Source organism: Lepidochelys olivacea (assembly GCF_965140295.1).
Source record: "Lepidochelys olivacea isolate rLepOli2 genome assembly, chromosome: 11".
Classification (NCBI taxonomy): Eukaryota; Metazoa; Chordata; order Testudines; family Cheloniidae; genus Lepidochelys; species Lepidochelys olivacea.
The window spans coordinates 46,610,610-46,754,788 of NC_140421.1; positions in this window are offsets into that span (position 1 = coordinate 46,610,610).

The following is a 144,179-nucleotide window of genomic DNA, read 5'->3' on the forward strand; positions in this document are numbered from 1 at the left end:
CATTACTTTCATTAGAAATACGGATTTGTGGTTACTTTGTATATAGATGGATTCATTTGGTCAGTGAATATCAGCCAAGGCATCACTGTAAATATCCTTGGGTAAGAGCTGGATGAATAATATTTGACAAACAATTTGTCAAATTTGTGATATTTTTAAGAAAAGCATTATTTTTTTTTCATTTTCACCCAGTTGATAGAACTGTTGAATAATTCAAGAGTACCCTTGCTGAATAATTTATATGACAAATTTAGTAAAATGTATATAATACAATATTTGTCAAATATTTCTTCCAGTCAACCAGTACTAATCAGAGTAAAAATATGTGGGTGTTCAGCTATTATTATTTGTATTGCAGTGTTTTTTAGGAGACATAGTCATGGATCATGACTCCACTGTGATAGGTGCTGTACAAACACACAACAAAAAGTCCCCGCCCCAAACAGTTTACAGTATAAATGTTTGAGGTATTCCCGATTAGCTACATGTACGCAAATCTTCTGACTGGCCTACCAATAGATTGGGAACTGCTCACTGTGTGTGAGTTGACACCATCCTTTCTATATAAGTTTGCAAGGGGACAGTAGAATGAGGCCATAATTCTGACTAAGGCCAAAGAGTACTGTCATAAGACAAATAAAAACAGCTTCCCTGTAGGTGAAGCCTCTATCCTTTGAAATTCAGGAATGACAGAGATTTCTTGCAGTCTATCCTCTTCAGTCATTAATCTTCATTGGATCATAACTCTGTAAACCAGTCTGCAAAGGATTCATATACATATAAAGGAAATTGGGAAGGGGCAGGAGGGAAGAAAGAGGAGCCTCCTTCTAACTTCAGAGTTAATGCCTTTACTAATAATTCTTAGCATATAAATTGCCTTACACATACAAGATGTGTAAGTGGAATCACCCAGCAAGCAAGTAGTAGGAGCAGAAATATGCTAGGTCAAACCTAGCTATGGGCTCTTCTTAAGGCATACCAATGATGAAGATGGGACTTTCAGAATCCCACAGAACCACATGAATGTAGTGTTCTAGATTGGGGTTACTCTGTGGAAGACATGAGTTTATAAAGACAGAATCATAACGGTGAACGCTTCATATTCTATTATATGATTTTCATGAGGCTCCTGCCTCACATGCTGCCTAGAGCTGGGAACCTTTAGTCACACTGATTACTATTCCAGTATAAAGAAACTGAGAAGAGATGTTCAGTTTATTTTGATGCTACGTGAATGCTTTTCATAATTAATAATGCACATTTTATTTCCAAATGCAAAAGAAAACAAACATGGTCTCAGCTGCCGCTGAAGGTTATAGTCAAAACATTGTTCCTTTATCGTTGGCTAGAAATAAAGTTTGCAAAATATTGATATGAAAGTTGCTGATTTCTTCCTTTGTCATTATTTAGAGCGCCCCCTCCACGAGTGCTAAAATTCCCCAACCTGAGCAACCGCCATCTGTTACTACCCTCGGTGATTTTTTTTTTAAAATGTCTTAGTCTGAAAGAATAAGCTCAGCCTCTGCAGTTACACTAGCTGGGATAAAAACTAAGTGTGATCAGACTTCATGCTTCAAGGCAAAAACTCATGGCCAGCAGGGGTTCAGAAGAAATATCCTCCCATACCATAGTATTGCACAATTGGCCAAATGCATTGTGGTTGGTTTTATTCACCCTCCTCTGAAGCATAAGCAACTATCCGAGACCTGGAACTCAAATCTGTTGCCTGGGACAGCAATGGGATTTTGGGGAGACAACAGTGGATTTCAGGCATCTGGGCACCTCCCATCTTCTGCAGTTGTTCTGCATCTCAAATTATAAAACTCTATCATGCTGGTCACTTAACTGGTACTCATGGGTAGCTATCATATAGAATCATAGAACTGGAATGGACCTTGAGAGATCATCTAGTCCAGTCCCCTGCACTCATGGCAGGACTAAGTATTATCTAGACCATTCCTGACAGGTGTTTGTCTAACCTGCTCTTAAAAATCTCCAATGATGGAGATTCCACAACCTCCCCAGGCAATTTATTCCAGTGCTTAACCACCCTGACAGTTAGGAAGTTTTTCCTAATGTCCAACCTAAACCTCCCTTGCTGCAATTTAAGCCCATTGCTTCTTGTCCTATCCTCAGAAGTTAAGAACAATTCTTCTCCCTCCTCCTTGTAATCACCTTTTAGGTATTTGAAAACTGTTACATCCCCTCTCAGTGTTCTCTTTTCTAGACTAAACAAACCAAATTTTTTCAATCTTCTCTCATAGGTCATGTTTTCTAGACCTTTAACCATTTTTGCTGGTCTTCTCTGGACTTTCTCCAATTTGTCCACATCTGTCCTGAAATGTGGTGCTCAGAACTGGACACAATATTCCTTTGAGGCCTAATCAGCACAGAGTATAGTGGAAGAATTACTTCTTGTATCTTGCTTACAACACTCCTGCTAATATATCCCATAATTGTTAGCTTTTTTTGTAACAGTGTTACACTGTTGACTCAGATTTAGCTTGTGGTCCACCATGACCCCAGATCGCTTTCCGCAGTACTCTTTCCTAGGCAGTCATTTCCCATTTTGTATGTGTGCAACTGATTGTTCCTTCCTAAATGAAGTACTTTGCATTTGTCCTTATTGAATTTCATCCTATTTACTTTAGGCCATTTCTCCAGTTTGTCCAGATCATTTAGAATTTTAATTCTATCCTCCACAGCACTTGCAATCCCTTCCAGCTTGGTATCATCCGTAAACTTTGTAAGTGTACTCTCTATGCCATATACAAAAATTCCATTCATTAGCAAGACTATTGTGACATTATACTCCATATTCTTTATGAAAATATGCTTGCTATAGGAATATGACATAACTAAGATATATTTTAAGCAAGATGGGCCTTGTAAGGTTTCATTGGAAAGGTTATGATTTATTAAATATGATTATCCTTTCTATGCATGTATCATTTCTGTATCTGAAATTAGGAATATTGACTATGTATCTATATTTCAATTATGTTACTTTGGGTGACGCTCCCTGCTAACACTTCCGGTACAACAATGAAAAAGCCCCACAGTGCTGATGGCCCATCAGCAGGAGACAATGGACTGTAAAAGAGCTTAGTCTTCCTGTGAACCTATGGGTCAGCCTGTGAAGAACGGTTACAGGGACCCTACAGAGGCATGTGACCATGTCACCTGATACTGGAACCCATCTTGAATTCTGTACTTTTCCATGAGAAGCTGGGGGTGTGTGTCTCACACTAGGAAACAAAGGACTCCCGCCTTATGCAAATCCTATTTAAGGGTGGGGAGTGAGGTAATCCAGGTCTTCAGTTCTCCCCTGCTACCCCACCCAAGATGACTGCTGGAAAAAACTAAGACTGAACTGGAGGAAAGAACTGGACCCAGGCTGGAAGGGCATTTGGCCTGTGAAGAAGATTATCAGAAACACATTTAGGGTGAGAACTTACATGTAACTAGTTTCTTTAGTGTATTAAGCTTAGTTTGCGCGTTTGATTTCATTTGCTACTAATCTGCCTTGTTCTGTCTACTTCCTCCTTAACTACTTAAAACACACCTGTTATAGTTAATACATTTGTTTCTGGTTTACAATGTAACCCAGTTTATGTGATTTCTAACTGGAGGGACGAGAGCCCTCCTCCACATTGAGGGAAGAGGTGAATTTCATGTAATGTTGGGTTTGTACTCCAAGTGGGGGTGAACATCTGGGTGCTGTGGAAAGCCCCTTAAGCTGAGGCTTCTCAGAACGGATCTCTGTCTCTCTGTGCAGCTAGGTATGGCCCTGCCTGTGTGCTTGGCTGGAAAAGGCTGGGGACCCTAGCCAAGCAAGACCAGGTAAAAGGAGGGCCAGGCTGGCAGAACAGTCTGCCTCAGTGGCGTCTCAGTACACCAGGTGACATTGCAGGAAGTCCAACCCTCACAACTATTTAAAAAAAAAAAGCTTTGTTATTCACCTCTGCAATGACTTCATTCTGGCGAATGCGATTGTTTATTCTAAGGCTAAAGTTTGAATTAATCAGTGGTGGAATAAACCAGCAAAAACAAAATCAGCACGGGTTAGTTTCAATATTTGTCATCCAGGGTCATATTTCAATTGGCCTCACTTGAGTTATTAGTTCTTTACATTATAGCTCTCATTAGAACAACAGACATCAAGCCTCATGGTTAGTACTCCAGGGTAGGGGTAAGTACACAGTTCTCAGGGAGGAGGGGGATTAAGCTAATTCAAACCGATACAGTAAGAGTCTACCAAATGGAAGCTTGGGTTTAGCAGACTTGGAGTTGTGAGAGGATATTTGTATCATGATGGCACAACGTTTCATCTCCACCCCAGCTCTACTGGGCTGATGTTGGGATGTCATCACTTTGTGAAGCAAACTGTGGTTAAAGGTTTTTTGGTTTTTTTTTTTTAAACCTTGCAGATATAACCTACACTTGAACATTTTCAGATTCATCCGCCCTCCTCTGCCCTATTGGTTCAAGATGTAGTTGGACTCCTTGGAATTGTAGGGAAAGGCAGCATTGGAGAATTTTACCCTGTGTTATTATCTAATGTAATTCCTGCATCAGTCAACCCCTTCTACACTTCACGGCTCAAATGTAAGATGTTGTGTGCGCAAGGTCTCTTGATTAGAGCAAGTAAATCAGAAAACAATGGGAAGCATCTCAGGAGCATGAGAAACTATTCTCTGGGTACAAAAGAACATCATATTTTTTCATCTTTACATTTGCAGCCAGCGGAGACCCCAAATCTTTCAGATTAAAACATAACCACCTGGATCAAGATGAAGAATTTGCATGCTGGGACCTATACACTACAGAGTGCTAACCTCCATAGCAATGAAGGAGGGAGTTGCAAATATTCTAATTTATACCACTTACGTCCTGTGTCAGGCTCCCTGCAAACTGACAACATGCAATGCCCTAGGCTGGGCAAAGTTTGCACTCCCCTTTACACTCTCAGAGCTAGAGTCTAGTTTTCTTCAAGTGCCATCATGAGAACAGCAGTCCCAGACAGCCACAGAGGGAATTTGAACAACTTTGTACTCTAGCAACACTTATGCAAAAAGTGACAGGTTTTGGGAAACAGCCATTAACTTTTTAGCAAGAAGCAGCTTTTATTTTGACAAAAGGGAGAACAACAAAATGAAGAGTTCTCCCTATTAGTGCAAGAATTTGAACACACATGTATATAAATGGCTAGGGATATTACACTCTGTGCTGTTAGAAAAATGTGTTTGTGAGCACTTAACACTTTTTTTCTATTGTTTAAAATTGCTCTGCAGCTTTATCTTAACAGGTGGGGCGTTAAAAGAAGATTAACCACAACAGTGGAATTTGTCCTACGCAACATCCAAAGTATTTCAGTATTTCCATGTACCTCTGAAATGGTGGCTCCTCCCACATGGGACCCACATAGTCTCCAGATTCTGACCGCATCCCAGATAACTCAACTGGGCTGTAGAGAAATTAATGGGGGCAAAAAGAGGAGGATCCTCTTCAGCCTTTTTCACATCCCATCCTGCATTGGGGGTAGGAGGAGGTTAACTGGAGGAGCCATTTAATTGTGCCCTATCCCTTGATCACCCTAAAAAAAAACCCACACCGTAGGAGGCTGTTCCAGGAGCTTGTACAGAACTATGCTTCATTTCATTCAGGGAGTGTTTACCACCTGGCATCATGGCCCACTTTGGCAGTCTAGTTAGCTGCACTGTTCTTTGGGTGCAGAGAGCCCCACAAAGTGGTGGAGGGTTTAGGAGGACCAATGAATAATGACATCTCAGCAATCTAATATTTCCTAATTTAGAGCTTGACCTGCAAATGAGCTGAACACCTTTGACTCCCTTTCACTACGAGTGGGTGAAGGATGTTGGAATGAAGGGCTGCCTTCTCTCACGCATCCCTTCGCCCCCCAAATGTTGTAAATAGGAGGTCTCCAGCTGAGTGGTCCCCATTCTCTTCCTGCCTGATACTCCATTTTGGAGGTAACATTTTGGAACTTGCTTTGGGAGCAGCACTGTGTCTTTAGCCTGCCCAGCATGATAAGAGTCATGAAAGGAAACAGGAACATGGCTCAGAAAAGGACAGAATGTGTTCGGTTTCTCTGAAGTGCTGCAGTTGGCAACATATCCTTACAGCACACATTGCAGTTGCTGCACAGATGCCAGTGGCTATAAATATCTGTTGAAGAATCTGCTCTTGCTGCAGAAACTGGCAACGAAGCTCCACAAAATTACAAGGGCTCTGTACGTACTGTACTTAGCCCACCATTTGGAAGTTAGCTCCACTGTAGAAGCAAGTGGCTGGACCCTGTGGCAGGAGCAGGAGGCCCAGTAAGTAAGCAGTTTTCTTATGGGTATAATTATCCCCTCCTCCTCTTTTTCCCCTTAGCTATCTTCAGTAGGAAGCCAGAATCTATCAGTGTTTACATAAGAAGCGGAGATGGTCACTCATATACAGCAACCCACCCCTTTGTTTCTTTTATGAACACAATTTATTATCTTATAATTTTCTTAGAAATATTGTAAAAGGGCATGAAACTTTATTTAAGAGTGATTCATAAAACTTAATGAGGCCAAAGCTTAATGATCACACTTATTTCGATTAACAAAAGGCAGACACTGACATGTCAGGAGTCTAGTCCTCTATTACCAGTGCAGGTTAGCAACAGCCATTTCAATCTCTCTCTCCTTACACAAATATTGACAAAAGTGATTTACTTTTATCTGGTATTCTGACTGACCAATTAAGTACAACAATTGCATGAGGTGAGACAATGGCACAGTAACTAATCTGTATTGGTCTACATGCTCTGAATTTATGACAACCTGCAGAGGGATCAAGTATGTCAACAAGAAGAAAACAATCATCTTTCAGAGACTAATCCTGCAAGTAGTTTCCATATATATATATTATTTGCATTACTTCCTCAAACTATGTTGCCTCGTTTAAATGTATGAAGAAATTCTATGAGAACTTCATGCAGTTCAGTCAAAACACAGAGCAGGCTTTTATGTAGGTAAACAATATAATTACCCCAAGCATGATTTGGCCAAATAGATTGTTTTGTTTTGTTTTTTAAATAGAAATGGGCCTGAACTAGTACTCATGGACCCGAATATTCCAAAACTTTGGGAACGTTTGGATTTTCACTTTGTGGGTTGAGGCCGTATCTAGGTTTGTAGCAATTAACGAAACCACAGTGATAGTTTTGTGCAAACCAAAACAGAAATCCTAAAAAAAAAAAAAAAAAAAAGAAAGGTGGGGGGAGGCAGTTTTGGAACACCATTTTGTGGAAATGCTGGTGTTCCGTAAAAATTTTTGATTTCTGAAAACTGAACAAAACCTGTGTTCTTTTTAACCCAAACTTGATGTTTGTTCAGCAAGGGGCATTCTCTTTCAGTTTTTTATTGAAAAAAAATTTTTTTTGACAAAAATGAAAAAATTTCCTCGCAATTTTATGTTTTCATCAAAAGCCATGGAGGGGGGGGGGGAAATCAACTAGCCCTACTTAAAAATATTTAACTCAATCAGCATTGAAAAACTCTGCTAGTCTACTCACTCAAGGCAAGTAACTTTTTAAACAATTGAGTAAAATGTTCATTTTGCCCATGACCTCCAGCACAGTAAAGCATGGGCAAGCAGTTTTTGAGCCTAGCCAGGCAAAGTTTGTAAGGATGATTTAACTAAATGAAGGATGGAGGACCACAGGGCAGTCTCTGCTTGCTCTACATTCCAATAATCTGCTCTGCTTATATTTATACTGTGCTACTTAATCGTTCAACAGAAAAGAAGAAGTCACTCTATCAGAGGCAATTTACCTCAGAGATAGAAAGTATCTTTATAAATAAATGCACTTACTGTATGTACAGAGCTTTTGTACATTTTTAAAGGAAATATGTTTGAAAAGATACTTGGACACTGTAAGAGATGGACACCAATATAGAGATGACTGGTCAAGGTTATTGGTCTTGGAACACTACTCGGGCCCTGTGATCATTGTTATTTAGGTTACAGTAGTGCCTAGAGGGCCTCTGATTGGGACCCCATTGTGCTAGGCAAAGTACAAACAGTGAGAGCGCTGAAGACCTTACAACCTAATCAGACCCAGACAGACAGGGTGGGAGAGGAGAAAAACATGGAGAGGTGAAGTTACCTGTCACACACATGGACAGTTGCCTCCTGAGTCTCATTCCAGCGCCCATGCTGCCTCTCTATCGCAGATTGCTCTATTAAGGATGGTAGAAACTCTCAAACAACGTATGGGCTGATGTGCGTGAAAAATTTGTTTGGTTTCAGAAACTCCCCCCCCCCCAGTTTAAACGCATGTTTTCCCACCAAAGAGTATTCATTTTTTAAATGTAAATATTTTCTAGCTAAGAGAAACATGTACTATACAAGAAAAGGAGTACTAGTGGCACCTTAGAGACTAACCAATCTCTAAGGTGCCACAAGTACTCCTTTTCTTTTTGCAAATACAGACTAACACGGCTGTTACTCTGAAACATGTACTATACAGCAGGGACAGAAGAAAATCAAAATGCCAAAATCTAGGCTGGCAGAAAGAATGCCCTATGTATATATGTCTAAACATACTTGATTTATCTTTTTTGGTAGAATTTCTCTTTGGTCCTTTTTCTTCCTCACAGTCTCTATATTTTGCCCTCTGCCCACTTTCTATTCCATTTTCCACATGATTTTTCCCCATTAGATATTTTGCAGAATCTTTCTATGCAGAACTCGACTCCAAGAATGTTCTAGGCTGCATCTAACATTCAAATACCTAGTGTTCCCTTTCAAATTAATAGGGTGAAATCCTGACCCCACTGAAGTCAAAGGCAACACTTCCATTGAGACCAGGATTTCACACACAATGTTCAAGTGGGTTTGAAACTAGGCAAAATGAGCTTGCTCATCCTGAAGAACAACAACAAACTGTAAAAAAGAACAGAGGAAAAGGGACAGCCACACACATTTGGTTATTTAAGCTTTCCAGATTGTTTTACTTGGAAAGAATCCTTTATACAATAGATATCAAATTGATGATCCTTTTGTGGGTGCCAGTGGAGTTTCCAAAAAGAGAACTATTACAACTTGCTAATAATTAAATAAAAGATGTTAAGAGCAAAGAGTATAAAAATGACTTATCAAAAGGTATTCTGAGCTAAAATTCTACACTAATTTCATTTCAGTGGGCTCACACAACTTTAACAGAAAAAAAAATATGGCCCACTATATTTCATCTATTCAAGAAGTTTATATTAATTGCTACTTGACACACAGGATCAATGCTTCCTCCTTCCATGAAAAGGTAATTAGATTCTCTTTTTGTATCATAACCACAAGTCAGCTATTGATCGCTCTCTCTCTCTCTCACACACACACACACCCTTTCACCCATCTCCCCACCCCCAAAAACCACCCATTCACCCACTCACACACTCCCTCTTTCTCTCCTGCCTCTTGCTACAGCTTTTGTGCTGTTACAGGTCCCATTTAAAAGCACACAGATACAGTTCAGTCTGGTACCCATTTGCTTTCATGGAAGCAGGATCAGACCATTAACCCTTCTGTTACACACTGCTGTTTTCCCAGCTGTCAGAAATCTCTGTTTCCCAGATACCAAGTATAAGAGTTAAGTTTTGCTCTCTGATCCTCACACAAGATCTATGTGCAATCTCTGCCTGTATTAGACTCCAGTTGTCGTCAGTAGGGGTGCTGTACAAGTAGGGAGAGCACAATAACTTTGAAGAGATGTGCCATGTGTTCAAAGAGGAGAATTTAACCTTTACCCTTTTGGTTCTGCCAAACAGCTTTTCATGCCTCTTTCTTTTGTCTGAAAACAAAACAAAAACTTGTGTGTCTGACAATGTCTGAGGAATGCAAAATGATTACTCTCGACAGAGAGAGAGAATTAGAGAAACAAGTGATGGCTTGTGTGAGATCTGGCCTTTCCCTTCTGGTGTTATTGTAGCAGAAGTACACACTGCTCTAGTTCATTCAACAGATAAGATCTGGTTCAACCTCAAGTTGTTGGGCTAGATGCAGGAATCACTGCATGAAATCTGTGGAGTGTGTTATGAAGGAGGTCAGACTAAATGATCATAATGGTCTTTCCTGGCCTTAAAATCTGGGAGTCGAACAGTAATTTAAACCTGTAGCAACCTTCATGGAAATTGGAGGAAGGAGTACAGAATCCAGGGAGGAAGAGTTTGATGGCAGCACCAGGATATTAGTCTGCGTGCACTTGGCTGGCAATACTAAGCTGCAGCTGGATCTTAGGTTTCAGAGTAACAGCCGTGTTAGTCTGTATTTGTAAAAAGAAAAGGAGTACTTATGGCACCTTAGAGACTAACCTATTTATTTGAGCATAAGCTTTCGTGAGCTACAGCTCACTTCATCGGATGCATACTGTGGAAAGTGTAGAAGATCTTAGGTGCACTAGTTAGCTCTACACATGGTAGTGACACTGTAATAAAATGATACCTGCATAAACTGCACCTTGGATTATATTCTAATCAGATTGGCAGTGACTTCGGGAGTTTTTCTCTTTCCTCTACAACATGCGGGTCACTTGCCAGGATTCTCTGGGTATCTCTCTGTGACGCATGGCTAGAAAGGGTTAAACATCCTGCGAAATAAATAACCCTCGAAAGACATGTGGGGAGATAATGTTTGTGTTTTTACACATGTATGAGTAGGGTCTACAATGTAATCAAGAGTCCCTGTCTATGCTGTATTCTGATAATTCAGAGGTCCAAAGAACATCCTAGCATTTAAATGAATTGTAAACATGGGATATCCCAGTATTCATCTATCTTTGGAATGTACTATGAATGGTGGAGGAACAAGCAAATTGCCTCATGTTAATTCTATATCTAAGTACCGGTGATGGACCTCCTTCAAAGTCATGCTAATTACCTGTTGAACTCCAACATCTCAAAAGACATGAAATTGTATAAAAAAAATCTTTGGGTCCTGATACTGTCTTCTCAGATCTGCTTAGGCTTCATCAAGGGAAGTTTGAGTCACAAGACTGAGGTCCCAGTTATGCTGGTATGCCCTGAATAGGATATTTGGACACTGGACTATAACCTATGAACTATTTCTGAAAGAACTTTTTGCAACTGCAAAGCTCACAATCTCTGCTATGAATCTGCACCTAGGTGAATTGAACTCATGTCTGTATGTATATTGATCTTTTAACCATACTCTCTCTCTCTCGTTATTTTTTACTAAATTTTAATATAGTGTATTTGGCTAAGATCTGGAATATTCAATAACCTGGGAGATAATGTGTCCGATCTTTCTCTTTTATATGATGAAATAAGATTTACGGACATTTTAATCATAGTTGATGTGGGTACCTGGATCGAGGCCTGAGGCTGGATCACTTTAAGGCAGTGGTATCCAACCTTTTTACGCCCAAGATCACTTTTTGAATCTAAGGGCAACCCAGGATCTACCCCCACCCCTTCCCTGAGGCCCTGCTCCTTCCCCAAAGCCCTGCCCTGCTCACTCCTTCCCCCCACCCTCCATCGCTCACTCCCCCCCCACACTCAGTCACTTTCACTGGGCTGGGGCAGGGGGTTGGGGTTCAGGAGGGAGTGCAGGCTCTGGGCTGGGGCTGAGGGGTTTGCAGCGTGGGAGAGGGCTCTTGGCTAAGCCTGGGCCAGGGGGTTGGGGTGCAGGAGAGGGTGCAGGGTGTGGGCTCTGGGAGGCAGTTTGGGTGCAGGAGGGGGCTCCAGGCTGGGGCAGAGTTTTGGGGTGCAGGAGGGGGTACAGGGTGCTCGCTCTGGGAGGGGGCTCTGGGCTGGGGCAGAGTGTTCTGGTGCAGGTGGGAGGTCAGGGCTGGTTCTTGGGATGCAGGAGGGGGTTCAGAAGGGGGCATGGGGTGCTGGCTCTGGGAGGGGGCTCAGGGATGAGGGTTGGGGTGCAGCCTCCCAGTAGGCAGCACTTACCTTCAGTGGCTCCTGATTTGCGGCGGGCACAGCGAGGCTAAGGCAGGCTCCCTGCTTACCCCGGCCCCACACCACTCCCAGAAGGAGCCAATGCGCCCCTGCAGCCTCAGGAGGGAGGGGACAGGGGGCGCGTGGCTCTGCACGCTGCCCATCTCTGCAAGCACTGCCCCTGCAGCTCTCTCGGCCAATAGCAGCTGCAGGGGCACTGCTTGCAGGCAGGAGCAGCGCATGGAGGGAGACCCCTGCCCTCGGGATCACAGGACTGCACTGGCCACTTCTGGGAGCAGCGTGGGGCCAGGGTAGGCAGGGAGTCTGCCTTAACTGTAGCCACACTACGCCGCCGGAGATCGTGATTGACTAGGAGATACTCTAGGATCGACCAGTCATTCGCGATCGACTGGTTGGTGACCACTGCTTTAAGGGAACTGTGTTTGGACTTCTGAGTAACCAGCAAGGTTAAAAAAGAAGCTTTTTTATGCTGACTTGATAAATTTAAGTATTGGAATATTTACCAGCTTTATGGGGATTGTCTGCCCCGTTCTTTGCAGTTCACCCTAATTGAGTCACCATAGCTGGCCCCCACTAGGACCCTGGTCACAATCTCACTTATTCATTTCTCTGCTATTGTGGGGGCCTTGGGCACCTGTGCACTTTGGTCCCTCCCTCCTATTCCCTGCCGGTGACACATACTAGTCTAGTCTCCTGTGGTCTGTAATACTTTGGTCTAATTTCAGTTGCAGGTTCATCTTGGTGGCCTGTGATGTACAGGAAGTCAGATGGTCCCTTCTGGTCTTAAACTCTATGACTTTATGATGATGATCATTTATCCTGTGGGGTTGAGGGAAACAAGGTGGAAACACTTTAAAAAGTGTTGACAAAATCCCAATGAGACAATTAGACAAAGCGGTTAGATAGCAATAAAACAGCAGTAATACATTGTACTAAACACCTGTACAATTATAATCAGAAAATTAAAGACAGGCAGCTATGCTCAGCTGGAGTGGGAGGAGAGAGCAGGGATGAAAACCAAATTAAAGTCACTAATCAATCTATCTAGAATTTAAATTAATTATATCCTAATCCTACTGTGAAGTGAAAAAATAAAGGAAAGAAAGATATAAAAATCCATCAGTGTAACTGATAATAAAAAAGGCTAAAAAAATCAATCCCTTTCACACAAAAGCTAACTATTCCAATTCATTTCAAGCACAAATTCATTACAAATCTAATTTAAGTGCCATCATTAAGTGCTTCATCTTCCACAAGAATTTCCTGTCTCACTCCTTCTCCCCTTATTCCATTTTGAACACTCTTTATGTAGATTATAAACACCCCAAGAAGGGGACCAAGGGGAGTAAAAGAACATACACACACACCTATAGGGATTTAGTTGATAAACAATCTTGTCTTGAGCAGCTAGTAAAAGATTTGGAGTAAAATCCTGGCTCCACTGAAGTCAATAGCAAAACTCCCATTGACTGCAAAGAGGCCAGAATTTCACCCTTGAAGCCCAGAAGTGCATTATTTCCTTGTTGGGAGAAGAATGGGGGGACACAGGCACCAGGTGCTGTATTTCTATTTTAACTTATTGACAAATATAGCAGAGTACCAGGGATGCTAGATGGAGAAATCAAAGTGCATCTTATAATTTACAGAGACACCAGGACATTTATAGAACTCTACCAAAACAGTTCTATTCAGACAGTTTCCCTGTGTCTGCTGCTGCCTCTTCAAGACAGTGCTCTCAGCAGCCATGTGTCTCTCCCTCTTAACTCCTCTCCAAGCATTAAATCCTATTCTAAGAACATGCACTCAAGCTGTCATTCTAAGTCATTACCCTTAAAGCCAGGAGGTATGTGTGATTCAAATTCCCTAGGCAAGGAATTAATGGATGAGATACCTTCCTGGCATAACTCCAGTATAATCAATGACATTACTCCAGGGATGACTTTAACTCATTGTTTGTGTTGGGACTATACAAGTGGATTGTCTCCAACTGATTTGCAACACAAAGGAAATCCCTTTGAATTCAATGAACCTACCTCTTAAATACAATGGGACCCAATTTATATCATCAGACAAACCTCCACTCACTTCTCTCTCTCACAAGCTATTGTAATTGGCCAAGAACACCAGGACCAGCTCCCTCCCCTCAGAAAAGTTCCAAGGAATCTTTAATGTTCATGCAAAGCTTCAGTGAGGGGAAGATGCATCAACAAACCACTCCACCTTTTGATCTTCCCTTTGTCTGAAGAAGGCCTGCTAGAAGCCAGCCAGCGGACATCACCGCTTCTTGGTCTGCAGTTCCAGATCCTACTTTTTGAGTCTACAAGACAAGGAGAGCTGAAGAGCTTCTATTATCTTTGTCAAAGATTCTGTGTAACTGTACCAGTATTCCCACTCCATCGTCCCTCAAGGGTACCCCCTTAAGTTTTCTGGCTCCCCACTGTCACCTCTCTTGGGCAGAGACCAGCATCTCTCTCTTCTGACCAGGATTTTCATGAAGCTTATGTGTGCGTCAGTTACACTGTTCTTGGAGCAGAGCAGAGGACATGAGGTGTGTGTGTCACCTAGTTGTCAGGGATGGAATGAATAGGTCATTAACAAAACTGGTTGAAGCTGCTCCATATCAACAGAGGATCTGGAAAAAGAACATGAGACCCCCCCAATGACTGGACAATGGACACCTAACAGTAGGAAACCCTGGCAGGTGGAACCTGTGAACTCAGCTGCAGAACAAAGGAGAAAGGTGTCAAGTGGCTGGAATAAGGGCTGTCCTCTGGAAAGAGACAGTGCTCTTGCCTGTGACTGAAAAAGCCAGAGCCAGAAATGGAGTCCATAACAGCTTAGTTGGCTTTTTGCACTGGATTGACCAGGATAAATGGCTTAACCATTGCCTCTCTTTGCTAATCTAAGGACTTTCTGTATGCCAGGTGACTAATAAATCCTACTGGTTTGAAAAGGCTTCCTGCTGCTCTGAAGGAGTACAGTACTAGTCTTTCACAAGGGTCTGCTCGGCTGGATTTGCTGCAGGGAGCCACAGAGAAAGCCAAGTTAATGTCCACATGAATGTGAGAGAGTCTTTCATGCTGAGAGCTGCAAACCACATTCCCTCCACCAGGAAGGGGTTTATTTATGCCAGCTTAACCATTTGGCATTTTGATTTGCCAATAAAAACATTTAATTGCTGAAGGTTGAGAACAGGTCTCCATCCTCCCTTTTTCTTGGGAACGATGGAATATGGGGAGTAGAAACCTTTCCCTTGGTGCTGAGGTGGCACTTGTTTTATGGCCCCTTGTTGGATGGAGAATCTCCTCACGAGTGGTCCCCAAAGAGGAACCAGGAAGGGGAGAGGAATTCTACAGAATAGCTGCAGTGGGTGATTTCTAATATCTACTGGTCTGTTGTGATAACCACCCAATTGTGAGCAAAGAGGATGGGGTGGCCACCCAAGGTCCAGAGGGCAGAAGTGGATGGCATCAGTAGGGGTAGGAGGTTCTTGATCATCCCGTCAAAAAGTAATCCCTGAATGATGGATGTTGCTGGAGTATTTGCAGTTGTGACACAGGGAGATAAATACCTACGTCTTTGTATCCTCAGGTGTTTGCATGGTGGCTTGAAAGGGCGCTGGTGGTGGAATGGTGGAGGAGGCAGTTTCGGCTCATACATTTGTGCTTTCTCTTTGGGGTAGGGGTGTAAATGCCTGGGGAGCAGAGGATTGTCCTAGAGACTCAGGCTTCACACTAGATAGATTAGACTCGATGGGCAAGTTCTCTAGGACATTCTGAACCTCCCAGAGAAACTTGGGAGGAGTGTAACCAAGACTCCTGCCTCATGAGTATTCCTGTCTCCAACCCATTAGATGCCATGTTAGCAGCATCCATGGCAACTTGTTTGGTGTTTTCACCACCAATTTGCCATCCTCAATGAAGTCTTGAAATTCTTGAGGAAAATTTTGGGACTACAGGGACAAACTCAAGTTGCAGTGGGGGAGGTTTAGATTGGATATTAGGAAAAACTTTTTCACTATGAGGGTGGTGAAACACTGGAATGCGTTACCTAGGGAGGTGGTAGAATCTCCTTCCTTAGAGGTTGTTAAGGTCAGGCTTGACAAAGCCCTGGCTGGGATGATTTAACTGAGAATTGGTCCTGCTTTGAGCAGGGGGTTGGACTAGATGACCTTCTGGGGTCCCTTCCAACCCTGATATTCTATGATTCTAACTCCCAGTAACTGTTGAAATTATTTTGCCATCAAAGCCTGGTAGTTAGCAATATGAAACTGAAGGCTGTTAGAAGATAATACCTTCCTTCCTAGAAGATCAAGCCATTTCGAGCCCTTGTCCACAGGTGCTGCCTTGGGACATTGCAGGCTAGATCTCGAAGGCGTCTTATATTGCCAGGGAGCTGAGTGCTGTGTGTGTGAAAAACTCCACTCCTTGGCTGGTACAAAAATATCACCTCTTGCCCCTTTTTGGGTGGTGCACAGGAGACTGGAGAATGCCACACTACCTTGTCTGGTTCCAGGATGCCCTCATTTACTGGGAGGCTACTTGGTTGGGAGCAGAAGGCTACAAGATGTAAAAGACTGTGTGCTGAGTATCTTGGACATCCTCAAGTGAAACCTGAAGTTCATTCACCACTCTCTGCAGGAGCTCCTGATATTGCCTGTGGCCATTACGCAGGGATAGGGAAGAAGGTGGCTAGCCACCTTATAGGAACTGAAATCTAAAAGGGAAACTTTATAATTGACTCTGAGGTTGTGCTCCAGACATTAGACGATAATTTTCGTTCACCACTACATAGGAATTGAAATCTAGAAGGAAGCTTTACTGTTGGCTCTGAAGTTGTGCTCTAGACATTAGATAATAAGTTGGGTTCAGTATTAAGATACTTAACCATTCAAATTAAATATGTGATTGACTTTGGTCAAATTCTTTAGCTGGGATTGATAACCAAATGGACAGCCTGCATTTTAGGATTTATAAAGAATGACTTTTTTGTGCTAATTTGATTACATAGTTACAGTTCAATATTGAGACAAATTTGTTGATTTGATCTTGATTTGATATTTGATTATTTTATTCTAATATTATCAATAATAGTTTAGCTTTAGTTACATGTTTTCTTGATTTTGTTTTAATAAAATTGATAAGAGGGCACTGAGTCACATTTCTTTCAATAAGCAATTTGGATCCAGAATCTTTGAGGATCTGGCCTACCTAAAAGCCTGACCAGTTTCCCCTAATTAGTCTATTTCTCACACCTAAGTTTTCTGCTTTCCCTTGCATTGCCCCTGTTATGCCCTCAACTACTTCTTCAGACAAACTCTCTTCTACCTTCCTTGAGGCCCGTTTGCCCATGAATGTCTTTCTGCCTTATCATATCTCCACTTCATCCTACACTTAAAACACAGATTTATGTTTTGTGTTGTCTGAATTACATTTTAAGCTCTCCAGGGAAAGGACTAAGGCGTATTTCATGTTTTGTAAAGCACTGTGGACCTTGACAGTTCTCTGTGAATAAATGAATGGAAAAAGAATGGAGTTGGTCAAAAATTTTCCATTAAAACTTCTTTTGGTTGAAAAATGGCCCTTATTTCAAAATAAAACTTTAATGGAATTGTTTTGTTTAATTCCAAATAGTCCAGTTTTACAATAAAAATCTAGAACCCCGGCCCAAATTTCTGCAAAAACAATAATTCCTTTTATTTCTTTCAACATTTTTCATGGGAAATATTTAACATTTTCCCAACCAAATCCAGAATAAACAATAATTATAATTAAGAAAATATTAGGAAAAAGATTATCTTATTTGGAAGCAAATGGAAGAGCCTGATCTTTAAACAACTGCCTAAAAAGGTGTCCTATAGCTCTCCCTGCCCTCAAAAAGCCTCAGATAGAGTGGCACCTATTTATGTGGCACCTATTACAATTGCAGAGAAAATACCAGTCCTTTTGGTGGACACTTTTCACAGCTTTTGCCGCATTTCACCGACTTCCATGAACCCCATCAATAGCACTTATTACCCACATGCTTCATTTTAGGTGTTTGTTAGCTTCATAAAATAAATGTGCCATAAACTTACAATCCTGCTGAACTAGCTGAACTTTTCATTTTTAAAATGGGAAACGTGAAATGTACATTTTGCCAAGATCACTCTCCTGTTTTTTGGCATTTTGTGGAGGTATCACATAGCTGAATGATCACAAGAGCTCAGGATAGGTAACTTTAATTCTCCTAGTTATATCAAATGTATTATATTTTTAGGAGAAAAATAGATTGAACTTCACTGATTTCATGCCAAAATTGTTTTACTTCTAGGTTTTTTGTGGGGTTTTTTTTTGTTAATTTGATTAACCATTTACCTAGAGTAGGCTAAAAAATAGAAAAGTGCCCGTTTTTTTCATCAAAAAATTTCAAAGTTCAAAATTTGTTGACCAGCTCTATTTTTAAGCCCCAGTCAAAGGGATATGTTCAGCCACCCTCAGAGACCAAAGTTCTTACACTGTCAAATACTCCATGTGCCAGATTTTCAAAAGAGAGTGTTGGATGCTGAGCATTTGAAAATCTGGCCCTGAGAACTTTTGAAAAGCAGACCCCATGTAACAGTAATATTCAGCACGGCAGAAGAGTGTTAACTATAGCAACCACCAGAGCCTATCATCATCACTCCATGCATTCAGCTACCAGCATGCAGGCAAAAGACAAAATGAGGCTGTCTTTCCTTCTCAGGAGCTTGGACCCCAGTCAGAGGTGCCGACTTCCCCAATTCCTGGGGGATGCTTGACCCCCACTCCGACCCAGGCCATGCCCCCACTCCACCCCTTCCTGTCCTTACTCCACCCTCTCCCCCCCCCGCACCTCCTGCACGCCACTGAACAGCTGATTCTGGCAGGTGGAAGGTGCTCAGGAGAGGAAGGGGGAGGAGCTGATTCACGGGGCTGCCGGTGGTTGCTAAGCAGCCACTTGTTTTCCCCCCTGGGTGCTCCAGTTGCCCATATAGGTGGCAGGATTGTGTTGCTACTAGACTGCCTCATCAACTGTCACATTTTTCTTAGCTCCTGTGAAAGGGATGACCTCAGAGACTGAAGTCTTTTACTTTATCCACTAATCAAGTATAGCATGGGCAGCAGCGCTAGCTTCTTCACGGTGCCTTGTTATTGTGCTTCAGCTACGACCTGGAGGGACCAGTTCTATCTCCATGTTGAGCCTCTTTGCTAAACAAACGATCAATGGTGTCAACTAGTACTAAGTGTGGTTTCTGTGACTGGATATGTGTCTGCTAGTACCAACTCATATCACTTAGGCTACTAAGCTGCTGTCACATAATTACAACCTTCGGTCAATATCTGTTTGGGCCATATTCAGACTGGTGACCCAGAGAGGAAAAGCCCTTTCTCATTACTGATTTCCTGATTCATCCACTCCTTCTGTAATATTTTTAGTTCTCTTTTCCAGAGAGATAAGATGTTGGTATTAATCCTATGTGAGATACTACATATTTGTTACAGATTGTTGCTCAAGAAGGCAACTTACCTTAAGGATCTAGCTGGACAAATCTGGTATATATCTAACTGGTCGCATTATGTGGAATACAAGCTTCACTAGAATTATATGAGAACAAAGGAGCACTTGCCATTCTTATTTCAATATATATAGTGTGACTATTTCTTTGATAGCTTGCCATCCCCTGCTGCAGTTTGCAATCATTTTTCTCAATTTCTTAATTATATGTGACAAAGCACTGCTTGTTGTCCTGTTCCTGGTGATATTAATATATTACTGGGGACATTCTAATGACCTCTGAAAATAATCAAGAGATGGCAAAATGCATCAGTGAAAACTAAGTCTTTTTAAATGCAACTGTTAGTATTCACATGCAGATTTCAAATTTGAACATGAAAGCAATTCCCTAACCTCTGAACTTTCATGTGAACATATTAGATAATTACTTTGTCTCACACAAAATGGTAAGTCCATTCCGATTGCTTCTGATATTGTGGCTTTCATGCACTCACCTGTAATTTAATAGAATTTATGGGGAGATATATCTACTCTTAGTGAATTTTAAGTATAGAAGAACAAAAGTGATAGAAATTGAACTTAAAGTTGCAACAACTTTTACTTTACAAATACATGTTTTCTTTAAAAAACGGTATGTCTATGGCACTTTTCATCTGGGGTTCTCAGAGTGCTTGACAAACATTAAGGGGCCAGATGTTCATATAGATCAAGGCCACTTTACACCACTTTAGCACTTTTGAAGTGAGTGCAAATATAATCTGCTTCCAATTTAAGACCCCCTTTGCACTGGTTGGGAATTTTTTGACACAATGTTTCTTCTGATGCAAAATACTCATTTGTCACAATGGAATGGAAACTTTTTTCTATAGTAAACATGCTGGTTTTGATTAATCTGTCATTGGGAAGGTTTTTCAGGGGCCGTGTGGAATTCCTTGTCCGAGAGCAAGACCCTCCCAGTATAGTCAATGTACTCACCTCCAATGTGGGAGACTCAGGGTCAAGTTCTTGCTCTAATTCAGAGCAGGGACTTGAACCTGTGTCTCCCACATCCCAGGTGAGTGGCCTGTCACCAGCCTATGGAGTCAGTTTCATGCTCTCTCTCTGTTCCACCGGATATTTAAAGTGGAACAGCTCCAACAGGCAAAAGAGAGACACTGACTTTATAGTTTGGTAGTTAGGTGGGGGAGCACTGTTATCTCCATTTTCCAGAGCTGAAGTGCTATTTATTCATATTCTTGCTTTTTTATATATATCGTTTAGTCATTAGTTGCAATACTGAAATAAACAGCTTGCTGGAAAATAAAATGTGTCTTCGGCAGATCATTTCAATTTACTGATATTTGGTTTCTTATCAGACATAGATTTCACTTAAAACTTTTGGGAGGCTTTAGCCAATTGCTTGTAGAATTTTTTTTTTCTTGCCAAAGGCTGAGGCTTGTGTTGCTTGAGTTTACCCATGCTGAGCAACTGACTCTGAAGGTGTCAAGAGTAAAACGACTCTTACCACTCCCAGAGGCAAGTCGCTTCATACTTCAATATTGAATGGAACAGTCAGACATCCTCTCCAGATGGCAGGATGGAGAGTGGGAAGTTTACTGCTCTAGCTCACCGAGTTCATTTTCAGTGTACCTTTGAGTGGGAAGCACAGATTAGGAGAAAGGGAGAGGAAACCCTGTGTTTGGCTATTATTTTCCATAACTGAAACCCCTGAGTCTTCCTCTTTCTTCTTGGTAACAGATAACCAACTGCTGAAGAGGAAGCTGTTGGGAAAGGGGTTATGTGACCTTCTTCTGCACAGAAGAGGATTAAAAATTATTGGGACCCTGGGCACAAAGAATGTTTGGGCCCCCCTCACCTCCTGTCACCATAGGGCCCTGTCCACAAGTCCTCCTCTTCCCCCCGAGGCCCTGCTTCTGGCCAGGCTGAAAGCCTGAGCTGGGCCATAGTAAGATCTGCCCAGGGAACCCAGCTGCTCTGGGGGAACCCTGGACCCCTCCACCTCCCCAGGACGGTGTGACCCATGGGACAGGGACATGGGCCCAGGGCAGATAGAGGGTCTAGGTCTCCCCACAGCAGTCCAGGCTCCCTTACCGCTCCCTCTCTTACCATTTCCCAGCTCTGGCTTCCAGTCTGGCCAGGGGTGGGGCCTCGAGGGGGAGAGGAGAAGCAGTGGGTGGGGCCCCAACTCTGGTGCTGGTGCTTCCCCCCCCCCCGCAACTTCTACACAGGTTCCAGCACTCCTGCAGGGGCCCCAATTGGTCATGGCCCCATGGGCCCATGTGTTAATCCACCATGGCTTCTGCAAGTCCTTTGTGAAGTATCATTCCCTGTGCTGTCATTTCAGAAAGGGGCTGCCGTAGTAAGGTGCATTGCAAGCACTCGCACCTTATCTTGGTACCGTACTGTCCAAGAAGCCAGACTGTTATTGGAAAAGCACCACCCGGCTAGCAACAAAGCAGTTTAACCTTATCTACCCTAGCATAGATATTTTCTGCTGAAAGGCAAGCTGCAGTTCTCAGTGCTGAAAGATATATTATAGCATACAGTGCTTTGCTGTCAATCTATGTAACATGAATCATTCACAAATCAGGAAATCACTTTTCTTTGTAGGGAAAAGAAGCCACAAAAGCTACTACTAATTAGGTGACTACATGGCCAAAGACAAGAAAATGCTTATTTTCAACTAATTCATTTACGAACAAATTTAGGACCAAACCCTAATCAGCTCTACTTGACTTCTTAAACAATAAAATGAAGCAGAAACATCACCAGTGCAGTGGGAGTGAGTGGTCAGACAGAGGTTCTCTCATGCAGTGGATTCTGCAGCCTATTCTATGGCAACTCTCTGCATTAGCATACCAGAGGAGGGAAAGGAGGTGGACTTGATTTGGGCATGGCGGGGACACAGTCAGAAGGTCAATGCACTGCAGGGAGCCACAAGGCCAAAACACCATATGGTAGTCGGGTATTGTATCTATTCCATGCACACCCTGCAGTAGTGGCTCTAGCCCGGCTTGGAGGCAGACAAAAAATAAGACTGGCTTGTTGAAAAGTAGGACAGTTCTACCAAAAGTGGAGCACTGGTCATCCTACTTCATAAGCTTTCCCCCAAGATGTAGGGTTCAACTGTTAAAAATCAAATACAAGGTTATATCCCAAGAAATTCAGTAACACCAATATACGTATGAAATACTGTCTATGAAAGTGACAGAATTAGAAACATTATAAACAGCATTTGTCTGGGCATTGGAGACTAAAGGCCTTCCAGTTAATGCTGCTGATGTTCTCAGTTTTCATGGAGATAGGAGGGTTATTGGTTCTCACCTGGCTAATTTTACAAGGTGGCAATGACAGTGTAGTGGACGTGGAACTGCTGGGTAACACATACTGATCTAATATATTCTTTGTGGCCTGTTCAGTGAGATAGTCGCTGTGTAGTTGTATTGGGTTATTGGGCTTTCTTCTATGGATGCATTGGTCTAGATTAGTAGAAAAAAACCAAGCAGGAAAGCAACACAATGGTTCCAGATAACCAGCCTCCTGGCAAACATATGGGGTGATTACAAGACAATGGATGAGGTATTAGCAGTGACAATGCTCCTTCTCGGCTCCAGATCAAAATTACACAGCTGTGTTACCAAGGCTGGGAGCCTGGAGATCAAAGGAACACCAAAACGTTAAAAAGACTCTCTGGAGAAAGAGGGAATCGGGAGTTGTCAGAGAGCTGTCAATGGAGAGAATGGATTGACACAAGGTATGTCTACAGTGCAATTAAAAACGCAGGGCTGGCCAGTGCCAGCTGACTTGGGCTCGTGGGGCTGAGGCTAAGAGGCTGTTTAATTGTGGTGTAGACATTTGGGCTCGGGCTGGAGCCTGGGCTCTGGGACCCTGCAAGGAGTGGGAGGATTCCAGAGCCTGGGCTCCAGCCCAACCCTGAACATCTACACCACAGTTAAACAGCCCCTTAGGCTGAACACCATGAGCCTGAGTCAGCTGGCATGGGCCAGCTGTGGGTGTCTAATTACAGTTTAGATTTACCCATAGGAACATACCCTATGAGAGTGTCAGAAGCAGTTGAGGCCTTTCCCAGCTTTCAGAGAATGGTAAACCTTAGGGAACACAGGCATGTGTATAGACTGCATATTGTTTTAAGGATCATTTTCTCTGAAATGGTCCAGTTCTAAATAAGCAATACTTTGCTATAAGAAGGCTGTCTGGTTATTGGATACCACTGGTCATAGTTGCCAGATGTAAAAGAACCACAGGTATATTGCACCTAAGTCAGACCTGTTGGGGCAATCATGATTGATTACAGGGGATTGCATCCCAGGTCCCTGTCTGAGTGTGGAAGACTCGTGTGATTCCACCCCAAGAGAGGTGCCAGCTCAAGGCTTGAGACCTGAGTGGGGATGCACTCAACAAGACCAGAAGGGGTCAGAAGTACAGCTAGCCCAATAAACTGCAATAGACATTGGAGAAAGCCATTTGTTTCTTGTGCTTCAGGAGGACATGCACTGATCTCTTATGGGATCAGGAATGAGTTTTTCCCTCATAGTATGAAACTGCATAATTGACCAGTGCAGTATAGAGGAGCCTGTCCTTCCTCTACTCTGTAGCATCAATATACACAACTCTTAGACGCATGATATTGGATAGATGGGGGTAACAGTTAGCCTTCATGAGGTAATTCTGACATTTCCCAAAGCCCTGACCAAAGTAGGATGCTAAATAGAAGGATAGCTACTGTCCTGGGAGAAAATTTAATATATATATGGTGGCCCAGGATGATGTTGGTAGTTATCTTAAAAATAAACAACCATCAGAAACATTTGGGAGGTGAGCAGAAGACAGTCTATACTCTAAACACTCTATCATCAAACAAACATTTAGGAAATTCTATTTAATCCAGTGCAATTCAATTTTGTAGCTGTACTTTCTGTAAACTGCAGCAATTACTGAGATGGAAAAATACATATGTTAGTGTGAATCAGTAACTAGCATAAAATATATAATTTTCACAAATTCTGATCAGCAATACCAAATTATTCCAGTGAAAGAAGGGGAAACAAGTGTTAAATTACATTATAAGATTTAAAATGCTTGTTTCTGGCTGCAAAAGGACTTTTTCCTCTTTGTCACTAACACTAGTGATACCCCAAGACAGATCCTTTTGAACAGTTTCACCCTGTGGCAGATATTGGCGATAATCTGCTGGGAAGTGACTAAAGCCATTTCAAACAACAGTTTATAGGTAATCCAAGGAATTTATATTTTAGCTGGAATGAAATATGACGACTCCTTCAGTCATAACACGAGCTGGTGTCACTGTATCATGATCTATAGTATTATTCATCTGAGGGGAGAATGAAAAAGTCATTTGGAACGTTTGATTGAGCTTGAAGTTGTATGACCTGCAGTGTCATTTATTCTTGCTGAACAGTCAATTAATTAAAAATAATCCTGAGAGCAGGGTTTTTGATGGCCTAGAATAGGATTAGACATTACTTTGGGGAGACAGGAGGAGCAACCTGAAAGGAAACCTAAGTCACCTTCTGACAGGAAGTCAATTATTTTCTAGTTATAAATATATATAGTATGCCCTAAAGCGGGGTTGTCCAGCCAGCAGGCCCCATTTGGCCAGGAGATGCTTTCATCCAGCCTGTGCCCACCTTTAGAAATAAAAAATAATATTTACTAAGGCTGTAGTGTGCTAGAGTCTTGCCGCGATGGGGTGCATGAGGTAGGGGAGGGGGGAAATGGGGAAAGCACATGGTAAAACATTTTGGGCTCCTAGCAGCCCCTTCATCAATTACATGTTAAGAAAGATTTGCCACTGGAAGATCATTTATATACATTTGAAGATATTTTTGTGTAGCCATTTTAAATTACATTATATTGCTTACCTCATTTTTCTAATAGAAAATAGGTAATTTCCTCCCAATCCCAGTAACTCTCAAAGAGCTGAAGAGGTTTCCTTTTTAATTGCCCACAGGATGAAACAAATTGTGGAAAAATTCAGCTAGAAAAAAAAAGAGAAGTTATGAGTACATGAAAATAGAGCAGTATATAGAAACTGTATTTCATTTGTATTGAATTGTAAACATGCTATCTGCCTCTCCTAACACTGTAGGCCAGATTCTACCACCCTTCCTTATTTGAGTAGTACCTAACTCTGCAAATAGACTCATGGCAGCTCTTCAGATCTGAGCTCCTAGACTTCAATAGAGGTATGACAATTTACACCAACTAAGGATCTGTCCTACCTCAGTTGGAGTGCTCACAAGTACTATTAAATGGGAAGAAAGATGGAAGAATATAGTCCTGCATTGTTACAGGGCTAGTCAAAGTCTTATGAAAACTGATATGCTATGATACCTCACGGTTTAGTAACTCAATAAATGAGGAGCTACTGGAAGACTTCTATCTATGACACTTTTGTGTATTCAGGTCTCTCAATGATACACATGCTGCTTTGTCGTCTGTTCTTATGAAGAGACCACCTTCATTCTAAGTCACATTTATTTCTGTTACCTAGAGAGCTATATTGTTATTTGCACACTTAATACACGTAATAGAATAGGATTTACATAACATAAAAGGTACTAATGCTTTGGTTACATTAAAAAACCTATGCATGCTTTGACACATTCTTTTTATTTTTGGATATTTTTATCTGAAACATTTCTATTTCACATGTTAAAGCTCCTCATCAACAGCCAACTTTATCTACTAAGTTAAAGCCCCCATATGTACCATTCCTTTTGGCATTCTGGGATTAGAACAGCCTGCGTTCTGAAGAAATGCTGGGTTACTATTTCATTCTGCAGAGGTATGTGGAAGGCACATTTTGTTTTCTTGCATAAGGTGTTAGATGTTTGGAAATTGTGCCCTCAGTCCACAAATATCAAAAAGGTGATGCTTACATGTTCATCAAGCGAGAGTAGGAGTGGCTGATCAGTGGAAGAGAAGTGGCACTTGTTTTAACAGAGGCTGAGTACCAATTCTCTTAAGCTCAGTGCAAGCTATATATTGTTATGGGAACAGTCACATTCCTTAAAGCTCATAATCTTAAAGTCCTGAGTAAGTTTGTTAATAACACATTTTAATTCATATGACGGAGGCCCTCAAAGGCTTTGCATCATAGCAACCTTAATGGAGAAAGGGTGGACTCAATTTGGCCAGCAGCTAAATCACACACATGCAACACTAAGGACAGAACTCAGGAACGTGAGAGCTAAAAGAAATTCTCTCATAGCTATTGTATTAGGACTTGTATCCTTCCAGTCTCATATACTTGAGTAGCTATGACATTCTATCCAGTAGAGGGCAGTAGTATATGAGTGGTATAAGAGAGCAATATTACAAGCTCTGATTCAGCAAAGCATTCAAGCACATCATGAATAAGTCTCACTGACATCAAAGCATAAATTTGCTAACTAGGAACAGCCTTAAACATGTGCTGAAGTACTTTGAATTGATTCAACATATACACCTACCCATTTTGACTCAGATGCAAGGGATTAAGTCTGGGACATGATGTCCCATATGGTAGTACTGCCACAAGACTGAGCTGAAAACTGAGCAGTCTAAAGGAGGCTTAAATTAAGAAAAATCGTAGCAAACACTAGTTGTTTAAGACTGGGCTGATCCAGATAACAACTTAAGAGCCTCTGCCAAAAACAGATCAACATCCCTCAAATTCCCATAAATGGAGCATGGGGCCCAAATTCTTGGCTAATCTTGTTTATGTGTCAAACTAATCCATCATAGGTAGGAAAAGGAATGAAAGAACTTTTACTTAGCTTTCTGTTTTAGACAGGAATTCCCAATACAGGTTTTAGCTGAGCTCACAGGATTTGAGGGTTACGGATTTTAAAAAAGATAAAGATAAATTATAACAGCCTATGCCTTCACTAAATTTGGATCGAAACAGGGGAAAATAATCCTTTTAACCTCCAATTCCTACTGGCAGTAAAATATTTACCCACATACTCAGTGGTGCAATAAATAGCCACAATTTTATGCCTTGCTGGAAGTCCTTCCTCTGAAAAGCAGTTTTACTTCTTGGAATAGCATCTCAGAGTCAGCCAAACAGAACTGGTAACTCTACAGTGTCATTCCTAGAAGTACAGGAACATGACAGCTGAGAATGGGATTCGATCATACTGCACCCACATATGGAGAATGCTGTTGCAGAATATTTTGGAATAGTTGCAAGTTACCTTACCTACTCTAGTATAAACCTGTTTGGCTTATAAACTGTCAAACATACATAATGAAAAACATGCCCATCTTTGAACAAGGACAAAAGAATTTATTTCATAAGGCCTATTATAATTCCAAATCTATTATTCTATTTAAACCAATGCTGTTACAGTTGGCTTTCCATGAAACCATTATTAAGTTAATAATATAATTAAATTTTGTCAGTTCAATGAAATTACATATTGATGTTTTTTTCATGACATACTGTGCTGTGTTTATTTTGCTTAGCAACTGGATTTCATTTTAAAATAAGTGCATGGGAAAGAAAGAGTGAATCCTATTCATTACTTTTATATGATCTTTTTTATTTTTTTTATAAAGGATTATTTTTTCTGATATCTCCTAAAGAAAATAGTTAAAAACAACTATCATCCCAACAAAAACTTAATACTAAAAAAGAAAGAGAGATGTGCATATATTAAATCTCCTCAATTCACAACCGTAATACAACATTAATAATTATCCTAATCTAAATGGCAGGTGGCAACAACAGAAAATGATAATTTATTGCAACAGGTCTGTATGTACAGAGTAAGAGTCAGGAGCTACTGTTTCGCCAGTGAAAAAAATGTGTGAATGTGTCAATGGTACTTAAAATGAATACCTCGCATAGAACTGGAATTCTCCTGACAGCATGTATGTTAACATGTGAATGACAGAATTTACTGAAAGATTTAGTATCCTGTCTAGTTTGGTTTCCGGGGGGGGGGGACAGCTGGAAATTTCTCCCTTTCTTTTGTGACACTGTTTTGTCATAAAGGGACAACATTTTCATCCTTTTTTATTCTGTGCTTCAAACATCTCTCTCTTTCTCTCTCTCTAGTCTAGATTCTGAACACCATCTTGTATAAATCTAAATAGTCTTTTGGCTTCATGGGAGATCATCCAGATTTACATTAGTACAGCTAAGATCAGACCTTGATCCTGTGTGATGCCAGTGACTAAGGGTACACAACAGGCATTATATTCCATATTTGCATTCATGTAGCACTAGATTCTGCCATCCTCACTCAGGGTCAGTAGGTAATTTACTCTGAGTCCCACTGAAATCTATAGGCTTATTTGATTAACAAAGTTCTACTCAATGGTGAGTAGAAGTGGCAGAGCATGGCTCATAAAAGCTAGTGATATGGCAGGTGATATTTTTTAGGGACCAAAGGAAAATAAATAAATAAATAATTAATTAAATAAATAAATATATTTATATTTAAAATATATTTATATATATAAAATATATTTATATATATATTTAAAAATAAATATATTTTTAAAAAAAACCCTCTCAAAACATGAGCGGGACATTCAGAAGATAAAATGCCGCACTACACAAGCAACATCACTTAATGCTTCAAAGCAAAGCCTTAACAGATTTTGTTCATCCCATTAAAATACTATTGCACTTGATTCTTCACTGTATTAAAATCACTTTAGAAAGTAATTGTTTAGCTCCCCATGCGATCTACTGATAATATTTCTTTATCTTTTCAACAAAAGCAAAGGTAGCATTAAATTATTGTTGCACAGTATGTATCGCAAATGTTATTGAGCACAGAATGGAAAATGGACTTGGTGAAAATAAATATATATAAAAGAAAATAAATATATTCCACTCAGGAGACTCATAAGTAGTTTCACTTGATTATTTTACTTAAATTTACACAAATTCATCACCACATTGCTGTACTGTTAATTGTCTTGTTGTAAGACACAAAACTGATTTTTATTATAGCCAGTTTGCTGGCAGTATTTTACAGCAGCTCTCTGTCAGCGTAAGGGTACACTTCCTGAACTCTGCTTTTTACTACTCGCAACAACATTACTATGGTGTCTGCTTTGGTCTAACTCATTCAGAAGTTCCAAACACAAGAGATTTCATTTATTGTTTAGCTGATCATAACTTCGTAAGAATTGTAGAAAAACAAAATCTTCCATCCGTTGTAAAATTAGGCTCCAATATTAGGAGTTATACATACATAATTTTGTTCACTGTCTGAACAGCCTATATCTATTTTATGTTTTTCCAAGAGGGGAAAAGAACTGCGATACTATGTACACATTACTGTTTTCAATGGAAGTCAAATTTTCTCTTTAGAATCTGAATCATTGATTTCTGCAGTTATTTCAGATTGCACGCTCGGTACTCAGAGCAGAATTTGGCCATGAATAAGTATAGCATCTTTCTAAGAGAGGTGTTTTACTTACCTAATTTAATATTTCACCAATATATCTGAACTCTGTGGGCTAGGACTATGCCCAGACTGAACTATATGGCAAATTCCCAAACAGGTAGGCATACCATAAGCTGCAAGGTAACTATATTTGAACAGATAAAATATTCTGTTTTCCAGGATGAAACGAGACATCACTAATGGAAGCCACCTAGGCATTTTATGCAACCCTAATATAAACAAGCAAACACAAACATTGGTGAGGGTTATAGGCAGATTTAAGGGCCAATCAGTCCACAGCTCCAACTGATGCCATGGGTGTAAGAGTATGATTTAACCCATAGGATTTAATCTATTGTACCTAAAAGACAAAGACTTATTCTGGGGTCCACTTTGGCTTCTTCGAACCATTTTGGTAGCTCAAAGCAGCAGCTGGTTTAACTGGCTCCTTGAAAAATCCCCTTGTATAAGGGAAATCCTCAGAGGACTGACACTACACCACCCCTTTCCTGTGTTCCCAGGAGAAAGGGGGTATTATCAGGATGTCCCTAAGTGATCAGAATGACTCCTGAAGCTACAGACAGCAGGGTGTAACAGAGCAACCCTGAGGCTATTCTAAATTACACTGGAGACAAGAATGGCCTCAGGGTTGCTCTAAATTACACCCAGCTGTCTGTAGCCTCAGGAGTCATTCTGACCACTATGCACACTTAGGACAAATAGTGTAACTCTATTATGGTAAGGAGCTCTGCTTTAAGATGGCCAAGCAAAAAGTGCATCCTGGGACAAAGTGGATTCACAGCTCTGGTTCAGCACATGATTCTATTTCACCCAGTGCCCTAGCCTCACATAGCAAGTGAGTTATGATTTCCAGAATAGCTGCCAAGAGCCAGCCCGTCTTGATTTATAACAAAGGGGGATTTTAAAAGAAACCCATTCAGTTTCAAGCAAAAATTGTGCAAGGTGCAAAGGGCTTCACACAGTTGTCAGTTACAGCTGATCATTCAAATGGAAGCAGACAGGATTATGGAAGCCAATGGCAGCTGAAGGCAAAGAGTTCAAGTCCCAGTTAAGAGGGGGCCTAATAGAGCCTATTTATCGGTTATTAAGAAACTATCCAGACATGACAAAGTGTGGATAGTTGCTAGTGAAATGTATTCATGGTTTTAAGAATCTCTTAAATAGGATCTCAAGTTTTACAGTAATAGAAAAAACTGGGCTTGCAATTATGGAAAATTTTGGATTTAAAGCAGAAATAGAGGTGAGAACAAATAGAGATGAAATAAGGTAAATTGCCAAGTAACCTACGTTATAATATTGATATAGAAGGGATGAACTGGCTCTGGATTTTGAACACTTTGAAGTTGAGGGTATCCAAATTTAACATCTTGGTTTACATCGATCTCTAATTGTTAGCTTGCATTGTCTCCATATTCAGGTTATATATTACACTGTTTTGTACTATTTACATACACCTTCACTTCTTTAATGAAGGCATGTGTTATTTATTCACTTGTATTGTATACTTGTCATTTTATATTCACATGTGAAATCTGTTGTTGATAAATATATATTTCAAATCACTAAAATTAATCAGAAATCAGAATATTAAAGAAGGCATGAGAAAATTAGGAAAAAGCCAACATGATCTACCTGAGCGGTAGAGGGTAACAAGCAGGGACCTCAGTCAATGAGGACTTCAGGTCTCCTCTTCTCCTATATCCCATGCTTGAATAATAGGAATATACTACCGACCATCTGACCAGGATAGTGTTGGTGACTGTGTAATGCTCAGGGAGATCAGAGAGGCTACAAAAACAGAAAATCCAATAATAATGGGGGATTTCAACTATCTGCATACTGACTGGCTCCATGTCACCTCAGGACAAAATGCAGAGATCAAAATCTCTAGACAACATTAATGACTGCTTCTTGGAGCAGCTAGTCCTAGAATGCACAAGGGGAGAGGCAATTCCTGATTTAGTCCTAAGTGGACCAAGAGGTGAATACACCTGAACAGCTCAGCAATAGCTATCATAATGTAATTAAATTTAACATTCTTGTTAGGGGGAAAATATCAAAAGAAACCCACCTGTGTAGCATTTAACCTCAAAAAAGGAGAACTGCACAAAAATGAGAAAGCTAGTTAAATGAAAATTAAAAGAAACAATTAAGAGAAATGCCTGCTGTCTGCATAGAAACTATTTTAAAACACCATAAAAGAGGCTCAAACTCAATGAAAATGAACAAAGCAGTAAGAGGACCAAAAAAAAAAAAAAATGCTACCACAGCTAAACAGAATAAAAGAGGTGGTTAGAGGCAAAAAGGCATCCTTTAAAAATTCAAAGACAAATCCTAGAGAGGAAAATACAAAGGAACGTAAACTCTGGCAATTCAAGTATAAAAAACAATTATGCAGGTCAAAAAAGAATTGGAGGAGCAACTAGCAAAAGACTCAAAAACTAACAGCAATTTTTTTCTAAGTACATCAGAAGCAGAAAGTCTGCCAAACAATCAGTGGGGCCACGGGATGATAAAGGTGCTAACGGAGCACTCAAAGAAGAGAAGGCCATTGTGGAGAAGCTAAATGAATTCTTTGCATCAGTCTTCACTGCACAGAATGTGAGGAAGCTTCCCACTTCTGAGCTATTCTTTTTAAGTGACAATCTAAAGAACTGTCCCAGATTGAAGTGTCAAATAGAGGAGGTTTTGGAACAAAGTGATAAATTAAACAGTAATAAGACACTAGGGCCAGATGGTATTCATCCAAGAGTTCTGAAGGAAATATGAATTTGCAAAAACTATGGTATGTAACCTATCACTTGAATCAGCCTCTGTAGCAGATGACTGGAGGATAGGTAATGCAACACCAATTTTTAAATAAAGCTCCAGAGATGATCCTGGCAATTACAGGTCAATAAACCTAACGTCGGTACTAGGCAAATTGATTGAAACTATAGTAAAGAACAGAATTATCAGACACATAGATTAACATGATTTGTTGGGAAGAGTCCACACAGCTTTTGTAAAGGAAAATCATGCCTCACCAATCTATTAGAAATCTTTGAGGGACTCAACAAGCACGTGGACAAAGGTGATTGAGTCAATATAGTGTACGTGGACTTTCAGAAAGCCTTTGGTGAGGTCCTCACCAAAGGCTCTTAAGTAAAGTAAGCAGTCATGGGATAAGAGGGAAGACCCTCTCATGGATCAGTAAAGATAGGAAACAATGGATAGGAATAAAAGGTCAGTTTTCAACGTGGAGAGAGGTACATAGTGGGGTCTTCCAAGGATCCATATAGGGACCAGTGTTGTTCAACATTTTCATAAATGATCTGGAAAAGGGGGTGAACAATGAGGTAGAAAAATTTGCAGATGATACTGTCATACAAAAATTAACCATGCGTTGTGTTTGGATCAGAACAAACCTGAGGTTCCTTTATTCAAGCATGCACATACAGGGAGAGTCAGCCAGAGCTGCTCTGGCGTAAACAGAAAATACAGGAGCTTATATTGCTGAAAACCACAATTTGTCAAACCTACTTTCTTCAACAGCATTTTCCTTATTTGGCATATAGTGCAAGCTTTAACAGTAGCTTTGCCTTACCTGGAGTTTAGTAAAAACAAGCTTTTCCTGATATTGACAGGTTTTTTCTTTGCGGTTAATGTTTTTTTCTAACTTCTAGTGGTTATGGTTACATTTTTTAAGCTGTGCGGTTTGCAATTTCCCCTCAATGGACTTTTTCTTACTTTCTTCTTATGCTTCATATACACAGTTTGACCAAAGTTTTAGGCCTACTTGGGAAGTTTAGGTCTACTTGGGTCCACTGAATTTTTCCTCCACAATACAAAATTACTTAAGACAGTTAAGTCCAAAACTGCAAAGAGTTACAAAGGGTGACAGGGCAACAAAATGGTAGATGAAATTCAACACTGACAAGTGCAAAGTAGTACACACTGAATGAAGGGTTAAAATCCATTGCTAATGTATTAACCTGGTATATGAATTTGTGTACAGGCCCAAAGTTCAGAGTTTGGTCAAGAGGTCAGAGGCCTAGCAATAGCTAAGAGAAAGCAGAATAACCAAAGATAACCTGGCTTTTGCTAAGATATGCCTGGTCAGCAAAACAGCAGACGTTGGGGGAAATAATTGTGTCTTATTCAAAGTTGCAAATAGAACAAAGAAGCCCTGTTTCCGTTGTGTTAGTTTCTTCTGTAGAGAGATGTTCTTCCCACACATCCAACCCTGAGTTTATGAAAGGTTCAAGCATGTCAGTATAAGACATGCCTCCGACCTCCCTTTCCCAGGGACCAATGCCTGCCTTATAACGCAAATGAACAACTTGAAAGACAATCTTTATTGCCATATACCTTCACTGTTTCTTTGCTTCTACCCCTAGATATGTATTTGTTGGACAATCAAAGGAGCTACTTCATTCCTATGGAACCCAAATCAGAATTCAACATATATATTTTATACTAAATACATTTATTAAAGTACTAATTAAATGTTAAATGTTAATTTGTTAACTGGAGACCATGAGCAGAGACATTATGTAACCTTTGACCATTGGCTACTGTGCCATCATGTCTTGCTGCTAGAACTATCCAGGGTTGGGGGACTGCCTACCCTGTCACTTTCCCCTGCCAATGGAAAATCCATATATTGCATTGTAATCAATTGATTGACAGTGTCTCTGAACCTAATAAGCGAGGTGACACTCCGTCAGCACTGTACGTAATAAACTCCTGTGCTTGACCTCTACACGGTGTGGATTTATGTCCTTCACTGAAAAACAATCCCAACTGTATCTTCAAAATGATGGATTCTAATCTAGTTGTTACCATTCAAGAAAGAGATCCCAGAGTCAACACAAACAACTCTCTGAAAACATCTGCTCAATGAGCAGTGGCAGTCAAAAAAGTTAACAGAATGAAACATTAAGAAAGGGATAGATAAGAAGACAGAAAATATCATAATGCCACGATATAAATCCATGGTATGCCCACACCTTGAATAGTGCAAGCAGTTCTGGCTGTTCAATCTCAAAAAATATATATTAGAACTGGAAAAAGGACAGAGAAGACCAACAAAGATGATGATGGGCATGGAACATCTTCCAGAGGAGGACAGATTAAAAAGTCTGGGACTATTTAGTTTAGAAAAGAGATGACTAACAGGGGATATAATAAAGGTCTATAGAATCATAAATGATATAAAGAGAAAGTCTTATTTACCCTGTCACATAACAAAAGAACCAGAGCTTCTCCCACCGACATAGTTACCGCCTCTCACAGAGGCAGAGTTATTAAGCCCAGAGGAGAGCGCTCTCCCAGCAGCTCAGAGCGTCTTCATCAGAAGCACTACAGTGGCACAGATGTATCGGTGCAGCCGTGCCACTATAGCTGCTATAGTGTAGACAGACTCAGATGATGCAGTTTATAGCAGATAAAATACAGCAGGCCAGAATTCACTCTGAGATTGTAACCCTGGTTAGTCCATTATCTAATATTTAGCAGGACTGTTATCAGTGAGATGATGGGTCAAAGTATGCTCTAAGCTGTACTGGTATAATTAAGGTCGTGTCTATTAGAAGACTTGCATCTGTATAACAAAATCAGCTTAAAATCTATCAAGTCATACAGGTGCAAGCCCCTAATGTAGACATACTGATACTTGTTTAAACCTTGCTTAAATCAATGTAGTTTAATTTTACCAAATCAAATTTACTGATTTAAAATAAACCAATTTAAATGAGATTTGAGTGCTTCTACATTAGGACTTTATGCAGGTGTAAGTAGATTAATTTTAAAGAGATTTAGTTCCACCACTGCACATTTTTTAATATGGATCAGACCTATGATAAGTATTTCACCCAATGTCCTTTGAGTCCTTATCACCTCATCATGTCAGTGACAATAATCCTGCTAAATAATATTTTGTAAGCACTACCTAGCATATCAGGCAAGACTAAATTATCGCAGACAGCCTGCAAGACAGTAGGGCTGTATGCAAGCTGTAAGAACAGATAATGGACACTTCATCTGGAGGTGCTACCATTTTTCAGAGTCTTCAGCCATCATGCAGGGAAACTTAATTCTGCAAGTTTAAATTTGGTAGTGACAACATAGTAATAGTGATCTTTTGCCTAACCACTTACCAATTGGTGGCTTTAAATTGTTTGCTGGGATCCAGAATTATTTGTATTTTTCAAAAATACATTTTGCAATCTTGTGGTTGTGAGCTTCCATAAGCTGTCAGTGCTGGTTACCATTGTTTCCCAGGCAATTAAATAGCTTCCTTTTCCCATTTGCTGACACAATGGGCCAAATTAATCCCTGGTGTAACTCTGTTGAAGGCTGTGGAGTTATACCAAGGACAAATTGATACAATGTGATATGCAAAAATATATTCTGTCATGCTGGCTCAGAACAGTTAATGTATATCATCTTGATGTGTTGGGATAATTTACTGCTTAGTGGCCAATTTTAAGGAAAATTAAGTACCAATATATTGTAATACTAATGGACCATCATAATTATTTAAATTATATGTTTCCATGGATATTAATATCAAAATAGAATAAGTTTATGGAAATGACAAACAGTAATTGAAGAGACTGTTTCCATCATTAACTATTATAAACGGTGATTCATGAACATGAAATATAAGGTGGAAGATATGTTAAAATCAATCAACAGCAGATGAACAACATATTGAAATACAAACAAACCTAATAAATCTGAAGGCCATTTTGTGTACAATTCTGTATACTACTATTAAGAGATGATGATATAATTTGTGGAGAAAGTGACTAGTGGGCGAGGGAAAGAGAAATTGATTGACCCTGTAAGAATACCCCCTAAATATTTCTGGTTTTATTATTAGCCTTCAAAATATTATTGGAACACTATATTTACTTATAAATAATGACCACAAAATGCTGATTTACAGCAATTACAGTACAGACTCATCTGCTGCACTGTAATGATAATAATGGTTCAAAACACCAGAGAAATAGTGTATGAAATATATAAGCTGATTTGCATGATCTATGTCCCTGGAATAACATATAATTGGCTATTATGAAATGGTGTAGGAATGATGTCGCCCAAAAACAGGAGAACTGAACCAAATCTACCACAAGGTAATATATGTGCATATTTGTTATCTTCACCCTAAAGACATTATAGGGAGACAGCACAGATAGCAATGTGTAGAATTAAGGTTGCCCAATATTTTCCAATACAAGATCCTTTTTTTGATTAATTTTTGCCAATTCTGGGGGGACTGTGTGTCTGTTAAGATATTTTTTTTTTGAAAGTTTCAGCCAAAATGGTTCAGCTATTTCTGAGGACCAGGCTAGGGAAAAATACTTTGTTTTTTCCATGTTAAAAAAATTCTTGCAGCTGTTTTGCTGAGATGCTCTAATGTTTCCATGTTTTAGATCAGGGACTTGACATTTGGCAGTGTCTTGGGGAGATATCAGAAATATGCCTTTTACCACCCCTGTGAAAATCTAACCAAGTTTGAACAAGTTAAAGCCTTTGAAAAACTGTAGTTTGCACATGTTTCACAGAGACTTGTCAGAATTTGTCAGCAAAATTATCTGAAGATTCCATCTGTACTGAGCATGATTCCTTCTCTCACAGCTTCTGTGTGCTGACTGGACTGTGTATGGGCCATTCTCACAGAGCAACTAAGCATGCTGCAGCCCAAGTGTGACTGCTGCTCCTAGCTATTGGAGGTGGTTAGGGTGGCAGGCTCAGAAACTGTGAACATGGACGCTGTGCTCTTAACTGTCCCCCTGCTGACCCACAGGCAGCGTGGAGGAGAAGAAAACAGTCTGACTTGAATGCAAATGGGTGACAGATGGGGGTTGGGGAAAGAGGATAGAACCAAATTGGTTGGGGTGGGGAAGCAGGAGCCATGGGGTGGGGACAGGACGGGAGCTGGGGAAAACAGAAGCAGGCAAGGAGACATAAGGGTTTATAAACCCTCCAGAACCTGGAGTTGAACCCAGGAATGCTGAGTCTCAACATTCCTTTCCTGTCAGGAAATAACTGAAATGACTAGCAAGATGAGTCTCTTACCTCCCTGCCTGTTCCACATACTTACTCTCCTACTGCTTCTAGTTACTCCAAACTGTACAGGTCTGTGCTGTGGATCTAAATATCCTAACCCTGCTGATGAGCGGGGGGAAGGGAGCAGTGAGGGTGTCAAATATGGCTCCACATGATGAAAATTGTAAGTTTCATAAAAATTTAGGAAATGACATCCCAAAAACTTCATTGTTTGCACATTAAGGGAATGCCATATTAAGGTTCCTGAGCAACGTGTTCTCCATTTTCTGGGTACCCAACTTGAGACACTTGGGGTTTCAGCTGCAACTGAGGTCAATCTTCTCTGGACATATAGAGTGTTATAAAATGACATGCACACTGAAAAATCAGTCCCTAGTCTTCTCAAACTGGGCACTCAAAATTAGTTGAGACTTTGACAATTTTGGCTCTACCAGCTGTACCTCAGTTCCTCATGGGGAGAATACATACTACCTCACTTCACAATGCTGTTTGAGAAGGTTAATTAATTAGTGTTTTCAAAGAAAATGATATTATGATAGCACCACAGAAAAGCCCATAAGAAAATTCCAACCCTGATATTCTATGTTTCTATGATTCTAAGCTTCATATTCATTTAACATGCTTTGTTAAAATTCTGCATAGCATATAATTCATGCTCGATAGCCACAGCAAACATACCTTTGGTGAAATCCAAGTAGATAATGCTTACACACAGTGTGAGCGCATGCTCGCACACACAGAGGGAGAACAGAAAAAGGTATGTAACTACTGGGAGAATATTTCCTGTGAGAACTGGCACAATTTCAATATCATTTATGAGGAGCATCATACCAGAAAGATCTTCTTTTCGGTCACTAAACCCACCACACCATTGCATACGGAAAATATTAAAAACAGACTTTTTTCTCTCTATTCTGAAAAACAAACAACAATAAAGCTACAATATCTGGAAATCCACAAGACAGGGACAGGATTATAGAATTAAACATCAGCAGAAAGGCAGTAAGGTAGGGGTGCATTTGAAGGGTTTATAATTAGACATTTGTCAAATTAATGCTAAGATCCTGGGCAAAAACATCATGAGACCTGGCCTAATTATTTCCTTTAGTTCTTGACAAGCTCTTCCAAAATATTCTACTTATGGTACCATCGGATGGTACAGTTTAGAGGCTCATCATTTTGGGACGATGGGGGAACGGCAAATGCCAATGCAGTATTAACTTAATGTCTTTTGCATTGATAAAATTGTCTCGTTAGAATCCCCAAAATAATCCCAGGAATAAAGTCATTGATTACAACTTGTGCAGGGAGGGATCATCAGCCTTTATCCTAAAACACACTTGCAGCGGAATTAATGGGAAAAGGTATGCAGTGATTAATATTTAAATGCAACTAATTAAATTAAATGGAATAGCAAATTACAAGCAGTTGTAAACCTTATGCTTTGACCTCATGCTTTATACCAAAACCAACTGATGATAGCTAAGTGGAAACCATTTGGTTTTTAATTATACTGCAGCAGGGAATATGCTATTGTTCTAGGGCTTTTTTTGTCTATTCAAATTATAGTATAAAACCCTAAGCAGAATACAGGTGAGAAGGAAGGAACACTGTTTCTACTTATTCTAAGACTATGTCTACACTACCACTTATGTTGGTATAACTTAAGTTGCTCAGCGGTGTGAATAAGCCCCCCCCCTGAGCAACATCAGTTACACTGACCTAGGCGCTGGTGTAGACAAGTGCTATGTTGGCAGGAGAGATTTTGCTGCTTGTTGGGGACAGGAGAGCTCTCTGAAGTAGGCTTAGAATGGCTACACTAGAGAGCTTACAGTGGCATCCCTGTGGCTCCGTAAACACTCTAGTGTAGACAGACCCAAACTCAGTTTGTGTTGTTTGTGGCTTGTGAGCAAAAGGGTTGTTTCTTTCTCACGTGAGAAATGGCTGGACATGTATAACCCATCTGCTTTTATACTATAGCATCTTACAATAACCTTTATGTTTATATATCTTATATATTTGTGTGTGTGTATATATATGCACGCACACGCACAGCAATGGAGCACAGCTACAAGTAACAGAAAAACCCAGAGGAGGGAGTGTTGGTAATTACTGAGCAGGCTCTGTGATTACTTGATGTCAGCATAGAAGCCACCACTAACAGAACGCAATTCTACTTGTCTCAGAAATCCTCATCCAGGAGCTGGCCCAGAGCCCAGGGGGAAACACATTGGTGGAAGTTCACGTCAGAGTCAAGTGGCTGAGGGAAGGTAGAGGGGAAGGAGAATGTAACTGCTGTCATGGTTGCATCTTAAACCTGTAATAAGTTGGGGTTATTCTAGCCTTCACCCATTTGGGAAGCCCTTTACTAATATAATTTCTGGTCCACCATGGTATAATTTAGGAACCTAGAGGAGCTTTTGCCACCTGCACAGGTTACCTAGTCAGTGCAATCACACAATTCACTATTGACTAGGTACTTCAGATGGGATTTTTAATTAATGAGTAACTTAGTGAAATAAAGGTCTGTCAAAAGCATTGACCTGATTCAGCAAAGCTTACCGGGGTAGGATGGTGCTCAGGGAGTTACAACCCTATTGAAGTCCAGCAGATGTGTTACTTGTGCCTATGTCTCAAACCTATAACATTTTGGCTATAGGCAAGACATCCTACCTAACCATTCAAGAGAACAAGCCAGCCATCAACATGGGACTGACTGCAGCTAGCTGGAATGATTTACACAGACAATAACAATGTTGGGGGAAATGCAGTCTAAAATTATAGAACTTTCATTTACTGTGCATATTTGACAGTGGCTAGCAGAATGGACCCCTGAGCTGGTCGAGGCAAATAGGCGATACCACAAAATAATAAAAGATCTTTATGTGTCTATACAATTTAAAAAGTCTTCCTGTAGAATAAGTTCTTTACAGGAGGGTAAGGACTATCCCAATGAAGAATTAATCACTGCAGATAGTTCCAACTAAAAAGTAAGTTAGCTCATCTAGTGAGCACTTAAGAAAAATGGAAAATATTTAGCCGAGACCTGCCTTCAGATACACATGCATCACTCCTGTACCTTGTCTGCATTAGGAAACTGTGTTTGCATTTTTCTGTACAAGTGCATTTGATGACTTGCAACAAACTGGGTAGGCATTCGTTTATGCCTTCAGCTCTCAGGGGCCATGCTACTTGTATTATCACTTTGCTATTGAAATATGTGAATGCGTTCTTTTTCATTTATAAAAGAGAAAGAATGAAGTATGAATGCAGGTACATGAGAGCAGATTTGCTCATTAGGCACCACAGTCCAACATATGGGTTGACAATGATGCCCAATAAATAAGTTCTTGCAGACCAGCTATTATTGGAACTATAAATATCAGTTTATTTGTCAGTTTAACATTCTCCCCCAACTCGGCTGCCAGTCTGAGTCCAGTCACATGGCAATAACTTGTCAACCAGCACGCATATGGACCCAAAAATACACTGGAAACAGCAGCTTATGTGGTGTGACAGGGTTGGGCCAGATGGCTATAGGAGAGTAATAGAAGGCAGATATATTAGCCCCAGGCTAAGTAGGTCCCTTTTCCCTGGGTAAGGTAACAGGGAAGGTTCTAGAACAATCAGGAACCTTCTGGAGACAATTAAGACAGGCTGATTAGAACACAAAATGGGGCATCACAAAATGGGGAATAGATGGCCAGCCCTCTGTGGAGATAGAGGTGGTTAGGGACTATTTAGAAAAGCTGGACGTGCACAAGTCCATGGGGCCGAACGAGTTGCATCCGAGAGTGCTGAAGGAATTGGCGGCTGTGATTGCAGAGCCATTGGCCATTATCTTTGAAAACTCGTGGCAAACGGGGGAAGTCCCGGATGACTGGAAAAAGGCTAATGTAGTGCCAATCTTTAAAAAAGGGAAGGAGGAGGATCCAGGGAACTACAGGCCAGTCAGCCTCACCTCAGTCCCTGGAAAAATCATGGAGCAGGTCCTCAAAGAATCAATCCTGAAGCACTTGCATGAGAGGAAAGTGATCAGGAACAGCCAGCATGGATTCACCAAGGGAAGGTCATGCCTGACTAATCTAATCGCCTTCTATGATGAGATTACTGGTTCTGTGGATGAAGGGAAAGCAGTGGATGTATTGTTTCTTGACTTTAGCAAAGCTTTTGACACGGTCTCCCGCAGTATTCTTGTCAGCAAGTTAAGGAAGTATGGGCTGGATGAATGCACTATAAGGTGGGTAGAAAGCTGGCTAGATTGTCGGGCTCAACGGGTAGTGATCAATGGCTCCATGTCTAGTTGGCAGCCAGTATCAAGTGGAGTGCCCCAAGGGTCGGTCCTGGGGCCGGTTTTGTTCAATATCTTCATAAATGATCTGGAGGATGGTGTGGATTGCACTCTCAGCAAATTTGCGGATGATACTAAACTGGGAGGAGTGGTAGATACGCTGGAGGGGAGGGATAGGATACAGAAGGACCTAGACAAATTGGAGGATTGGGCCAAAAGAAATCTGATGAGGTTCAATAAGGATAAGTGCAGGGTCCTGCACTTAGGATGGAAGAATCCAATGCACCACTACAGACTAGGGACCGAATGGCTAGGCAGCAGTTCTGCGGAAAAGGACCTAGGGGTGACAGTGGACGAAAAGCTGGATATGAGTCAGCAGTGTGCCCTTGTTGCCAAGAAGGCCAATGGCATTTTGGGATGTATAAGTAGGGGCATAGCGAGCAGATCGAGGGACGTGATCGTTCCCCTCTATTCGACATTGGTGAGGCCTCATCTGGAGTACTGTGTCCAGTTTTGGGCCCCACACTTCAAGAAGGATGTGGATAAATTGGAGAGAGTCCAGCGAAGGGCAACAAAAATGATTAGGGGACTGGAACACATGAGTTATGAGGAGAGGCTGAGGGAGCTGGGATTGTTTAGCCTGCAGAAGAGAAGAATGAGGGGGGATTTGATAGCTGCTTTCAACTACCTGAAAGGGGGTTCCAAAGAGGATGGCTCTAGACTGTTCTCAATGGTAGCAGATGACAGAACGAGGAGTAATGGTCTCAAGTTGCAGTGGGGAAGGTTTAGATTGGATATTAGGAAAAACTTTTTCACTAAGAGGGTGGTGAAACACTGGAATGCGTTACCTAGGGAGGTGGTAGAATCTCCTTCCTTAGAGGTTTTTAAGGTCAGGCTTGACAAAGCCCTGGCTGGGATGATTTAACTGGGATTTGGTCCTGCTTCGAGCAGGGGGTTGGACTAGATGACCTTCTGGGGTCCCTTCCAACCCTGATATTCTATGATTCTAACACCTGCAGCCAATCAAGAAGCTGCTAGAATCAATTAAGGCAGACTAATCAGGGTACGTGGGTTTTAAAAAGGAGCTCACCTCAGTTTGTGGTGTGCGTGTGAGGAGCTGGGAGCAAGAGGCACTAGGAGCTGAGAGTGAGAACGTGGACTGTTGGAGGACTGAGGTGTACAAGCATTATCAGACACCAGGAGGAAGGTCCTATGGTGAGGATAAAGAAGGTGTTGAGATGAGGCCATGGGGAAGTAGCCCAGGGAGTTGTAGATGTCACACAGCTCTTTCCAGGAGGCACTCTAGACAGCTGCATTCTACAGGGCCCTGGACTGGAACCCGGAGTAGAGTGTGGGCCTGGGTTCCCCCCAAATCCTCCCAACTCCTGGTCAGACACAGGAGTCATTGACCTGGACTGTGGGTTCAGAAAAACGGCCAAGCTGAGGGCTGCTGTGAAGCTCCAAGGCAAGCAAATCCACCAATAAGCACAAGAACCACCAAGGTAGAGCAGGAACTTTGTTACAGTGGTCAAAGTGGGGAGGGAAGGATTACTGCAGGGGTTGCCAAATTTTGGACTGTAGTGATGGGGACTCGGGTAAGCTAGAGACTCATGCCTTCATGCGAACATGTTTTCTTTTAAAAATATTAATGGTGGCAATCATAAAAACTTGGAAAACTTGAGTTGAAATCAGTCCTCATTGGTACATATTACAATAAAAAGTTGTGTAGATGGTCCCTTAGCTCCCAATTCCTGCTGCGACCAAATCAGTTCAGCCTCTGTCTTCACTGCTGTGTCTGGATCCTGGGACTTTCTGAACAGATCCCGATAGCTCAGTGAGCAATCAGGCAATTCCCAGTCCAGCTCTTAGTTGATGGAACTAGTTTTTTCCTTTTCTGGGATTTAATGGACAAATGATCTGCAACATTTCATTGTTTTTAAAACAAAACATGAATTTTACATTTTGTTTCAGGAACATTCAAAGGATCTGAAAACTCAAACTGTACTACTTAAGAGAGTTACCTACCCAGTGGAAGCCTTCTATAGTAGAAACAGAACAACCCCTTTTTGAGGTGTCAGTTTGCAGACACAGTTTCAGCAGGGATTTAACCATTGTTAACAATGCTTGCTGCCCCAAAAGAGGCAAGGAGGGATCACCACCTTCCACATCAGTCAGCAGAGCTGGCCTGATGTGGACAGGAGAATATGTTGCAACCTCATGAGTAGTGTACTAACCAGCATGCCCTTCTCCACTATGCTACTGGGAGCAAAATGTCTCCTTCAGGCACAAAACTTCCTACAGCTCTTGAGGCCATGGTGCACTCACTCTGCCCCAGCGTGGGCCAATGCCTCAGATGCACACTGAGCCCTAAATATTATGTACTTAGTGAAGACATCATGTCTAGCAAAGTGCCAATGTAGAGAAAACAGCAAACAACAATATAGTGCATTGTCTTTTGGGGTGTGTGTGTGTATATAGCACTGTAAGCCAACACAGAGGAAAATAAAATTAAACAAATTACACTAGTAAACAGAATGAGCTAATCATTTTGACGCTATGTTCAGAACCAAAATATATCTTTTAACAAATAGAGTGAGTCTGTTAGAATGCTACCATTGCCTTTTATATGCCTACTCAATACACTGGTGTGATAAAAAAAATTCTTTAGAGTGACATGGGTGTATTTGATTTCTTTTACCAACAATTGCATTGCTTGTACCATTAAAAAACCTGGGGCCCAGTCATACTCCCACTAAAGTCTAGTTCTGCTGTCACTGAAACTCCTGTAAATCTAGAGTAGCATTCCTGGGTCCAATTCATCATTGTACAGGGCTGGCATAACACCTCAGCCCCAGCAAGGCCATTGGTGAATCCTCTGCCAGGTGCAGAGCTAGTTTGCACTACCTTCCATACCATCTAAGTCCACATGGATGGAATTGGAGATGACCAGGGAAGACTTGTAGCTTGCAAAACCTCACAGGGGCCAGCCCCTGAACAAGGAAAATGCAAGCCGTTTGATCTCAGCAGAGTTACACCAGAGATACATCTGCACAACTGTGAGCAGCGTAGGTTCCAAAGTTAGTGACTTCTATGAGGGCAGTATATGGCCTAGAAACTTTAACACACTGTTTTTAATTGAAATGCTTCCTAAAAATCAAAAATATTAAAGAGGGTCAACCAAGGTTTTCAGAGAGTTACATCATTGCTAGATCACAGTTAACTAGGGATCTTTGCTAAGAAACTGACTGATTGTCCATGAGATATTAATTTTATTACATGACTGTTTTAAATTTGTCAGAAAGAGAAATCTAACAGTTTTTTAATGTAATAATCTCAAATTGAACAGATTACACTTAATCCTTTTGAAAGCAAAAAGGTATAAAACCTCTCTTATCCCCACATGTCTGCGTGGCTAAATCTCCACAATTAGTTTTGAAGTAATAAAGAAATCTGATAAGAAAACATTTGGCAGACACTTGCAATTCAGGTTTCAGAGTAGCAGCTGTGTTAGTCTGTATTCACAAAAAGAAAAGGAGTACTTGTGGCACCTTAGAGACTAACCAATTTATTTGAGCATAAGCTTTCGTGAGCTACAGCTCACCTCATGCATCCGATGAAGTGAGCTGTAGCTCACGAAAGCTTATGCTCAAATAAATTGGTTAGTCTCTAAGGTGCCACAAGTACTCCTTTTCTACTTGCAATTCAGTCCAATTGGAACTGAATTGTGCCTAAAATGCAAAATACCTATTGACTTTGATGACAGCAAGACTGGAGCCTTACAGGGTATGTTTGCACAGCAGAAAAAAAACCCCATGCTAGTGAATCTCAGAGTCCAGGGCAACAGACTCAGGCTCCCGCTGTGGGGCTAAAAATAGCAGTGTAGATGTTTCCACTCTAGCTACAATGAGAAAATGAAAAACCTAGAACCAGACCTACACCTGTTGTAAATTGGCATCTCTCCATTGGATTCAGTGGAGACATTACACCAAATGAGGCTCTGGCCCTTAGAATTTTGCACGGCTACTTACAGAGAAATTCAACTAAAGAACAGAGGACCAGTAGATTTTCCCCTTTCATACTCCCACACAGAGCACAATTACTCAGGCTTTAGGAGTTCATTTCCTTCATAGTGACAATTACACTTAGCTTAATTTGCTTTTGCAGAGCCTGAACTTTACTCTTACTTTCTTGAAAAATAGCAGTTACTGTTGGAGGATGTGACGTTATTGACATATAGATCATTGTTGCAACCAAAGTCCTGTAGTGGCACCAAATCTTGTATAAAGAGGGGTCAAATGAGGTTAAGACAAGGTTATGATTTGCCGATTATGATTATGCTGCCTATGTGTGTGTATCATTTTTGTAATTGAAGTTATGAATATTGGCTCTGTACTGTCTGTAGTTCAAACTTGTGCTATGCTTCTGGGTGACACCCCAGATAAGGTGGTGTCAGCTCTGCCTAGCCTGGTTGATGGCCCATTAAGGACCATCAGCCATACAACTGACCCACTGAGAGAAGGCAGACGCCTTGGGACTCAGCAAGGTATGCAGGGACATGCCTATGGACAGAACTCGGAGGTTTTTCCAGGCCATGTGATGGACAGCTTGTCTTTGGAACAAAGAAAGAAAGACCACATGGCAAGAGAATATAAAAAGCTGCTGCAGCTCCTCCATCTGGTCTTCAATCCTGCTTCTTACCTCTGGAGGAACTTGGCTACACTGAAGCTTTGAACCAAGGACTGAAAGACCCATCCCAGCTGTGGATGTTCTCCAGAGACTTGATTTGAACCTGCAGTTTATTCTATCCCTGCTGCAAGCCTGAACCAAGAACTTTGCCATGACTGTATGTAATTGATTTCATTTAAGCAATTCTAGCTCCCATCTATATCTTTTTCCTTTTATGAATAAACCTTTAGATTTTACATTCTAAAGGATTGGCAACAGCGTGATTTGTGGGTAAGATCTGATTTGTATATTGACCTGGATCTGGGGCTTGATCCTTTGGGATCGAGAGACCTTTTTTCTTTTACTGGGGTATTGGTTTTCATAACCATTTGTCCCCATAACAAGTGGTACTGGTGGTGATATTGGGAAACTGGAGTGTCTAAGGGAATTGCTTGTGTGACTTGTGATTAGCCAGTGGGGTAAAACCAAAGTGTTCTCTGTTTGGCTGGTTTGGTTTGCCTTGGTGTGCATAAAAACCCCAGCCTTGGGCTGTAACTGCCCTGCTTGAAGCAATTTGTCCTGAATTGGCTCTCTCAGTTGGGTCCCGCCAGAACCAGCATCGTTACAGAGGATAAGTGGATTTTCACAAACTAGCTACTTGAGTCCTGCGAAAACTAGATTTTAGGATGTTATATCCTTTAACTCACCTTATTTGTTACTTTTTTACGGCCCTGGCAACACATTTGGGTTTTGGGTTCTATTGCCAGGACTGTTTTCAGTCTGCTAGTCAGGCCCCCAGCATGGCAGAGAATACAGGTGGCACAAAGTTGACAGAAAGCTCATACAATAATACCATAGTGTAGCCAACTCGGCCCATGCCCAAAGGCGGCCTTGAATGCAATGTAGCCAGTTTGGTTCCTTGGAAATCTGAAGGTCATGGGGACCATGAAAGGGTTGTTTTTCCTTACATATGAAAACTCTTTTCCCATCTTACATGAAGATAGTCCCAGCTAGAGCTGGTCAGAACCTTTCCCCCCCAGAAAATATAAACTTTTGTTTTCATCAAAAAAACAGCCCCCCCCCCACCATCTGTGGTCCATAAGAATAGCACAAGTCTCAGAAACTAAAGAAAGCATGAGTTTGTTACACTGAGGGCAGAGAACGATATAAAGAGAAGAAGCCATTGATTTCCAGCTCAAGAATTATTTATTAGCACTGTGTGTTAGCTTTTCTATACCTGATGTGCAACCATATACTTTCAGCCTGAGTAAGTTTTATTTTAGATTAAAGGAAACTAAATAATAAAACAAGGAAGAACAAAAGTAGAGGCTCCAAGCAAGAGCACAGTGCAGGTCTCTTGTATAGCAAACAGCTCCAGCTGTGCTTCACAAAATGGCAGTGGCTCTGCTGACTGTAGACTACTAGAAATTTAAATGTAGAGTACACAGAAAACTGGATCTACACGTACAACACTGTGCCTAAAACTCCTACACCTAGTAGCAATTAAAAAAGAAAAATCAACTGGACACCACTTTCAATTCATGATAATAGTTGGCATTTCTATAGTGCTTTTACCTTCAAAGCATTTTACAAACAATTACAATATTTATTTTAATAAAGTCTGTGCTTTTCACTTGCTGGAAGTAGTGCCTGGAAGCCTGATGTTTGGCCCAGTGATATCTTTTGGTGCCTGCTATAGGCTTTTCTATTACTAATTGTCATATGACTGTGGAGCCTCAATGAGAGATGAAATTCGCTGTGCTCTCAGTAAATAAAACAGATTCTGCCTTAGGATGGGGCAGGTTGGTCTCTCAGTCCATCACTGATATATTTCCTTTCACATGCTCTAATACACTCTTGCAGTCCCTCTCTCTCTCTTTCCCCCACCCCCTTCCCCTTTCTTTTTTACCTGCCCAAGTTTGGCTGATAGTATTGAAAGAAATAAACCTCTCTCAGGGACTCTGACTAGGTTTCTTCTGGTTCCCAGTATATGCCACGCATGGAGTAAAATCCTGACCCTATTTAGATTATAAACTTTTGGGGTCAGTACCATCTCTTTTTCCTATGTTTGTATAGTGCCTAGCACAATAGATCCCCAATTTTGGGTAGCCCCTATGCACTACCATAATAAGCGTAATAATAATAATAATAATATTGAAGTCAATGGGTATTCTGCCACTGACTTCAGTGAGGCCAGGATTTCACACCTACTCTTTAAAAATGGATAAACCCTCTTTCCAGCCTCTTTACACAACAATTTCAGGACATTTCTGCCCCATATTACTCTGTTCTTCTCTCTCCTCTGTTCCTCCCAGTGGGGGGAGGGGGGAGAATGTGCCTAATTTATCTATCAGAATTAGTATGTGCTAGTGGATTAGACATGGATAAAGGGCTATAGCTGTGTTTGATTCTCAGCATTTTATACAATAGCACTGGATCATTTCATTTTGGATTAATTTCTTTTACTTGCCTTATGCTTATTTTTTGGTTCTTCTAGCTTCATAACACTTCAATTCAAATGAAAAATTTACAACAACTGAAAATATTGTCTAATGCTTAAAGGTTCATTATATAGACAGTTCAGATATAGAGATTCTGTTAACGCTCCCTTTTAGCTAAATATGGTGCTTGTAGCACGTATTTCTTAACAAACAGATCTTAGATAAGCAGGGTCAACACTAGTGAACTGAACAGTTCAATGCTGTAACACAAGGGTGGCCAACCTGACCCCGAGAAGGAGCCAGAATTTACCATTGCCAAAGTAATACGCCAGCAGCCCCCCGACCCTGCCCTGTTCCCAGCGCCTCCCACCCACCAGCAGCCCCACTGATCAGTGCCTCCCCATCCCTCCACGCACCTCCCGATCATCTGCTTTGTGGTGAGCAGGAGGCTCTGTGGGGGAGGAGTGAGGGCACGGTAGGGCCTGTAGCAGAGCCAGAGGTTGAGCAGTGGGCACCCCCCAGCACATTGGAAAGTTGGTGCCCGTAGCTCCAGCCCCGGAGTCGGTGCCTAGACAAGGAGCCGCAGATTCACCTCTGAAGAGCCGCATGTAGCTCTGGAGCCGCAGGTTGGGCACCCCTGCAGTAACAAGAGATCAACTGACTGGACTGAAGGTAGTAAAGGGCTAAACTGAAACTGACCTGGATATATTGGTCGATCACAGGTTGACTATGAACTGCCAATGTGATGTGGCCTTGAAAAAGGCTAATGCAATCCTAGGATGCATCAGGGGAGGTATTTCTTGTAGAGATAGGGAAGTGTTATTACCGTTATACAAGTCACTGGTGAGACCTAATCTGGAATACTGTGTGCAATTTTGGAGATTGGCTTGTTTAGCCTCAAAAAATGAAGGATGAGGGGAGATATGATTGTCCTATATATTATATATACACACACACACACACACAAAGACACAAAGACCAAGGAGGGAGAGGCATAAGGGCCAATGCTGGCACAAGAACAAATGGATATAAACTGGCCATCAATAAGTTTAGTCTTGAAATTAGACAAAGGTTTCTAAACATCAGAGGAATGACATTCTTGAGCAACCTTCCAAGGGGAGTAGTGGGGAAAGAAACCTAACTTGTTTTAAGACTGAGCTTGGTAAATTTATGGATGGGATGATGAGATTGCTTACAATGACATATGGTTGATTTGTGACTGCTATTAGCAAATATCCCTAACAACTGAGATGGGATACTAGATGGGAAGGGTTCTGAGTTGCTACAGAGAATTCTTACTGTAGCCAAATAGTTCATTTTATCATCCATTGTATTATGTGATGTTATGGTCAATTTATATGCTATTTCATATATAATCAATTAAACCTCAGCAGGAACCATCCCTCTAGCAATGAGAGTCTATTGAGAGGCCCATCTAACCCTAGAATATCATTGAGGATGTGAGTATGACTAGTTATAATCATTGCATAGGTTTTATAGGATTTCTATATGCATGGCTAATTATAATTTATTGGCTTTAATAAAACTTTTAGTACAGACAAGATTTTGTGCTTGTGATTGTGTCTGTAGACATTAGCCTTGGACTGTGTGTGTTCCTAGAGCCTCCAAGTTTGAGAAAAGCACCAGAGACCATTTCATTCTGTTGAGCTTAAAAGTGTAGCAAACAGACAAAACCATGGTGGTATAATACAACATCACTAAATTCACTTTAAATAAAAAGCTTCATTTCCCAGTTGGCTGGCTGGTGGGTCTTGCCCACATGCTCTGGGTCTAACTGATCATATTTGGGATTGGGAAGGAATTTTTCCCCAGGTCCATCTGGCAGAGACCCTGGAGGTTTTTCCATCTTCCTCTACAGCATGGGACATGGGTCACTTGCTGGTTTGAACTAGAGTAAATGGATTCTCTGTAACCTGAAGTCTTTAAATCAAGATATGAGGACTTCAGTAACCCAGCCAGAGGTTAGGTCTACTACAGGAGTGGGTGGGTGAGATTCTCTGGCTGGTAACTTCAGGAGGTCAGATTAATTGATCATGATGATCCCTTCTGGCCTTATAGTCTATGAAACTAAAAACTCTATATTGTGCATCAATCACAGCAACTTCCCTCCTTTGCCAATGCAGAACCCTTCATTGATCAGATACACTTCCCTGGCCTACAGCCACAACACAAGCAATAGAAGAATTCCTTAACCATCAATTTAGCTGTAACTAGACCATCCAACCCCATGCTTGCATTGCAATGTAACAATATTAATTTCTCATATTTAAATTTAAAAGGGCAACAAGCCAATGGAGAGTAATGAGCTTTCAAAGAACAGCAAAGGTCTTTTTGAAGTTGGGCGTTTGATCTTGAGATATGTCAACATTTTCGTATTCTCTCTTCCCCCAAATTCTCACCCCTGAAAATATAATAATCTGTACTATTCTCCCCTTCATGGATGATGTATAATGTATTAACTGACTAGGAACAAACACTAAGAGGGCCTCCTCACTACTACCATCAGCCAAATTTCTACCATACACCAAAAAACCCACCCCAACTCATGTGTCTCATTTTCCTATCTGTGAAATGGGGACGATTTACTTACAGATGCAATGTCAGGGGTGTTTTGACACTGAGGTCCTCAGATGGAAGATGCCCTAGAAGTGCAAAGATTTATTTATTGTAAGTGAGGTTCTGAGAAGGTTAGATAGCTGGGAGGGAGTCAGGCTGGACTGGGTCTCAGGATCATAGTTAAGCAGTTTTACAAATCCTCACTTTCATCAGCAGTAAACTGACTTGCAAATATTAAAAGTGAATACATCTCTCCAGCTTTCTATATAAGATATATATAGTATGTGTATGCATATTGTATAAAATATATTAAAATTGTCTGCTTCTTTTATAAATCTCTTTTGTGTAAACTATGAAATACCAGTTAATCTGTGATATTTCTTTTCAGCCACCTTGATTACTTATCTCTAAATTGGTTTATTCAGACTGTATCCTCTTTTGTATTTATCTACATTCCATTGCACCTGACATCATGGCTTCCTAAGAGTGATTACTCAACTGTAAAATAAAAAATGGTGGTTATAGCGAGGAGACAGTTACTTGGTCATAAATTAATGGGTAATCTGTCTTTTGCAGTATGCACTTGGTTATATGTTAGGCACATTTTGTTATACTTTATAGCAAGGTCCCTAAGCCCAAAAAGAGAAAGAAAAGGAAAGTATCCTGAAGATTTGTTAAAGCCATAGATATATTCTTCCTAAACACTCTGCCTTCAGTGGGCCTATTAAGATTTTCACATTCTGCATAGTCATCATGTGGCTATTTGCTTTTTTTTTTTAAAAATGTATTTTGGTACCCCTTTGAGATATAAAGGATGTCACATTTTCAAAGGATGCTAAGCATGGTTTCCTAGGAAAGCATGAGGAAGTTACTGATCCATTCCTTTTTTACTTGGTAGCCTTCTTTATCTCTTCTCCGTACTTCTGAATTGGCAGTGCTAGGACATTCAGGTTTTCCTACGAGGCGATATTTAAAAAAAAATTCTGTCTCTCTTTTTACTACTTTACATTCAATAGACAGATAGAAGCAACTGCATGAGTTCTTTTAAAAGTAAAACTTTATGATCAAAATAAATGTCATCTCCAGAACTAACTATTAAGTGTTATACCACTTAACATGTCAGAAAACTTCCTCAAACACACTGATATTTTGTTTAACTATCTCCCATGAGAATGGAAAAGGCTCTTTAAATTTTGTAAGCCACCAAATGAAATCAATGGACAGACTGCAATTGACATCAATAGACTTTCGACGGAGCTCTCTATGAGGGTTCTAATAACCCATGTATACAAATGTCTTCAAATTCAATCTCCAAATAACTTTTCAGTGGCAACTATCATCTCCAGCCCAAAGCAATATTCTTCTCAAACTGAGTGACAATGAATAGTCAAGGAATATGGATGCCAGTTGCCAAACAACTAAGAATCAATGAACCAAATTGAATAAATCATTGGAGTCCATTTTTAAGCCTCCTTACAATTTGAATTCTGCTATTCACATGATGTAATATATGGCTAGACTGTTTTCAAGAGGTACTAACTGATTATTGAAGAACTACCAACTGTGGTATCATTTAAATCAGCCTCTGTATCATATACCTGGAGGATAGCTAACATAATTCTGATTTTTTAAAAGAAGCTCCAGATATGATCTTGGCAATTGCAGGCCAGTAAGTCTAACTTCAGTACCAGGCAAATTGGTTGCAAATACAGCAAAAAACAGAATTAGACATATAGATGAACATGATATGTCGGGGAAGAGTAAACATGGTTTTTGAAAAGAGAAATCATGCCTCACCAATCTATCAGAATTCTTTGAGGGTGTCAACAAGCATGTGGACAAGGTTGATCCAGTTGATACTTGGACTTTCAGAAAGCTTCTGACAAGGTTCCTCAGCAAAAGCTCTTAAAGTAAGCTGTCATGGGATAAGAGGGAATGTCCTCTCATGGATCAGTAACTGGTTAAAAGAGAGGAAACAAAGGGTAGGCATAAATCATCATCAGTTTTCACAGCAGAAATTGGTGAATAGTGGGGTAACCCAAGGATCTGTTCTTGAGACCTGTGCTGTCCAATGTATTCCTAAATGTGAAAAGGGGGCGAAGAGTGAGGTGGCAAAGTTTGCAGATGATACAAAATTACTCAAGATAGTTAAGTCCAAAGCAAAGAGTTACAAAGGGATTTCACAAAATTGGGTGACTGGGCAACAAAATGGCAGATGAAATTCAGTGTTTGTAAGTGCAAAGTAATGCACATCGGCAACAATAATCCCAACTATATACACAAAATGAGGGAGTCTAAATTAACTGTTATCACTCAAGAAAGTTATCTTGGAGTCACCATGGATAGTTCTCTGAAAGCATCTGCTCAGTGTGCAGTGGCAGTCAAAAAAGCTAACAGAATGTTAGAAACCATTAGGAAAGGGATAGATAGTAAGACAGACGATACAATGCCACTATATAAATCCGTGATGTAAATCCCTCACCTTGAATACTGTGTGGGGTTCCGATTGCCCCGTCTCAAAAAAGATATATTAGAATTGGAAAACAGACAGAGAAGGGCAGCAAAAATAATTAGGGGTATGGAACAGCTTCTATATGAGGAGAGATTAAAAAGTCTGGAACTGTTTAGCTTAGAAAGGATACGACTAAGGGGGGGATATGATAGAGGTCTACAAAATCATAAAAGGTGTGGGAGAAAGTGAACAGGGAAGTGCGATTCACCCTTTCACATAAAATGAACTAGGGGTCACTAGGTGTCCCAGAAGCTGGGAACAGGCGACAGGGAATGGATCACTTGATGATTACCTGTTCTACTCATTCCCCCTGGGACACCTGGCATTGGCCACTGTTGGAAGACAGGATACTGGGCTAGATGGACCTTCGGTCTGACCTAGTATGGCTATTCTTATGTAAATTAAATTCATAGACAGCAGGTTTGAAACAAACAAAAGGAAGTACTTCTTCACACAATGCACAGCTAACCTATGGAACTTGTTGCCAGAAGATGTTGTGAAGGCCAAGAGCATAACTGGATCCAAAAAAGAATTACATAAATTCATGCAGGATAGGTCCATCAATGGCTATTAGCTAAGATGGTAAGGATGCAACCCCATGCTCCAGGTGTCCCTAAACCTCTTACTGCCAGAACCTGGGACTGGACGGCAGGAAATTGATCACTCCATAGTTGCCCTGTTCTGTTCGATCCCTCTAAAGCATCTGGCACTGGCCACTGTCGGAAGACAGGATATTGGGAGAGATGGACCATTAATCTGACCCAGTATGAATATTTTTGTGTTTCCAAGATGTGCTGATAGCCTCATAAAGCCCTTCTAGGTACTACAGAGATCATTTAATCTATCATGCACAGAAGCAGATTCAGCAAAAGCACTGCAATCTGGCAGTGACCAAATGTGCAAAACCTTTCCCACCTTCTGCAAGCAGCCACCTATTGGGAACTAGCTATTAGATGAAGCTCTTGTGTGTGGAGTCTCGAAAACTGCCACTGGTTCAGTGCTCCCTCAGACCTCTAGCACGTCAGTGACTACTACGCTCAAAACGGGAAGGCTCCAATAGAGTTGGGTGTGTATTCTCCTCATTTGCGTCATCTGAATACAGTGGCAAAATGATCATTTAATTCAACTACTTCTCACCATGATCTCTTGGAAGCCATTGTGGGTTTAATGTTTTTGGCTGTCTACAATACGTTTAGCTGTTATTGTTCAATTTTTGTGGACTGATGCTGTCTGTTGCTATGACTATGTAAGATTTTTTCCTCAAAGCTTATTAAAGACTCCTTAGGTACGATTGATCGCTTGTTCCTTTCACAAAGAAAAGTGAATAAACTTTTATTCACAAAAAAAGAAAATACTCACAACATAACTAACAGAACTGAGTATAGGGGATATGTGTGTTTTGATTTATGTGCAATGCAGTACGTCTTATGTTGGATCATGTAAATGGCTCCCCATGGAGCTATTACATTCTAAAATAACATACCTGGCTTGATTTTTTGTCAGTTTTCAAAATTAGAGGCTTAATGTGACTTTTCAGGATGAATATAGATTGCAGGTTGCTAATTTAAAGCATTCAGTGCTCCTCAGTGTTAGGAACTTGGAAGGAAATTAGTCTGTGATTGAAAGTTTTAATCTGGCTTTTATCCCACACATCTTTGCAAACTAACCAGTTGTCTGAGCCATTTCGGAACATGATGTTCTTTTTATTGCTAGATATGCAGTCATAACAATGTCACCATCTGAGTGTATAGAAGCAATAATACATAAGGCATACTACTAGGCTGTCATAGTTGCATGTTTCAGGTGCATGTAAATAATGATGGGCAAACCTCATAAGACTCAGAGGCTCAATAATGATAACTATATATAGTTGGACGCTTTCCAAAGCTTATGTGGATTAGCCACACTTCTAAGGCTACATCTACGTGATCAGTGTGATTCCCAGCTTGCGCAGACTACACGCTCACACTAGTTCGATGAGAGCTAGGGTAAGTATGCATGCATGAGCTGAGAATCATGCCCCTAGCTTGTAATATTGACTTAGCCTAAGTTTTCTCCACCAGCCCTTCCTAGTTGGTATAACACTTCAGCCTCCTTCACTCCTGTTGCCTGTGCGCCTTGCTACTACTTTCTGGTTTGCAGCCACCTTTGGTACTGAACATTAAGAAGGTGCCTGCTGTCCCTCAGTCCGCTCATCATTAGAGGGTGATTGGAGCCCTGGAAAATTCCATGTGGTAGGCGAGTCGGCCATGTCCGAGTTATCTGTGCTCAAACAACATTTTAGTTTCAAACAATGGGAAAATTACTGGGTATTTTCTCACTCCCTCAACTCAAAAATAGTTGAATACATTTTGCTGAAACTTTATTAACACACACACAAATATAAATAAAAATTAAAGTATCACCTTGGAGCTGAATTCAAGCCTGGAAAATTTCACTTTTTAGAAAATACTTTTTAGAAAATTCTGAACAGAAAGCAATGGATTAGAATGAAATCCCTGACAGAACCTCAATGGGAACACCAGCTAATAAGCAAACACTATAATGCTATAACTAACTGCATAGCACAAAAAAGATATTTGTGTTTGTAGTTTGGCCAGCCAGATGAATGATCCTATGTAATTTTAGAGGATCCAAACCCCAAAGCTGTTTCTGAATTATTAAGCAACTCTGATTATGGCTCTACTGCCTATTACCATGTAAATGAATTACAAAAACACTGAACATTTAATAAAACATAAAATAGATTAGCAGTGAAATACACAATTGTTCTATTGACTTGTTTTCAGCAACTCTTCCTCAGAATTTAAAAATAAACGTATATCAATGCTGATTGCAGTATTCACCAATTTTCTAAAATAATGTAACGCTTTGTTATATAATTGTATAGAAGGAACTTGGAATTTATCATAATCTTGAGGACAACCACAACAATCTAGTATGGCAAATGTTTAATTGGAGTTAATATACATATTGGTGTGTTTATATTTGAATATTGAAAGCCAGGAAAAGTAAGGCTCATTAAACGTACTAGCCTCTGTAATATGTAGCGATCAGAGGGGGAACACATGCTGTCTGCCCCCACCAATATTCCACAAACAGACTGAACTGATGCAATATTTAATTCCTGTGCTCTGCTTTAAGTTCCCTTACCAAAGTAAATACACCATTTGAAATGATCCTGTAATATTCTCCTCTTATCTCTTCTTATAAAAACATTAAGCCATTGTGGAGAGTCAGCTTATATTTTTACTGTGCAAAGCAAATGAGCCTACACATGCCTCTGGTATCCCATAAATTGATTACATAAAACCTTTAAAGGTTGAAACCAGGTGTTTAAATATGAAAGAATTACATGCAACAATGTCAGTTAGATATATTCACTCTAAGACATAAAATGCTCTAAAAGTAATGTTTTATAATCTCTGCTTTATACTGCTAGATACTTTTCAAATGTATCTGAACATCCACTGCTTGTAAGTGTTGTGTAACTATTTTGATTTAAAAGGGAGAAATCACTGTTTTCTAGTTCACAAATCCTTTAAGCAATGTGCATGATGCATCGGTTCTCTTACTTCAGTCACAAAATTGCATTCATAAAGTGTCTGTTTAATTATTACTGTATGAACCCTACCAAAAAAGCGTAAATAGAATACCTTCCTTTTGAATAACTTATTTGATTGCCTGGCTGAACCCAATGAATATTGGTGGGAAAGTGGAAATCTGAACTCTTATACACACTTTTCCAGTGTCAGATTTTCTCATGACTATTTCATTGGCTACAGGAGCAAAAAAGGGTCATTGTGATATTCTGGAGTGCAAACTAGACCAGTGAGAGGCTGTTTCCTCCCCCGCACCCGCAACCATGGGAGCCTTACAATGTCTTGCTGCAGTTGCTCCCACCTGGATCACTCCACCATGCCAACCACACACTGAGGGTCTGTGTGTAACTGTAACCTGCCAGCCACACTTCGGTTACACTCTGGCTTTTACCAGCCTTTGTTACGCTGCGGGGGACCCCGAACACACTTCCAGTCCAGATTTCCCTGCAAAAGTATTTTCTATACTGTCCAGCCTTCTCCTGGACATTCCAACAATATTAGGTCTTTGTCCCTTTATAGGAAAAATACACAACAAGTTGCCACTTTAAATGGAGTTACCCAGGCAATTTAACTGAAGCACATTGGATCAGTTTCAATTCAGAATAAAACCATTTTATTTAACCACAAAGAGATTTTAAGTGAGTACAAGTAATGAGGCATAATAGTCAGAAATGGTTACAAGAAAAATAAAGATAAAACACTTCCTAGTGCCTAACTTAAACTATATTTGATTTAAGGTAAAGTCCTTACCACATCCTTCCATCAGCATTACTGACCAAACTATTCAGGTCAAGACCCCTCCCCCAAAATCCAACGGCTGTTTCCTTTGTCATCTTAGATGCAAAGAGGGAGATAGAGAGGAAGAAGTGTGTTTGCCCCTCACTTTTATCTTTGAACCCCCCTCATAAAGGTCCATTCAGCTGAGCAGAAAGAGACATGGAGTCTAGTAGGAAAGATGCTTTATGCTGTTTTCTTTCACCTGTGGGTGTTGAGATAAATTTTCTTTTTCTCCTTTCTTTTCCCTCTCGCTGTCTGAGGACTTTGTTTACAGCTTATATGCAAACTGAGGTAACCACATATCCCTTTGTTTTAGGCCTCCTTGACCAGTTGTGCCTAATTGGGGCTGTGTGAGTTTGAACATGTCCATTTAACTATGCGAGTTTGAATATGTGCCTTTAAAATTATGAAATCCCCCCTATATAATGTTACCCACAATGGAGCTACATACGTTTCACTATGATATTATTGACCAGCAGGTTATTAGTTTTCAAATGATACCTTAACAAGGCATATTTTGTACAGAAAATATAGCAACAGTGTGTAGCAGGTGAGTATAGGGACACATTCAGTCACAGTGAATACTGTCAGTCAAGTATCACTAAAATCTGCACACACTCTTCTATTCCCATAGTTCATTTTTCTTACTCTTAAGTGAATGTAGCTTCCTTCTCCAATTATGACATATGAGTAAACTTTTATTTGGATAAAGGGAATGACTATAAGAGTGGCAGAGAGTTTGGCCACTGGAAGGAGGAGGAAAATTTGGCCGTTTGTCACATTGGAGTCTGAAGGTTTGGCAAAGGGGACAGGAACAGGTTACATCATCATAAGACTTGCCTACTGAATCACAAAGGCATGGCCTGTTGTGGCAAGTCATTGGTTATTATGAGTGATTTTTAAGTCAACCATGTTGAGAAACCATCAGCATTCTTCTCCCAGCATTTTGGAAATGGGATTCCAGAGCATGACTCTTTACTGCCTCCTCACGCTGCAAGATTGCATAAAATCTGTGCCAGCTAATTCTGTTGTGGTTGACTTTATTTTTTTCCTCCATGTCAAATGAATGAGTTCCCAGAATGAGTTCTGGGGGTTGGCTTGTTTCCATGAAGCCAGTCTTTCATCACTTCATCCTCCAGGGCATAGACTCTTATAACTTTCTGGCTCAGGAGTTTATGTAGAATGCTAGCAGAGGGTCAGTGGAGGACACATAACAGTGTTTTCGGACATTTCTGGCTTAGTTTAACCACCGCAGAAGGAATATTCTAGTACTTGTGTTGTTACCACACAACAATGCTATAGCTGAGCTGCTAAAATTCAATTGCCTTTTTATATATGTTATAATATATAAAAGGGTTTCCTGATTAGGGGTCTATATTCTAAGCTGCTGGTTTTTTTTTTTTAATATCTCACATATAGAAATATTTTTCTAGGTTTTAGTTGCTGTTTGTTGATCAAAGCCTGTTTCAATAATGGAAATACTGTTTGGTCTTTGCAAGATTCTGTGGTACAAATATGAGGAAAAGTGCTATTATTTATGTTTGTATCTTTTATGTCAGAGGTCTGAGATGACCCTTTTATCTCCATAAGAAAACTTTGGCACTTGTTCGTCTGTCGTGGGCAAGTACCATATAATGCTGAGATCGCCTCCACCTATTTCATTCTTTCACTGTAACAGGAGTAAGAGAGATAAAGTAAACAGAGTCAGCTGCTAATGCTTGGGACCAGTGAGATGGGTTCAGCAAAGGAGGGAAGGGACAAAGACGGCTATTTTCTTTCATTTCTCAAATCCCTCCTGAGAGGCCATTAGACCAGTTGGAGATCACCACCCTTCATCGTCCTTCTCACATAGGAGACCTGCTGGGGGATGGAGAGCTGATTACGCTGGCTTTATGCTGCTCTGGGATTTCCCACACTGAGAACCCAGCTGCCCATATAGGACAGCTTTATGAAGTGGTACAAAGGGACCTTTGTTAGGGGCTGAGAATCTAGCTCACAGGATAATCTAAAGCATTGGTGTCTCATTGTCTCATTTGGTGTTCAGCATGCATTTGACAAAAAAAAAAGTGCAAGTCAGTCTTACCAAAACAAGTGTAAGTTACAATGTAGGCAATATCCCCCTAGCTGAGATAGAGTACTAGCACCTTTTATCAGTGTATTTTAAACAAGAACAATTGAGAAAAAAGACAAGCTGCTGATGACAGCACTGCTTTCAGGGGCTTTGGATGATAATAAAAATGATTATTTAACATTTATATTGTCATAGTGGCTAAAGATTGGATCCCATTGTGCTAGACCCTCAACAAACGTCAAATATTGACCATGTATAACAATTGTTGATAAAAAGCAAGAGAATACTGGGGCAATTTGAAGACATGCAAATCAGCTGGTCCAGATGATATGCATCATACGGGATTAAGGGAATTAGCTAACACACACACTAATTTTGGAAATTCATGGACAATCGGGATAGTATTAGACAAGAGGAAAGCAAATATAATACTAATTTTTAAAAAAGGGAAAGCCGAGCAAACCTGATAGTCTGCAAGTCTAACCTCCAGCCACAGTGTAGTATTGGAAATAGTGGAAAATAAATCACAAAACATCAAGAGCTCAGTTATGCCTCTGACAAGGCAGAACCACAAAGAGGCAGAAGAGGAAGGAACGTCTGAGCAGTGGTACCTGGTGATCTTAGACCTTTGTAAGGCATAATGCCCCTCGTACTAGAGGGGAGAAAACGGAACAGTGGGACTTGCTGAATATTGCAAAAAGCATGGACAGTCATGCCGAAACAGCTTTGCCAATATGCAGGAGCGGTAGGACCACGGCCCTGCCCCAGTACAGAAATGCCCCACTGCAAGCAGTATCCAGTTATTGTCCAGTCCAGCCCAGCCATCCAATTCAAGGCTGCCTCTTTTTCAGGGCATTGGAGAGGAATAAGGTCTCCAAGCACCCAATCTGTCCAAAAGCAGACGCCCTGTTGCAGTTATACATTTGTCTCAGAAAGTGACTGAATGAAGAACAAATGAAGCCTGGATTTAAAAGGAATAAATCTTGCCAGACTAAAGCCCTTTGGTCAGAGGCCAGGCAGAATGCAACAGATACAATATATCTGGATTTTAGTAAAACCTTTGATAAAAAAAATCTTAACTGAAAAATTGATTCCAACTGGCTTGTCAATTGACAGGGTGTGTGCACATCTTTTCTCTTGGGTGCTTTTTTTAAAAAACACATTTTTAAAATAAACACTCTGAAAGAGAATTGAGTGCAAGGGCTTGTCTACACTTAGAGGATCGATGCTGCGACGATCGATGCATCGGTGGTCAATTTAGCGGGTCTAATGAAGACCCGCTAAATTGACTGCTGATCACTCTCCCGTCGACTCCTGTACTCCACCAGATTGAGAAGAGTAGGGGGAGTCGACGGGAGAACGTCTCCCGTCGACGTCGCGTAGTAAGTAGAACTAAGCTACGTCGATTTGAGTTATGCTATTCACGTAATTCAAATTGTGTAGCTTAGATCGACTTTTTCCCTTTAGTGAGGACAAAGCTGCTCTCCCCTCTTCTGATTTCCCTCCTTTTCCATGGCGGTAGATGTGAGAATAGAAGCTTTCAGTATGTGGGTGTGCCTGTGTGTCTCTCTCTGATCCTATCTTTCTCCCTTTGTTACTGCATGGTTTAAAAGGAGTGTATATTTTGCTTTTTTGTTCTTCTTAAAAACTGCATAATACTATTAGGAAGTGTGTGCTTTTCTGTGAGAGTATGTAGCTATAGAACAGAAGGAATATAATAATTGTAAAATGTGAGCATGCATGTAGGGACTTCCAAAAGAGTAATTCTACTTGTCTTTGTTAATAATGTGAATCAGTTGGTATGATTTAATTTAACAAGTCATTTGTTTCTTCACAGGATAACAGTCATGAAGGTTGTTTTCCTTTGCTTGGTTTGTTAATACAGAAGAAACACTTTCTCCTTCCATGGAGCTGTTTGTTAATTATGAACAATTACCCACTAGGCTGAGAGTTTGTGCTACAGGATTTTGAAATATTATGATTAGGGGAAAAAGAAGCATAACATTTAATTGTTTTAGTATTTTTTTTTAACCTTGCCTTTTTTTTTTTTTTTTTTTTTTTTACACACCATCCTTCAGAGTAACTTGGTTTTGAATTGGATGTGATTCAAATAAACTGGAACAACAAGTATGCCAGGCTTAGGTCAGGCCCAATTTCTTTTTAAAGACGTTGGATAATAGTATTCGACTCTAAACCAAAATATGTTAAGCTGGAACAAGACCAGAATGATAGGCTGGGAGTGCCATTTTGCAGTTTAAGAACCCTATTCATCAATACCTGATGGAGCACCACTTAAGGGGGGATTTTTGGCATTCTGTGACATGCTGGTAATTAGAATGGAGTACAATGAGCATTCATTGAACAAGTTATATGATGATGACATTAATCAATGTGGGATATCTGGCATGCAATTAAAGAATAAATAGGCTACAAGGACACAGGAATAGCATGATTAGTGATAGTTGAATTTCAAAAGGTTTGAAGGTTCTAATCAGATAAGCCTCCTGAAGTTGGATGCTTATCAATAATTATTCAGACACAATGAGTTTGTACAACAGGGTTAGGAATCTTTTAGTAGTAGTCTTTTAAAAACGAGATGTGAGACATGTCCTTCTTCTGATTGCACATAATTTATAATTGAATAAAGAGCACTAATATTTCTGGCTGAGGAATAAAAACATTCAAGACATCCTTAGCAATAAGGAACTCCTTAACCACTGTTTGAGGCTGTGTGCAAAGCAGGACAGGTGCTCAGCACTTCAGCAACTTATTCCATAATTCTCAATAGGGAAGGTCAAAACATGAGACATGAAGGGCCACCTTTCCAAATACTGGCACCTAAGCTATGTACAGAAAACGTGCATGCAGATGTAAATAGGCTGTCAGATTATTTAAATTTACCAGCTGGTGCTATTACAGACACAGTTAAAAGTCAGGTTTCTTTAGTTCTTGAGACATAGTTATTGTCAGAGGTGAGGCACTTCTTTCTAGGTGCTGAGCATATCATGAGTAAAATATGTTCTTTCTGGGTCTCACTCCCTTAGACTGCATATCTGTGAGAATGATTTTCTTAGACGCAGTTGCTATCTACAGGTTACCCCTTGCAAGCAAACTTTTCCTTAAACAGTGCTACAGCATTACTTAGATGACTGCATACCTTGCCCATTCAATTAAGATTTCACTTGGTGTACACATATTTCCATTTCCCCAAATTTGGCCCAGTATGTTACATGGATCCAAAATCAGGGGTGTAGCTAAAAGCTGTAAAACAGTGAGGGAGCTTTCCTGCTATGGGACAAAGGGTTATTATAGCCATGACCTGGAATGTTTCACATCAGTAGCCTTAGTTACTAATATAAATAATGTATAGTAATAAAAGGTAGAGTAGTCAAGTGATCCACTGATCTACAAAAAAAAAAATTAGATGTCGCTGAGCGTGAGGGACAATGAAGGAAGAATGGTCTAGTGGATACGGCATTGGACTGAGACTAAGGAAACCTGAGTTCAATTCCTTGCTTATCCACAGACTTCCTGTAAAATGGGGTTAATACATCCTTACTTGCAGTGGTATTGTGAAGATAAAATCAATTAAGGAGAAGGAGGTGCTCAGATACTCTTTGATGAGATCCATATAAAATACAAAGGTGAAGGGGTGCTTCATAAGTGATAACCGTTACCATTTTCTCAGGAGTGCCATACAAGGCATATTTCACAATTAAGTTTGCCATGATATTTAAATCTAATGTACTGTTAACTGGGTGGTCACTACACCCCAAGGAAAAGTATTTAATCCTTTAATTCTTGGTCTTAATCAGCCCTGTGGGATAAAAAAAACTCAGCAGTATCAGCACATATATCGCACCAATAAAACCACAAACAGTATAGGGCTGTGTTAGAAATGGAGCAAAAAAACAACTCAGAAACTGATCACTGCGGAGGACAGGCAGGCAGAGATAACGAAGACAAAGAATTACAACATCTTTTCCACTTAATATGACAGATAGAAACCTGTAACTGTTCAATAATTACTTGGCAATTGCCATACAAAGAAAACCTTTACATTTTCCTATAGAAAATATGGTGGTAACTATGCTTGCAGTTGCCAAAGGCAGTACTGTCACTTGTAGTGATTAGATTTAAGAATAATTGCTCAGTATAAAATGACATCAATGATCAGATATAATCCTAAAATTAAATGGTACTACTTATGCAGTCATGTGATCCATGCTTAATTATGCTTATTACTATATCAATATGTTCGGTACAGTAGTGCTTTCCATCCTATCATAAAATATATTAGTAGCCACCCCGTTGGATTATCTGATAGGAGCCGGCTCACAATCAATTTCTTATTTCTTTTTAATCCGCTTTATACTCTTCTTAATCAGCCTAATCTCTGACCTCGGATGCTGAAAATCATTTAGGAATATGTTTTTTAAAGATAATGGAAGTTCAGGCCATTTCTAAAGTAGCCCAGTGCTAACTCCAATGAGAGTTAGGTGCTTAGGTGTTTTTGAAAATTCTGGTAGGTGCCTATCTACATGTTTAGGTATCTTAATACCTTTAAAAATTTGGCCCAATATAATTTAAAACTATGAGTTCAGGAACTTGCACATTACCTGCAAAATACCAATGAGAGTTGCGAGCATTCAGTACCAATCTGAATCAGGCCATTTACAAAAAAGATAGGAAGGTCTGTGAATTACATAAGATTGCCCCTGTTAAAGAAGATGCCACAAATCAGCGGAGAAGTCCACATTGCTCTGAAGACTCAAAGGACTGAATAGCTGAACTATTTTGTTTAAAAATTTGCCTGTACTCTGAAATATGAAAAGGAGGACTTGTGGCACCTTAGAGACTAACAAATTTATTTGAGCATAAGCTTTCATGAGCTGTAGCTCGTTTTGTGTTTTTATTTAAATGAATATTTTGTTCTCCCTCCATCCATGTCCAAAAAAAGCTCCCCTTCCTACAAGCCTCTTTTCAAGTTTCTTACAAAAATTACTGCAAATGGAAGGATTAATGCTCCTGGTTAGTGGTGAACAGTGGCAGTCACTATGTGAAGTCACCTGGAGTGACAGACTGTGCTGTACCTTCAAGAGGCAGCTTGCAGCCCTGGGTGCAGGGAAGGCAAAGGTGCTGTCCTGACTCTGGGATGCTCTGGGGACCAAAATGCTTCATAATAAAATGCCCCCCCCCCGCACTCCCAGAAAAAACCTAGGCAGCCTGTGGTCCTCGCTCAATTATAGAAACCCATCCTGGGACGCCTATGCACTGAACACCCCGGGGGATGCCGTTACACCAACCTAACTCCTGGCGTAGACAGCGCTATACAGGGGATGGGCTTCCCCCATCGACATAGCTATTGCCTCTCGGGAGGTGGAGTACCTACGCTGATGGGAGAAGCTCTCCTGTTGGTGTTGGTAGCATTTTCACTAAGCACCGCAGCAGTGCAGCTGCGGCACAGTAAGAGTAGACAAGCCATTAGGCTGTAATTTTGTGTTCTTAGGCCCTGCTCCTGTAAACACTTGATAGGCTAATTAGTCAGCAAAAGGTAACTATATCAGCAAGTGTTTGAAGGAGCAAAGGATAGATTGCAAACTCTCTGGGGCAGGGATCACCGTCTTCCTTTGCGTTTGTAGAGTATATAGCAGAGCAGGGCCCCGGTGCTGAAGTGGGGCCCCAGGATGACGATAATATAAATGATTATTTAACTTTTGTATCCTGGTAGCGCCTAAAGATTGGATCCCATTGTGCTAGGCACTCAAACACGTCATAAAGATTGACCATTTATAAGTTAAAACTTGGATCCCAAGTAAAATGAGACTGGAAAATACTTTTTGAAATTAAACAAATATTTTTAATCTGAAACCTAATAAAATCCTGTCAATATGATTCTATTTTACCCCTATAGTGTAAAAGATATAAAGGTAAGGAGAAAGAGTTATAGACAACAGTCAAACATAATTAGGATTACTATAACAAAGGAACACAACACCGAGGCAGAGACTGGATAGAAATACTAATGGTTTAATGCTCCTGCACTGTCTGAGTCAGACTGTTTGATGATGGGTTTATTTTTAAATGCAAGAGATTGTCTGGATTCAATTCAAGCAGTGGAAGGCACCAGTTTTTGAGAAATGAGCAAATATTAGCTGTCTGAGAATTGAGGCAAAGTAACAAGTCACAGTTCCTCTAGTATATCCCCTTTGGTCTCTCTGCACCCGCATTCCTTGACATGTCTTGGAACAATATACATTTCAGATATGGAGTCTGACGGCTCCAGGCAGTGAAATCTGAATTAAACAGCTCCTCACTTCCTTTGCTCTGTTGAACCAGGTGTTCGTCAGTTGACACTCTGTTCCCCTAAGCGTGTACTAAATCAAAACTACATTTTGATACCCAAAACGCAGAGCATTCAGGAGATCATCATTTTAAAACCACAATGATCAGAGAATACAAAATAGTTATTTTAAAAAAACCCGTGAAAATGGGAGAGAGAAATTTATTCCCCATACAGATGCAGCTGTGGAACTTCTCTCATAGGTTAAAAAGTCACTTCAGACATTAGAAAGCTCTTGGGAAGAAGTCCAACGTTTACTTATTTCATGACTGAACGTTCTGAACAGACTTCACTAACCAGGGAGATAATGTGCATATTACTTTAAGGAAGATTTTTTTTTTTTTAAACAAAACCTACATCTATTTAAAAACTAACATTAAAAAAAGTCTGGGATTTTGTTCGTTTGTTACTTACTCATATGTATTACGGAAAGTAGCGCAGAAGTAAGGGTGGAAATGGGCCACTAAGTCTGTTGTGAAAGCGGATATTGATATTTTAAAAAAGTAACTTTTCTGCTTATAACAATAGTTCAATAACAATGTGTTTTAGTCTTCATTTAAAAGCAGTGAGAAAAGATTTGTTGTAAATAGGTTTATAAACGTAGCATTTAAAATAGTGTTAAATATAAATTAAAAACATTTTTTATAAGGGGCTTGCTGTGTGAAGGGGATCACCAGTACAAAAAGTTTGAGAACCACTGACTTAAATCAAGTACCCAATCTCACAATAAGCCATAGCTTCCAGGTTGACTGCCCACATGAGGCTCTTAACAGGATCAGGGCCTAAACTATTGCACTGGCTACAATTTGTTCAGCACACAAGGCCAAAGTGTAAACCTCTTCCCCACATGACTAGTCCCACTGATTTCGGGGACTAACTCTTGTGAGTAACTCCTCACCAATGTGAAGAAGGAGTTCACGATCTGCCACACAGATTTTAGAATACTGTGCATGGGGTCTGACTAACATTCAGACTGACTCTTCATTCACACTAACTCGCCTTTACACTGCCAGAATGTGAATGAGAGTCAGGCCAATGGGGTGATACCCTAGCCTCTATGAAGTCAGCCAATGGCAAAACAACCAGGGGCGAGGATTTCATCCTCGGCCCATAAGGCTTTAAATTACCAGGGCCCATTTGTGTCACATGGGTTCAGACCATTTTTGTAATATAGGGCTATTAGTTTATTATTTTATCAAATACTTTGTAAATTAAAGTCTTTCACAGGAAGACGTGTGATTACTACTTGATGAATCTTTCAAATGTTCTACTTTACAATATTTGGACCTTTAGCTCCCTCACTATAGTTGAAGCTAAATATTAGTCTCATTTTATTGTTGTGTTTCAGCTTGGAAAAGCACTATTTTATTTTATATGCAATGATTACTATTGATATTTTAGTGAAGTACTTCAAGGTGTCTTCTACATAGATTTTTCTCTGAAGAAAATGCTTTCAGTGTACCCCCCCCCCCTTTCCCCATGGCTTTAAAAGGTTTTTGCCCTCTAGCTGTTATTCTAAGCTAACAAATAATAACAGGAAAGACAATGGGTCTATTCCAAGGAAAAGGGATGGGACAGAGGAGGTTTACAGGGCTGCATGAAATATTCTATCCCTTTCCCCTTTTTCTTCCCCCTTTTAGACAATATAAAATGCACAATCAAGTAGAGAAAATGAATTTATCTTTCAAAGCTGCTTCATACAGCTTTAAATTTTGCATTTAATAGGCGGCATTCTGCTCTCAGGGCCTCTGTGCATAGAGCGGAGCCTGTGCGCATGGAAGAGGGAGATCTGCCTCTCTGGTACCACCATTGCTTACCCTAGTCACAAAGACTACGTCTTTATTGCAGAGTTAACTCAGGTGATTCGTACCTCAGTCTGAGCACACAGGGTAGCCTAGCCTGGGTGTGAGCAGCCACAATTCAAAGCCTGACCTGAGAAACTGTGTTCTCACTGGTACTGCACTCTCTTGTGCGTCACCGGGATTTTGGTTCTTTGTGCTACAGTAAGCTGAGCTGCACTGATTCTTTCCCAGTGAATTGCCGTAGAACTCGTCTGTCTCATAGACTCATGGACTTTAAGGCCAGAAGGGACCATCATGGTCATCTACCTCATGCACATTGCAGGCCACACAACCTCACCCACCCACTGCTGTAATAGACCCATAACCTCTGGCTGAGTTACTGAAGTCCTCAAATCATAATTTAAAGACTTCAAGTTACAGAGACTCTACCATTGTCCTTCTAAGCACATACGGGGAATTTTGGGAAGGCACTGAAGGACTATCAGCACACTAGTTGTTTAGCCTGCATCCTCAGAGCAAAGTGACTGGGTTACCAGTCAAAGTAAACACGTAACTTAGACTGCAGCCAACAACTAGCCCAGGTTGAAAGCACCAACCTTCAGGTTTCGTGTTTGGAAGGGAGAAGATGAGAGGCAACACCCAAGAAAGAGCCAAATTAACTCTGTAGTGAAGACATGCCCACAGAAGCCCTTCATGGGGGCTTTGTAGGGTTGGAGATCCATGGAACTAGAAGAGGCACACTAGGGCAAAGGAAACACTTGTTTCCTCCGGAGTCTCCTCCTCCGAGACCCGACAGACAACTAGGACAGCTCAGGCTCCACAGACCTGTAGAGGCGTGGGGTGGCAGGGTAGAGCAGAGTTGCTAGATGGGTTTTTCCACACCAACAGGAGAAACACTACTAGTTAATATGGTCCAAGGCCTATATATTCTAAAGCATCTATAGCAGAGTTTCTGGGTGCCCAGTTTGAGATGCCGAGGTCCTGATTTTCTCTGATGCTAAGCATTCACAATCCCAGCTGACTTCAATGGGAACTGTTGATACTCAGCCACTCTGAAAATCAACCCTGGCTGCAGGGCTGGATTTACACCTTACGTGCCCCTAGGCACAGAATCTTCAGCACTCCCTATCCCCCACCCCCACCTTCAGCTGACCTTTCCGTAAAAAATGAAACTTTTAGCCCACTTTTAACTTTTAGGTGCCCCTAGAATGCTGGCACCTCTAGGCACATGCCTACTGTGCCTAACTGGAAATCTGGCCCTGTCTGGCTGTTTCCAAGTTGGGCACCCAAAAATCTGTATTAGCTCCTCCCATTTAGTCCAGTTAATACATCTTCTTGACAAGTAGGATAAAGCTGACAATGCTTTTTCAGCATCAACTTTTCTAGCCATCAAAGAATTTGGGGGATATACAGGGAGCTCTGTACCATAATAGAAACAGCTTGGGCAATACAGAATAAAATGTTATCCCTGCTATCATTGTACATGATGTATTCAATTATTGTTACTTTTTCCATGATATCCTCAGTCAAATTCCATCTAATAGAAGGTGTTAGTGAAGTAAAGTATAATCTTTAGTTGGGTGGATTTTGCTGAAAGCTTTTCAAATTTTCAATGAGTTATTAAAGTGAAAGCAAAAAATTCTCTAGTATCAGCAGGCTAGTATGGATTTGGAAACAAAGGTTAAAAAGATAGTGGACTATCCTTTTCTAAGATGAAAGGCACCAGTTTTCTCTCTTAGTGTTAAAGAAAATGTCAATCCTATAAGGATATATAGATCAGGAAAAGGAGACATCAAAGTTTTGTCTTCTCTGTTAATATTAAATAATATGTGGTGAGTTACTGGGAAGTGCAGTAGTGTAGCAGATCTGTTTACAGTTGATTGCAATAACCTCAGTTAGATGCTCAAAGACAATTGGGAGACATTTTTTATTTGGACTAAGAACTAGAGTGGGTCAAATTTTTCCATGCAGATATATTTGTGCAGAAAATGGTTTTATGACAAAATGGAGATTTTCCCCAATAGTACAGTTGTCATAAAATATTTGTTTTTTCAATTAAAATTTGAAAAATATTGATGAAAATATAAAAATATTCTGTTTGGTAAAAATTTTGCACACACAAAAATAATGTCCTGACTCCCTCTGCTAAGGTGACAGGGTGCTTTAAGGTATTTGCACAGTTATCATAAGAAGAGAAAGGAAAGGCACATTCATGGGACAGTAAGTGATCCTTTTGTCTGGTTTCTGAATACTCACACTCGCATTGAACATGGATTTCTTCTATTCCTTGGTTTGAAAGCTCCTTCCCACCTCCCTACTCCCCACAGCTAATTTGCCTACCCCAAGTGAGAAAGTCATTTACATATTTTATTTATAATTAAATGTTTATATTTTAAACCTAACTTTGAAATAAAACAATGATATAGGAGTTCTGCTGTTACAGGATGAAAGAGTGGATTTCAGATAAGACCATACAACTGGGAGGAAAAAGGAAATAATAATTTAAGGAAGAATAGAAACATGACAAAAGACATCTCTGTGGAGAAAAAAAAAAATCCATCATTTAATCTACGGTAGGTGTTATGGGAAACCAGAGAAATAAATCTGGTTCATTTGTTCTTTTCCTAAAAGTCTTTGTGGAGGGCCTATAAAAAGAAAGATCGAAGAAGTCATGATTATTTTAACTGAAAAATTGTTATGTTAGAGTAACCATTACTTAGCTTGAGAATACACATACTATCAACCAGTATATCTTCCCCTAGTATTCCATACTGAACAAAGAAAATCCTGAAAGCTATTTAATAAATTATATTCTCCAATATAGAGAGGTCTGGGTAAGACAGAAGGAAGGAAAGAGAGGGGAGACGGGGGGAGGGGGGGGAGAAGGGAAGAGTGCCAGAGCAATTTTATTATGCAGTAGTATCTGGAAAATATAAGAAGAAACTTATTACAACTGCAGATGCAGCCCCGTGTTGCTCCTCTCTCCAACTCCCTTCCCACCTATCATGAGAGGAACAAGACTGCAGAAAGAGCTCGAGGAAAGAGAGTTGCTTGACTACATAGAGGGGGAAAGTGAATGTGTAGAATGTCTTCATACCCTCCACACAATCTTTGCATAACCTATGGGCAACATGGGAGAGGCCAGGGATTGTCATTTTGCGTTTCTCTCTCTTTTGCAGGCTTAGCATCAGCAGTCCTTATATAGTCTAGTGTTGGACTGTGAATCACTATCAGCAGATGGGTCTAACAAATTGTTAGTAAGGCACAAAACACTCACAAAGTAATGATCAGTTACTCACAAGTCAGAAGCTGATTGGGACGATTTCACACACAGTCACCTCCAGCACCAGACAATATACAGCCTCAGCTTCCCTTTATTAGCTTTGACTATTTGCAATCTTTGGGTTCCTTTCTTATGCATGTGTTTGAGTTTTATTTTTATATTAATTCTGCTTCCCGGTCAGTAAAAGTTTTGCGCTAATTCAAATGTCGTTTCTAGCTTTCTGGTTACTTTACAGAGTACAGGCGATAGCAGCAGCCATACCCTCATTACTGGATGGTGAGCCAAAAATGAGCACTGCGGGTTAAGGATCTACGTCATGAGTTAAGGTCCACAGAGGTCTGGCTCAGGGATCCCTAACCATGATAAAAATATCAGGCCTTGTGCTAGAGTACTACTGCTCTAAAAGAACGTCAGGATTATATTTACTGTCTGGGTGATATTTACCTGCACCTTGCCCCTTTAATGTTATGCCCTGTCCCTTGCATGTCCCTTAAGCCCCTCTGCCCAGAGGATAAAATCTCTGGTTCAGTTTCAACTCGCTGTTCTTCATCCATGAGCTGATCTTGTCCAAGCACTGGAGCTGCACCATCTTGGCTATAGTGAAATAATTGTATGGTGAAGCTTAAGTAGAGCTGTGTGTTTTCTGCATACTGCAGGTACACTCAGGCTGATATCTTACTCATTCTCCTGATAGGAACATGCAGATGTTGAGTGGGACCAGAGAGAGAATTGATCCTTGTGGGACTCAGTAAGTGAAGGGTTTGGTGATGGAGGCGCAATTATCACTGCCCTTTGGGAGGGCCCCTTCAAGAAGGGCTTCTAGTGCATTCCCCCGGACCTCTGCCAACTCTCCCGTGAGACAGCAGTGTCTCATGTTGAGTGTCAAATGCTGCAGGAAAATGAGAATAGGTGTGTGCCCTCCATCCGCTGAAAGCAGGAGATCATCCAACTAATAGTGTTGATACCTCCAAATCTCTTTATCATCATCATCCAATCCCCAGTCTTGTCCAGACACCGAGAAATTGAGACAAATTAGGCCATGACATTTGTCCAACCACACTACCTTCAGATTATTTCCTCAGTGACCCTTTCACCTTTCCTACTGATGATGGTCTTATCGTCCAGTACTACTCACTAACCCACTCTGAATTACTTTCAATCTATAGCACCTGGACTAGCCTAAGCACTTAGTACATTTATGAAGAGAAATCAGTAGTGGAAGTAGACCACAAGCTGTGTCATCTCTAATGAGGTAACTCTGCTATTTAACACTTGCCATCAGGTTCCCTATTCCCACCCCACACTGCAACATATTTTAGAAAAGAAATACCTTGCCAATATGAAATAATTGATAAAATTAATCTGTTCTTCCACATTTAGAAAGGTTGAACGCTTCATGACAGTTTAGTTTGCCCTGCAATAACATTCAAATCAGTTTCTGCTTATCTCAGTTCTACATGAGGTTTGCACCCTTAATAGCATTCAAATTACCAAACATGTCAATAATACATTTTCATTTTTCACACAACAGGGGGCAATCGTCTCTAATATCTGAGCAAAATGTGCACTATTTTTACCTTTATACTATATTTCCATGTGTTGTGCTCTTTAAATATGCTTGGGTTGCACATGTAAATATTTGAACGTTCTAAAATTCCATCTGACAAAGGTCTCTAAGAAATTGGTATTTGTTTTTTCAAGCCATGTGACGTTTTCCTCTATTAGCAGTACATAAGGGGTTTGCCAAAGCAGGCTATTTTAGGCCTAAAGATACTGAAGGCTAGCTCCTCAGCTACTGTAAATCAGCCTAGCTCAAGTGACATCAATAAAGTAAGGCCAGTTTACTCCAGCTGAGGATCCAGCCCTGAGTGTTTTGGCTAGCTCTTTCATTATCTCTAAGTAAAACAGATAAAAGCAGCCCTGAACTCTGAGGCACGAACAAATACAAAAGAGATTTCAAAGGCTATCTGCTTGCAGTGGTTTCCATCAAGTTATATTCAGCTTACAGTCACCCAGCATTCTGTTTCCAGGCAAAAAAAGCACTATATTAAGTTATTTCAAATTTTGCTCTCTGGGGTAGTTTCATGGGACAGATTTCTCTCATTTTTGCAATGGTGCCAAGGGACAGCAATTATACAATCTTATTCCAGCACACTTCACTACAGTACAAATAGGACACTCGGTTCAAATGAGCAGACAACACCGAGCAGACAATTTCAGTTAATTTTAAGCTAACAAACCTTTTGTAAGAGAAGAAATAACTAATCAACTCTATGAAATAAAAATATTCAATGCAATTCCATGGGGTTATATGCATAAATTAATATACTGCTAATAATCTATTGGCGCAATTACAGAAATGCCAAGCAAGATGTTGAGAAGGACAAAAAACATGCTAATGTTCAATATGATCTTATGTGATCCAGTACATTAAGGCACTTTGAATAATGCCCCCTTCCCAGTCACACATGATTTTTTTAAAAAACTGGTGTGGCGAACATGCATCCCATTCCAAGGCAAAATGTTTTATACAATCCTTTGCCACCATTTAAGGTAATGTTTAGTTATTAGCTCAGTAAACACACCCAGACAGAGTATATGCATTTTCCTCGCTGGTGAGACCGAGCACATTCTCTTTGTATAATGCCTATCTGCTAACTGCATTCGAGGCATTTCACAGAAACTTAACACAAAACAATAGAACAGATTAAGAGGCAGGCGTCCAATTTGTAATAGGCCCTGGCACATAACCCTTTGAGTGAATGAACATAGAAACTGAACTATCCTCTCAACTCTAGAATTCATCTCTCTAGGTCAGGATGGAGGCATATAAATGAAACACTGTGGGGGAACTTACACTGCCGCTATCGGTGCTACATCTTTTATGGTGATCAGCACAAGACCTACCTTTCCGGGCGTAGCTGCACCTTTCACAAAAACTAGGTTTACTTTCAACCCAACCAAACATAAAAATGGTTATATCTTTGTAACACAAAGTAAGGTGTAAATTCTACCAACATTCACCAGAGTGGATACCTACACAGTGATCTACAAAAAGCATGTTTTCATCCATTTAAAGGTCAAATGGAATAAATAAAAACAGTGGCAAAATATACTACTCTGTACTTTCACTCTCTATCTGGCTTCGCTATACAACTATCCAAGTCAGAAATATTTACATGATATAGACAATGCCATTTAGAACTACAGATTAGTTATTAACAAAAACATCTGAATATATATGTAGATAATCCATACTCCTGTTCGCCACAAGGGATCTTCCTCTTGTCATCCATTTAACTAGTGAATTATGCCAACCAATTACACAAACAATTACACAGTTCCAGGAAGCTCTGAACAGACTTTGCTGTGGATTATTTCCCTTATATTTACAGTCTTCATAGTCTCTGGAAGACAACCACACAGTTATAATTTTATAGCTCTGAAGACTACTCAACTAGACATTTCTCAGACTTTACCTGGAAAAACGGACCAAAATAAAACGCATTTCATAAAGTAGCAACACTTAACGACTCAGAATTCAGCCAAACCATGATGGTGTAGCGTGATCGCTTTGTGAAGTGTTCACCCACACAGGTGATGTGGGGTTTTTGTCTTTTGTCATTCCCCTGTGTCAGTTTATTCAAGAGCCTGCAGTGATTGTTAACGACCCGCTTCGCCTTGAATGGTCCCTTGAAATGTGCGTTAACTACTCATGCTAAACAATCTGTTCCACCTTGTGTTTGGCTGTGGCGCTCTGAGGTTCGGTCTATGCTACTGAGTTAGGGCAACACACAGCGGCTTATGTTGATCTAACTGTGTTAGTGTCTATGCTACAACCTTGCTCCCACCAATGTAAATGCCCCACTACATCGACATAATAACTCCACCTCCACGTGAGGCGTAAGGCTTATGTCAGTGTAGTTAGGATGACGTAGTGTCCATGTAGACACCACAGATTGCTTATATCAGCTGCTGGCTAAAATTCTTGCCAATTTCATGGCTCCTTGCTGGCTCCATAACATGGACAAGGAAGGCTGGTAGTTTCCTTGCTGTGAGCCCTGTGCCTGGCTCACCGCTTGGGTTGTCACGCTGAGGCAGGTGGGGGGCTCCAGCTAAAGCTTGGCTGCTCCCGGCTATCTGCTCCCAGCGGGCTGCTTTGACCGGGCTCCCATCTCCCTGCTGGGAGCTCTGCTTCCCCCTGGCTCCCCACTCCTAGCTGGGCTGCTGCCCAGGCTCCCTGCTCAATCTCAAAGTTGTAGTCACTCAGATTCCATAGTCTCTCAGCTGCCACCAGAGTGTGTTCAGTACAAGAACCTATATAAAAGCTCTTGCAAAAAAAGTGAGTAAATTCAAATAATGAATAAATGCAAGGAACAAGTGAATCTGCTCACAGACATTCCATGAGCAGAAGAGGCTACATTAATTTACTAATTAATTTGTTGATAATTATTCACTCAACTCCAGTACTAATTTAACCTTTCCTCTCTACACATTGCTTTTGGTAAAATGTCAGCATTGAAATAGTGTCAACTTTGTTCTCTGTTATTATGATAAATTTAAGAGGACTTTTATTCCATTTGGAGCCCACATGTTGGTAGAGCATCCCCTCTTTATTTATTGTACAAATACTATGAGTTTGATCATCCCCAAAACTTTCCACTGGTGCACAAGGAATTTTCTTCCTCACTCTACACCCCTTTACTGGGCCTAGGCCCAGTTCCTTTGGGATCACAGGCACTGTTCCCTGCCAGTACACCTATGGAGGCTTAGGCCCTGATCCTGGGACTCTGTCCTTTGATTTCAGTGGGCACTGGATCATGCCATACCTACGCAAGAATCAGAAGGGGCCATGGTCGAATCCTGAAAACACTTATTCATGCAAATAGCCCTTATTCATGTAAGTGGTCTCATTGAAGCTAAAAAGACTACTTGTTTAACTAAGAATATGGAAGGTTTGGGTCTATAGTGAATTCTGATATAGTGAAACTCCATGTTTAGGGAAACACAGTGAAAGCCCCGAATGGTTTCAGTGTTTGTGATAAATCTCCTCGTGAGGTTTTCCTGTTATAATCAAACTTTTTTTTTAAAGTGGTTTCCACAAGACTGATTTCACTATCCACGTAGCGTGAATTAGAGTATTAGTGTAATACCATGGAGCTGTTGCTGCAAGCGATCTCCAATGGCACAGATGGCTTCAACCTCCATGGTGAGAGAGAGTGAGCGTCCTGGCTTATGCAGATAACCTGGTCCTGACCGCGGACGACCCAGAGAACCTCCAACGTATGCTAGTTGCCACCACTCGAGCTGCCAAATGCATGGGGCTCCGCTTCAATGCAAAGAAGTGCGCAATTCTCCACATCGACGGCAGCAAAAGGGACTCAGTGTAGACAACAGGGTTCCAGATCCAGGGTGAGCCAGTCATCCCCCTGGCAGAGGGGCAGGCGTACCAGCACCTCGGCACACCGACGGGTTTCCATGTCCGGCAGACACCCAAGAACACCATCCAGGAGATCTTGCAAGATGCCGCCAAGATTGACGCCTCCCTGCTAGCACCGTGGCAGAAGATAAATGCCCTGAACACCTTCCTGATCCCCCGCATCTCGTTTGTCCTAAGGGGATCCGCTGTGGCAAAGGTACCCCTCAACAAGGTAGACAAGATCATCCAGCAGCTGGTGAAGAAGTGGCTGTTCCTTCCCCAGAGAGCCAGCAACGAGCTGGTCTACGTCGCCCACAGGCATGGTGGTGCCAATGTCCCCCGCATGGGTGACCCGCGTGACATCGCGGTGATCACCCACGCCTTCCGCCTGCTGACGTGTCCCAACTCCATGGTAAGGAACATCGCAGCAAATGCCCTCCATGATGCAACAAAGAAGCGGATTGGCAGAGCCCCCTCCAACCAAGATACCACCACCTTCCTAAGCAGTTCCCTGGATGGTGAATTCGGAATGGCCGGGTGCGACATTGCTTCACTGTGGTCCCGCGCTAGCAATGCCACGCGTCGCCTGAGGAAGCGCATCAGCTACCGCTGGGAGTGGTGCGAGGAGCGCCAGGAGCTGGGAGTCCTGGTGCCGCAGATCAGGTCTGACGACAACACCATTGTCACCCTGAGTGCCAGGGGCATGCTGGAGAGGACCCTGAAGGCAGCCATCTACTCACTGTACATGGAAACCCTGAAGTGTAAACCGGACGAGGGTAAAGCCTTCGGACTGACCAGCAAGTGGGACGCCAGCAACCACTTCCTCGCCGGGGGCGGCTTCACCCATTTGGCCGACTGGCGGTTCATCCACCGTGCCCGGCTCAACTGTGTCCCGCTCAATGGAGCCATCCGCAACGGGAACCGAGACAAGCATTGCAGGAAGTGCGGCTACTCCAACGAGACCCTGCATCATGTCTTTTGCAGCTGCAAGCCCCACTCCAGAGCCTGGCAGCTGCACCACAACGCCATCCAGAACTGCCTGGTGAAAGCCATCGCGCCGTGCCTGGGGGAGGTCGCCGTGAACACCGCCATCCCCGGTACTGACAGCCAGTTGCGACCTGACGTGGTAGTTACCGACGAAGCCCAGAAAAAGATCATTCTCATCGACGTCATGGTCTCCTTTGAGAACAGGACCCTGGCCTTCCGCAAAGCCCAAGCTCGTAAGCTGAAAAATACACCCCCCTGGCCGACACCCTGAGAGCGAAGGGCTACGAGGTGCAGATGGATGCCCTGATTGTCGGAGCCCTGGGCGCTTGGGACCCCTGCAACGAGCACGTGCTGCGGACCTGTGGGATCGGTCGATGCTACGCACGGTTCATGCGGTGCCTCATGGTCTCGGACACCATCAGATGGTGTAGGGACATCTACATCAAGCACATCACCGGCCACTGACAGTATCAGGAGGTATGAGCCGGTACGACATCGTGCATCAACTATGGGAAAGGTACTGAGAGACTTTTTCCATTGGACCATATACTCACTGAACATTAAATCCCACCAAATGAGGGTAAATCCGTCCTCATCATTGTATCCACTCATTATACTCCACACCTGAACATAGCCATTATATGAACAACATACCCCCATACCTCAATGTCTGTACTTTGACCTGTTAAACTTTTACCCCCAATCGGGGAGATTGCAGATTATGTATTCCTTACGCCACCCGTTCCTAAACCGAATTTCACACCCCTTGATAATCTGTACCTTATTCCCCGATAACCAGAAACTTCTATGCTTAAACTCTGTACTGTTTTCTTTTTACTTCAACATCATCTTAATAAAATTATTAAATCTGATGCAGCCATTCCCTATCTGGGGAAATCTTGGCTTGGCCTGGGGATAAACTTAATGATGCAGTAGTTCTGTTCCATCTCTAATTTCTATGACATGTCAATTCGTGGATGGCAAAGTCAAGGGTAAAGACATATGTGGAAGTAGCTAAGAGAAGTATCAGGTGCCTGAATTTTAAAAGGGTTTTGGAAGCACAGTATAAATGCAATTTATTCCTTTCGGCAAATTATAACCCTGCTTATATTAGAGGTATTACCTCAATTGCATAGCTTAAGTGGAGCTCCAGGATACAATGGACTATCAGGCTAACAGATTTTGCATAAATGATTTTTGTTTAAACTACAAGGAAAGCTGAGATGTGCAAACTAAATGAAGCAACACAGGGACCTAATTGTAAAATGTCTAAATCATGGACAATACCACCGCTAACAGCTCTTTCTGTGTACATTGCAAGAGACCTAGATTATCAAACAGTTTATTTAAAACCAGAGTTGCTGACACCAAGGTTCATTGCCTGTCAATTCAGAGATGGAGAAACATACAGGACTGTTTTGGGGTTTTACAGTGAGATTTATTTGCTTATAGAACCTCAGCCAATGAACTTGTCAAATCAGTAAAATCAAATAAAAATCAATATAAAAACAAACCATAAAGAAAAAATGTCTATGCTGAATTATTATGGCATAAGATCCATAATGGATCATATAAAGTGAGATTTCCCTTTCTTTTACTGCTGTGGCATTAATTTCGGTCTTATGGGGCCTGGCTTGTACAGAGGATTGGTGATGAAATACAGATTGGCAATGTGGAAAGAGCTTTTAATATGTAGGTTGCCAATTAAATTGAGCCCTAGCAGTAGTGAATGAAAGTTGTTAGCGCCTGCCTCTGGTATTATATAGCAAACAGGTGGTGGTCCCAGTCCAGTTTTTACTGGATATGTTTCCACATTAAACAAACAAACAATCAATCAAATCAACACCACAACTGAAACTAATCTGTGGGCCCAACAGAGAGACCAAGCATTGAATGGGCATAGAAACTTCCACGTGTGAGCTCTTATTCTTAGAACTGGCCCCTCTCAATCAAACTATACCATCTGAAGCAGAGGATGGTATGAAGCAGCTCATGTTGCCATGTTCAACTGATCTGGATAAATGATGAACTTCAGTCCCCAGGGCTGGTAGATTCAGAAGCATTAATTTCATTTACAAAACTTAAGAATGGTGCTTGTTTCTTTTTGCCTTTTGTTAAGCAACTGTGTAATGTTTTTTGGCATTTCCTGTTCTGATGGATACACATGTCCATATTGTTCTGAATATTCAGCTGTTCAATAGACTTTTTAGGAGATTACAATCAAAAAGCTATTTTCCGTGGCTACAAGCTCCAGAGTGGCTGCACAAACAGCCATAGGAACCTTGAAAAGGTAAGCAGAGAATGTTTTAATTTAATACTTATTCCTTTAATGAGGGGGACATTTTGACCCAAGGTACGAAACAGGAATTACCAAAATGCACTTACACAACTGTGCAAGGGAACTCTACCACAATAATGAGCAACAATATTCACTGGAGTAGATACACGCAATGTATCATTCAAATAAGCACTCACACTGAGCCCTGGCAAATGGAGATACAGCAGTAATGCACTCAAGGAAACACTTAATCCCAGGAATGGAAAAATGTGATTGTTCAGGAGGGAAAAAGAGGGTCTTTTATCAGGAGACCATTGGGCTACCCAAGAACACCATACATTCACAGAAATAATGGTTCTGTCTGCAACCTCATTTTCTAGATATGCTAACACTAGACCAGTCTTGGCAGGTGCTATATCTTTTATATGTTTAAAGCTCCATAAAAATATTCACACATTAGCATTACAATGTCAGGTATTTTTGGTACCTTTAAGGTCGCACAACACCAGGCACAGAGTAATGTCTGATCTTTGCCTGGTTTCTTATGGTCACAGACTCACTCTTAGAATAATAGTGCAAATATTTAGAAAGGGCAAAATCCTGACCCCTTGAAGTTTACGGCAAAACTCTCATCGACTTCAATGGGACAAGGAGTTGGCGCAAAGCACGCAGCCAATTTCAACCATTCAGTAGCTTGAATGATATGAAATACTTCAATCCAATCCTAAGCTGCAGTTTCATGTTGCGCACTTCCCTGTGAACACAGATGTCAGCTTATTGTGGGACGTACTCTGAGAGTTATACTTGGTGTGGCCGGAAGCAGTGGAGACACCCGTAGGGAAGGGGAAATCTCAGCTGGGAACAGCTGAGGCACTGTTCTATGTGCTTTCCCCTTCACCTCCAGGGGGTGGGGGCTGCTGCTTTGCTCCCCCCCATTCTCCGTGCCGATGGCTTGCGGGAGTGAGGGGGTAGGGAAGTCACATGCTGCATCTGGGGGCTCAGGTTCTAGGGCTTGTCCCACCTGTTGCTGCTGCCATTGGTTGGGGGGGGGGGGGAGGAGAGGGGGGGAAATGAGATGCAGCTGTGTGATGGGTTTCCATACTCTGGGGTTTGGAGGGGAGTGATACGGTTTGCTTCCCAGGCTGGATAGCTGCTGCCAATTCTCATCTCAGCCCGACCCTTAATCTAGTATTTGGGGGGCTAGGTTGATCCCCAGTTTTGGGCTCTGGAAGGGATTTTTACCTTGGGACAAAATTAGCAAACTACTACTGTGTGGGATTTTTCACCCACCCGGGATCCAGGGGGTCTGAGGTGGGGATGCAGGGTGTTAAATTATGAATGGTCACAACTTTGACAGGTTCCAGTGCAGTTTGTGGGTTACAAACAACCAGTGTGCTGCATCGGATTGATCCTGGGCACTCACATGGTATGGTGAATGGGTATGCCTCCATACCTGGCACAGTTCATTACTCCTCTCCGACCTCTGGTGTGGAGAAAGGGAGAGGGTCAGGGGTTGGGATCTAGTCAGGGCATTTTGACAGGCCACAGGTATAGATGGGGCATGGCTCTCACACTCTCAGCTTTGTAGTACATCTGGCATTAGTGCCAGCTGAGTGCCATGCTGGAACAACCATGCTACATATTCATGCCCACAAACTATTTGAAGTATGTGCACACCAGGCATGAATAGTCTGAGAACTAGAGCTGACCAAAAAACGGATATCCCAACTCATGAAAAATGTTGCATTTTTGAACGTTTTCACCCCAAATCAAGAAGTAAAAAAAGTGAAGTTTTTCACAGAAGGGATTTCCAGAAAACGTCTGTCTTAGGAGAACTGAAAAAATGTTTTGCTTATCAGCTGCCGGATAGAGAAATGGAGCACTCAGCTTCCCTGCCTCCCCACACCCCCAGCCCTGCTGCAGCTCCCCACCAGCCTAGCTGCCGGAGAAGCCACCGGGCTGCAGGGGAGGCAAGAACCAACAACTCAGCCTCCCCTCACTGGAAGGCTCTTGTCAATTTTGCTTTCTCCCAGCAGGTAGAAAGAGAAATTGACAGGAGCCTCCCAAGGGTGCAGTGGGGGAGCTGTCATTTTCATGTTCCTGATAGAAAATGGAAATTTTTTGAGAAAAGGCACTTTCCTTTGGGAAACCATTCTGATTAAAAGGAAACATTAAAAATATAGAATTCAACAGCTAAAATTACTGTTCATTAAGACACACCCTTGGACTGAAGTTTTCTTCATGTGCAAAATTCAAACAAACAATCTTAACTCTGCTTCGGTAGCGGTTAGCAAGAGAGGTACAAAGCAAACCATAAAGTGACAGAGACAAGCATTTCATAGCAAGAAAAGTTACAATGGCTGAAGCTGAGGCAGTTAAATAGCTGCTTACACAGAGAGAATAACACAGCCTCAGAGAATTATCAAACAGCAGTAGCACTAATATGGAGATTGCACACAATTTTAAACCAATTAGCATTACAATATCTTGAGTAAACCAAATCATGAAAACACCTGTCATCTCTCTAGCTAATGCTGAAGAAAAGGAAAGAAAGAGAAAAAACTAATGTAAACCTTAAATCCATCTTGTGCCCTGGGCGCAAGAGCCAGTGGGATATAGTAGCAGTAGCCTCATGGGGAAAGAAGATGGCAAGGATTAACGCCAAGGAATTTGGATCGGTCTCTGCACTCTGTTACAAAGGCTACAGATCCTGTACAAAACGGTTTAGTGTATTGTGTATAATGTGAGCTCGACAAAGCAGCCAAAATTAGGGCTTTAAATGCCAAAATCCACAATCCTAATCCCAGGAACTGCAGAAATAATACTTGTGCATTCGAGTACTAGAAGCAATGTTCTGTACAAATCGGGGTTTTTTTTTTAAAATAAAATAACTGTGGGTTGGAGTCCACCCCTATTATGCAGAGCAGTGGCTCTCAACCTTTCCAGACAACTGTACCCCTTTCAGGAGTCTGATTTGTCTTGCATACCCCCAAGTTTCACCTCACTTAAACTACTTGTTTACAAAATCAGACATAAAAATACAAAAGTATCATAGCACACTATTACTAAAAATGGCTTACTTTCTCATTTTTAAAATATAATTATAAAATAAATCAATTGAATATAAATATTGTAAATACATGTCAGTGTATAGTATATACAGCAGAATAAACAAGTCATTGTCTGTATGAAATTATAGTTTGTACTGACTTCACTAGTGCTTTTTATGTAGCCTGTTGTAAAACTAGGCAAATATCTAAATGAGTTGACATACCCTCTGCAAGACCTCTGCGTACCCCGTACCCTGAGGGATACATATACCCCTGGTTGAGAACCATTGATGCAGAGAACTATGAAGTGAGATTAGGCAGGAACTGAAAAGTTATTTTGGTGCTTACAAAGTAGTGTACTAACAGAACCCAGAAATGTGTCTGCAATCCCCACAATAATGCATCAGAGAAGACTTTTTGTTGAAACCAAAATTTTGATTTTTCCCCCACCTTTCTCCATTTTCCTTTTCACCAGTGACAGCAATAAAGTGATTCTCCTTCTCCCCTTTCTTTTGCCACTCTAACTTCTCAAAACTACCTCAATTTTGGAAAAGCTACACAGCGGTAAAAGGAAACACTATCTTTGTCAGTCTGTAGCTTTTCCAAACAGGAGATATTTTTGAAAATTGAGAGAAAGAGAGAGAGAGAGAAAGGTGATGGCAAGGGGCTGAATGGAATGATGGACTTAAATAACCCTGGACATTATTCCTTTTATTGCATTTATTAGCAAAAATGAAACATAAAAAAGTTTTAAAAGGGGAGAGAAAGATAAAAACAAATCCAAAAAGATTTAGAAAACTTTACCGTTTGCAAAAACACCAAAATGAAACAAACAAAAAATAAATTAAAATTTCTATTTAGTTTTGAAATCTTCCATAAAAATGTTGCTGAAATTGAAATTTTCCTGAGGAAAAAAAAATAGTTTTCAATGAAACCCCACTTTTTTCAAGGAAACTTTGTCAAAATTTTTTGATCAGCTCTAATAATAGTACACCACAGAAAAATTAATCTTGGATGCAGATTCAAAAGTAAAGTAATATATACCCTTGTAAAGGACAGAACAATTATAGAACACTAACAAAAGAGAAATCTTTCCACATATAGTGTTACAGAAAGGCTAATAATTTTACAGCTTTTCAACTATTAGAAATCTTTCAAAACTTCAAATTTAAGAAAAACGTTAAATCTGCTACCAGTTTAACCAATCAACAGACTATTAATAATATGAACATGCCACAAAGGTAAGTTTAACCCCTTCCCTTCTGAAATGGAAATATAAAATTCCCTAAGTTAAGTATAGCTTAAGTTTTATTTCAGGAAATATTGGGCCAGATTCTGCTATAAATTACATAGTGAAGCAACTCCAGATTTCTACTGGAGTAACAGGGAGCCAAACTTGTCCCATTCTGTCTAAACGCAAGACAAAGTAGCTATATTTCTTTCTGGATATTGTTTTAACTGGCATCTTCAAAATAGCACAATTATCATTCTCATAAAACAATACAGATTGCTTTCATTTTTAGAAAAAAAAACAAAAGACTTGTACATTGGGAACCAAGAAAAAATGAAGAACTATTTGCCTGCTATCTGCTAATAATCTGGGAATTCATACTCCCAGTAGTTTGCTCAACAAATACAGCACTAATTATTTGTTTGCATTTTGAAACCCTTCCGTTTCCTCATATAAATTTAATTTCAGAACACCGTTTCATGCTTCATTATCCCTGAATGGGAGTGGTCTGTGACCTTTTGATTCATTTGGGAATGTTGTGTTGTGTAGATAAGAGCAAGAGCCTAAGCAGTTAGGTCATGGAGTTACTAATTTCAAAATATCATAAAAAATAGTTTCAGGAAGAACAATTGTATCAGTGGATATGAAAATAAAGCCTCACACAAAAACAGCTTTGCAATGGTGGTGGAGGAAGAGCTAAAAATGGCAATTTAAAATGCGTAGAGATACTCATAAGCAAGTTTGTTGTTCTCTAAACTATCAGGTGAAAAACTGGAATACTATCTGCATAGAGGACCATTTTGCTTTGCCAAGGGCTAGTCCCCACCATTCTGTCTAGAAGTTGTGATTATGGTACTTGTATTGTAGCGAAGTCATTCTTCCTACCAGAAACGTGTTCCACTAGATATTCTAGTTCAATGTCTTTAAATGTATTTAAAAGTGCCCAATCCTGCAAAGTCCTCCTCCCCATTGGGGTCGATGGGTCTCTGTGTGGGCTCAAGCACCCCTCTGCATGGAGCACTGTGCAGGACAGTGGCCAAAGATAGGTACTCCGCTATTTACTGACTAGAATAAACAATAATGAAATAAAGTACCCCCCCACCCCAAAAATCTACGGGATTTCTAGTCTCTTCCAGTGGGAACTATATACACATAGCAGGCCAACTTTTGGTCAGTGCTGTTCATAGGCACGTAATAGAAAACCAGGAACAGTGGCAAGGAGCAGAAATAGGACACTTCTAAGCTGGTTCCTGTGGAATATTGTGAGGAGGCCAGTCTACAGGTCCACTATGGCAGGAGCCAAAGAGGGACATCATTTAGGAATTAGGAGTATAGCCCACATATTTTTGTATCCAATCGAGTCAATGTGCTTCACACACATTATTCCCAGTAGAAAGACAGTGCCTGAGGGTGCCATGCCAAGGGCTGTTCTTGGGGAGAATATTGGTGCATATTAATGGTTTCTCTGCAGTGCATAGATATAAGAGTTTGGTGGGCCATGAGAGCTGCTCTCAAGTGCCAGCAAGAATTAGACACACAGAGTTGGAAATATAACCTCTTCATTATTGTGAATGTTCTTTAGAAGTGCCATTCTGTTTATTCAGGATCACTATAATAAAGGATATCTTAAGTATATGTAAGTGAGCACCTGTTTTACATTTAATAAAATAGCTAATGTGTGTTTAACTGAATATGGATTATTTAAAAAGCTGTAATATTCTTAAGATAGTACACATGATTGATGCATTTGTATTGTCACAGGCATAGTTCTTGGTTTTTATATAAGAAGATAGGGTAAGAATCATAGTTCTACTCTAAGCTTTTTTTTGGTTCCAAGAATGTGTCAATTGTAATGGGGAGCTCCTACTTTCTCTGAGAGTCTAGAACTCCCTGTAGCAAAGGCATGGTCCATTCATATATTAGGAAGGGTAATGTCAACTTTGACCTTGGGCCCATGTCTTTTGGGACATGCGGTAAAGTAACTTGTGGCCATTTTGTTGCAAGCATTGTTTTTAAATTGTTTTCTTGAAGAATTTTTAAAGGGTTATACTGACAAGAAACCTAGTCTGTTTGCAGCCAATTTTTCACTGCAATGGAGAGGAAGATGTTAATTTGATGTAGGAGGTATTACAGGTTGTCTCCTAGATAGAGTATTGAGGTGTCCAGCTATGGAAGATCTCTTCCGCTGACCTTATCTCCTGTTACAGGTCACATGAGCGCTGGCAAAAGCCTGGGTCTAGCAGTATGCCCTAGACTGCTGTAAAATATACTTCTACCCAAGAAGCATGTTCTTCTGTATTTTAGCTATATTTCCTTCAATTTTAATCAGTCAAGTAATTTTATTAATTATTCTCCCACCCTGGTTCTTTCATGTGACAATCTGAGTCTGACTGCTCATGGCTACATTTACTTAAGTGCTTGCATCAATATTTCTAGGAAGGTATGAATAAGAAATGGCATTTTCATTGTTTTTTTCATTTTTCCTGCTCTCCTTTGTCAGTTTCTGTCTTTCCATAGTTTTCCCCTGCTTGCACAAGTGGCCTCTTTATAAATGACATCTAAACATTGATATCCCCAAGTGGCCATTCTCTTTCCCTCTGCACTGACCTTTCTGCAGCAGCTGGTGCAAATGAATCTGCAAGATCGATGTAAAAGGCAGCCAGGCTATGTATTTGTCATTCTGCCAGATGGCACTGAGGACTGCTGGGGGTGGGGGGGAGGGGGTTGAAACACTGAAAATCCAATTCAGACTTCAAGGTGCTTTTAAATGTTGGGGAGTCAAAGTGGAGAGGTTGCTTTTGTTTTGCCTGGACTTTTCCACTTGGAGCCGCTAAAATAGATTCACACAGTCAGAAGTTATTTCAATAGTTGTTTCTTATTCTCTTGCACTAGACTCTGTCCCTCTTCTCCACAGGCTCAGGAATTGATCTTCCTATACTTTCCCTGTCCCTATTGCAATTTAGACAGTAGCAGATTGTTGAGGAGATGGGTAGACAATGTGAGGAATGTGTGTGTTGTGAAATATAAAAGGTATTGGTAGCCACCCTCAACCCTTCTCCATATTTAAACTCCTTTTATCTATACAACGACTCTTGGAGTTTCTGCTAGTATTTTTGAGAGAAGAATGAATTCTTTATGCTATTCAGTCATAATTTGCATCGCTATAGTACTGTCCATTCAAGGATCTGGAACATTTTCCAGACATTAATCCTCACAGCTTGAGCTGGGTGGGAAACCATTTGCTGCTCAAGCAAAACTTTTCACAATTTCAGAATTTTTCCTGTTCTGCATCAGGACAAAACCAAGACCTCTCAAAGTTTTTCTAATGTGGCCACAATCTCCCCATCACTATAGTTACTGAAAGGTATTATGCTAAGTCAGCATCTGTGTCTTAGTGGACTAAATACTTGAGAGATAAACTAACATATAAACAGGAAGGAAGGATGGCGCAAGTGCTAGAGGAGCCAACTAGGGGGGGTGCTTTTCTTGACCTGCTGCTCACAAACCGGGTAGAATTAGTGGGGGAAGCAAAAGTGGATGGGAATCTGGGAGGCAGTGACCATGAGTTGGTTGAGTTCAGGATCCTGACGCAGGGAACAAAGGTAAGCAGCAGGATACGGACCCTGGACTTCAGGAAAGCAGACTTCGACTCCCTCAGGGAACGGATGGCCAGGATCCCCTGGGGGACTAACTTGAAGGGGAAAGGAGTCCAGGAGAGCTGGCTGTATTTCAAGGAATCCCTGTTGAGGTTACAGGGACAAACCATCCCGATGAGTCGAAAGAATAGTAAATATGGCAGGCGACCAACTTGGCTTAATGGTGAAATCCTAGCGGATCTTAAACATAAAAAAGAAGCTTACAAGAAGTGGAAGGTTGGACATATGACCAGGGAAGAGTATAAAAATATTGCTCGGGCATGTAGGAATGTTATCAGGAGGGCCAAATCGCACCTGGAGCTGCAGCTAGCCAGAGATGTCAAGAGTAACAAGAAGGGTTTCTTCAGGTATGTTGGCAACAAGAAGAAAGCCAAGGAATGTGTGGGCCCCTTACTGAATGGGGGAGGCAACCTAGTGACGGAGGATGTGGAAAAAGCTAATGTACTCAATGCTTTTTTTGCCTCTGTTTTCACTAACAAGGTCAGCTCCCAGACTGCTGCGCTGGGCATCACAAAATGCGGAAGAGATGGCCAGCCCTCTGTGGAGATAGAGGCGGTTAGGGACTATTTAGAAAAGCTGGACGTGCACAAGTCCATGGGGCCGGACGAGTTGCATCCGAGAGTGCTGAAGGAATTGGCGGCTGTGATTGCAGAGCCACTGGCCATTATCTTTGAAAGCTCGTGGCGAACCGGGGAAGTCCCGGATGACTGGAAAAAGGCTAATGTAGTGCCAATCTTTAAAAAAGGGAAGAAGGAAGATCCTGGGAACTACAGGCCAGTCAGCCTCACCTCAGTCCCTGGAAAAATCATGGAGCAGGTCCTCAAAGAATCAATCCTGAAGCACTTGCATGAGAGGAAAGTGATCAGGAACAGCCAGCATGGATTCACCAAGGGAAGGTCATGCCTGACTAATTTAATCGCCTTTTATGTTGAGATTACTGGTTCTGTGGATGAAGGGAAAGCAGTGGATGTATTGTTTCTTGACTTTAGCAAAGCTTTTGACACGGTCTCCCATAGTATTCTTGTCAGCAAGTTAAGGAAGTATGGGCTGGATGAATGCACTATAAGGTGGGTAGAAAGCTGGCTAAATTGTCGGGCTCAACGGGTAGTGATCAATGGCTCCATGTCTAGTTGGCAGCCGGTATCAAGTGGAGTGCCCCAAGGGTCGGTCCTGGGGCCGGTTTTATTCAATATCTTCATAAATGATCTGGAGGATGGTGTGGATTGCACTCTCAGCAAATTTGCGGATGATACTAAACTGGGAGGAGTGGTAGATACGCTGGAGGGGAGGGATAGGATACAGAAGGACCTAGACCAATTAGAAGATTGGGCCAAAAGGAATCTGATGAGGTTCAATAAGGATAAGTGCAGGGTCCTGCACTTAGGACGGAAGAACCCAATGCACAGCTACAGACTAGGGACCGAATGGCTAGGCAGCAGTTCTGCAGAAAAGGACCTAGGGGTGACAGTGGACGAGAAGCTGGATATGAGTCAGCAGTGTGCCCTTGTTGCCAAGAAGGCCAATGGCATTTTGGGATGTATAAGTAGGGGCATAGCGAGCAGATCGAGGGACGTGATCGTTCCCCTCTATTCGACATTGGTGAGGCCTCATCTGGAGTACTGTGTCCAGTTTTGGGCCCCACACTTCAAGAAGGATGTGGATAAATTGGAGAGAGTCCAGCGAAGGGCAACAAAAATGATTAGGGGACTGGAACACATGAGTTATGAGGAGAGGCTGAGGGAGCTGGGATTGTTTAGCCTGCAGAAGAGAAGAATGAGGGGGGATTTGATAGCTGCTTTCAACTACCTGAAAGGGGGTTCCAAAGAGGATGGCTCTAGACTGTTCTCAATGGTAGCAGATGACAGAACGAGGAGTAATGGTCTCAAGTTGCAGTGGGGGAGGTTTAGATTGGATATTAGGAAAAACTTTTTCACTAAGAGGGTGGTGAAACACTGGAATGCGTTACCTAGGGAGGTGGTAGAATCTCCTTCCTTAGAGGTTTTTAAGGTCAGGCTTGACAAAGCCCTGGCTGGGATGATTTAACTGGGAATTGGTCCTGCTTTGAGCAGGGGGTTGGACTAGATGACCTTCTGGGGTCCCTTCCAACCCTGATATTCTATGATTCTATGATTCTATGGTTTTGTCGTAAAAGCCCTGGAGTAGAATGCAAGAGTCCTGGTTCTTCCATATACTACCTGCATGAAACTGGGCAAGTCACTTGGTCTCTGTCTCACTTGTCCATCTGTAAAATGGAATTAAAGACAGTTCTGTACTTCAGAGGGATATTGGGAGAATAAATGCATTAACTTTTGTGAGGCACTCTGATACTATGGTCAGGGTGCCATACAAGTACCTAAGATACCCTAAGACAGTGGTACTCAGACCTCAGTGATTCAGGAGCCAAATTAGCTATCATCATTACCCTAAAGAGCCACAGTAGTGTGAATTCATTGTGTCCTTTACTATAGTCTTATATATTCATATTTAAACAATAATACATATATTACTCTTACAGAAAAATTACTGACCAAGTTCAATTATTTTATCAACTACAATTTGTTAATAACCAGTCAGGATACTTTTACTATGTTAAAACATTGTGTGATTTAATTATTAATATCATTAAAACCGCAAAAAAGCTACAGGAGACGCATTAAAGAGCCACTTGTGAGCCTCAATCTAAGTATCACTGCCCTAAGATATAGCTGTCTGTGTACATCTATGCTACGAGCTATGTACACATACTAATGCTCGTGCTCATCTGAGCTAGCATGCTAAAAATAGTAGCATAGCCGGGGTAGCATGGGCAGCAGCAGCAGCATGGGCTAGCTGCCCCAAGTATGTACCCACCGGGCTCAAGTGGGTTTGCATGGGGGATGGCTAGCCCATGCTTTCCTACACTAATATTTTTAGCATACTATTTCAGAGCATTTCTACACAAGCTGGGAATCACACCTTTCGCTCATAAGGTAGATGTAGCCTTAGTGTACGTGAAGACAGACTGAGTTAAGAAACGCTTTCGGAAATAATGACATCCTGTCCTGCCTGGCACACAAACATTACTGCACTGACAGACGCTGCCAAAGAAGATACATGGGCTATTAAGACTCGGCAAAAGAGTCCATGACACTCAATTTTCAAAAGCCAGAATAATCCAAAATGAAATTTGGCTAGATAGCTAAGTAACCAAACTTATTTTGCATAAAAGTGGTAGGGCATCTTTAACAATCACTGTTAGTCAGGACCTCAAATTTTTTATTAAAAAATGAAATGCCCAGAAAGCTGCAATAAGCCATACTCCAAACTTTATATTGCAACTTCCTCAACAGGTTGGCTATAAATGGTCCATTTCAAAACATTTAATGTGGTGATTTGTTTCCCAATGACGTTCCATAACAACTTTAAACACATTAATATCTTAAAGTGTTCTCATTCTTTTCAATTTTATGTCTAAGCACAGACATTTTTGATTGTTTAATAGACAGAAATTTAAATTTTACAAGCAGAAAACAAAGGTAGGCTCCTGCACAATGACCGCATGGTGAGGTTGGACAGTCTCGTCCAGCAATAGTAAAGAGTTCAGGAATACACAACTACCAGCCTATAGTATGGGTCTCCTCTTGTAAATCTTTATGTAGCTGAATGCAATGAGACTGCTTGTGTGAATATGGACTACTCTCATTTAAGTTTGCAGGATCAGAACATCTGTGTAGAGTTCCAAATACCATCATGATCACAGAAATAGATTTATTTTTCAAGCTGATTTAGATAATTTCTAGTTAAAATATGGTTGAGATGTTAAACCAGGACGTTGCAGTGGGAGAAGGGTTGGAATCTGGGGGGAGCGTGGGAGCAGGGATAAGGGAAAGCCAAGAGAGAACATAGGGGGGAAATCAAAGCAGTATCTTAGATGTCTGTATACTATTGCAAGAAGCATGGGGAATAAGCAGGAAGAACTTGAAATCCTAGTTAATAAACACAACTATAACACAGTTGGCATCACAGCTTGGTGGGGTAATACGCATGACTGGAATATTGGTATATAAGGGTACAGCTTGCTCAGGAAGGACAGACAGGGACAAAAAGAGAGGAGGTGTTGCCTTATATATTAAAAGTGTGTACACTTGGACTGAGGTTGAGATGGCAATAGGAGACAGACTTATTGAAAGTTTCTGATAAGCATAAAGGGGTAAAAAAAAAAACAAGAGTGATGCTCTGGTAGGGGTCTACTACAGACCACATAACTAGGAAGAAGAGGTGGAAGAGTCTGTTTTAAACAACTAACAAAATCATGCAAAGCACAGGACTTGGTGGTGATGCGGGACTTCAGCTACCTAGACATCTGTTCGGAAAAATAACACAGCGGGGCACAGATTATCCAACAAGTTCTTGGAATGTATTGGAGACAATGCTTTATTTCAGAAGGTGGAGAAAGCTACTAGGGGAGAGGTTATTCTAGATATGATTTTGACAAATAGGGAGAAACTGGCTGAGAATCTGAAAAGGGAAGGCAGCTTGGGTGAAAGTGATCATGAAATGGTAGAGTTCATGATTCTAAGGAATGGTATGAGCCATTAGTGATTATCTTTGAAAACTCATGGAAGACAGGTGAGAGAAAAATATAGTGCCAATTTATAAAAAGGGAATAACCACCACCTAGGGAATTACAAATCAGTCAGCCTAACTTCAGTACCCAGAAAGATAATGGAGCAAATAATCAATTTGCAAACACCTAGAAGATAACGAGGTGATAAGTAACAGTCAGCATGGATTTGTCAAGAACAAATCATGTATAACCAACCTAATAGCTTTCTTTGACAGGGTAACAAGCCTTGTGGATAGGGGGGAAGTGGTAGATGTGGTATATCTTGACTTTAGTAAGGCTTTTGATGTCTCCTATGACCTTCTTATAAACAGAGAAGGGAAATACAACCTAGACGGAGCTACTGTAAGGTGGGTGCAAAATGGTTGGAAAACTGTTCCAACAGAATAGTTATCAGAGGTTCACGGTCAAGCCGGAAGGGCATATCGAGAGGGGTCCCACAGGGATCAGTTCTGGGTCCGGTTCCATTCAATATCTTCACCAATGATTTAGATAATGGTATATACTTATAAAATCTGTGGACAATACCACGCTGGAAAGGGTTACAAGTGCTATGGAGCATAGGATTAAAATTCAAAATGATCTGGACGCACTGGAGAAATGGTCTGAAGTAAATAGGATGAAATTCAATAAGGACAAATGCCAAGTACTCCACTTAGGAAGAAACAATCAGTTACACAAATACAAAATGGGAGACGACTGCCTGGGAAGGAGTACTGCAAAATTTTCCAAAAGCACCATACCTACCTACTCCTCCAAAAATAATTAACTTTTTAAAAAATTCACAGAAAAAGAAAGGTCCAATCCACCTAAAGCAAAACAATCTCACTTTTGGTTTCAGCATTATCATCTCACTGTTTCTATTATCTGCCTTACTGACAACCTCCTCTTTCTGCACTTAACAGGGAGTCATTTGAAAAGGCAACTTGACTGACAGTTGTTTAATAATGTAGATCAAGAAGGAAGCCAAGTAGAGGCCTTTCTGTAATCAGGGGCCCTGATTAAGTCTGACAGCCCAATGCTCTCCTGAGGCTGGACTAAGTGGAAAATTATTCCCCTGAATGCTGGCCTTGATATAAACTTCTGCACCCTTTCACAATCCCTAAATGTATACTTCTAAAATATTCAGGCAGATGAGAAATTTTCATAAAAAAACCTATTTTAAATGTTTGAATTTTAGATGTGCCAGATTGGAAACAGATTGCCATAGCAGAACCCCCTTGGTGCTCTAGAATATCCTTACAGTGGAGAGAGAGCAAAGGGCATTTTAATAAAGAGAGAATTCTGCAAGTGAAATCCATTCTGTGAGCAGAGCTGTGTGCAGCCCTTCGCCTTCCCCACGCAGAGCCCCACTGCCATCTGCAGCATTAGGCTGCTAGAGTTTATCTGGACTTCTGGTTACATATGTTTCCGAACTGGTACAAAGGTCTGCTCACAAGCAGCTCTTTACAGTCAGAGCCTTGGGATGAAATCCTGGCCCCACTGAAGTCAATGGGAATTTTGTCATCGATTTCAGTGGGGCGAGGGTTTCGCCCTTTGTTTATAATCTCCATTTAAGAATACATGGTTTTGGTGGTTTGTTTATTTTGTAGCTAAATGTTGATGATTTTCTTTCAGGGACATGCACATATTTAGAATCGCATGTGTGCTATTTCTAGTCTGTATTAATTAGGACCTTGTGAGTGGAAGCTGGTAAAAGAAGGATGAGATGAAAGTACCTTGTTTGCTAGAACATGCAATTAAAAAGGCTTTTTAAAGATTTGCTCTTGTAGATCAAGCACTTTTGCCAACCAATTTTCTTCCACAGCAAACAAATCACCGTTACTGAAGTCTCCAGCTTGCTTCCAGTCAGGCTAGGTTGCTCTGCTCCCCTCCCATTTTTCTTCATTTGCTTGTGCTGGTTATTGGTTGACGGTGGCAAATGCCTAAGAAATACCATGGTGATATTCTAGCCCCGATCACTGATGTCTTAAAGGCCACAGGAGTGTCATGAAATGGACAGATTCCACTGAGTAAGGACAGCAGCATCTGGCTTAGCCCCCCACTGTACAGACAGCTTCACAAGTACAGGTAGCTCTCTGGACTGAGAAGTTCTATGAGCATACAATGAGTGGAGGGCCAGTCATCTGGTTCTTCCAATTTCAGCTTTTTCAGGGTTATTGTCTGTTGCAACTCAGTGTCATTCTCCTTTCACAAAATAAACACTGTTTATTAGATTTACATGTCATTCCCTTTATTCTCCAAACATTCTGCTTACCATACATTAACCCACTGCAGATACTGGAGCCAGATTCACTACCGGCTGAGTTTATAACTGTAATGCAGTCAATACATACAAGTGAATCTGGCCCAGGATGCACATTCACATGGAGGGGGGAAAAAAAAATCTATATGCCCCTTTTAGACAGATGCAACGTGGCGAATGTAAATCAAGGGCTTTCCCAGCAACCTCCCCATTCCAACCCTAACACACACAATTTCGTGGATCAACATAGTTTTCAATTTGATGTTCAGATTCTCATCCACATCCATCTGATGTTCATGAAGTGAAGATATGAGTCCTGGCAGGTTTGGATGGGAAGGGGTACTATGAGAAGGGGTTTCAGAAAGACAGGACTAGGACTTTGGCCTGGAAAGAGGGAAGAGCAACTCTAGCCTAATTATTTAAGAAGGATCTGATGGGGAGAGCAGAAGGGGCAGACAGGAAAGGAAATTCACTCTAAGAGGAAGAAAGGGAAGAATACGTTGCATGAGGAGTGCTCAACTGAGATAAACAGGACAATTCAACCGTAAGAAAAAAAAGCCAAGAGAACAAGAGTAGAACACACAGAGTAAAGGAATGAGCAAGAAAATGGAAGGAAGCCAAGCCAAAGCACTATACACACACACTTCTATTTGCAGTGCTTATTCCAATCTCTAGACTCCTTACATTACATACACGTGCACAATAACTTCCAAAATGTCACAGACAACAACATACTTCAGGTATCAGCAATTAGGTCATCAATCACCAGAATGTGCAACAAAAATAATAAACCAGCCCACCAAACTGTACAGGTCTAACTAACTCAGTGTCCACAGCACCCAACCCAGAAACCCATATTTTCCCAAAAGCTTTTGAAAAATGATCAACTTCACAAACATACCCAGGAGGTCAACAGATCCAGGCACTGGTAGATGAAAGAGAAGCATCTATTTTATCATGGAGGGGAAGTATGATTATTTGGGTTGCTCTGGAGATCACTAGATGGTACTAGAGCATGTTTGTGCATTACTATTCTAACTTGGCTACATGGAGGACAAGCCAATTTAGTTGGCTCAATTAGATGTTCTTGGGACAAAGGAGATCTCAGCTATGAAGTGTTGCTGTGCCCTAAATAACACTTTGATTGATGGGGTACACCTGTCCCTACATGTCTGGTAGTATGGTGAGTGTACCATGAGCTCACAGGCAAGCTCTGTAGATGCTTTAAGTGCAAGGCTCAACAGGGTCTTTACTAGGACTGCCAGAAATAAATGGTGCAAATACCCGAGGTACAGCTTAAACAATCGTTCCTAACCCAGTCATTGAGGGAAGTCTGGGACAGGGATAAAAAGATAAGAGCCTTGTGACTCCACACATCAGCTTCTTGCCTGCAGGCTGCAGCCCTGTATACTCCTACTGCTGGCCCCCTGCCAACAACAGGGAGAGTGTGTCCCTGTCTAGCTCGGAGGCCTGCAGACTCAGCTCTCCAGGCCCCAGCTCCAGCGCTGCCTGCTATCCATTCTTCCCTCTGCAGACATCTCTCAGGCCAGGGCCTCCTCTCATGAGTACTTACAGTTTCCATCCTTTCTGTAGTTGCTATGGTCAGCTAGTGGAGGGCCCACTGCAGCCAGTGCATTAGTTAGAGCAATCCTGAAGCTGCTTTAATTTCTGCCAGAAGCTGGCCAGGCCCCTGAATAGAAAAGCACAAAGATAGCTAATGGAGAACTTGGAGGGAAATCTTCTATCATTTCTATAAAGTTAAGCAAGTAAACTCAACTTTATAGAGTACATTTCCAGACCTTGATTCTTGAGACATTCCATACATACAGCTGTAGGGTTCAGCCTAAGGTTGCCAAGTGTCCCATTTTTGACTGGAATGCCCAGTTGAAGAGAGATCCTAGTGGCTCTGGTCAGCACCACCGACCAGGCCATTAAAAGTCCAGTCGGCAGCGCAGCAAGATTAAGGCAGGCTCCCTACCTGCCACGTGGCTCCCAGAAGCAGTGGCATGTTCCCCCCTCCAGCTCCTATGCATAGGGGCAGCCAGGGGGTTCCGCACGCTGCCCCCACCCCAAGTGCTGGCTCTGCAGCTCCCATCAGCGGGGAACTGTGGCCAATGGGGCAGCACACAGAGCCACCTGGCCACACCTCCACGTAGGAGATGGAGTGGGGACATGCTGCTGCTTCCAGGAGCTGCTTGAGCTAAGCATCGCCTGAAACCTGCCCCCCCTCGCCCCCCCCGCATCCCAATCCCCTGCCCCAGCCCTGATCCCCATCCTGCCCTGCAAACCCCTCAATCCCAGCCTGGAGCACACTCCTGCACACCAAACCCCTCATCCCCAGCCTGACCCCAGAGCCCGCACCCCCAGCCGGAGCCCTCACACCACCCTCCTGCTCCAGCCCGGAACCCCCTCCCACACCCTGAACCACTCATTTCTGGCCCCATCCCAAAGCCCTCACCCCCAGCCAGAGCCCTCACCCCCTCCTGAACCCCAACCCCCTGAACCAGCCTGGAGAAAATGAGCGAGTGAGTTAGGGTGGGGAGAGTGAGCTATGGGGGTGGGGGTGAGGAATGGAGTGGGCAAGGACGGGGCCTCGAAGGAGAGCAGGAAAGGGGGCGGGGCAAAGGTATTCAGTTTTATGCGAGTCGAAAGTTAGCAACCTAGTTCAGTCCCATCAGTAAAAATTACATTCTGACTGTCCAAGTGTCTCTATAACAGGCAGACAAGGTAGGTGAGGTAATATCTTTTACTGGACTGACTTCTGATGGTGAGAAAGACATGCTTTTGAGCTACAGAGAGCTCTTCTTCAGCTCTGTGTAGCATGAAAACTGGGTTTCTCTTATCATTAGAAGTTTGGTCCAATAAAAAAAATATTACCTCACCCACCTTGTCTCTCTAATATCCTCCTGACCAACACAGCTACAACTACACTGTCTGCAAGAGGCAGCAAGTTTCCCTGATCACTCTTCAATGGATAACTTCCTTCAACAAATAAATCTCCTGTTCCCTAACTCCAGAATGAATGCAAATATATTGTACTAAACTGCTGAGCAGGACTGTATTTCTATGTTAGATTCATAGCCACATTACTCCCTTCTCCTGCATGTACACTCCTGCTCTATTGTCTATGAACATTCTGGAAACCTGGGCAAAAATCTGGAGGACAGATCTGTGCATTTTTACTAGAATGTAAATTATTTGCAGACCCGGCAACATCACACAGAGCCTGGAAAAACTTACAAGAGTTGGTTTCTATCATTTATTGAGCAGTGTAAATTAAAAAACACTCTACTATTGCTTATGTGCAAGGGCACCAACTGATTGTCTGAGCTGGAGGAAAGCGGGGCTGCACATCAGATGGCTCAATCTAGCAAAAGCCACAAGATGTATTTTATTACTGAAACTGGGGAAATTGCACACAGATTGGACCACATTCAAGCCACTTGGAGGAGAGAAGAGCACAGCAGGGATTGTGAATTATAAGTTACATTCACTCTCCTTTTCAAAACCACTGAAAATCCAGCCAAGCAAGGGAACTCCTGGGGATAGCCATTAAATGTGGGTATGGGCCCTAACAGAGGCAGTGTACAGACTCATGAGGCAGGGACAGAAGAATAAAGTCCCAGCAACAGCTCTTTTCACACCCCCTTTCATGTGGGCTTGCTTTATTTCCAAAACACAAACACAAACCCACAACAAATCAACTCAAACTACCCGAGGCCATTTCAGCTTCAGCCAGGTGGGAGGACACCTTTTCCAAGGGGAGCCCTGGATACTAAGGAACCCCCTGCACACACACACCAGGGTTTCCCTGCCCTTGGGTCTCTCCTATCTGCTACCCTTGCTGAAGAGACAAGAAGCCTTATATTCATGCTTGCTCCTAGTCATGTGCCTGTGACTACAGCTACCCGTTTTAAAGGGCCCAAGGGCCATAAAGGTGCACTTGGATTTTCACAAGCACTCCAAGACCCTGTGCTATACTACAGCAGGGCATTATGATCCTTAGATACCTGTACTTCTAACCAATATCCTTCCCACCCTGTCGTTGCGCTAATTCAGCGTTTCTCAACTGGTGGGTCACAAAAGGCAATCGGAGGGGAGGATCACGAGATATTGAAAATTTTATTACAATCTAATCAAAGAAAATCTTGTTTCCCCTACTCCCTGTACATCCTTACCCTTCAAGATCAAATATTCTCTGCCAACCTCTCGAAATATGCATCAACATAAATTATATAAGCTTATCATTGATATTGTCCTAGTCTCACTTTTACATTGAATGTAAAGTGAGGGTTATAAAAAATTTTTTACTTCAAATAAGGGGCCACCAACTTGAAAAGGTTGAGAAATGGTGCTCTAATTTATGCCAGGGCCAAAGTAATCATCCCCTGTTCGAACTTCTTTAAAGGCATACTAAATCCTTGTCAGCATAACCACATACCCAGCGATGTTCATTTATAAATCACCAACTCGGTCACCTGAATCAATTATTTATCAGAACCCAACTGGACCCGGGAACCGAAGTGTCTGGGTTTCTCTTGGGATGAATCATAGAATATCAGGGCTGGAAGGGACCCCAGAAGGTCATCTAGTCCAACCCCCTGCTCAAAGCAGGATCAATTCCCAGTTAAATCATCCCAGCCAGGGCTTTGTCAAGCCTGACCTTAAAAACCTCTAAGGAAGGAGATTCTACCACCTCCCTAGGTAACGCATTCCAATGTTTCACCACCCTCTTAGTGAAAAAGTTTTTCCTAATATCCAATCTAAACCTCCCCCACTGCAACTTGAGACCATTACTCCTCGTTCTGTCATCTGCTACCATTGAGAACAGTCTAGAGCCATCCTCTTTGGAACCCCCTTTCAGGTAGTTGAAAGCAGCTATCAAATCCCCCCTCATTCTTCTCTTCTGCAGGCTAAACAATCCCAGCTCCCTCAGCCTCTCCTCATAACTCATGTGTTCCAGTCCCCTAATCATTTTTGTTGCCCTTCGCTGGACTCTCTCCAATTTATCCACATCCTTCTTGTAGTGTGGGGCCCAAAACTGGACACAGTACTCCAGATGAGGCCTCACCAATGTCGAATAGGATGGGGCAAGTGTATTTATAGCTGCTTTGCAGCACAGGAGTTTAATTACACTCTCTCTTAAAGGGGACCCACGAAGGATTTTTTTTTTTAAACAAATGCTCATGCCCTTTCTGCTTCTTTTCCTGATCCATGATGAGAGCCTGAAATGTTGGGGTATCAAAAACAAAGTTTTAAATGGTGGGACTAAAAATCCTGCCGTCCCAATTGTTCAGTTCTGTCTCTTGCCCCTTGGACTGTCACCATTTCACTAGCTCTCCTGTCATCAGCCTAGACCACCTCAATTTCTAAAATAAAAAAAAAAAAAAAAGAGGGGAGCCCTCACCCTACACCTTTTATATACACATCATAAACACACAAAAGGGCACCAGTCCATTTCATTTTCATTGCAGGCTATCTTTAAACACAAGAGCTCAAGAATTTGCTGCTAAAAGCCCAAGTGCATAGGCATCTATTGTCCTCATCAACAGCTAACACAGATTGGTGGCTGTAAACCTCATTTGTGGCTTCTCATCTCAGATAGTTCGGTACAGTAATTAGGTTTGTATTTTTTCCCCACTTTTGCCACAGTGCTTTAGGTGTTAATAATGGAAGTGCTGGAAATACACCATTGCTATGTTTAACACTATTTATTTAGGAAGTTTTAATAAGTTTACAAATCCTTGCCCTGTAAATATCAGAAACAAAACAATCACAACAGTTAGCTTTTGTTTAAAGAGACATGATGCAATATAGTCAGATCTTTCTGCTTAAGAGGGTGACACCAGATTACAGAGTGAGCATCATTACAATACCTGTGTCTTTTCTAATGATTTTATTCAACTGAGTGAAATCTCTATGTGCACATATTTAACTGACCAGGTATGTCTATCAAATGTTAACATTTAAAAAAAAAATTGGATAGGTGTGTGGGGTTTTCTTTTTTTTTTTTGGGCAGGTGAATGCAATTTTGTCTGAGTACCTAATAAAAGGTAACCAAATATCTAAGTATCTATGGGTCCTGTGTCTATTTTGCTGGGTACATAATTGCTGTGTTAATTTTTCCATAAACACAACTTCCCATATTTTTTGAACCATCCCTCAGTGGTTGAAGTATTTTTCCTTTTTCCAATGAGAGCCTACCACTAGCCAAGCAGTTACTAGCAGATGAGAGATTCATTCTTCATTTCCTTTTGTGTGACCATTTCCACCAGGAGGCCCCAGGAGGATTGCCAAAATATCCTTTGGTAATAAATATCCAGTAATTTGTGATATTTGGTTACATCCCAATACTCTCTAATGACTGGACATGTCCACTATGTACGCATCAAATCTCCTCTTTCGCCACAATTTCTCCAACATTTATTCCCATTCAGTCTCTATTTAATTTTTAGCCTCACTGGTATGAGGTACCATTGAGACAGTATCTTAAAGAAAATTTCTTTTATTGTGCTATAGACTGAGGTTGCCGGTCCTCTTTTCCAGATAAGAACCCATTTGTTTATCCACATCCTCTTCCCTGTATGTCATACATGGGCACTTTTGTGTTAAGAAAACTGCCTGCAAAGATCGAGACAAGTTAGTTAACTTTTTCTGTTTCTTAATTGACCAGACACCGTCACTTCTATTAAAATTAACCTGTTTTACACACAGAAGTTGAGAAACATGTGCCTGACTTGAAAGTACTGGTATTCGGTGAGAGCAGGCCAATTAAAGTTAGTTTTGATCTCTAAATAAGAAAAACAACATTGCTTTACTGAATATCTAGCCAACCATGTATATTCCAAGGCTCTCCTAATCTTTGAAACTCTCTGGTTCACAATTTAGGTTAAGACCTGGGTTATTTGCAATGGCTGTCATCAGTGAGACAAAAGAACTGATTTCATCTCTAATTCTATCCCAAACCCACAGAGCAGCCTTTGCGAAAGAATGTGTACACGTTTCTGGCAGGCCTGATTTTTTATTAATCTATGGCAGCCAAGCACTGTTTACACTGCCATGGTTTTCTTGTTCAATAAAGATCCAGTGTTTGGTCCCCCATCTACCACTGCTGCTTTGAGCTGGTTGGCATGATAGTACCATAGAATATCTGGAAGTTAGTCCACCCCTGTTTAATGGGTCTGTACAAAGTATTTGCTCTCACTCTTGGTCTTTTCTAATTCCATATAATTTCTAACAGCAGCTTCTGTGTTCATGCTAGGGGTTTTCTGGGATAATCACAGAATGATTGTGAAATAAGAAAGAGCATTGGCAGAATTTTCATTTTGACCGAGTCTATTTTCTCTACTAAGACATTGCATTTTCCCCCAGCACTACAGGTCTTTTTCATTTGCTGAAGTAGTGGTTTGACATTTAAACCAGAGAGCTTTTCTAGGTTGTTTGAGATTTGAATTCCCAGGTATCTTATAGAATTTGTTGCCCAGTTGAACCCAAATGTTTTCTGGAGGAATGACTTTTCAGAGTTTGGAAAATTTATAGCTAACTTTTCAGATTTCAGATTTGACTTTAAAGCCAGACACTTTCCCAAAGTCCTGGATTTCTTTAGGAAAATATTTGATTTAGATAAAAATACATTGTCTGCATAGAATGCTTTTTTCTGATGTGTTCCCACAAATTTTATTCTTGTGATGGATCCACTGTTCCTTATCCTCTGTGCAAAAGGCTCCATGGCCGGTGCAAAAAAAATAAAGGTGACAATGGACATCTCTGCCTAGTCCCTCAGTGTAATTCAAATAGGGGGGATTTAACCACGTTAATTTACACAGCTACTTTTGGGCTAGTGTAAAGAGCAATTCTCTATTTAACTAAAATAGAGGGATGGGACTTGAAACTGAAAGTTCCATTCTATTCTACCAAAGGCTTTCTCTGTGTCTAGTGAGAACAAGAGAAGTTGATTTTTTTTTAATCTGGAATTGTGGATAATTCCAAGTACTTTCCAAATATAGCCTGACACGTGTCTATCTTTAATTAATCTACTTTGATCTGTATTTACATAAGCTGAGAGCATGGACTTTTGCAATTGGCTTACTCATATTTTTGCTAAAATCTTTATGTCATGATTCAACAGAGAGATATAGGCTTATAGGAACTGCATAAGGTTAGGTCTTTCCCAGCTTCAGGAGAACAACAGTAGTAGCGACTTTCATAGGTTGTGGAAGTTCCTCCCCTAACAGCGTGGCACTGAAGGTACCTCTCAAAGGGTCCACTGATACCTTGTAAAATTCAGCTGGAAAACCATCAGGTTCAACAGTTTTACCACTTCTCATACTTGCTATTGCCTCTAGGATTTCTTCTTCTGTTGTTTCTTTATCTAAAGTTTCTTTGTCAATTTTCCTTATCTTTGGCAAGCCTGCTACTTCCAGATATTTTTGAATAACTTCAGAGCTTGAAGCATCTGAGATATGGAGGTTCTTAAAATAAGCAGCAAAAGTAGCACACATTCCTGATCGTTCTTAATTGGTGGAATAATACATTACTTTTGAATCCCTTTAATCTTTTCAGCCAATAGCCTATCACTTTTATTTCTTTTTCATTAGATATCTGCTTTGAATACCAAAGGGATTTTTCAGCAGTATTATCATAGTGTTTGCAAAGCAAGCATTCTACGGGCTAAAATATTTTGGTCTGAGTGGTGTTAAAATTAAATGTAGTCCACTCTATCCTTGCTTCATCTGAAGTCATCCACACTCTCATATACCTGAACACTATACCTACCCAGTAGATTTCATTGAATCTATTTGTTTCTTTTATTTTACCCTTTTGCCAGTTAGGATCTCAACTCTCCACGAGTCAAAAGCATCATGATGCCCATTCTATTCTGTAGGCGACTATTGTGTGAAGAATCACACAACATGAATGACAAAATCTTAACAACTCACTGAAAACTGGACTTTGTTAATTGAGGTGGACCTCAACTGCAAAACATGGATCCAAATTTTCAACCTGTTCACTCCCAGTGCTAGGTGGCGATTTTGGCTTCGGTCCTTCTCCACTAGTAATTCATGATATTGACTAGTGGGTTTGTTTATTTTATCTGAACTTCATCTAAATGTTGAGACAACAAAAAATATTGTATTTGATGTGGAGTGAATCAGAAATGGCTTCAGTCTGCTCTGTGCCAGTACCATGTTATGATGCCATTGTTAAGACACTTGTGTCCAGTTAGATTTTAATAACTGAAAGTGTTATTATTCTATGTTAGTGCTTCAAATTAGTATATGCTATGAATGAGAATTAACAGATCACTTCTACAGAAGATAAATGCATTGCATTAGGTACAGTATTTGTAGCTGTACCCTTCCGAGAGATATTCAAAGTGAAGAATTTATCCTTGGTTTTGAACCCTCCCTCTTTGCAAATTGACACTAATCATATTTTTTATGATTTTTTTCATTGTTTGTAATTGTTCAAACACATTTGAATGAACATGTTAGGGTTTGAGAGCTTTCACAAACTGCTCACAGTGAGTGCTCCTTGGTTCCCTCTGTCACATGATAGGATTTCTGTTAACTGACGGGATGAGCTAACCTTCAGGAGAATAGAAGGGGGGAGGATGAGGGATGGGAGACTGTGACAGGGAAAGGGAGACTGGAAGGGGAAGCACTGGTGGAGAGGAACAGAAGGTTTCTCCTTCCCTTGGAATCAGAAGAGAATAAGTGCAGCCCAAGAGGAGTATGGGGCCTGCGTTTTGATTGAATTTTCAACCTGAAATAAAAACAATAAGGAGTCTGCTGTCACCTTAAAGACTAACAGATTTATTTGGGCATAAGCTTTCATGGGTAAAAAAACAACAACTCTTCTTCAACCTGAAATAAATCTCACACAAACGGGGAGTGGGGGGGAGAGAGAGAAATGTGGGCAGAAAGCTAGTTGTATACACAGAAAAATCAGAAGGCAGACCTGTGTGATTTATTACTTGTGGTCTCCAGTTTTTTAAAGCCAATTTCACGGCGAGAGTGTGTGCGGGGGGGAGATGTGTAACTGACTCATGATTTTTAAATTCTTGGGGTTGGATAAACCTGCACTGGGGTCATCATAACTGGAATAGATCCATAAACCCATGCACCCATTATGTGAAATGGGTGTGGGAAAGTTAATGGTGTGACAAAGATAATAAGAGGCAACCCCGGGAGGTTGTGGATGGATAGGCAAACAATCCATTTTGTTGTGCATGGGGGTAGGAAAGCAAGAGGCTGGAGGAGAATAAGGGACTATTTTAAAAGGCCCACTCCCTGAAAAGTGCCACACTCCCATATCAGAAGCATTTCATCACCCTTTTGGCCACTGTCCTTGGTAAACAGGAACAGCTCTATGTTCCAAATTTAGTATATTTTAAGTAAAAAAAAATAAAAAAGGGATGGTTGGACCATTAAGTGTTCCTGAAAGGAAAAATGGGGCATCTGGGTGAATGGGGAAGGAGGTGGGAAAGGGTCCAAATGATCTATGGAATCCTCAGAGAGAAAGGTCTATGTGAATGAACAATTATGTATTCAAAATAGGTGGGAAAGCCTCAAACTAGTATTAATATTTGTGCTGGGGTGGTGCCAGTTCAAGATTTTCAAAAGTGACTAGTGATTTTTGGGTGCCCAACCTGACACCTTAAAAGGCCTCATATTCTGAGGACGGGTGTTCAGCACTTTTTGAACAACAACCCCCTTTAAGGTATCTCATACTGGACACCCAAAATCACTACCTACTCTTGGGAATCTCAGCCAGAGGCACCAAATCAGGTTGTAGATCCCAATAAGGCTAGGCTCCCTGCAGCTGCATAAAGTCCCACTGAATTCAATGAGCCTACTCATCTGAGGGTACGTCTACGCTGAAATAAAAAAGCCACAGCACTGAGTCTCAGAGCCCAGGTCAGCTGACTCAGGCTCGCAGGGTTTGGGCTGCAGAGCTAAAAATAGTAGCGTAGGCATTCAGGCTCAGGCTGGAGCCCAAGCTCTGAGACCTCACACCTCATGGGGTCTCAAAGCCCAGGCTCCAGTCCAAGCCCAAATGTCTACACTGCAATTTTATAGCCAGCAGCTCAGGACCCCTGAGCCTAAATCAGCTGACCGGATTTCTTACAGTGAAGACATATCCTGAGTGTAATTAAGCTCACACATCAGTACTTAAGGGCCAGGGCCCTGGGTTACAATTAATTAATTCATGCTATTTTTGGGTACATTATATTTGTGACCTGGTCATAGAATTTTGAAATGATGGATCCTTGACTGTGTGCATTCTATGAATCAGTTACTGTACTAATATGTAAACAATAGAGTACGTTTTAAAATATAAGCTTGTTACAGATTTTAACAGCTCGGCACGGAAACATTTTACACAAGATAGTATCCAAAGCAGTCCATCAATATCCATCCTTTGCTAACTAGTATTTTGAACTGAATGATTCTCTGAAAGAACCACTGTAAATATTTCCACAAATGAGTGATCTATTCACATTATATCCACTAATTTTATCTTCGGGCACATCAAACAAATAGCTCAGATATCACATCATTGCAAACAACAAAAATAAGGTGCACTCACAGTGGGTTTTAGCACACAACTGAGAATTGCATTACTGATTGTCTCCAAGGATCTAACCTGGCATTTTAGGGACATATTTTAGGACAGCCAGTCACAAGGTGAACTGGAGCTGTTCACTAAAGGGAGAGAAATGTTGGCATCTCATTTTTAAGAGCCGGTACCTTTAATTGGGACTAGCTCTTGAAAACACATGAGCAATGCCATGTCACAAAAGAAAGAAGAAAATGCAATCAAAGAGAGGATTATTAAGGGTGATTTATATAAACAAATCTCTGTAGCACAGACGCAGAAGGACAATGTTTTTATGCACTAGCTATGTGACAGTCTGTTTGTACACCCAATATTTTAAAATGTAGCTGTAAAAAATTAAGACAATGTGCCATTTTAAAATATATTTATAGGGGTTCCTTTTCCAGTTTAATTTTTATTATAATAAAGTTCTCTCAGAAGCTGCTTAGGTGATAAAGGTATTGCAAAATTCAGGTTGATAGGAACCATGGGCTCACTGCCTCGTGTTCACTGCTATTTATGGGACAAAGGAAGTAGTCTCTGCTGTATGCGATCTCCTTCACCTCCCTGGCTGAAATTCATAAAAGGTTATTCAGCAAGAAAGAAGTGATTTAGGAAAATTTGACACCTTTATGTGTATTCTCTGACGGGCATTAGAAAGATTAGAACCTGTCCAACTCAGTACATCTGGAGATGCACTGAGAAGATCCATTTTTCCTATAAACCCTACTGCCAATCAGGGCGACTGGAGTCTGTGGCCTCTCTCTTTGAATGGGCCAATTTTGGTCTGTCTCTCTCTCTCTGTGGCTGCATGGTATGGAAGACCCTCCCATGGGCTAGCAACTGTAGAGGCTGATACAGAATGGATACATTCCCTCACTCTTGGTGATCAGAAAAATTCTTGTGTTTTTCATTCAGCAGCTCTGCATCGTATTGGGCACCAGCTGTACCCTATACCCTCTGTCCTCCTATCAAAAGGAAGGAGGAAATTTCTCTCCTACGTTAAACTTTCTTTTATGGTACTAATAATTCCTGATGTCAATCATAGAACAAATAATGCCAAATTTCTTATATACAATTTAAGAAAAATGGGGTGGTATTTCACACACACCCCCAAAGTGTCAGTCATAAGATTTTTACTTCAAACATCTGATGAAGCAAACCTCAATTTTATAATGTTCAGAAGTTAAATAGTCAAGGCACCCAGAACAACAAATGAAAATCCATCAAGCAAGATGAGTTCCAGCACACTTATTGCAATATATGACTTTACAGAGGGTAGCTCACTGGTTTTCTGGTTACAGAGGCACTCCAGCAGTATATACTGAAATAGTTAATAGATAAGGTGCCAGTAGATGGCGCTCAAGAATGTGTAGCATAGTACTCTGGTTTTGTAGGACCAATAAAACTTCTTGTACACTGCAAATCTCTTCCTCTGTGTAAGTTTTATATTAGCTCTCAACAGCCGTTTCCAATTGTCTAACCCTGTCTTTGCCAGCACTCTGGATGGCCTCTTACCCAAGAAACCTGTGGAGTCTTAATTGTGCTGTGTTTGTGTAAAGTAGCATCCAAAGACTTTGGGATAGGAGTGGATAATGTTTATTAGGATCTGATCCAAGACCTATTAAAGTCAATGAAAAGACTCCCATTGATTTCAGAGAGAGTTGGATCAGCCCCCTAGCAGCCTAACTTAGGCTGGTGTTTGTTCTGCTTTCATTCCCCAGCACCAGTGAAAAACGGGTTATGAAACTTTTCCGTGTTTCAGAAAAACAATTTCCAGTGAAGAAAGCTCTGTGGTTGCTGTATTAGTCAATATGTCTCAGTGTATATAATTTTGTAATACAGGGCATATAACCGATAGCAGGTATAAGGTTGTTACTAAATAAATCCCATCTAGATATACAGATTTTTGTCTGGGTTTCACAGGGGTCACAATACTAGTGTATTGATTCATACTATAGTGCACTGAAATACACAAGTACTCAGCTGGCTGCAAGTTTTATTTATCTATTTATAGTTGACACTTCCCTTTCCAAAACTTTTCAACTTTTAGCCTGTAAGATTAATCTTTTGCATGTAGGCGCTTTGGGGTGGCAGGGATGAGGAAATAAATTAGAACCTGCCCCCTACACACAGATCACTCAGGCTACATCAATAGTTAAATGACTACAGGGTTACCTGCACGAGCTCAGACTACTTTTTTCCCCATTGTATCAGTAATAAGGAAACTAAACAGCATTTTAATTTAGGACACATTTGTAAAGCTGAAAAATAGTGAAAAATCCACCAGAAGCTTTTGTACCTACTTCTCAATTGCTTTTTAATTTGGTAGCATCTCTGGCCATTTTATTAAAATATAGCTACTGTGGCAAATTGCTGGTACGATTACAATGGGTCCCACACGTCCTCTTCTTGGCGGGGCGGGGGGTGTTCAGGGCACAGTTTCCTGCCCCTGAACTAGGGTATCTACTGTCCCATTAGTAACCCAGAGAAGGGTAGTGGAGCGGGAGGGACCCAGGCCCACCCTCTACTCCAGGTCCCAGCCCAGGGGCCCTAGGGATAGTGGTAAACCACTTGAACTAGTGCTTCCTTCCCCAGGGCTACTTCCCTCTCCTGCTTTTCAGCTTGTAGGGCTTCCTGCCCCTGCCCCTGCCCCTGCCCCTCCTTCTCCTTCTTGCCACAAGCCCAGTGTCTCTTTACCTAGGGTCTTGGTCTTCTAGCCAGCCACAGCACTTCTCCAAATTCTCCTCTACTTCAGCTCCTCCAAACTGCACTCTGCTCCAACTCCTTCACTTAACTGATTGAAGCAGGGGGGGGTTTATCAGGTGACTGACTTCAGGTGCTCTAATTGGCTTCAGGTGCTTTTAATTAATTAATCTATAGAAACCTCTCTTCCCTCTACAGGGAATAAGGCTTCTCCTCATTCTGGGACTTACATATCTCTCCTAGATCATTCTCCTGCTGCCTTCTAGCCATGCTGTATCACACTACAAGTTAATATACAGTAATTATGGCTGGTGCCGAATTCCCTTAGGTAGACTCAGAAGCTTCAGATAAGGTCCAGCTAAGCTCCCAAACATGTGGATGCTTATCTGAATGAAACCTCTGAAACTCTAGAGACTTGCTCATTATTTGTCTTTAAGGTATAGGATATTGTTCCCTAAAACATATGTCTGCATAAAAACTTATGGAAAGGCCCTTTGTGATTCCCAACACAGGGGCCAACTTAATCCCTGGTATAAACACCATCTAACTCATTAATTTTATACCAGTGATTAATGTGTTCCCAGGGGCTTCTCTTCTGGCTTGGGAATTTTATTTCAGTGATTATGAATGATATGAGTGACAAAAATTATGAAATCCCTTATTTTTCAATAAAGAAAAATGCATGAAAGAGGAAGAATGCTTTTCCACTTCATTCCCCAGATATTCTTTCTTCTAGTAGGTTGCATGAATTTGCATTTAAACTGTGCAGGAACAGTGACAATAACACATTTAATTTTACAGTAATTAAGGTCCCTTGGTATTTTGAAAAATGCTTTTTAATTATAGATATTTAAGTCAAAGAACTAAGTGTTGAGAAGACTACAAGATAGCTACTTGTATTTATAAAAAGTGATAATTCTCCATTCATCCATTGGAGGAAACAGTTCACTGGAATGATCTTAAGCACATAGATGTGAAGAACACTTCAAGGGACAACACTGTAGCCTTGAGGTCCTTGTGACACAGAGGCAGCATCGGTGCCAACTGGCAAAGGGTTCATTACAAGCAACTTCTGTCTCTGACCTGACAAACTCATACACCTAATAGACCACTGTCTCTGTATTTCTCCAAAAAGGGTAGCATATGAGGTCTCGACTCAAAACTTGAAACTCACTGATAATCATAAACATTATGAGATGTGTGTACAGGTCATATTTAAGGAATATTGTAGCTATATTGAAAAATATGCCCCTGTGGTCTTGGAGTGAAAGCGAGTGACCAGAGAATCATATGTCTCAGTGATGGCCCATTAAAGTGAGAGTGAATTGTGACCCTCTCCCTAGCTAGTCAACTATGTCACCATTCCCTGGCTAGTCAATTACATAATGACTTTCTCAATTGTCTACTGTTGCAACAACCCATAAAAGTCAATGGAAAACCAGCCAGGATAAACTATAAACATCAAAACCACTTAGAGGTGAGGAACAAAATGACAGCGAGGGGATTGTCCTGTCTGTGAATAAAGACAAAAGACTGATTCAGTATATCACAGAGTGGAAAAAAGACACTGAGGATTCACTGAGGATGTACCTTGATTAGCAGGGGTGCTTCATGAAAGATTGGGTCCTGGCTCCTTGGGGCTAACAAGTGTTGCACTTTGAGGGGTGAGAATCTATTTCATTAGATAGGAAAGGGAACTCTTAAGTGTAGGTCTTAGTTTGCATTTTAAGATTTTGTTTTGTATTGTAACCATTTGGTTCTGTCATTCTATTTGAACCTCTATTCCTTCTTAAATAAATTTCCTTTTGCTTTACTGTAATCAAACCAGTGCTGTGTGTGATACAAGAGTGGTGGTCTAAAGTAAAACTTGTAAACTGGAATACACTGTTGCTTTGGAAACAGAGGATCTGGGATTTCTGTGCATATCCAGTGATCAGGGGTTGGATACCACAGAGGAACACACTGAAGGGACTCAGCAGCTGGGGTGCATCTATTGTTAACTGGCAGGGCTGGTACAGCTCATGGGAGAGTGCTTGAGTGGCTGACAGGCTGGTTGTGTTAGGGAGCTGACACTCAGCTGGCACAAGACTCCCTTACTCTGGAGACAGATGGCAACAAGGAGATTCACAGCCTTGGGTTACAATCCTCCCCAGAGGTGACACGGAAGGGGGCATGACCTTCTGGCCTTGGAATCTAACATTTACTTTTTACTTTTTTCCAAGCACAAGAAAAGGCACAAAAGAATTTTTCATTGTCATACAACTTACAATAGAAAAATCAGTTACAATTACATTTTAAAAATTCTGATTACGTACTTTAATTATTAAACTGGCAGTCCAGCTGTCTCTGTATTTGCTATCCTTCTATTATCTTGTTTTCACAACAGACACTAAGGGAAAAAAAGACAAACGTGGATAGTATTGTAGCCAGAGGGGCATTTAAGCCACTATTTTGCACCTGGGAAGCAGGTTTAATTACTGCAGCTGTCAAAATGTTTTAGTGTAAACAAGTTCCCTGATGGATCGCTTTTCCTTGTTGTGAACTATCATCCCCCAATTCACTCCACTTTATGGTAGAGCTTAAAATACAGGTACCATAAATTATGGAAATGAAGCTTTTATGATTAAAGATTCCTTACCCTGATTCTAATGTTTCAAATTGCAGAAACTGAAGCCACCCTTCATATGAAAATTTAAATAGGATTACGAGTCTGAAACTATTGAAGTAGGTACAATGAGCCTGATTCATCCTGAGCTGGTGCAGAGCCTGGCACAAAGACTGAGGGAAGGCAGCTTAAGCCTCCTGTATCCTGAGGGTGCTGACAGCTGGCTCAGCCCATGGCATAATGCCGCCCTAACTTGCACGCTGGTTACCATGCCACCCTCTGATCTTTGATGCACCAGAGGAACAACAACGTCATAAGAATGCCTCCGCCATGCCTCCTCCTGCCCTATGCTCCAACATGGCCCACAATGCCACCTACACTAGAGGCTTCTGCAGGCGCAAGGGATGGAGCAGTCAGCACAGTAGGCCCAGCGCCTGCCAGAGGCCTTTTTGCTGGGGGTTTCCTGAAAGGGGACTTCTATCAGCTTTGTGCCCCTCGTAGATAGAATAGGTACTGCGTCTACAGTACATCCTCTGGAGACATGATAATTAAAATGCCTGCACCTGTTGGTTTGAATTTTTTTAATGGATTGGCTCCTGTGATGTTCCACACCCTATTGTGTTTGGTTTCTGTGATCATCTCAGTGATTCATTTTTACTGATGCCGATTTTTTCTGAAAGTGCATTTCAAATTCATGTTTATCTGTGTGTCTGAAATTTGCAAATAAAAATATTTGCCCCAGAAATGCTTACATTGCTCATCCAATCAGAGGATAGAAAGAATACTGTGAAACTTACCTGACCAGTCGCAGCTATGTAACAAGGCTCGAATTTTGGGTATGCATCAAAAACAAATCTCATGTAGGTGGTATGAGCAAGAGGCACCCAAATGCATCTTATAAATTGTTCATGATCACTTATTCACTATAATCTCATATCTGGATAAAGTAGGCACTGTGTTTTATACTATAATATCTACTCAGACTTTAAAACCATATTAATGTAAGTGAAGCAGGATTGTAGCTGGAGATGTACTTTTATATCATCTTTATGAAATAGGAGTTCAACTGAAGACACATTAAATATGCATCCAGTTCTACTGAGGTCAAATGTTAACACTAGCAGAATGGAATGTGGGACGTGCGATTCAACATGCGGGGAGAAGTATCCTAATCTGCTCAGGAGCAGCCCCTATCCCTCAGTTGGGCTCATTCTGTTTTGAGGTGGGAAGGGATGGGAGAGGCTCTTTGAAATTCCAACTTCACTCCAAGAATTTTCCTGAAGAATCCTCTTTCATGTTAGTGACACCAGGTTCTTCAGAATAGTCTGTTTGATGAGCTTATGTTTTCCAAGAAACACTTCCTAATGTTTTCAATTTCTGATTTTAAGAAGTCTTAAACTAAATTAGGATGAGCTAAAGCCCTAATCCTGCAAACACTTAAGCACATGTGTAGAGTAGAGTGCATGAACAGAATTACTAAATCGTTGCAGGATTGGGGCCTAACTAGCGAATGTGCCAAGTGTGCTAAAGTAACCATCTTCCTTATTTGAGGTACACAAAAACAATCACATCCAACTTCAGCATGCTAACAAAGGTCATGCCACTGGACCACTGCTAGCCTGTTAACCAGTACACTTCTTAGACAAACAGCTTTGGGTTGCTAATAGAACTGTGACACTTCCAGGAGCAGTTGCCAAATTTTTTTCCCAATGAAAATATTAAAGCTATCCAGTTTCAAATTTCATACCGATTTCTTCTTTGTCTTATCTGGTGCCAGATGAATTAAATTGCTCAGACAAGCTCTGACCCTGCGACTGGATCTGTGCCAGTGTTGAAAGCAATAGGGCTCACATGGATGCAGGTCCAGAGTCCATCCCATGTGATCCAGTTGCAGAGTCAGGGCCAATAAATAACATTATCTGATTATACATAAAAACAACTGCCCTGAAAGGATGTAAAGTATCCGGTAAATCCAAAAGAAAGACAGGTCCCTTAATGACATGGTTGAATAAACTGTGGCATATCTGTTCCTTCACCTCCTTTGTATTTATATACTTCCCAATTCTCAGTGTTCTCATGTTAGAGTGAACATTATCTCAGAAGGTGGTGAGCAGTTGGGAAAAGATGCATATTCAATGTGGCCAACAGAACACTACAGATCCATCTCTAACAGTGACAGTAATAGGACTCCTGAATTATTAGCTGGTTATTACATCCAACCTTTTCCTTAGAGCTTTTGACACCTAGCTTCTCATCAGTCTGATCTCAAAGCTCCCAAAAAAACAGCAGTATTTTACTCACTCCCTTTCTTCAGCTGTCGTAGAAATTCTTGGTGCATTCCTCTGCAAACTACGTACAGCTGCTCCAAAGTTCCAGTTGGCCCACTTTCACTGGCTTCAAACTACATATGTGTAGCCATTCATTGAATCATAGAAGATTAGGGTTGGAAGAGACCTCAGGAGGTCATCTAGTCCAACCCCCTGCTCACAGCAGGACCAACCGCAACTAAATCATCCCAGCCAGGGCTTTGTCAAGCCAGGCCTTAAAAACTCTAAGGATGGAGATTCCACCAGCTCCCTTGGTAACCCATTCCAGTGCTTCACCACCCTCCTAGTGAAATAGTTTTCCTATTATCCAACCTAGACCTCCCCCACTGCAACTTGAGACCATTGCTCCTTGTTCTGTCATCTGCCACCACTAAGGACAGGTGAGCTCCATCCTCTTTGGAACTCCCCTTCATGTAGTTGAAGGCTGCTATCAAATCCCCCTTCACTCTTCTCTTCTGCAGACTAAATAAGGCCAGTTCCCTCAGCCTCTCCTCATAAGTCGTGCCCCAGACCCCTAATCATTTTTGTTGCCTTCTGCTGGACTCTCTCCAATTTGTCCACATCCTTTCTGTGGGGGGCCCAAAAATGGACGCAATACTCCAGATGTGGCCTCACCAGTGCCAAATAGAGGGGAATAATCATTTCCCTCGATCTGCTGGCAACGCTCCTACTAATGCAGCCCAAAATGCCGTTAGCCTTCTTGGCAACAAGGGCACACCGTTGACTCATATCCAGCTTCTCGTCCACTGTAATCCCCAGGACCTTTTCTGCAGAACTGCCACTTAGCCAATCAGGCCCCAGCTTGTAGCAGTGCCTGGGATTCTTCCATCCTAAGCTTCCTTTTTTGTGTTTAAGCTCACCGAAGATTTCACTGTTAAGCCAAGCTTATTGCCTGCCATATTTACTATTCTTTCTGCACATTGGGATGGTTTGTTCCTGCACCCTCTATAAGGCTTCTTTAAAATACAGTCTGCTCTCCTAGACTCCTTTCCCACTCATATTACCCTCCCCGGGGATCCTGCCTATCAGTTCCCTGAGGGAGTCAAAGTCTGCTTTTCTGAAGTTCAGGGTCCGTATTCTGCCACTCTCTTTCCTTCCTTCTGTCAGGAACCTGAACAAAACCATCTCATTGTCACTGCTGCCCAGGTTGCCACCCACTTCCACATCCCCTACCAATTCTTCTCTGTTTGTGAGCAGCAGGTCAAGAGGAGCACGTCCCCTAGTTGGTTCCTCCAGCACTTGCACCAGGAAGTTGTCCCCAACACTCTCCAACAACTTCCTGGATTGTCTGTGCACTGCTGAATTGCTCTCCCAACAGATGTCAGGGTGACTGAAGTCTCTCATGAGAACCAGGGCCTGTGATCTGGAAACTTCTATTAGTTGTCCGAAGAAAACCTCCTGGTCTGGTGGTCAATAGCAGATGCCCACCAAGACATCACCCTTGTTGCTCTTGCCTCTAAACTTAACCCAAAGACTCTCAACAGGCGTTTCTCCAGTTTCATAATGGAGCTGTGAGCAATCATACTGCTTCCTTACGTACAGTGCAACTCCATTCAGACCTGTCTGCCTGTAATGGCAGCTTTAACGTCATACCACAGCTGAGCATGTTGTGTATTACTTGTAGTCCACCTCTAGATAATCTGGCAAGGATTCTCAACCCAGAAGATTCCTTATTTCCATCTGGGGCAGAAAAACAAGGTGTACCGCTTCTATGAGAAAGGAGATAAAGTGTTGTTGTAATCGTGTTGGTCCCAGGATATGAGAGACAAGGTGGGTGAGGTAATATCTTTTATTGACCCAACTTCTATTGGTGAAAGACAAGCTTTAGAGCTCCACAGAGCTTTTCTTCAGGTCTTCGGGGCTCCAAAGCTTGTCTTTCCACCAACAGAAGCTGGTCCAGTGAAATATTACCTCACCCACCTTGCCTGAGAGAAAGAAAGTCAGATTAAACTACAATCCAACTTTTGAAATCAGGGTTACATATGTGTGATGAGCCCAACCATGGATGGTTACACCCAAACTCCACAGCTGTGGGAAGTTATTTGAATTGTAATTTTGTGAAACAAAAAGACTGATGCTTGTGAACGATTGCACACTATGGCCAGCACTAACTTCCATCATTCAGAGCTAAAACGTTCCCCAAAAGCTCTTGGCTACTGGACAGAAGTTGGTCCAATAAAAGATAATTATCTCACCCACCTTGTCTCTTTAATATCCTGGGACCACCATAGCCTCCACAACACTGCATGCAGAGAAAAGTGAAAGTTCCAGACTTGCAGGCAGAATTCCCTCAGCATGAACGATGTGCTCTGAGAGCTTGAGAGCAGAACCCCTCAATAGAATTAAAGCCTCTTAATCCAATTATCCTGATATTGTTATAGATATCAGATTTTTGTCTCAAGTTTTATTTTTACTTTCACCTATGAATAACTGTCCGGTATAAAGCCATCTGATTTGCTGGCACCAAAACCATTTTGTACAATTCATTAGTTGAGCTCAATTGTGAATGACTTTCATTCATGAAATTTAGAGCACTAGTTAATTTCAGGATAATAGCATGAATCATTAACCTAATATTTCTAGCATCACCTCTGTTGTAATAATCTGTTTCTACTAATCTGCAGTTGTAGTTGTATTAATCTGTTTTCTTTACTAAGGCTCCAAAAAGTTAATTTTGAAATTTTGAAATTGACTAGAGGGTTCCAGTTTTGATTAAGAGCTAAGCTGACAGCACATCCTTTGTGTAAACTATACCTTTAAAAACAGATTCATATTAATTCTTCTAGAATTTGTGTAACATTATTTACATTTTTAGTGTAATTTACTCTTACTTTTGTTTTTCCTATGCCTCCTCAAGAACCCCCTCCTTCCCTCTCAGACACATTTACATATACACATGCATCTTTGGTGTATGTGTGTGTTTTTTCCCTTCTCTGTTTCTCTCTCTCTCATCATTAATTTAAAGTGTAGTCAAGTAATTCATTGCATTGGCAGCTCCTCTGTTTGGCTGAAATGAAATCTGTTTCCTCTATTCATTTATAGGAAGTAAAAATTCCACAATCACAAATCATTCTCCTGTGCATATTGCTACTAATTATTCTTGGTACTTATATAGGGCCTGATTCAATTCACATAAAGCTTTGGCTGAAATCCTGCCCCCATTAAAGTCAATTGCAAAACTCCCACTGACTTCAGTAAAGCCTGGATTCTACCTCTGGAGCAGGGTTGGGTTTATGTGTACTTTTAATCCATAGACTTCAAGGGATTTCCAAAGGAGAAGAGACAAAGGATTCTTGCCGCTGCAATAGTTTATGTTAGAGATGGGCCTTAGCTGCAAAGTTTAGATCTGTATCTTGATTTCTCCATTTTAACCTCTGCTCCAAGTATCTGAAGCAGCCAGTTCTGATTCAATGAGTGTTACTGTGTTACGCAATAGCAGTGTAATAGTTTAGGCCCTGATCATGCAAAGACCCACACTGATGCTCAATTTTAACAACGTAAGTAGTCCTGTTGAAATTATCTGTACTATGTACGTGCTTGAAATTAAGCATGTGTATGTGTTTGCAGGACTGGAATATTAGAATGTACCCATAATCAACCCTATTCAATTTTTTTTGTCAAAAAGGCTAAAATTTGGTGAACAGCCTTTTGGCTCAAAGGTGAACCTTTCATAACCTTTTTTTTGGGGGGCGGAGGGAGGGGGGGGAGGCAAGAAATCAGGAAATGTAATGGATGACAAGAAAAAAGTCATTCTATTTAGGTCTTCAAACCAAAACTTCTAACTGTGTAAAAACAGAATTTTGCAAGCATTTATTCCTTAAATCACACTAATAACTTTTTGCGCGGTGAGCAGGACTGGATATTTGTAGCTGGAAAATAGCTGCTGTAGCTACTTTCTACAATGTTTCATAATTATGCATCATCACTGCACACTGCAGAGATGATTCCATACTAAACCTCAACGCGGACATGTTTTCACTCTTATAAAATGTGAGCAAGTATGTATTTGTGGGAACATTCATATATAACATGTCAGACATGTAAATTCATATGTGGTGTACCTTATTGAAATAGATGCTCTGTCAAGAGTTTTAATGTATTACTTTACTGCTTTGGACTTTACATACAGAATAGCTGGGTGTCTTGTATTTAATTGGGCACAGCCTTTTGGTAATGTGACGCAATGGATCAGGAAGTGCCCTTCCCCCTCAGCTGTAAACTCCACAAATAGCTGGGGAATGGGAATTTTGATTCTTTGGATAGCTGGGTTGTTCATAGGCATTTGTTGGGTGTCGCTTTTTTATTTTAAAGTGAGGAACAGGAGGGCTATGCCCAAAATGCAAAGCGAGCAACATTTCTTTTTCCAGTTAAGATGTACTTTTTCAACAGATGGATTTTCCTATTGATTCACTGGGGGGAAAACACAGTTGAAACTATGAGAGGCAGGGGCTGGTCTTGATCATAAATTAGAGAGCTTTTTTCATGGTCTTGAATCCTTTTTAGTGAGATACAGCATCTTGAATGAGCCATGTCATATTATGTGTTGCTGTGGCAGAAAGCAAAGTACTAGGCCAAATCCTGCCTTCCTTAATCAGTCCTAAGTAAAGCAAAACTCATCCTGAGCACAAAGGGAGTTGTCTTGGTAAAGACTAAGAGCCTTTTCCTGTAAGATACTTGGTGCCTTCAATGCCCACTGAGGCCAATAGCCATCAAGAGGTCTCACCTTTCAGAATCAGGCTGTTATAAAGGGCTTTAAGACAAAGTACTCCTAGTACCACGTATATTTGTTCATCCTGCAGCATCAGTTATTCAGCTTATATCCTCATCTCTCTTCCTTACCTCCCCCAGAAAAGTCATGAAATGGGAGGTCTTCGCTATAAAAATATGCTCATAAGGCCAGTGCAAGCTTCCCTCCTCCAGCTGGGTTCAGCAATGATGCCAGATTGTCATGGAATCTAGCCTGGTGTCTACATGTAGCCCACAGATCCACAATTAAGCCCATCTTAAGGCATCTTCAGCAACACACACTGTAGTGGCTCTTATGCTTTAGTACTGGCAGCCCAGCTGGCTCCCGTGGTGTGAAGCTACTGCCTCCCCTTCCATCAACATGGACCCCTTTGGGGTCACAGGCTGTAAAGGGGGAGTTCTATTGGTCTGAGTTGCAGAAATTTAGATTATGTATCCCCTAAAATGGATTTTTCATGGCTCCTGTAGCCTTGCAGTTATTCCAGAGCTGGGAAGCTGGACATGTTTTTATATTTATTTTAAATGCAAGCTATGATGGTAATATCCCTGATTCTCATTCACACACAACAGATTTTGCTTTAGGAATTCAGCTCCCTACATATTTCTTGTATTCCTACTGCCTTTCATTCCAGGAAGATAATTATCTACAGTAAAAACTGGGAAAGAGGTTTAGCAAAACAATACAACAATGGCATTAACTGTATTCTAGTGGAAGATTAAAAGGTTTTTGTTGTTGTAAATAAGAGACGCAATGTCTGAAAACGCATTTCTCCCAGTGACAGTTGAAAATCCATTATCTGTAATATGTGAGGCAGAAATTTCACATTCATTCTGTTCACAGCATTATGAGACTGAAAAGAGCCTATTCAGTTCAATGACCTATAATCCACACTGTTTGATTATATGTACCCAGCACTTTTTTCATTTGAGTAAAAGTCAACTTAAAAACACATTTAAGCTCACATTTCTCTCTCCCCCTTTCTTTTTTATCCCTTTAAGAAACTGTTAAAGATGTATTTTAGCATCATTATTTGTCACCCTGGAAGTGGCAGAACCCTATGAATGGATCAGAAAGAATGGAGAGGAATGCATCTGTTCTCTAATAAAGCAGACCAGCATTTCAAAATCAGAATTATAAAATGCTGAGCTACTATGCAGGCCCTAACACCTGAGATGCAGAAAGGGTCAGATTTTTAAAAGTACCTAGCTGCCTCTCTATGTCATGCAGCACCGAAATGCCTATCTGCAGCTCAAGGCTCCTAATACCTTTAAGAAACTGTCCCTAAATGTATATTTGTGACAGTGGTCATAGTTCAGTTCCCACGTCTACTTATCATGATACAAATTGCAGAAGTGGTGAACAATATCATTTTAAATCTTAGTGCGACAGATAAGGCTTTAAGAGTTTTTGTAAGTGATTTTGTCTATAGATTTTGAAATCTTGCTTAATCAAGCCAACAGCTTAAGTGAATGCTGTTTTGGGAACATACCCACCCAGAGGGTCTGGCTGGACTACAGGGTCAAGTGCTGTTTGGCCATCATTGTAAATGTTAGATAACTGTATTTGGTTAATTAATAACTTGGAAATCATCTCAGCTCAATTTAACCACTGACAATTCTGGATCCTTCCCACAGAAACCACTATAGCATCCAATTCACAATTCTGAGCCCAAGTAAGAGAAGCCCATATCCTGAAGCATGGGAACAGAAGAGAGGCACTGATGAGACACAGCTATGCCATATTCACTTGACTAGTTCACTGTGTGGTCAGCCTAGAGACCACCCAGACTTTTGCTGGAACCTACCTCCTGAAGCAGGGGCAAATGGCCCCATTACAAGTTAACAGCTCATCCCCCAAACAAAAGGAATTCTAATCCTGCCTTATGGCTGCCAGACTTCTCCCTTAGAAACAAGAGACCTGATCTTCCCTACCCCTCTCAAACATTTCTGATTCTCCACTGTGGCTAGAGCAGAAACCCAGCCTCCTGCCTGCTACTAAGAGCTCGGGCTATTGCTCTCACATGCCTAAACCCTACCCGCACACCAATGGCAAAACCTTCTGATCCACCTGCCTCTCAGACCATTCTGTCCCTTTGCTCTTGTGGCCAGATTCTGCTGCTCATATGTTGAGTAACATCTTATTCAACTGAGCAGTAATATTTACGTGGATGGAACTGCTCATGTAGTAAGGTGTTACTTAGTGTGAGTAACAGTGGCAGGATTGGACCCTTAATGATTGTCTTAGTGGCAATGCGGACCTGAAGCTCTGAAATGTCAAAGCTCATGATCACAAGAGCAGGCAGCCAACTGCATGGAACATGTCTAGTTTAGTAATGCTGCAGGAGTGGGAAGCTACCAACACCTGATGAGGGAGGTTGCTCACTACCAGATACAAGGTGGCCATGTAAGTTTTAGCGATTGTCATTGCATGGGGAAATAGGAGATGTAAATGGGTGAAGCTGCCAGTTTCCTTTGGTAGCAGTTAAGATGGAAGAAGCATACCCACTCTTTGGGTCTGTCACCACGAATGCCAGCAGACTGGGAACTGCTAATTTAACAAGGCTCCAAATCCCAGATAGCAAAAGAGGAGGGTAAGGCAACACATTGTTGGTATTGGTTCCTCTTTGTATGCTAGCTGCACACATTCATTTAACATTGCTGGTTGAACTTAGGTCCAATTATCTAACCACAATACCCCATCTTCATTGCTGGCTGCTTTTTATTACATGCTGAGAGACCGCATGCAGTCCAAGCCATGGACAGATTTATGGCTGGCACTGGGGAACACCCAAGGAGAGATTAGCAGAGGAAAGGAGACAGAAGGGAATTGAATAGAGATTTAAAGGAAGTGAACATAGGCAGGGAAACAGCATACTAGACACCACATAAAAATTTCCTTTTTACATGGTAGTTAATAATGAGGGAAATTAAAATCTCTATCTGCCATGTAAAACAATCCTACAGATGCAAATTACATAAACAAAATATGTAACTTTGTGACACTGGATCATTATGTGTCACGGTTCAACCAAACCTTCAGAAAACAGGCCACTCCTATCCCTATTCCTCCCCATGCTGCTGCCTCTTCTCCAAAATTCAGGCAGCACTGGATATGTCTGCCTGATTTTTCAGCTCAAGCACTGGCTATGCAATGCAGCTGCACTTCTGACTCATCTCTTCTTAGTCCCATGTATGTCAGGAGAAATCAGACTAATAATCCAGCATCAGTGTAGCTCCACATACAGGAGCAATTGTGAAAGCAGTAGACGGCTTAGAAAATGGTGGTAAAAACCCCTGTGTATTATCAACCCTACAGTTTTCAACATAGCTCCTACCAGTGGAAAATTATAGGTCCAAATTTTGCCAGTCTTGACACTTTCTCAGAGTACCTTCACCGTGGCAGGTGAAATCAGTGTTGATAGCAGCTCCAGATGGGTAAATATTATCACCCCCATTTTACAGACAGGGAGACTGAGGCACAAATTAAAAATGATGAGATAGATTACAATCAAGGTGCTCAAGGCACGAGAGATATTCAAAAACATGTTGTGTAAGAGATATTAATGGGCATGAAGGAAGGAGTAATTGTGCAAAAGGGGTGGATACCCCAAGAGGTTATTTTTGTCTCTCCTGTCCATAATGCCTACGTATGTATTATGATCTATCTATCTTCCAGCAAAAACAAATTATATACATTTAGTTGTTTACATCATCATTATAGAGCATTGGTTTCCTTTATTCTGTAGACACAGATTTAAATTATCACTGCATGGCTTGGTCTTACATTGTCCTGGGTTATTTTTAACATCTGCTAGGCTAAGTCTACACAATATTGTAATTTCTCATTTTAAGAAAAATGCACCAGATTGGATACACTATAACTATCAAAAAGAAAAGGAGTACTTGTGGCACCTTAGAGGCTAACAAACTTATTTGAGCATAAGCTTTCGTGAGCTACAACATCCAATGAAGTGAGCTGTATTCTTTTTGCGAATACAGACTAACACGGCTGCTAGTCTGAAACCTATAACTATCAAATGTCCAGTTTATTCCACCAGTGCATACTTATGTAACTCTATTTCAAATTCCTATTGGATAGCTTGTGTGTCAATTGTGCCTGCATTCAACAGCTATATTTTCAGTTAATCAGAAGTTGCTATTCTCACTTCTGCCTCTTATTTATTATGCAAGATTGATCATGTTTCAGTATTCTTGTACAATCGTCAATTGCTAATTACCAAAACAAAAGTTATCAGATTGTCAAGTATAGAATCAAATGACTTGAAAATACCATGTCAAACATTTGACAAAAGTGAGGAAAAATATAATTCTAAAACCAACAATTAGCATGTTCCCTTACTTCTGTCAGTGATCTCCTTCAGTAAACCATACAAATCATGCTTAATTATCTCACATTTCATTAGCAAAGCTGCTAATTGTCTTTCGAAATGTGCATTGTCTTTCATAAGTAAAGTGAAACATTTCATAGTCTTCAAACTGATCCAGTAAGTTATGTTGTTGGAATGCAAATGCTCATCTCCGGAGGGTTTGGCTAACCTGAGCTAATCACACTCCTGGGGTCCTCTAATCCTCTAAAGCTGATTAGCTCATGATTGTCACACCCATTGTGAGTTGCTTTTGTCATTATCAAATCCAAATTGTAACCAAAAATGTATAGTTAGTTGATGTTGGTTAGTGAATACCTGATTCAGCTTAGATATTGTAAAGTGTTGATAGGAAGAAAAAGTATTCTAGTCAGTCTCAATGATCCTTTAATCCTAAAAATATTAGAATTTACATGGAACAAACTCCTAGGTAAGGGTGCAAGGGTGAAGGCTGTAACTAGCAGGAAAACCGATTCCTGTCCAAAATATAGTAGGTCAAATCCTGCCCTTGGATATTTGGGTACAGCTGTAAGAAAAGTAAAGGATTCTGAGTGGAACCACATGAAATGGAAGAGCTGTCTAGTCATAGCTCCAAGGTATATTTCAAATACCTAGTCTTTTGTAAGACTATCTGGTAAATCGAATCAGACTAGATGATCATAAAGGTCCCCTCCGGCCGAAACATCAATGAACTTATTAATATTTCCATTTTTTTTGTTTTGGTCACAATTTCACTTTTTTCAGCAAAATAATTTCTAAACAAAATTTGTTGTTTCAAGAAAATTAATTTTCTTAATTTAATTCTTTTAAGGTATTTGGTCTGTTGGGTAAGGTTCTTCCCATTTCTTTTGATGCCTCCTGCCCCCACAGGAGAAGCGAGGGTGGAAGGAATTTAAAAAAGTTAAATGGGGGGGGAAAGTCTCCCCAAAATCAACAACGATTTTTTAAAAAAACCTGAAAAACCTGAAGTTTCAAATTTTAAAACCAAAACTAAAATTTTCATTTTTTCCCCATATTTTTCATTGAAAAACAAAAAAAGTACCTAGAAAATATTCAAAGACAAACCATTTTTGTTTTTTGTGAAAATGGAATTCTCTTTTTCAACCAGCCCTAGCCCACAATGTTTCTTGTGAGGGCATCAACATTAAGTTGTAAAGAATTGTGCACAACACAGATTGCACAGTATATTTGCAATGCACATTTCATCGAGTGTTGTTTGAAATTTACACGACACTAGTGCCGTAGGATTAGCGCTGTAAGCAGAGAAATGCGTCCATATAACAAATTAGCCAATGGGTGTGTGGTATGTAACCACTACCGGGTAACAGATTACTTTTAGCCCAAGTAATAGAGGGTCTGTGCTTTGGGGCTGAAAATCCAAGATTCAGGTTCTGCTGATGACCAGAGCTGTGCATGCAAACTGATTTTTTGCTTTACTGGCTGAATTTAAAAAAATATATATTTTTTTTCCAAATCAACCTAAAAATAAATTTGTTTGAATTTTTCAACAACCAAGTTGAAAAATATTCATTTTGGGTTGAACATAATGTTTTGTTTGACCCAGAATAAAATGTTTTGTTTTAGAGATTAACTTTTTTTTTTTTTTTGGTAAAAATAAAATTGATGTAAAACAAAAAGTGATGTTGTTTCAAATCAAAATGTTTCATTTTGAAACCATTGAGACAAAATGCTTGGGGTGTTTTGCATTTTTCCTTCAGACAAAAACAATCTGATGAATTTGACACAGGTTTGCAAAATGTTTCAGTCAATCCAAATCTGCATTCTTCAGTGAAAAGGTTTGTTCGAAAAATTTCACCCAGCTCTATTCATGACCCATGTTTGGGCAGTCCTTACGTACATTTTGGAAAGTATTTTGTACATACATACATATGAAAAACTTCAAAACAATGTGTGATATTTGCATTTTGAATTTGAGTTAAATGTGCTATACAATGTGTTATAATACGCTGGAAAATTGTGTAGGAAAACTTGCATTGAGTATATGCTTTGAATTATTCATCATGTGTGCTGTTTAATTTGCATTGTTTGTTCCCAATATTACCAACCTGCTGAAATTTGCTTGATACATTAGCTGTCTTTAAAATGTAAGGTGTTGGTTTTCTACTCAATATTCCAAGCAACATTTGAGAATCATCTGTGAACTGATTCATTGTTTATCGGCCTAATAGTTACTCTGTGGAATTTTTGTTGACTTGTTATAAATTAAAAAACGTATCTTGTAAAAATTTTATTCAAAAGGTGCACTGTGTGTTTCAGAATCTGTATTGTGCAATTTACGTCCCACATACAAATGTATGGTCCATTTTGTCTTGCTTACTCCGAAATTCACATTGAAGCTAGAAATTTATATTACATGCTCTGATACTCATTTTCTATGCCAGTTTTCTGGAGGCTACATAATCTGTACATTGTGAAATATGTAACACGTGATATGGAATTTATGTTTCACCCATGTTCATTGTAGTCACAATAACATTAGAAAACTTGAAATGTGTTTAACAGTTGAATCATTTGTATAGTCTGTAATTCATCTTGCATGCAGCATGGAATTTACACTGCAAAATTTGTGTTCCATATGGAAGGGGCTGTGTGTCACAGGTAAAAAACATTGCACTTTGTGGGGGGGGTTAACTCTTGTATGCTATGAAGTTTGCATTCAGTGCTCTGTTATTTATGGGGCATACGTATCTCAAAATCTGCATTTTACTCAAGTGTGTCGGTGGAGCTGCATTAAACACTGTAGAAATTATATATGCGTGTTGTGAAATTTGAGATATACATTGAGAAATTTTGCATTGTGCCAATGTGAAACTAGCGCGAGCATTTCACATCATGAAAATGTTTCATGATGTGAGGTATGTGATGGAATTTGTATTATCCAGAGGAAATCAGATTGTATTAAACCTCAGAAGTATAAGGCTGCATGGGGGAAAAGAAATATATGCACACTACACAACTAGGATGAAATCTTGGCCTTACAGAACTCCTATCATCTTCAGTAGGTCCAGGATTTTACCTCCAATCTTCATATGCATGTACTATAATTCTACTTGACAGGTAGTGTAAGTTACCACTTACACAGCTTACTGATCGATTGCATGTGTAAATACTCAAACTGCATATGAACTGCAGCCGTTTCCCGAAAAGATTGTGTGTGCATTTTTGTGAGCAGCTTCTGATGGTTTAAAAATCTAGTCCATTTACAAATTAAGCTGAATGTGGAACTTAAACAACCTGAAGAAATGTGAAAGTTGGAGATGTTATGTTTGGTGTACTGTCGAGAGACTGGTTTCCATGGAGTGCTAGAGCTGAAAGTGAAGCACTGGAATAATGGGGAAGGTGAATTTCTCACAGCAACTATAAATAGCAAAAAGCTACCTCTTGCCTATATCAGATCTCTTATACAGTATTACCAAACCTTCTGCAGCGTAACTACAGAGCAAAAGAGTGAAATACATGAGGACCTCACCTCTGAGTGATAGTGAATATACGTAACACAGTATCTTTACTTAAAAAAAGTGAAGTATTTTAATAAACACTCTTAATTTGGGCACAGCCCTCTCTCTCTACGGGCCTTCCTGACCAGAATTGCTTGCATTGATTGCCTTGCCAAGGACTGCCTGATTTGAATCCCAGATAACTGGCTTACAGTTATCTGCAACCCTTCATTTGTGAGGTATGAAAAGCATGACATGATGATCAATTGTGACTTGTCACATCTCCTCACAGCATGCCTTATGTAAAAATCTCATCATAAAGAAGAAATTAAGACATGTCAAAACTGTAGCTGCCTGTGTGCGCCAAATGAAACTCAGCATGGGGACTATAAAAATGCTAGCTAAAGCCGAGAATGTATTAGTCATACTTACTTTTTATTATTTATTCATCGGTATTGTGGCAGCACGTAGAAGCCCCAGTCAAGAATCAGGCCCACGTTATGCTAGGCACTATACACAGACTTCAGAGGTTAAGTAAAACTATACCTTTCGACATCAAAAGTATGGTGAACGCTTCCTAGGTTTATGTTACATATGCCATGGAAAATTACTTTGACTCCACTGGCTTCCGTAGTATTTTGAAAATATGTTCACAATAATATTCTATTTCCACACTGGTAATGTCAGTGGGAGTCCTGGTAGTACCGTATTTAGACACATTGAGAAAACAGTAGGATTTACAATAGCTGGCAATGTGTTTTCCACTGCCATGGTACGTGTGTTTTTGTTAAAGTCTTTGTTGCTGTTGGGAACTTCTTTCTGTCTCTTTCAACTCTCTTTTACAGTGAGGTACTTATTTAGTGCCAATCACTGTAGTACAGAGGTGTTTTCCTGCTGTAGCTCTATATAGTAGACTAATATAAGCACTTCAAACTTTTTTTGTGAATAGTCATTTAAAGTTTTAAAGTAAATATTCTAACTGCTCACGACTCGTGTGCCTGCTTCCTGCAAATACTCTATGAACTGACGAACAATGAATATTGGAGAATATTCGCAGAGCGAGTGAAGTTGTATTTACACCGATAACTTTATTCTGAAAGGTACGCTCATCTACTCAGGGATCAGAATCATACCATGTCTCCTATATGATTCTAATAAGAACTAATCAACACAATCTCAATTTTGAACATTGAACATACAGATCAAGTTTGTACTATTTGCAGAAATTAGTCAAATATTTCAGATAATGAACATATTAAAGCTGTTCATAGAAAATTAGAGATAGAAAAAGTTATTTACCTAATTCTATTCAACAAGCTTGTGACATAACATCTGAATGCCTGTGCTTATGATTTTGACACTCCAGTGGCTGTGTGTTTAGTGTGTACTGCTAAGACGTTTCCTTACCATTATTACCCACTGCTAAAAACTTATTTTGGTTATTCCAACTGTGCACCCAAACACCATAAAATCCAGGTAACCAAATTTGTTACATGCCATTTTAAGCAATATGGATAACTGAAGAAAATCTATACGCAAGTGCTTCAAATGAGGAAGGTGAGTTTCAAATACCAAAACAGACATAGCCTTAACTACTAGGGGGAATTCAGAGATTAGAGAGCCATTATGAATTTATGTGTAAAACACAGAGTTGACCTGGACTAAGCAGGGATAGGAAAATTAAAACAAAATAAACGGATGAATATAAAATTGGTTGTTCTTTCTGCTCTTCAAACATGGGAACTGTATGTCCAGGTCGGATACAATATCCCTTCTGATTCCAGCCCAACCTTTCCATGGGACCCTCTGCTCAGTTCTTTATGTGGGGCTTAATGGTGGAGAAGGTCACCTTACTACAAGTGAATTTCACCAACTGTGTGTATCTTCAATTGTCCACCAAGCATACTTCAATATACCCCAATGCCAGCCTTACAACACTGCTGTGAAAGGTTACCAGCCATTAAAAAAACACCCTAACACTACTGGTGAAAACTAAAAGCCAGTGAGTGATATTTTAACTGCTCATAAAATATTTACCCATACTGCTTTCTAATTTGAGTCAGTGAGAAGTTGGTTATTTTTACATTATTTGTATAGCCTGACAACCACTTGTGGCTACTGAGAACAGTGTCATGATTAATTTTGGCCTACACAATTTTTGCCTCTTCTACAACTTTGTCTTTCCTTCCCCCTTTTTGTTTGTCTGTTTATTCATCTGTTATATTTTGTCTAAATCTTAGATTGTGAGATAAGATGACAATCTTTGTGTGGTGCTCCTGTAATTAATGTCCTCAACAGGCTAATGGACATCGATTTGTCAATCTCTCAGTAAGATTAGCAACATGAAATTTGTTTAGAGTCTTTGTCTGGGACATCACCGAAGAACCACCAGACCAGCAATTTGTGTGTACCAAATCAATAAGGGAGGTCTGTCACATGCTACTAACGTCAAGGTGAACAACACTAATGTTGCTGCTCTCAAGAAATTCATGCTGCAGACTCTGAGCAAGTTACAAGACACAAAATTCATAGGTATGAACTAATTGCCTCCATGACAAACACGAAGTATGACCTTGCCATGTACATCAGGTGCAGACTTAAAGATGTCTCAGTCCTGGAGGAATCCAAGACTATGGGAATCTCTATTGTTGTGGTAAACTTTGTACAACTGCCCATAACAAACATCTTCAAACCTTCAAATCTCAAATGGCCAAAGCCCACATTACCATCTTTTATCCACGCAGCCATATACGTAGGTGTCTTTCATAGCCACCATTCCCACTGGGACATAGCAGAAATGATGCAGCTGGTGAGCAACTCACAGACTGGGCCTTGTTCGCAAATGTCCACCTTCTTTTTGAACTTAAACAACAAGGGACTTTTTGCTCGGCCAGATGGAACCCTGAACCTGGACCTTTACTTTCTGATGAAAGACTGTAGTGGTGCTCCTCTGCAAGCTTCACAAATAGTGCTTGGACACTTTCCTACAGCAATATCATCCCACTATTCTGCATGTCAGCTTTGGAGTTCTGCTGATTGAATCAATGCTGAAATAGTGCTGGAATTTCCACAAAATTAACTGGATTGCATATACCTCCAAAACTGAAGATGGGATACGTTACATCCAGTCAATCCCAGAGAATGCCTGCTTTGTTCACCTTCTTACCTGTCATAAATATAAAGGGAAGGGTAAACCCCTTTAAAATCCCTCCTGACCAGAGGAAAAATCCTCTCACCTGTAAAGGGTTAAGAAGCTAAAGGTAACCTCGCTGGCACCTGACCAAAATGACCAATGAGGAGACAAGATACTTTCAAAAGCTGGGAGGAGGGAGAGAAACAAAGGGTCTGTGTGTCTGTCTATATGCTGCTTTTGCTGGGGATAGACCAGGAATGGAGTCTTAGAACTTTAGTAAGTAATCTAGCTAGGTATGCGTTAGATTATGATTTCTTTAAATGGCTGAGAAAAGAATTGTGCTGAATAGAATGACTATTTCTGTCTGTGTGTCTTTTTTGTAACTTAAGGTTTTGCCTAGAGGGATTCTCTATGTTTTGAATCTAACTACCCTGTAAGGTATCTACCATCTTGATTTTACAGGGGTGATTCCTTTACTTCTATCTACTTCTATTTCTATTAAAAGTCTTCTTGTAAGAAAACTGAATGCTTTTTCATTGTTCTCAGATCCAAGGGTTTGGGTCTGTGGTCACCTATGCAAATTGGTGAGGATTTTTACCAAACCTTTCCCAGGAAGTGGGGTGCAAGGGTTGGGAGGATTTTGGGGGGAAAGACGTGTCCAAACTACGTTTCCCAGTAAACCCAGTTAGAGTTTGGTGGTGGCAGTGGTTATTCCAAGGACAAAGGATAAAATTAATTTGTACCTTGGGGAAGTTTTAACCTAAGCTGGTAAAAGTAAGCTTAGGAGGTTTTCATGCAAGTCCCCACATCTGTACCCTAGAGTTCAGAGTGGGGGAGGAACCTTGACATTACCCAAGCAACAGTGAAACATATTCCTCACAGCTATCGGAAGGTCTATCTCAAACAGGAGTATGTTAATGTGAATTAGGTACCATAGTTTGCGCTAGTAGGATCTACAGAGGGAAGTTACAATGCAACACTGCAACTCACCCACCCCTAGCCCGTGCCGTGGTCTAAACCCTTAGACACCTAGCATGCTTAGGCACTTTGTAAGTCCCGTGAGGAGCCTACCTGCACCTTTAAGTGCATAAATATCTTTATGAACCAGGCCTTTGATGACTTGTTCTCGTCAATCAGGAATCATATGGCAGAACAAGGAATTGAACACAGGTCTTCCAAGCTCCACTGGCCCATCCTCCCTCTCTCACTCCAGGGCACAGGATGGAAGGCCATGCTGGAGCTATTGTGCCAATCCTGTGCCATCTGTGGATTCCCCTGTTGGGGAAATCTTCGAACAGCTGCATCTATGGCCTCTTTGCACAGCTTGTAAAGCAGCTGCAGCTGGGGGCCAGGATTAACCCAAAGCATTTAAAAATGTACATATATTTCCCAATCTGTCACTTTATACTGAAATTAAAAGACAGGAATTAATTCTAGCAAAGGATGATTAGTCACTGATTAGAGTTTAATTTACTATAATTTTTTCTGATACATTACCAATTAGTGTAGCCGGAAATAAATATTTTACAGATCTATAATCAAGCCAAAGAATTTTTGGAGTCTCAATTGCCCTCTTACTAACAGTGTATTAAATTATCCTGATATACCTTCAGCTGATTATATCAAGGGCTGTTCTCTTCCAGAATTTAAGAAATAGTAATACATTAAAAGATACAGGGATATTGATTATTGTCATTTTTAATCTGTAATATTCCTCTGCATTTTGAGTTGGATATTGATAAGTATGTTTGAGACCTACTGTGCGCAGTCTCTCTTCAGCAGGTGATGTTAGGCCATATTCTTAATTTAGCCTTATTGTATATTCTGGGCTGGATTCTGTAAAGACAGACCCAAATCATGCCCTAATACTAGGGATACAGCACCCTCATGATTCCTCATATAGCTCTGTTTCTAGAATTCCCATAGTGGCCAGTCCCTTTTAGAGGGAATAGCACTGCTAGCTTCATAGGCTCCATCTTTATGAGTTGCCCAGGGTTACTCAACCCCCGCTCTGCCCCAGGCCCTGCCCCCACTCCACCCCTTCCCCCAAGTCCCCATTCCACCCTGCTTGTTCCCGCCCCCACCCTGCCCCCTCCTCCAAGCGCACCATGCCCTTTCTCCTCCCTCTCCCCCCAAATGCCTAGTGCATGCCGCTGAACAGCTCATCCACAGCAGGTAGGGGGCGCTGGGGGGAATGGGGAGGAGCTGATTAGGGGGCTGCTGGTGGGTTTTTCTGTGGGTGTTCCAGCCCCAGAACACCCATGGAGTTGGCGCCTATGGCTAGCTTAACTGCCCTTTGTTCCTCAGATCCAACTAGTGATAAAATTCTGCATGGCCAAGGTGAAGGGAAACTGGTGTAGCACGTGCACACACGACCGTGTATGTGGTAGGCAGCTGCAGGATCATCTCAGCTGTCAGACCATGCTCCCCTTTGGATAGCAGTCCCTACCCAGGCTGATGCAGGAGCTCGACGTTGCTCTGAGCACTTTTAAGTTCTATAGAGGGTTCTCGTCAAACGCTTGCATGAGGAGTAAAAGAGGATCTCCCTATCCTCTCCACACCACTCCCTACAAGACACCCAAAACACAGAGCAGAGAATAAGAGTCAGTGCTCAGGAGTCTGTCCCTTCCCCCTGATCTTTCTATATTTATTTTACTGTCTTCAATTAGAATAAAAAATCTGGTACATTGTGCACACAGAATAAGTATAATGCTTCAGACCACTTGATCATCATGGGTGCTAGGCAGAAACACTGGCATTCCAGTATATGACAGCTGCTTTGTTTAAGTACAACATTTTATGAACACTCCAAGACAACTGTAAATGTTATCTGTTTGCCAATATTTAAAGATCTGAAAGTCAGAAATGCCCTTGCCAACTGTTTTTGTCAAGTGTGATTTCAGAAATCTTGAAAAAGCTAACTATTGGCAAATAAATCATGTTAGTAGTATTATCCCACATAAGGGAATATTGTTCTAGCCAGCAACTCACTAGTGTCTTGTATAACATAAGATTCAGCCAAATGTTTGCACTTTTAAAGGATTTTTGTTCACCTAGGTAAATTGCTCTAACTCTAAAAAGAAAAAAAGAAAAGAAACAGTAATTGCTACATTGTACTTTCTTTACAATGAACAAACATGAGTATGTAAATTGAATATAGTAACTAATATACATACACATATACTGTTTCTTAAGACTGCCTGGCATAATAAATTCAGTTATTTTCCAGTGCATAATATTATTTGGGGACTGTTAAAAAAACAATGCAATTTCTCTGATGTAGCACTAGCTCCCGGCAGTTCAGCCTACCAACTGCAGACATCTCTTTGCATGCATTTTTAAGAGAGTCAATTGCCAAGCTAAGCAAAATGCTGCGTTGCAGGTTAGATACTCTGACAGGTGGTCTGTACTTGTCAGCTTCCTGGTTTTTTCTTTATTATTAAACCCACCCTGAAAAAGTGAGCAAGGGCTTAGTCCACACGAAAATGAACTACAGCACAGCTGCGTTGAGGGAAAGACCCAAAATGTCCCAATGCACTGTAGCACAGGGAACAAAACAGTAGCCTACCGCAGAACACTGTGATGTTCTGACCGACAATATTTATGTGGATCCTATGGCCACAATGACATTTCCGAGCAATACATCCGCTACGTCTCTTATATGGAGCATGGCTATGCTTGTCACATCAATGGCAGGCAGACTTAAGGTTCCACGCTGCTCTGTTGTCCCTGGTATAGTGCAAAGGGCTGTAAATGAGTAAGCAGAGGATGTTCACGTCACTGGATTCAAGAATGAATTAGGAATTAATTATATTAAAGATGGGAATTATATGTCCCATGAGAAAAGAACATATGGGACACTGTTGGCTGGAACAGTCATTCAGTTAAAGTGGAAGTAGATTATGAAGGTTTAGGTCTGAACTACAATCAATTTTTCTGTCGTTATGGGAAAGCTGACTGAAAAAGGGCATCATCTCCGACACTGCTGGTAGAGAGATTATAGAAGAAGTATGAAGAGAAACAGATGGACAATTACCTGAGAGAATGCAAAAGCAATTCCTTGGGCCATAGGAATCTTTTCTGGAATCAACTGGAATCAACTGATCGTCCAGGAGCATTTAATTGGGGGAAAATGTTAAATACAAACCTGAAAAAGGGATGAAAGTTCCCATCAAAGATGTTTAATGTGTGTCAGAACAAAACTTGCTCGCTCTTCACCTCTATCTTCCATCACAGTGGTACTCAACCTATTTGCTAAATCTTCATGTAGCAAGAGTAGAATTAAAAGGGAAAGCCCTGCTAATGAAAGCAATGTTTCTAAATACTGAAACTACTTTTCCCTGTGATATCTGTGATCAACCTTAGGAACCCTAAGAAATATAGACTGAACAATTCCTCATCAGACGGGGAAAAGAATACAAGCCTCACTTTGATGAAAGCATTAAACAAAGGCTGAAGGGGATTCTTAAAATTAAAGGAACATTTTGTTAAAGAAATGTAATCAGCTAAAAGGATATGTTCTTGAAAAAGTGATCTGTGCCAAAGAATGCATCTTAAAATCTTCTGCTTAGTGTGAATAATCTTGCAGACCAGATTTAAACACACATATGGCTTATTCGGCCGTTCTTATCTTGTGTTTATATTGCATGGATGCAACGAGTCTATCATGAGCCTGCTTTCTTACTCTGCCTGCCTTCAGCACAGAAAGAGAAACTGGTATTTGCCAGTAACAGTAAGCTTTGTGCTTTGAATAAATGAATGAGTCATGATTGGATGAATTATTCTCCCTTTATTCTTATACTTTTGCTTTAATAAAGCTTGATCTCGGACAAATCATTGCCTTGTGTGTGTGTCTGAGTGGTGACAGTAAGAATCCAGAAAAAAAAAAAGTTTTTGGTCACCAAGCTCTGGACACTCAATTATTAAGTTATATAATTGCAAAATAAGACCAATGGCTCCAAGACACTGAAAACCTTGAGTACCATGGATAAAAACACTTGTGAGAAAGCTAAGGGCTAGATGGTGTTCTGATGACGGCAGCTGTTTTTCCCCCCTTAAGGAAGGTGACTTCATAGCAATAATGGATATTCACAGTGTTTCAGTGGTAAGTAGGAAAAAATGTACCAGCAGCTCCTACAATAACATATCAACAGATACACCATGTATGCTTACATTCTCTGATGTGAACAGGAAACATAAGGGAGAAACAAATATGTCAGTGGAATGCCAGCATATACAATCAGTGGGTTGAAGACTTCAGTGGGGTTGGCTCCAATGCACTAGGACAATGGTTTTCAACCTGGAGTCCACAGACTATGTCTAAGATTTCCAAAGGGAAATCTGTGCCTCCCTTCAAAATTTTTTTAGGGGTCCACAAATGAAACAAGGTTGAAAACCACTGCACTAGGAGAAGAATTTGGCCCTCCATGGTTTAAGAGAAGAGGCAGAACAAGAGATAAAGATAACAGAAATTGCCTTGTAATTGACATTCTAATAGGCAGATGTATCCAAGCAACAGTCAAAGTAATTAAACTATTTGGGCATGAATCAGAAGAAAATGTGTGCAAAAAAGGAATATAAATACAGGTAGCAGTCCTGATGAGCTGCAGAGAAAACTGTCCTTTTCTAGAACCTAGAAAAACTGTCACCATTATATTAATTCATTTCACAGTATACTAAAGCACACCAAGACAAGGTGACTAGTTAAAAGATTGCTCATAAAACTGATTAATTTTTCTCAGGTTTTCAGCTCTTAACCTTAACACCAGACACTACATCATATTAAATTATTGCACAACTAATTCTTGCATATTTAGGTATCTTTGTAGAATAAGGCACTATTATAGTATTGCTATGACATCATGATCATTATGGTTCAGAAGACAAACTTTTTTTCAGGTGCTTGTAACTTCTGAAAATATATCACTTTAAATTTCAAAAAACACACACTGCCTGATTTAAAGTGTTTCAGGCTTGTTGTCAGCGTAATGGCAAATACTTTTGGTGTAAAAGAAACTAACTGCAGAAAACTGAACTGATGCATAACGAAATCAGAAAATTTAGAATTATGGTTCCCACTGCACCTTTAGCACCATCCCAGTGCAAATAGGGAAACACATTAAGCAGTACACATTGAGTCATTAAAGTAACGGCACACACAGTAATACAAAACATTATGAAAGCAGAAGAGAATCAAGTTACGGTTACTTTGAGAAACAGAATTTCTTGACTTATGTCTATAAAACATGTTAACAGAAGATCAGAGTCTGCCTCAAGTAGAAGCCAAGAAGCTCTAGGAGATTGACCTTGTGGAGTTTCCTCCAAATTCTTCTGTGAGGTAGCAAGGGTTTGCTCCCACTCAAAAGTAACCACGGTTTCAGTCCATAAACGCAAGAGTGAAGATTGATGGGGATCTGCTCAGCTCATGGAGCCATTAACATGCCCTGTGCCTCTGCTGCTCTGGCCAACGTGCATGTCTGGCCTTACTCCCTGGTCTATCAGAGCTAGATTGCTGGGGACTGCCTAGCTGGTGCTTGCTTTTGTTCCCCAGCATAAAACGGACTCTGCTGTTATGGAGTCCTTTAACAAAGCTTCTGGCTTTTCTCCTCTATAAAGAGTTATTCCAAAAGCCACTGAAGCCAATGAAGAGATCCTCTGACTCCAGTGGGCTTTGGATTGGGCCCCATGTGCTGGGTGCAGAGGGGACAAAGTACATCCCTGCCCATCTCTGTCACTTCTAGGTCACTCCCCCAACTTGGAAATCCACAGAACTACTGAGAGTTCTAAGAGACTCAGGAGCAGGGAGAAATGCTGCTGTAGAGACAATCTGATGCTACCATACAGAAGGGGAGATCCATGTGTGGAAAGGAAATATCCCTCAGGCCTACAGCTGGTAGGAAAAACATGGTGTCAATTCTGCAGGAAATTCTGACATTGTGAAATTTGTTGTTCCAAATTGGAACAAAAAGCCAAAAATATCAAAATTTCTCATGAACACAAAATTCTATCAAATCAGAACCATCAAATGGTTTTGATAATGTTGAAACCAATATAAACTATTAATCATTATATATATACACACACACACACACACACACACACATATATATATATAATATCAAATTCTAAATATAAAAGTCAAAATGAAATTTATCTAAATGATCAAAATCAAAACGAAACACTGACATTATTGAAATGAAATAAAAAAATAAAAACGATTTGTTCAGCCTCTCCCTTTCCCCTGGAAATTTGGTTGAAATCAACACATTCCTGTGAAATGTTTCAATTTTGATGAAACTATATTTTCAGACAAAACATTTTCATCAATTATTTTTTCAGCTTGACTCTGGGCACAATGTGGCTCACAGGCGTTTTCTTCATGAAATATGTCTGCTTGCACAAAACAGTCCTCTACAATAAATTGCATCTCTAAAGAGAAGGAAGTATCACAAAAGGTAATTCTGTGTTGTCAGCAATAAGTCACCTCTTGGTCAGGAACTGACTGAGCTACAGAAGAAGTTAATAGAATCTTCCAATGGAAATTGCAGTCACAAACATGTACTAACAGGAGCAAAAGAAAAGAAAGATCCCTGAAAATGTGAAAGATTGTTTGATTGGAAAAAAAAAACATGCAAAAATTACCCAGATCCATGCAGAACACACCTCAAGGCGATGACATCTCTTTAGCCTGGATTGGCAGAACATGATGGCTTCCTTTTAGGAAAGAAGAAATTTGACCTTCCCTAGTGTAAAAGATCCACAGTTGTTTCCAGTGTAATCAGAGAAGAAAATACTTATGGAAAATATATTCTTCTTTGACTGAAAGGTTAGTGTTCATCTGTGTTAAATGGTTGTTTTATTGTAGGAACAGCTGACTATTTAATGGGACAAATGCTTTCCTTTTTCATGGCTGCATTTTGTACCATCAAGTACTGATTAAGCATGATGAACAATGAACAAGAGAATGCATAGAAATATACACACATGCCTCTGTGGTAGTAATGGAAGACCTAACTGCTCAGGCATGGACTATAGAGAATGTTAAATGAAGGGCTGGGGAGGAAATAAGGCTGCAGTTAGTTATTGGATCACTAACAGTGGCCTTTTAACTCAATATGCACATCAGTCATTTAGAAAAGAAGCAATACTAGATTCAGTTGGAAGTAACAGAAGATGTGATCAAGGGCATAAATGTAGGAAAAACATGGAAAGCAGTGATCACAATCTTATTTGATAAAGGGATTGAAGTTGCTGTTGCTGAAGGTTTAACTTCATTCTTTGTCCCAGGAGTCAAAAGAGACAGAAACAGCATGCAATGTTATTAATACAGTTAAGAAAAATAAAGCAGCTAGCACATCCCAAAGACTGAGACACATTTCTAGTTGGAGGCTATTTGGCAGTTTAGAAGCTTTAAAAGCTGACAAAGCAGGAAGACGTATAGTGCTTCAGAAAATCCTGAAGGAAATACCAAATCTTCTGGCAAAGAATTGTATTTAATGGGCAGTGCCAGAAATCTCAGCATCTAACACAGAGCCTAAAATTCATGGACAAGGTAGTTTAGTCTAAACAATAAAATCTATACATTCACTCACTACCACAACTTCTGCTTCTACTACTGCTGCTGGTCTTGCCTGTCTTGTACCACGGCTGCGTTTTCTCCTCTCTTCTGCTATGGCTTGTAGTGCAGTTACAGAATGTGACGCAGACCATTACTGCTGCTTTACCAAAATCATGAATGATAGCAGCATCCACCTCTGCTTTTAGCTCTACCTCTTTTTTAAAATCAAATATTTTGAGGGACTTTACTGACGCTGGTTTAAAAATTGTACAAAACTTTTCCCTGGCTTGGTTTCCTCTTCCTCCTTTTCCCTCACCTCGTTGTTTATATTTCCTTTCGTTTTTGTTTTCTTTCCAAGTCTTGTATGCAACCCATCAAAATCTCTTCATCCAGTTCTCCTGCCAAATGAACGATTCCTCTCAATTCCAGAAAGAATGGCGACACTCAAGCTGCCAGCTTTCACTGCTTAACACCAAGTTTGTTTGTTTTGTTAACGGTATTTGGGCCAGATCAGGACCTGGGGCAATGTAACTGCAACTCCATGGAAATCAGTAAAGTTGCATCACCCTACTTACATCTAGGACTCTTACCAGTTCCTGTCTGATGTGACCTATGCATTTTGGTTTTATTTACAAAGGTGCTGAACTGGTGACAGGTGCACCATTACTTTTTGCTTTTTGGTTAAACTGAAAAAGGGCCAAACCCAACTCCCCCTAAAATCCATGGAGAAGCTCCCAAAAGAGGAAACGTGTTCTGGTTTAGTTTCCCACATGGACCATTTCACAAAGCTCTATCCCACAGAAATGAAATTCTGAAAATCAAGGATGCTGAAATCTGTGGTGATAGTATATTCCATGCTGACTGCATTTCTATCGACTATATTAAACTAAAGCTGCTTAACAACTAAAGTGCTGCAGTAATCTAGGTGCCTTGTGATTCTGTGGTTTTAGATACAAAATCAGACCTGACAAAGCATAGTTAGCAGTTACATTTGCTAACAGATGACTTCTTATTAAAAATTATTATTAAAATATAAAAATACATTTATTAATCCTACTCAGTCACTGGATGATACATCAGATAGGGGACAGAAATGCATAGAAGTTGTGTGCTTGGATTAAAACATTTGCTATGACCTTTTATTTGCATCTTGAGGTAAAATATCTGCTACCTAGCACATTTGTACTTGCCATAAACTCAAGTCTCTGAATTGTGTGTCCAACATATTCAAGCAGATAGGAGATATCTTTGATTAAAAAAATTAGAAGGACCTGATTTACCATTGCCCTGCACCTTGTGTAATTATTTTCACCAGCGCAAAATGCTATCAAATCAGAAACGTAGCATTTTGCATTGGCGTAAACAGCACAAAGTGCACAGCAAAGTGAATCAGGTGCAAGAATGTTCCGTTCTTACACAGATTTGGTTTTTAACCTTCTCTAATCCAACTGTTTGATATAGTTTAAGCATTTTTAATACGTTCATTTCTTTTATGTGAATACCTTCACTTCCCAAAAGATTGATGCCTGGATTGCATCAAAGTTTGCCTATAAAAGTCAGGATAAACATAATAGCGGAAGGGGCTGTTGTTCTTCAGAAGGACACTGTCATTTCGTTGTGGACAGGTAATATCTGAAGAAAATAAACATTCAGAAAAGACCCCGTTGTTTTCTGTTCACATGCTTCTGGCCATGAGTATCATTCTCTGCCATCCCTTTAGACCTGTGGTCATATAGAACTAGGTGACTGCCATTCCCTTTGAGTATACTGTCAGTCCTTGTCAATACATGCTTCGCTTTAATGTAATTTATCTCCTTTTCACTGATTTAGTATTTTCTGCACCAATTACACTAGGATGCTATTACTTCTATATGCCCCGTTATTTTTTATTGTATGTTCTACACTCAAATGTCCTCTTTCTAGGGAGAGAATGTATTAAGAATTCTGTGGAGCCAAGTTAGCATTAATATACTGGAAAACATGGTGAAATTAGACTTTCATTTACAATTGTATGAAAACACTGTAGCTAAAATATCATAACAGGAAAACAAGAGATGATTACATTTTCATTTATCTGAGGAAAAACAAAATAAAGTGTACACAACTGTCTGAAAAAAATATCAGTTCAACCAATATTATTATTATGATTACTTATTATTTGTATAGCAGTAGAATCTAGAGGGCAAAAACAGGCAGGAGATAGTCGCTATCCCTAAAGAGCTTCCAATCTAAAGAGACAATGCAAAGAAAATGAAAATAAGAAATAATCAGAAAATTCAGGATGAGGGAAACCGTAACGAGGACCATGTGTTTACCTGGGCTGACTGGTGACAAGCAGCAGCCATTATGATGAGCGAGAGAGTTGACCCAATTGGAGGTCAGACAAGATAGTGAGGAGAGAGAGTCAAAAAATCAGGTGGTTGGGAAAGTAGGGGAGTCGATGATTGAGGGGGAGAGGAGAAGGAACTTGAATGGGGAGGAGGGAGGATTGGTAATGGCTTGATTGAGAGACAAGCCTTACACCCCCAACTTGCTCTTCTGGGGAATATTAAGGGGCAAGGTGTGTAAGAGAAGAGGTGGATGTAAAAGATGGCAGCTGCAGAGGAAGTGTCAGTGATGGGTTGAATACAGGTCTCAGTGAGTACCAAGGGATGGTGGGAGTAAGAACTGCAGAGGCTGTGGAGATCAGTGATCTTTTTGTGGGGAGGGATAGCTCAGTGGTTTGAGCATTGGCCTGCTAAACCCAGGGTTGTGAGTTCAATCCTTGAGGGGGCTATTTAGGGATCAGGGCAAAAATTGGGGATTGGTCCTGCTTTGAGCAGGGGGTTAGACTAGGTGATCTTCTGAGGTCGCTTCCAACCCTGATATTCTATGATTCTTGGAGCCAGCATTGCAGAGGGAGTGGAGAAAGAGAAGGGAACATGGAAGGTACCACGTGGAACATTTAAGAGCTGAGACATGTTCAGCACTGGATATTACAGAGATACCTGGAAATTAATTTAAAAAATTAACTTTAGCAAAAGAAAGCTCATGCTCAAAGACTGCTTTGAGACCCAGTTATAATGTGACAATAGTGTGGGTCTGTGGCAATGAAGCTATTCAGCATGCTGAAAAATGGGTACATTGGAGTAGCTATTGAAATTAGAGCTGGTAGAAAAATCTTGACATTTTTCATATGTGAAAAAATTGCTCATTTTGAATTAGCTCTAGTTGAAATATAGATCTTATTCAGAGGTCAACCATGAAAAGGAAGCTCAATTAATGTACAGTTGGATGTGTCCTTTGAGCAATGCTAAAGAGCTGATATATATATATATATACACACACACATACATACACATATATGCTGCTACACCTCACCTTAGCTGTGACAGCAGCCGCTGCCGATATATAACATTGTACAGTTACTCATGTGTAGCTTGCCTAATGGTGAGCCCCCCTCCCTACAATATATGGCAAAGTTGTCATAAAACGCTATGTCTAACTTTACAATGGGGCGATGTACTTGACTGGAAAATAAACATGTATTGCTGAAAAAGTGATGAATTAGTACTGGTTGAAAGGGTGGGCAATTCATTGGTCACAGGTCCATACCGCTATGATAGCTGCAAACTGAACAATAATTTAACACAGCTGGGGAGCCAGCAATGCACCATAGATTCTGGAGACATGGGCATTTGTCTGTGGCTAAACAAACATTTTAGAATCAATATTTGTCCTAATTAAGAGAAGATGACATAGGATAGCCTTTCCAGTTTAGACCAAAGGTCCATATAGTACGGTACCATATCATAGTGTCATATACTTCAGAGCAAATGCAAGGAACCCCATAGTGGACAATTATGGAATAAACTGTTCATAGGCAAAGTTTCTTCCTGATCCTTATCGGTTTGTGGCTGATTTATACCATAAAGCACAAGGGTTTAAATCCCATCATAAAAATTAATCCTCCCTAATGCAACTGTGGATGTTCCCCTTATCCATATAAATGTCAAATCTTTTTTTGAATCCTACTAAGCTCTTGCACTGTGTGGCAGTGAGTTCCACAGCATATTTATTCACTGTTAAAAACTGTTTCCTTTAATTAGGTTTAAATGTGTTGCCTTTCAATATCTCATTCTTGTATAGGAACGCCAAATATAGCTCCCTCACACCATTCATTATTTATTTCGCTATCTTGTCTCCATTCAAAACTAAAAAGTTCCAGTCCTGCATTACATCTCCCAACATGCATCACTATCTCTCCTCTTGATGCATCAGTTTGTATTTGTCAAAACAATTTCATTTGCTATCCTGCCTCTCATTCCCCCTACCATTGCTAGGTCCTTGTGAAGTTATAACTTTCATTTACCATACCAGTTTTCATTACCAGTAAATAACTTATTGTCATAATCCCCCTCACCTCCAAGTGCCACCTTGCAGCTGGATGCAATAATACCAGGGTTACCACCTCAGTTTCCACTCTCAAGCTCCTTCAAGACTGCACAAGTTCTTTTGGACCCAATATTATACCTACCAGGGGCTAATTTATTATTCCACTGAGTGCAAATAGTCCTTACAAGTTCCAAAACACACTCCATTTATTCCATGTACAGTGCTCATAAACCAAGTCGAGCAACATATCTCCTAACCCCAGTTCCAGAATCTTCTCCTGTATCTGGGCTTTCCATTAAGTCCTACCTACTCTTTTACTGGAACAGCCACCCTGGGTTCTTTCATCAGAACAGCCACCTTGCACGCTTCTGCCTGGGAAAGGTAAGCAAGCTAGCCACTCTGCTGGTCTTCTAGCCCTCAGGCCTCTTCAGCCTCCCAGGCCT